The 144,179-nt window shown below is 38.2% G+C and overlaps 1 protein-coding gene and 1 long non-coding RNA gene across 3 annotated transcripts; one reads left to right on the top strand and one right to left on the bottom strand.

Annotated features, from left to right (window-relative positions):
* Positions 1 to 34,695: 34,695 nt before the first annotated feature.
* On the top strand, positions 34,696 to 119,424 carry SLCO2B1 (solute carrier organic anion transporter family member 2B1). 2 transcript variants are annotated; one of them, XM_051987105.1, is made up of 14 exons: positions 34,696 to 35,159; positions 55,223 to 55,347; positions 56,983 to 57,120; positions 59,760 to 59,922; positions 65,813 to 66,058; positions 67,480 to 67,578; positions 76,949 to 77,130; positions 89,740 to 89,845; positions 96,033 to 96,387; positions 104,096 to 104,270; positions 110,245 to 110,417; positions 112,392 to 112,456; positions 114,482 to 114,602; positions 115,892 to 119,424. In XM_051987105.1, exons 2-14 carry the CDS (start codon positions 55,246 to 55,248, stop codon positions 116,064 to 116,066), a joined length of 2,100 nt encoding a protein of 699 aa, XP_051843065.1. In that variant the 5' UTR covers positions 34,696 to 35,159; positions 55,223 to 55,245; the 3' UTR covers positions 116,067 to 119,424. The 2 variants fall into 2 exon arrangements, with proteins under 2 accessions (XP_051843065.1, XP_051843064.1); XM_051987104.1 differs by lacking the exon at positions 34,696 to 35,159 and adding an exon at positions 45,819 to 46,155.
* Positions 107,052 to 143,459, bottom strand: LOC127555076 (uncharacterized). Its single transcript, XR_007952151.1, has 3 exons — positions 143,313 to 143,459; positions 110,332 to 110,412; positions 107,052 to 109,233 (listed from the first exon to the last, which is right to left on the bottom strand). It is a non-coding gene; the product is annotated as an uncharacterized LOC127555076 (long non-coding RNA).
* Between the last annotated feature and the right edge of the window lie 720 nt (positions 143,460 to 144,179).

Genomic DNA, 144,179 nt, shown 5'->3' with positions numbered 1-144,179 from the left:
ATAAAAAGTTATTTTTAAAAAAAAAGGAAAAAAAAAGATGTTCCAAGTCATTATTAATCAGAGAAATGCAAATTAAGACAACTCTGAGATACCACTACACACCTGTCAGACTGACTAGAATGACAGGGAAAGATAATGCAGAATGTTGGAGGGGATGTGGGAAAACAGGGACACTAATACATTGTTGGTGGAATTGTGAATACATCCAGCCATACTGGAGAACAATTTGGAACTATGCTCAAACAGTTATCAAACTGTGCATACCCTTTAACCCAGCAGTGTTATTACTGGGTTTATATCCCAAAGAGATTTTAAAGAGGGGAATGTGCAAAAATGTTTGTGACAGCCTTTTTTGTAGTGGCAAGAAACTGGAAACTGAGTGAATGCTCATCAATTGGAGAATGGCTGAATAAGTTATGGTATATGAATGTTATGGAATATTATCATTTTATGAGAAAAAATCAGCAGGATGATTTCATTGAGACCTGGAGAGACTTACAGGAACTGATGCTAAGTGAAATGATCAGAACTAGGATGGCTCTCTTCAACAATGAGATGATTCAAACCAGTTCAAATGATCTTGTGATGAAGAGAGCAATCTACACCTAGAGAGAGGAGTGTGGGAACTATGTGGATCACAACATAGCATTTTCACTCTTTTTGTTGTTGTTTGCTTGTATTTTTTCTTTCTCATTTTTTCCTTTTTGGTTTGATTTTTCTTGTTCAACAAGAAAATTGCATAAATATGTATGCCAATATTGGATTTAATATATAGTTTTTACCATGTTTAACATATATTCAATTACTTGCTATCTAGGAGAGAGTGTAGGAGGAAGGAGGGGAAAATCGGAATGCAAGGTTTTACAAGGATTAATGCTGAAAATTTATCTATGCATATGTTTTGAAAATAAAAAGGTTTAATAAAAAATTATATTTACTTATTTGAAACTTAAGTACAAAATAAGGGGAAAAATAAAATAGAAAAAAAAAGAAAGAAAAAGAAAAGAAAAGAAAAACTTCAAGAAAACATTATTATGCACCCAGCAAAACATCAGTGAGGATTTAAAATATGTAAAAATAAATTTCCATTTTAAGAAAGTGTGTATAATAACAGAAGACGTATTGGTAACTGTCCATCTTTTCTTTGCTCCTGTGTAACTTTTATTTTGTTCTCTGTAGTATACATTTTACTTCATTATTTTTCCCCCTTTCTTCTTCCTAAGAAGGCTACAATTAAGCAGGGATATATTTACATATACATATACATACACACAATGCACATTCTTATATGTTAAACTTTCTATTGAGTTCGGATTTGTTTTAGACAAAACCCTAAAAATTTGATGTTCATTAAATGTCCATTTGTTTTCCTTCATTAAATTATGTTGAATTTTGCTTGGTAAAGTATTTTTGGTGGCACCCTAGTTTCTTTGATTGTTGATATACAATATTCTAGGACTTGTGATCTTTTATTGTAGCCAATACAAGTCTAATTGTAGTTCCAGCATATTTGAATTGTTTTTGTTTAGGGTTTTTGTTGTTGTTGTTGTTGATTATACAATTTTCTCTTTGATCTGGAAGTTTCAGAATTTAGCAATGATATTTCTATGTTTTCCTTGTAGGATTTCCTTGAAGTAGTGATTGGTGGATTTTTTTCTATTTCTATTTTTCCCTCTTGTACTATCATTTCAAGACAATTTTCCTTAATTATTTCTTGTAATATTGTGTGTCTTTTCGGTTGTAACTTTCAGGAAGTCCAACTATTCCTATGTTTTCTCCAGATCTGTTATTTTTCTTATGTGAAACATATATTTTTTAAATTCTTTCTGTTTGTTTTATTATTTCTTCACTGGCTTGGCTTTGCCCAATTCTAATTTCCAAAAAAATTATTTTCTTCTCTAAGGCTCTGGTTCCATAATTATATTTTTCTTTGATTGTCATTTTTCCTCAGTTTTTCCTTGAAACTTCTTACCTGATATTTAAAGTCTTTTTAAGTTCTTCTACAAATTCTTTTTGGTCAGGGATCCATTTAACATTACTCTTTTGGATAGAAAAGGCTTTTTAAAAATTTCAGTATCCTATGATGATGATGATTCTGGGTCTTCCCTATTCACATGATAAACTTTCTATGATTGAACTCTTTCTCCTTTGCTCACTTTTTAAAAAATAAGAACTTAATAATATTATCATTTCATATCCTGGGGTGACGCAGTGGTGCCTCTGGTTTCATTTTAGTTATTCCCTCTGTCCTGGAACCTCAAACTAAGAATTTGACTGTTCAGTAAGTGCCCACAGTCAGCAGTTTTCCTACCCCACTGCTTTCACACTTACTAGGTATGATGCTTCCTTCTTGTCCAGGACAGCTTCTCTGCAGCATAGTTATGGCTGGCATTCCTTATCAGCAGACATTCCCTCAATTTTCCTGAATTCCAACTCCAGATTCTTCAATTGTCTAGGAGGTAAAAGTTCCTGTAGTTTGGGCTAAGGGTACCTCCAAACCCAGGTAGCCCCAGGGCTCCTTCTTGCTAGTGTTGTGGAGCTAACCTGGAGGTGTTTACATTTCATACTGGTTAATCTTCTGCCTGGGATCTTTCTTCTGGATTTCTCCAATTGTCCTAGAAGATCTTATTTGTTTTTCAATAGTCTATGTTAGCCCTGAGACACAATTTTGTTTCATTTGTGGGAGAAGGAAAGCTTAAAATTTTCTGATTTGCTCAGCCATCTTCTCACAATACTCCCCCATCATAGAGTATAATAAAGGTTAAAAAAAAAGTTTGCTTAAAGATAGCATGAGTACCTGGCATTTTTACAATGACTATAGCAACAGTAGCTATTCACTTCTTCCACCTTTGTCTTTTTATACTTAGTAGCACAGTACCCAGCATACAACAGTTACTTAATAAATCTTTTGTTAGACTCATTTGTTAGTTCCATTCAGAATTTAAAAGCACATGTACAAAAAATGAAAACAAAAGCAAATGGCTAAGGCAAAAACATAAATATGGTCTGATTTCTTAAAAACAGGGCAAGGGAAACATAAAGTCCAGTATGAGCTTTGGTTTGATAAATACTAGAAATAGTTTCGGTTTGGTGTCATCAAAGTTTACACTAACATCTTAAAAAATAGATATGATTGCAATAGTAATAAGGCACTGGGTCTTTACAACAAAACAAATAGTAATTGCTCTTTGCCTTAAAACTCATTTCCTTGTGAAGAGTCGATCTTTCTGCTTTTAGCTACACTGGTCGTGGTTCAATAGACATGTATGACTTAATTGGAATTTGTCCCTGATTAGAATAAAATAAGAATACAGGCTCAATTCCCTTCCATGAAAATAGATCAGAAGAGCACCTCAAAATGAGTAAGAACATCAAAAAACAATTCTTAAACTATTTCAAAAATACTTCCCTCAAATTACATGTAAAAACAATTTTTAACATTTTTAAAAAAGTTTTGAGTTCCAAATTTTCTCTCCCTTCCTATATCCCTCCTGAAGATGGTAAGCAAATTCATATGGGTTATACATGTGCAATCATGTAAAACAAATTTCCAGATTAGTCTTTTTGTGTAAGAAGATGAACAGGAAAGAAAGAGAGAGACAGAGAGAGAGAGAGACAAAGAGAAAAAGAGAGAGAGAGAGACAGATACAGAGAGGAATTATATGCTTCAGTTGATATTCAAACAATTATCGGTTCTCTTTGTAAGTGGATTTCATTTTTCATCATGAATCCTTTGGGATTATTTTAGATCACTGTATTGTAGAGAATAGCTAAGGCATTCACAGGTATTCATCATACAATATGTACAATGATCTCCTGGTTCTGCTCACTTCACTCAGCTTCAGTTCATGTAAGTTTTTCCAGGCTTTTTTGAAATCATCCTACTTGTCATTTATTGTAGCACAATAATATTCAATTACAGTCATATACCACAACTTTTTCAGCCATTCCTCAGTTGATAGATTTCTCTTCAATTTCCCATTCTTAGTCACTATAAAAAGAACTCTTATAAATTTTTTATAAGTACATCCATTTCTGTTTTTTAATTCTTGAGCTATTTTCAAGGCAACACTGGGAAATGTGATATAAGACCCCAAGATGAGGATGATGATGAGTTCATCAATGCTGTCTTCAGTGAGTTCAAGTCATTAGGATTGGGTGAACTATATTCCAGAGTACCAAAATATCTTGTAGGAGTAATTATTGAAATCTACCTGTGATCTCTGAAGAATTATGGAGATTAGAATAGAGGATGAAAGATTCTTTATCATATTTGGAAGATCAGCAAATGTGCTCATTTATTTTTTTTAATGTGCTCGTTTTTAAAAAATAGACAGAAAGCACATTTATAAACTGTAGACCAATGAGCTTAGTGTGGATTCCTAGTAAAATTTTTAAATCCTCTGATACAACACATATCTTCAATATGGCAGTGAGGTGTTACAGTGGCTAGAGTGTTAGACTTGGAAACAGGAAGATCTGAGTTCAAATCCTTTCATAGGCACTAGCTATTTGATCTTTGGACAGCCTCAGTTCCTCCATCTGTAAAATGAAAATAATTAAAGCACATACCTCACATGCTTGTTATAAGAATTAAATTAATTAACAGATGTGAAGTGCTTTGCAAACCTTAAAACATCAAATAACTACTAACTGTTATTATGATTATCACTATTTAAAAGAATGATTTGTGGGCATTTAGAAAAAAAGAAGTAGTGATTACTAGACGGAAGCATGGGTTTATGAAGACTAGGTCATGTCAAATGTGTTCCTTTTTTTGATAAAGTAGGTTGGTAAGTCTGACAACTGTTAACACAGTACACCCTGATTTCAGTAAAACATTTGATGAAGATTCTCATGATACCATGGCATACAAAATCAAGAAATATAGACTGGATGATAGCAATTAAGTGGATGCATAACATATAATTCAGGGGATAAATAACAAGACTGGTGATTAATTGATGCCCATCTTGAGGAAAATCTCTAGGGGACCGTCCTGAGGTTTATTTTCAACCCTGTTTTGTTCAATTTTTTTTTCAATTACTTGTATAAAGGTATTGGATAAGTGCTTATCAAACTTGTTGATGACATATAACTGAATGGGAAAGTTAACATTGTGGTACAGAATTCAGATTCTGAAAGGTCTTGGCCAACTCTAATGAAATAAAATTAATAGAGATACATGCAAAGTCTTATATATGAGTTAAGAAAAAAATTATCTGTAAAAGTTCAGGTTTGAGGAAATGTGACCAAACAAATATTCACACACAAAGAGAGCTGGGGTGGGGGATAATGTGGTGACCTCAAAACCTTATGTGATGTTTAATCTATATTAGCTTGCTTGCTATCTTGGGAAGGGGAGGAAAGAGGGAGAAAAATGTGGGTCACAAAGTTTATAAGGGTGAATGTTAAAACTATCTTTACATGTTTTTTGAAAAATAAAATACTATTAAAAGAAAACAACAAACAAAAAACCTTATGTGATTTTAGTTGACAAAAAGAGTATGATGGACCTGCTGTCCTTTGTTTTCCAAACCCTATCTGAAATATTGTATCAGGTTCCAGGCCCACAATATGAGAGGGGCACTGTCCAGAGTGGGTCAAAAGGAATATGACCATGATGATGGAAGGACTGAAAACCAAACTACATGGGATGCTCTAAGCAGGAAAAACTAAGGATGTTGCCTTGAAAAAAAAGATGAGTTTCCCCAGCTGATCTTTCTCTTCTCACTTCTGTGCTCCCAAAGAGCTATCATTTGATACAAATGTATACTTCCTCCATAAATGAAGATTGCAGCCCCTGTATATTTTTCTATATAAGGCCTTACAGAGGTGCTTAAGCTAACCAATCCAGTGTTGAGTCTCTTGGTGTTTGTCTGGCCTGTTTCTCAGAGAAAAGAAGCTCAATCCATCACCTGGCTCTTTTTCTTGGTCAGGACTTCTAGGAGTCATCTTGCCCTGTAGTAGAGGTGACCCTAGACTCTCAAAGGCTACTTCTGACTTTGGGTTCCACAGAACTATGTTCTAATGAGGGGATGAAATTTCTTTTAATTATACTGGAAGACTTGACTTAGCACCACAGAAGATGGAAGGGATGGGGGAAGATGGGACTAGGGAATGGGTAAATATTCAATCGATCAACAAGCATTTATTAAACACCTGCTGGGTGTTAAGATACAAAGAGAAAAATGAAACCATCTATTCTCAAGGAATTTATATTTTAAGATAAACAACACAAATACAGTTAAGTAAATACAAATACAAAATAAATACAAGATTATTGTGATAAGAGAAGGAAATAACAGCTGGGGGATCAGGAAAGGTCTTACATAGAAAACAGCATTTGAGCTAACCTTTAAAGGAAGCTATGGACTCTAAAAGGCAGAGGTGCGAAGAGAGCACATTCCAGGCAAGGGGACAGCTTGAAAAAAGGCATAAATTAAATAAATTTTGGATGAGATTAGTTGGTGTCTAGATTCTAGATCCTTAAAATATCCACCAAAAAGCTGATGAGTTCTCCTTGCATCCTCCAGGAAAAGAATCTGCCAAACTGAAGGGAGTATTGAAGTGATGGAAAATGCCACAAGGAGAAGGGAGCTTAGACCATGGAATACCAGAGCCTGGAGGAAGCTTAGAACAGAGAATGTCAAAGCTGGGAGGAACTTTAGAACAGAGAATGTAAGAGCTGGGAAGGACCTTAGAACAGAGTATCAGAACTGGAAGGGACATAAGAACAGAGAATATCAGAACTAGGAGGGATTTTAAAACAGAGACTATCAGAACTGAGAAGGACTTTAAAACAGAGAATGTCAGAACTGGGAGGGATTTTTAGAACAGAGAATGCCAGAACTGAAAAGAACCTTAGAACGGAGACTATCAGAATAAGGAGGGCCCTTAGAGCAGAGAGTGTCAGAAGTGGGAGAGAACACAAAATGTCAAGAGTGGAAGGGATCTTAGAAAATTAGAATATCAGAACTGAGAATATAAAACATAAAATACAGATTTGCAGAGATGGAAAGGATCTTGGAAACCATCTATATCCAAATCCCTCATTTCATAGCAGAAGAAAAGGAGACCTAAAGAGGGAAGTGGTTTAGACACTATCAGTGGTAAATAGCAGCTGTGAAGAATCATTTAGCCATTTCTTCCCTTTTTCCTGTTTCAGAGAATTTGACCAGTTTTCAGATAATGTGATAAGCAGCAACAACAGTAATAATGACTATTGCAATTTTGAAGAGTACTTTAAACACTTTTCAAATTCATTTTCACATTTAGTTCTCCCAACAGCACTGAGAGGGAGGCAAGAAAAGAAAGGGTCATTAACCCCATTTCACAGATGAGGAAGCTGAGGTCCCTGGGGGTTTGGTGGCTTGCCAAAGGTCACACAATGGTACAGCAAGGATGGATGGGTATGCAGGGTTCTCTCTGGAGACTTCCCCAAGGATGGGCAAAATTCCAGCCCCCGGCTCAGTGGATCTCCCTAAGGACAATTTGCACAGTCCTTGACAATTTCACTCTTGAGTTCCTTCAAACTCTCAAATCGACATCTTGGCAATTTATGCCTATTCGGTGTTTCTAGAACAGCCTGTACATTTGGTCTGATTCTTTTGAGTTCCCTGTTTCAAAAGATGATAGAGGAGTACAGATTTTTTTTTTTTTCAAGAAAGACAGTATGAAACTTGGAATCAAGAGGATCTGGGTTCAGGTCTCTGACATGTGCTAATTGTATAACTATGGTAAACTACTGAAATTTTTGGATTAAAGGCTACTCTCTAAAACCACTGGTTAGGATGAGTTGCCTAGCTGCATTGATAGAGGGACTTTCCACATTGGGAGTTCCATACAATGAAGAAGTCACAAGGTGAGACCCCATGTCATCCCTCTACCAACAGCCCAATGAGGTCACAAAATCATGGAATAATAGAATTTCAAACAGAGAATGTTAGAGTTAGAGCTCAAAATAGAAAATAGAATGCCAGGATTAGAAAGTAATGTTAATTAAAATAAATAAAAGAGTGGCTCACACCTAGAAAGGCCCCTTAGCCCAACCTCTTAGTTTTATGGAGAAAAAAAAAACTGATCCTCCAGAGAGAGAAGAAACAATTTGGTTTTGGTTACAGCAATATCATTGTCTACTGATTCCCAGTCTTTCTCCCATATCACACTTCTGCTTTTTTGTTCCTACTTTCTGATTTTCAAATATTTTCCCAGTTAATTCAATAGATTTTTGTTGAGTACTTATTTGGACAGAACCTGTAATTGGGAGTTGAGGGAGAGAGAGAGATGAACAAGGTGAGAGCCTTAACCTTGAAGAATTCCCAGTTTGTTAGGGAATGGGAAAGAGGAGATCCTTGATAAGATACAGACAGATAATCCTGATAACAATTCACAAGTGTGATAGGAACGATAAAAAGAGAGCTTAGACAGAGGGCTGTGGAATGTCAAAGAAGAGAGAGAGAACTTCTTATGGAAAGGGTATTAAGGAATAATTTGGGGGGAGGAGAAGGTGTTTGGGCCCCATCCTTTATCTTATTTTATATGAATAACAGCCTTGTCCAATGATCCTTCTCATCCAAATTATCATCATTTGTGTTGGAAAAAGCAGTACAGTTAAAAAAAAAGATTACTTAACTGAGAATCAGGAGATCTAGATTTTAGTTCTTTTCTTGCTCTTGATTCAATAAATCAACAAGTATTTGTTCCTTCTATGACCTTAAATAAATCAAATCATGTTCTCTAAAATAAAGGAGTTAAAGTAATGATCTTTAGGAATTTTTCCTGGTGTTTAAGGTTTTTTTATATGCTAAATCTTAAGGTCCCTTTAATCTCTGATATTCTATATTCTAAGGTACACTCTAAGGTACAGACATTTTCTGGTTTAAGTTCCCTGAATTTCAGCTCTGACATTTTCCATTCTAAACTTCCCTCCAGTCCTCATGTTCTCTGTTCCAAGATCTCTTCCATCTCTACATTTCCATAAATATTTATTAACTATCCATTTTCATAATTGTATTTAATTTATTTAAATTTAATAATTTAATAATAAATAAAAATATTTATTAACTAAGAAATTATCCTTAATCAATGATTCTCTTTTGTTAAGTGGCAACATTACAAAGAGGCAAATTTAAGCAGGAGGCCATAAATAACTTCATTATTAGATATGCCTGAAAGTGTCTTCAAAATTTATCCTTCCAATCAACTTCCTAATTCCTTTTACTGGCTTACCATCCTCCCAATAACCCAGATTTAACACATCAGAGTGATATTGGATAGTTCCCTCTCCTCTAAAGCCCAGCAATTACCAAATCCTATCAATTCTTCCTCCCTATTCTCTTGTAGCCATCCATCCCCTTCCCTTCCTAATATAATCACTTAGCTAGATCAAGACCTGATTACTTCTTGTCTGAATTATTTTAAGTAGCCTCAAGAACAAGTCTCTCTGTGTTATTTTTTCTTTGTTAGCTGGGAGGGTCCTCCATGGAGTTGGGAAGCTTTAGATTTTTTTCCCTTGTTGTATTATGTTTTTATTTATTTTTGTTAAACAACTCCCAATTATATTTTAATCTGGGTCTGGCTGCACTCCATAATTTTGCAGGCCTCTTGTATGAATCTGACTGCCCTGCTCCCTTTAATTCAAAGCCTTCACCTAGAAGGCAAAATCCATTTCCCTCTCCCCCACTACTTAGCCATATACTCTCATCTCTGTCATATTCAGCCTTTCCCTCAATGCACTCTCTCCTTTCCTACTAGATTCTCTGAAACTACTGCTCTGCTGTTAATAAGTTCCACCATTAGCTGAAAACTGGTTTTATCCTGAAGATAAACATAGTCCTCGTTCCCCTCTCCAAAATTAAGCCTCTTTCTTTTATTCCCTGATACTCTGGACCAGGTAGAGTCATTGAAGTAGTTAGCACTTCTCACTCATTCTTCTAGATTCTTTTTGCCTTGACCCAGCATTATTTAGAAAGTCTCCTTTGGAATTTATTCCATTCATCTAGATCAGCCAAAAAATCTTTTTCCTTTTCTTTTTTTTCTTAATAGTATTTTATTTTCCCAAATACATATAAAGTTAGTTTTCCACATTCATTTTTATAAGAGTTTGTGTTCCAAATTTTTCTTCCTTCTTCCCTTACTTTCCCCCTCCTAAGACAGCAAGCAATCTGATGCAGGATAAACATGGAAAGCATTAGATTATTATAGCTCAGTCCTGACCTTGTCTTTTTTTAAAATCACATTTTATTTCTCTCCCCTCATAATTACATGTAAAAACAGTTTTTAACACTTTTTTTTTTAAGTTTTGAGTTCTAAATTCTATCTCTCTATCCCTTACCTCCCTGCTCACTGAGATAATAAGTATTCTCATATATGTGCAATCTTGTAAAACATTTTCATATTAATCATTTTGTAGAAGGAAAGAAGGAAGGAAGAAGGAAGGAAGAAGGAAGGAAGGAAGGAAGGAAGGAAGGAAGGAAGGAAGGAAGGAAGGAAGGAAGGAAGAAGGAAGGAAGGAAGGAAGGAAAGAAGGAAGGAAAGAAGGAAGGAAAGAAGGAAGGAAAGGAGGGAGGGAAGGAGGGAGAAAGGCAGGGAAGAAGGAAGGAAGGAAAGAGGAAGGAAGGAAGGAAAGAGGAAGAGGGAGAGGGACTGAGGGAGAGAGAAAGGGAAGGAAGAAGGGAGAGAAGGAAGAAAGGATGGAGAGAAACATGCTTCAGTTTGTATTCAGATGCCATCAGTTCTTTCTTTGGAGATAGCATTTTTCTTTTTTTTCTTTTTTTAATTAAGGCTTTTTATTTTCAAAACATATACATAGACAATTTTCAACATTCACTCTTGTAAAAACCTTGTGTTCCAAATTTTTTTCTCCTTCCTTCCTTCCTACCCCCTTCCTTAAATGGCAAATAATCCAATATATGTTAAACATGTGTAATTCTTTTATACATATTTCCACAATCATCATGCTGCACAAGAAAATAGCATTTTTCATCACAAGTATTTTGGAATTGTCTTGGATCATTGTATTGCTGAGAATAGCTAAATGATTCATAGTTATTCATTATACAATATTGCTGTTACTGTGTATAAGGTTCTCCCAAATATATTCACGTTACTATGCATCAGTTCAGGTAAGTCTTTCCAGGTTTTTCTAAAATCATCTTGCTTGCCATTGTTTATAGCACAATAATATTTCACTACATTAATATACCACAGTTTATTTACCCATGGGTATCCCTTTGATTTCCAATTCTTAGCTACCATAAAAAAGAGCTGTTATAAATATTTTTGTAGAAATAGATCCTTTTACCTTAAAAAAAAATCTCTTCAGGATACAGATCTATTAGTGGTATTGATGGGGTGAGTTTTAGGAGAGGAATTATTTGCAAAAAAAAAGGTGCAAAGATTGTGACAAATTATAGTGAGGCATTCTCTCTGTCAAAGGGTGCCTTTAATGATAAGTAAAGATGATGGACAAAATCCAAATATGATTTTGTGCCATATATTGGGAAGGGGTGATTTTATAGACAGAAGGAAGAGGGGAGAACCCAGATAGAGAGTTGGAGAGAAAAGAGATAAATCCAGAAGATATTGGGGGATGCTTAAAGAATAAAACTGGGGAGATGCTTGAAGGATAAAATCAGGGAGAAGTTGGAGAAAATGCTTGAAGAATAAGGGCAGTCAGGGAGAATAAGAGAATAATTGAAGGACAAAGTCAGGGGAGAGTTGGAGAGATGATCTCAGAGTGAATTAAGGAATTTTGGTCTTGGGGGAAGACAAGCTGGTGAGGTCCCATTAATATTGCTGGATCAAACAGTATATATTGTTTGACTGCCCTTTGGGCATAGTTCCAAATTGCTCTCCAGAATGGTTGGATAACCATTCCACTTACAATTAGTGGAATTACAATTCCACTAACAATGCATTAGTGTACCAGTTTACCCACATTCCCTCCAACATTATCATTTTATTTGTCATATTAGCCAGTCTGAAGGATATGAATGACATGCTACCCCAGAGTTATTTTAATTTGCTTTTCTCCAATCAATAGTGATTTAGGGAATTTTTTCACATGTAGATAGTTTTGATTTCTTTGAAAACTATTTGTTCATATCCTTTGGCTAAATAGCCAATAGTCAATTGGGGAATGACTCGTACTCTTATAAAATTGACTCAATCCTGTCACTCTCTTGCTAAACAAAACAAAACAAAAACAAAAACTACAATCCTTCAGTGATTCCTATTATCTTCAATTTCGTGTCCTGCAATTCAAAGTCATGTATAATATGACACTCCCACATCCCAACTATTTTTTTGATTTTATTTCACATTACATTCCTCATACCCAAATCCTGTGAATCTATTATATTGGATTCATTTCTAAATTCATTCTTCTCTTTCTCTCCTCTCCAGAGAGTGTTCCTTCTTTCTGATCCCTCTCTTTCTCTTGAAGTTCCACCCACTCTTCAAGACATTTAGATGGTGCAGAGGAATAGAGGACTGGGTCTAAGTGTTGTGCCACAGTTCTCTTTTATTGTCCTGCCTCAGTTTCCCTAATGGTCCTGCCTCAGTTTCCTTAAATTGCCTTGCCTCAGTTTCCCTGAATTGTCCTGCCTCAGTTTTCCTGAATTATTTTGCCTCAGTTTCCCTGGTTGCAACCCCTCTTTTCTGCTCATTAGAACTGAGATAATTAGGGCTGTGGAGATCTGAATTCCAGAAGATAAGACTCCAGATGTTCTATCTCAGATACCTAATTGGCATTGTTTATAACTTTAAGTTTCAGACTTCCTGGTTCTAGTTGGACATCTTAACCCCCAATTTGTTAGAATTTATGGCCCTACCCCCAACTCATCAGAATCGGATTGATAGTCCCTGCCTAGAGATTCCTGCTCTCCAGTTTGGACTCCTTCTCTCCTCCCCCACTCCCCCCCACTTTTGTGTACCTGAGCTTGGAGCTTGTATATATTTCATGGAGAACTCACATTCGCTGCTGGATACTTTGAGACTAGAGTCTGATCTTGTCAGTCAATTAAGCTCTCCAGTAAATAAAATGTTAAAAACTCTCTAATTTCCATCTTGCCTCACTTTCTCCAGCATTACATAAGTCAGAAAAACTTGAGCTCAAATATAGCCATAGGCACTTTCTACCTAAGTGGCACCCTGTATCTTTTAACCTCTGTCTGCATCAGTTTTCTTGACTATATAATGGGGATTATAACATTTAGCTCTCAAGATTGTTGTAAGGATCAAATGAGATAATATTTATCAATTCAATTCAATAAGTATTAATTAAGAGCCTAAAAAGTGTAAATGCCAATGGGTTTTGAGCTATGGGTTATATTAGAAAGAGCATAGGACATGAAGATGGAAGAGATGAGTTTAAATTTCAGTTTTAAACCTGTTTAGCCTTTGTGAAAGTGGGCAAGTCACTTAACTCCCAAGATTCTTTCTTTCATCATCTGTAAAATGAACTAGGTATTACAGTGGATAAGCACTGGCCTGCACTCAGGAAGACATAAATGCAATCTCAGATACTTACTGGTTGTGTGACCCTGGGCAATTCACTTAACCCTGTTTGCTTCAGTTTCCTTTTCTGCAAAATGAGATGAAGAAGCAAATAGCAAACCATGCCATATCTTTACCAAGAAAACACTTAAAAGGGTCACAATGAATGAGATATAAATTAAACAATTAAACAACAACAAAAAATGAAAATAAATAACTTCCTATGCTCCCTATATACATTTCATTGATTTTATGAGATATCAATTTTATAATTGAATTGGCTTTTCTTCTGAGTTAAAGTTGTAAGTTAACTTATTATCATCTCCCAAAGCAATATTGTCCATCCTTACCTGTCCTTGGGGGTTTAATCTCCCTAAGAAACCCTCCTAGGCTCTAGGGAGTCTGATAACTCAACTTTACAAGTAAGATTTGCCAGATGCTAGTGAGTTTTATAAAATTACATTCTTTAGTTGTCAGTGAGAAGTGATTACTAGCCCATGTGGATGTGCTAGTCTATTTTCTTTAGAATAATCAACCATGTTGTCCCCATCCCCACAATGCTAACTAACTTATAACCAACTGTATTGTCTTCCCCACCTACTCGACTCTATATTCCCCAAAACTGTATTAAGGCTTGATCACTGAGAGAGGTCATTGATAGAGTTTGTTGGTTACTAGTAGTCTGACTAATAAATTGTTCTTGCTCAGATGATTATCTCTCAGTTATCCTTAAATTACAAATGTAACAAGATTATTCTCATGGTCTAGAGTTGTGGTCAAAAAAATCAACTTCTCAAGTGCAAAATAAAAGAGGTATTTTTGAACACAGTTTCTATGGGAAAAGGCTGGTGATCTTTGTGGATTACAAGCTCAATATGCAACAATAGTATGATGTGACAACCCCAAAATATTGGGTTACCTTAAGTTGTATAGAGAAGAATGATGTACAGGACCAGGAAGTAACAGTTATGTTATATTCTCTTTCTCTCAGACTTAATCTGGAATTTTGAGTTAAATTCCGGGAAACATGTTTAAGGAAAGAAATTGACAACTAGAACATGTTCAAGAGAATATAATTAGGAGCAGGAGATGGCTGGACAGTTCAATATACATATATCAGTATTTTTGAAAAGACTGAGAATGCTCACCCTGAAGAGAAAACTTAAGGAAGATGTGATAGCTGTCTTGAAATCATTGGTAGATTTTTCACAAAGAAGTTAGATAAAATGTGTTGAATTGAATCGATTTGTTCTTTTTGGTCTCAGAAGGCAAACAACTAGGAAAACAGTTGGACATTTAAATAATGGTTTCAGCTTTATGTGAGAGAAAATCCTTCTATACTTAGCATTGGCCTGAAGTAAAATGAAATTAAGAGTATGGTGTTAAAGTTATAAAACTAACAACTTGCTTAACATTTGTCCTAAAGAAATTTGTCTTTAGGACAAAGAAATACTGTAGAGGAAACCACTAGTTAGGAATGAACTATAGTTCACAGCAGGAGTGTGCACACTCTGGTAAATGTTTAACAAATGTTTTTCCAAAAACATGCTCTTTTAATTTACCTTGACATACTTTTCAGTTTAATCTGTATTTTCAACATTTTCTCCATCATTATCTTAAATCTAAACATTCAATAAACCAAGCTTATACTTGATGATCTTGTCAACTTCCATGGTTTTAAATTCTTTGAAAGATTAATAATTTTAAGAGTATAAAGGGATTTTGAGACCAAAAAGGTTAAGAACTACTGCTCTATTGTTTTCTTTTTCCAAAACAAATTTATATTCACTTATCAAATTCTATTCTACACTCTGTTCCCCAGCAAAATATCAGTTCCTTGAAAGAAGCTGTTTTTTTTTTTTGTTTGTTTGTTTGTTTGTTTCTGTTACCTAGGATAGTGCCTTGTCCATAGTAGGTGCTTAATAAATGGTTGTTGAATGGAAAAATACAGGCCTAGTGACTTAAAAATCACAAAGGACAATTAATTGGTTGGTTCCCATTTGCTCACTGTTCTTATAAATCAAATGTCTCATTTTAGTCCATTTTTACTGGTCTGAAAATCATTTACCTTGGAAGAGAAACTAGTGGCTAAAAAGAGCATTAGATAACTTGAAACTCAAAATTATTTAAATGAATGCAAAATTTAATGAAATAAATAAAAATATATTTTTGAAAGAATTGGATTTTTACTACCTGATATTATCATCTTATCTGCTCCAAGCAAGACTCTTATTCCTTCTTTCATTTTCCCCTTCTTGTCAATATAATTTGACTTTAATACACTATTTACAAAAATTAGTTTCCATTATACATGCTGTGACCCCGTTCTTTTTAAGAAAAAGATTAAATTCCTTATCAACTTGAAAAAAAAAATTAGAAGGGAATATGCAATACAATTGAGACAATTCCAATATGTTTTATGTTGTTGATGTTGAAAAATGAAAAAATCAACTTGCTAAATATCTACTTTGTGCTAAGCCCTGTGAATGCAAAAATAGTCCCTTCCCTTAAAGAACTTATATTAGAATAGGACAAATAAGAATATATAAAAATTGAATATAAAATACTAAAAGGATCAGAAAAGACAATATAGATGGTCTTTAGCTGAATCTTGAAAGAATGATTATGAGAAGTGGAGGTGGCATTCTAAGCATAGAAGCCAACTAATGCAAAGGAATGGTGATGGGAAAGTCATGTGACTAACACCATGCAAATCAATTCGACTGCACTGGATTGCATGTAGAAGGGTGTCACACATAAGAATTATGGAAAAGAAGAGGTCTGTTAATGTCAAACATTGGTATTTATTTTTGAACCTGGAAGTAATAGGGAGTCACTTTGGTTCATTGGGATAAGAGAAGTGATATGTGATATGGTCTAATCCATACTTTAGGAAAATTACTCTGGTAGCTATATGGAGGATGGATTGGAGTGGGAAAAGACTTGCAGCAAGAAAACAAAAAGAAGCCCATTACAATAATCTAGATGAGAAGTGATGGGGGGAACCTGCACTAAGGTTGTGGTGGTAATAATGTGAATAGGGAAAAGAGGATATATATGAGAGATGTTGTAGAGCTACAAATAACTAAATTTGGGAATTAATTGGATACATAAGATGGGTGAAAGAAAGTAAGTTATCCAGGATAAAAAAGAGGTTGGGAAACTGGAAAACTAAAAGAATGATGGTAACTTTTTTTATTATAACTTTTTATTGACAGAACCCATGCCAGGGTAATTTTTTACATTATCCCTTGTATTCACTTCTGTTCCGACTTTTCCCTTCCCTCCCTCCACCCCCTCCCCTAGATAGCAGACAGTTTCATACATGTTAAACATGTTAAAGTATATCCTAGATACAATATATGTGTGCAGATCTGTACAGTTCTCTTGTTGCACAAGAAGAATTGGATTCAGAAGGTAAAAATAACCAGGGAAGAAAAACAAAAATGCAAGTAGTCCACATTCATTTCCCAGTGTTCCTTCTCTGGGTGTAGCTGATTTTGTCCATCATTGATCAATTGGAACTAAATTAGAGCTTCTCTTTGTAGAAGAAATTCACTTCCATCAAAATACATCCTCATATAATATTGTTGTTGAAGTGTATAATGATATCCTGGTTCTACTCATTTCACTTAGCATCAGTTCATGTGAGTCACTCCAAGCCTCTCTGTATTCATCCTGCTGGTCATTCCTTACAGAACAATAATATTCCATAACATTCATATACCACAATTTACCCAACCATTCTCCAACTGATGAGCATCCACTCATTTTCCACTACAAAAAGGGCTGTCACAAACATTCTTGTACACACAGGTCCCTTTCCCTTCTTTAAGATCTCTTTGGGATATAAACCCAGTAATAATACTGCTGGATCAAAGGGTATGCACAGTTTGATAACTTTTGGGGCATAATTCCAGATTGCTCTCCAGAATGGCTGGATTTGTTCACAACTCCACCAATAATGCCTCAGTGTCCCAATTTTCCCAGATCCCCTCCAACATTTATCATTATTTTTTCCTGTCAAGAATGATGGTAACTTTAACAATCATAGGGTCCTGAAAAAAGTTTATGATGTCTATGGGACATTAAGGTTGAAATATCAAATGAGCAGTTAGTAATATGAACAAAAAGCTCAGGAGAAAGACAGGGTCTAGATAGATACAGATATTTCCAAACATATACACATTTCTGGGAATCATTTGCATAAAGATGACATTTAAATTCATGAGTACTGATGAGGTCACAAAATGAGAATATAGAAAGAAAGAACCTAGACTTCTAAGGAGTGGTCAGTCAAGTAGGAGAAGAAGCAGGAGAAAGCAATGTCCTGAATATTCAGAGAAGAGTGTATCAGAGAGGAAAAGCTGATCATCTATGTCCAGTACTTCAGAGAGGTCAAGAAGAATGAAGTGTGAGAAGAGGCTTTTAGATCTGGCAACTTAGGTCATTGTTAAACTTTGTACAGAGCAGCTGCAATTGTGTGATAAGGATGGAAACCAGATTACAGAAGGTCTAGCAATGAATGAGAGGAGCACAAATGGAATTTTGAGTATAGACAGAATTTTCCACAAGATTGACTCAGAAGGGGAAAGCTATATATAAAACAACAACTAGTGAGGATGGTTGTATATACTGAGGGCTTTTTTAAAAAATGTTGGGTGGACTTATATTACCAACAAAGTTCAGAAACAAGAGATAGGGAAATTCCATTAAAATAATGAAAATGTGAAATTTTGAAAATGAAATATTGAAAAATGAAATATTTGGGAGCTTACCTGTAAAAATAAGCTCAGGAACTATATGACCCCAACTATAAAACACTTTTCACACAAATAAAGTCTCATCTAAACAATTGGAAAAATATTAATTGCTCATGAGTAGGTCGTCAATATAATTAAAATGATAATTGTACTTAAATTTATGCTATATCAATCAAACTATCAAAAATATCTTCTAAAGCTAGAAAAAAATAATAAAATTCATCTGGAAAAATAAAAGGTTAAGGACATCAAGAGCATCAATAAAAAAATGTGAAGGAAGATGATCTAGCCATAACAGATTTCAAATTGTATTATAAAGTGATAATTATCAAAAACAATAAGATACTAAGAAATAGAGTGCTGGATCAGTGGAATTAGATTATAATAAATGGCCATAATAATCTGGCATATGATAAACCCAAAGATCCAAACTTTAAGAACAAAAATTCATTGTTTCATAAAAATTGGTGGAAAAACTGGAAAACAGTATGACAGAAACTTGGTATAGATCAATATGTCATACCATATGCCAAGATAAGATCAAAATTGGTGCATATTTTATACATAAAGGGTCATAATTAGGAAAGCATCGAATAGTTTGTCAGATCTCTGGATAAGGGAAAATTGTATAACCAAATAAGAGATAGAGGGCAAAATATAAAATTTTGATTACATAAAATTAAAAAGGCTTTGCACAAACAAAACCAATGCAAAATTATAAGAAAAAGCAGAAAACTAGAGGGAAATTTTGCAGCAAGTATCCCTGATAAAAGCCTTATTTCTTAGTTATATAGAATCAAATTAATAAAAATACAAGTCATTCTCTAATTGACAAATGATCAAAGGATATGAACTGGCAATTTTCAGACAAAGAAATCAAAGCTATCTATAGTAACATTAAAAAATTTTCTGAAGCATTATTGCTTAGAGAAATGCAAATTAAAACAGCTGTGAGGTACCATCTCAAACTTATCAAATTGTCTAATACAACAAAAATAGAAATTGATGGCTGTTGGAAGACTTGTGGGAAAATGAGGATACTACTGCTCTGTTGGTGGAGTTGTAAATTGATTCAACCATTCTGGAGAGCAATTTGAACTATGTCCAAAGAGCAATCAAACTGTGCACACTCTTTGATCCAGTAATACCTCTAATAGATTTGTATTCCAAAGAGATTTTTTTTAAGTGAAAAGGTTCTATTTGTACAAAAATATTTGTTAGGATTCTTACAAAGTGCTAAGTAGAGTTGATGAGATAATGATTCTCTAATTTACGTGTACTTAGAACTTAATATAATTTCACAAGATTCACACTTTTAAGAGAGCATATATAAGGAGGAGTTCCCAGGGCCAGAGGACACAAGCCCACTAGAAGGTCTCTGAGGAGGAGACAGATTCATTCCATCTTCCACTTTTGTGCTGGCTGGAGGCTGAAGCACAAACCTTTGGATTCTGAGGGAGCTAGAGACAGAAGCCCAGTAGAAGCTCTGAGCCTCAAGCAGGATTCAATCGAGGAGATTCACAAGCCAGAGAAAGCAGCATAAGCTCTTGGAACCAAAACTACAGAAGCCCTCTCAGAACCAAGGAGAGAGATAGGCCTCCAGAAAGCTCACCGGGCTGTAGAAAAGGAGACTACAAAGGATTTGGACTTTATCTACTAGCTGCATTTGAGGTGATTATTGAATCTGAACTGAATTATTGAACTGAAACTAAGGCTGCCTCCAGAAGCCCCCCAAGAAACCTACTCCCAGAGAACATTATATTTTAGAGAAGAATATTACAAATATTTATAACAATTCTTTGTGTGGTAGCTAAGAATTAGAAATTGAAGAGATACCCCTCAATTGGGAAATGGTTAAATAAGTTGTGGTATATTGTTGTACTGGAATATTATTATAAGAAATGACAAACAAGCTGATTTCCGAAAACTTGGAAATACATGAATTGATGCAAAGAGAAGTGAACATAACAATGTTATGTCATACACAATAGTAATATTGTTTGATAAAGAACTATGAATGACTTAGCTATTTTCAACAATACAATGATCTAAGAAAATTCCAAAGGACTAATGATGAAGAATAGGACCCACCTCCAGAGAAATAACTGATAGTGTTTGAATATAGATTGAAGCAAGCTATTTTTCACTTTTTTCATTTGTTCATTTTCTTTTATTTGAGTCTTGTACAAAATGACTTATATGTAAATGTTTTACATGATAAACTATATTTCATATTATACATATAGTAAAAATCCCAAATGTTAAAAAATTAGTTTAAATATAATGGGAGGATGAATAAAATTTATTTTTTTAAAGGATGAGAGAGACTAGGGCTTATTTATAGGCAGTTGTGAGGATATATGGAGTGTTCAGGGAGGATTAGTACCTCTGGTATGAGGCTTGCTGAATTCTTTTCAAGGCTATTCTTCCAAATTCAAACTATCTGTTTCAATGAACATGAAGGCAGCTGAAATAGGCATTGTAAAGTACATTGAATTTGTCAGATATCGAAAATGCCAAATTCACCCAATGCATCCCAGACTATCTAGTAGTCCTGACTTTCTTCTTGCCACTGGACTTTGATGACCCTGGAAAAAAGGATGCAGCTGATGACTTTATGCAACTCTACCTCACTTAAATAATTTATGTGGGAATTAAGACATCACCCAATGATGTCATTAGTCTTCAAAATGAAAGACAAACAACATTCTGTAGAGAAAGAACCAATTAATTGAAAGAAGAGGAGAGGAGAAGGAAGGGAGAGAGAAACAGAGAGACAGGCAAAGAATGAAGGAAAATGGGGGCAATCTGCTGGAAAAGACAGAAGGAGGTGTTTCTATGGTACAAATATATATAGAAATTATTTTGAGTGAGGAGAAGGGGGCTACATTTTCATCAGAGACTGTAATAAAGGAGGAAATATTTGAGAATTTTATAGAGGAATTGTGGAATGAATAGAAGGTCAGAAAAGAGTTAGCTTTTGTTGAATTACTTATATTTTCTTCATAAAATGGAAGGCAAGAACCTTAGTTGAGAAGATGTTAGGAGGGGGTTGTTATGGAAGACTTGAGAAAGGATTTTGTAATAGCTATTGTAGAGAATGAAATAGAAAATTAATTATGGAAGAGTGAAAAGATTACTTTAGCCACACATAGGGGAATATATCTTAAGACTCTGTTACTAGGGAGGCTGATTTGAGTAGATATTGAAGCTAATTGGTTCTCAGAATATATGAAATAAAAGAGGACACCAAATGCTGGGGGTGGGACAGAACTCAGTCTTTATTGTTACCCCCCAAAAATAACTCAGAGCTAAGCATATTTGACTGTCCACAAAATTTTTATGAATACTCTACAAATGCATGAAGCACATTCTTGATGAAGACTTGAGAAAGGAATGATAAGTTTGTATAAATGACATTTTACAACAGATCACATCTTTACAATCAATTATTTAATCAATCAATAAACATTTATTAAGCACTTAATATTTGCAAGGCACCAGGCTAGTTGGCTCAAGACAAAGGTCAAATAGTCTCACCCCTTTGAGGAACTTACATTGTAATGAGGAGTGAGAACATACAAATATATGGATATATGCAAATAAAATGCAAAATAATCTTAGAAGGAAGGCAGGTAGATACATAGAATCACACCCACAGATTGTTGTTTATAAAAAAGCATCCTCAACAGCAAATTGCAGATTCAATGGCTCTCCTCCAACAAACTCTCTTGTCTATGTCAAAATTATATAAAATTCTTTGAAAAACTACAAATACAACTTTATTGCTCTGATCATGAATATCAAGTGAGACATATCTAAAGAATGAATAAATTCAGGGGCAGCTAGGTAGCCCAGTGGATAGAGCACCAGCCTTCAAGTCAGAAGCACCTGAGTTCATATCTGTAACCTTAGGAAACTTAACCCCAATTGCCTCAACAACAATAACAAAAAAAAAAGAAGAAGAAGAAGAAAAAGAAGAATGAATGAATGAATCTATAAACACTAAAACTACAGAAACTAAAGGCAAAGACAATATTTGTCCTTGAGAAGTTCACATTCTTCATAATAATTTTGGTTCAGAAAATGAGGGACTATGAATGGAACCAGAGTGAAAATAGATTGATACATCCTTTTCCATAGCAGTGGCAAGGTGGCTTTGATAATGATTTCAGAGCTATAGAAGGCTTGGTGAGAAAAGGGGAAGGGAGTAAAATGAGATGTGAATGGAGCAGCTGAGGAAGTATAGTAGATTTCATTTAGGGAAAGGAATTGGCAAAGCAAGAAGTTATGGAGCTAAAATTTCCAGCCATCTCCACACCATGTTGCCTGAATTCCAGTCATCATTCTTATCCCCTTCCTACCAGAACTTTGGACCTTTGGTGTGAGAAAAGCTTCCACTTTATCTTGCCTGGAATAAGATTTCCAAAACTCCTTTGATTTCCCTTTATTTGTTGTCTTCTCTCATTAAGTTGTAAATTCCTGGGAGCAAAGATTGTTTGATTTACTTGCAAGCTCAGCATAGTGATTGACACTTCTTAAAAACTAGGGCTGTCCTAAAATGGAATGGATTGTTTTAGGAAATGGTAGATTTCTCTGTCCCTAGAGCAAAGAATGGATTTGCTGAGTATGTGGTAGAGAAAATTTCTGTTCACATAAGGGATAGGACTATAATAGTAACTGAGATACCTTTCAATTCTGAGGTTCCATGATTCTGTGAAAACATTCATTCCACTGTCTTTGATTCCATGTTTATTCTTCTTTTGACAACTAAAAACATTTGTTCATTTAAACTGAAGTACCCCAAATTTTATGATAATGGTTACTATTTTTCAGGAAGAGATGGAGTTTAAAATTTTACAAGTACATGAGAATGGCTAACACAAAGCATTTAATTAACACTCCTATCTATTTATCTGAAAGGCTTAAGTCCCTCAGAATTATCATCTTTGGTCCAAGCTGTCCAGTAACAGATGAGAAGATAGGATGGGTGGAATGGGAGGATAGTCAACACAGAGTTAAGAAAAGTCTTTCACATGCTAACACTTACAAGACGGCATCATTGTGATTTCATCAAGCCTTGAGACATTTTTAAAATTCTTGAATGAAATCCATTATTGCTCATAAGAGGTCAGGAAAAACTTAATGGATGAAGAAAACTTATTGTCTTAATTACAGTATGAAACTAAATGGACACTCTCTAAATCTGACAGACATTACATATATATTACAGCTAGATGGTACAGTGGATAGAATCCCAGGTCTGGAGTCAGAAAGACTTGTCTTCCTTAGTTCAAATCTGACCTTGGATATTTACAAGTCTGATCCTGGGTAAATCACTTAATCTTGTTTGCTTGGTTTCCTTATCCATAAAATGAGTTGGAAAAGGAAATGGCAATTACACCAGTATCCTTACCTCAAATGGAGTCACAAAAAGTCTGAACAACATGGTAAATGAGCTGAGACCAGAATTGAAAAGGAGGAAAGCAAGTTGGCTTGCCTTTGAGAAATTATTTAGTGCTTTTATGAACCCAAACTTCTCCCTAAAACCAAGGAACAATTGTAATGCTGGAGAAACTGAGTCAAGATAGAAATTAGAAAGTATTTAATATGTTATTTGAAAGGGAGAGATTTACTGGGACCAAATGGATCCATGGTTTGGTCCCAGGACTGAATGAGACTATCATCTCCAAGAATCCAGCAAATAATGTGAGTTCTCTATGTACATGTTCCTCTGCTACAGGGGATAGACAGAAGCAGGGTGGAATCAGGATACTGAGATCAGGAACATGGAAGGGGAGGCAGCGTTATATCTGATAATTGGGATTATAGAATGGGGAGAGGCACCCATCATTCTGATGATGCCTAAGATAGAAGGTCTTTCTCCTTATCTGGATCATCATGTTTAGGAGGGAGGGATGGTTGAGCAGAACAATTATAAACTGAGGCAGAACAATTTAGGGTAACCAAAGCAGGACAATTTAGGGAAACTGAATCAGGACACTAAAAGAGAACTGTGGCACAACACAATCCAATTCATTAGAATCAGATCCAGAATGCTTATTCTTCTTTTTACTTCCCTTACTTTTTGAAGAATGGTATTATAAGTAACGTAAGTTAAAAGCTTACTTCAGTTACTCTATTTTTGTTAAAATAAATAAATAAATAAAGATGTGAGAGAGACAGAGAGAGAGAGTGTGTACTCCAGTAGATGGTTGACCAACACATCATGTCTTTGGATTTATGGTCTGTTTCACAAACTCCTTATCTATTTAGTATATTACTCTCATCAGAAATGAATTAAAGAGAGAACAACATATATATATATATATATATATATATATATATATATATATATATATATATACTTTTATTCCTTTCAGATATATATATATATATATATCTGAAAGGAATAAAAGTCTTTTAAATTCAGAAAGAATAAGAGAACAGGTGTAGCTAGATGGTGCAATGGTTCGAGCACCAGCCTTGAAGTCAAGAGGACCTGAGTTCAAATATAGCCTCAGACATTTATCACTTCCTAGCAACAACTCACTTAACCCCAATTGCCTCAGCAAAAAAATAAAAAGAAAACAAATAAGGGGACAAGGGGATAGTGCTAGAAGAGGAATTCTTAAGAAGGATGGATAGATTAAAGAAAAGGAGGTAGGTGGAGATAAAGCAATATGTCACTTTCAGGAAACATTATAAAAATGAGAGATACACACAGACAAAAATAAAAGACAGGGATAGAATGTAATATGTCAAAATAAGCAGAAATAGTAAACATGGATCTCAGACTATATTAAAGTTAAAATAGATTTAATTAAAAGTGAAAAATAGAAACTATATTATATTAGTAATATTATTCAACATTGTTTTAGACCACATAAATAGATAGTTCAAAATACCTGAGTGTATAACTGCCAAAACAGATACAGAAAACAATGCATAGTATATAATATGTATAGCCAAAACAGAAACAGAAACAGAGACATAAAATACTTTGTATACAAGTAAACTCAAATTTAAATAATATTTATTGTTAATGGGTAGGTAAAGCCAATGTAATTCTAAAAATGACAATTTTAACTAATCTATTCATTCAATGTCAACTCAATTAAATTACTAAAAATGATTTTATTGAGTTAGAAAAAAATAACACAGTTCAGGAGAACAAAAGGTCAGCATTTCAAAATAATGGGGGTGGGGGGGCGGAAGATGTAAAGAAAGTAGATTCAATCATGTCAGATCAGAAAATGTGGGAAAAAACACTCATAGACAATCTCTCATTATGTGGTTGGATTGAATATTGCTGTGGTGTAGGAAATGATGAGGTGGTTTATTTAGAAAAACATGGAAAGACTTAGACTTATGAAGAAAGAAGCTATCCACCTTCAGAGAAACAGATGATAGGAGGAAATAAACATAGTGTATATGTATGAATGTTTATAAATATATATATATATGTATATGTTCGTGCCTAATTGTACCCTTCTTTAGAGTGGGAGGGAGAGGGAGAAAGAAAAATAAAGTTAAAAATACACAGAAGAGAACCAAAAAAAACCAATAAGGAAGCAAAGAAAATCTGGGCAGCTTTATAAACAAAGTATAGTATTTATAATATAGGTTTTCTTGAAATGGAAATTTATCATTTTCTATTGAATCCTCTCGTATTCTGCTATGTACATGGCAAAGTTTTTGTCTTTTCTCATTTTATATTCAAGTTTAAAATAAAAAAATAACAAAAAATTAGGAAAGAAATCCAAGTTAGTGGAGGAGTTCTCCCTGCATCCACATAGATCTCTTTACACAATATTATAGTGCCTTTTCTTTATAGGAATCATATTTTCTTGGTTGGGATTTAGAGGGGATGTTGTTCTTGTATGTAATTTCTTAAGAACCTTCCAGTTCTCTTGAGACCACTTCCACTACAGTATCTTAAATCTTTCTCTGAATTCTTTGAAATCTCCTTTTCCTTAATATAAGTAGCCTGCTAGATTATATTCTACTTTCCTTTCTTTGTCTATTGTGAATTCTAAGGCAGAGGTCACTTCCTTCAAAGATCCCCCTCACTTATACTTTAACAAGTTTCCTCTCATTCATCAGAATCAGATCCAAAATGCTTATTCTCCTGTTCACTTCCCTTACTTTTGAAGAATGATATTATAAGTAAAATAAGTTAAAAGCTTACTTCAGTCACTCAGCTTTTGTAAAGAGAGAAAAAGAGAGAGAGAGAGAGAGAGAGAGAGAGAGCGCGCTCCAGTATATATGGTTGACCAACATATCATGTCTCTGCGTTTATGATCTGTTTCACAGACTCCTTATCTATTTAGTATACTATCCCTACATTATAGTTTCTGTTTCTCTCTCCATTGACTTTCAACCAAAACATCCATCACTATGCGTCTACCATTTGAGTTTTTAATTTTTTTACATGACCATACAATTTTAATGTATGATGCTATACTACACTACACTATTCTGGACCTTCTGAAAACAGATCCATAGTCCAATCATAGTCATGTCCCATCCAATGAGTTCTTGAATGTTAAGATCTTCAGTTTATTGTTTTTATTTCTTGTTTGTATTTGTGTATAGATATTGAAGATCATAGGTATTTTTTTCAGTTCTCTTTTAAATTACCAGTCATCACTACTGTTACTCTCTTTACAAATGCTAAGTGCCACAATAGAACATGGCTTGACAAGTATGTGGGAGGTTCTCTCCCTGTCCTCCCCTTCTTTTAATTAAATGAATCTTAATACAATTTACAAAATCCCAAGAAAATAGATTTTTTTCCCCTTGTCTTCTATAAGTACACACTATTCCTGGCTAAGAGTCCATCATTCATATACATATAAGTCATGGTCCTGAAGTCCAAATACCATCTCTAGATACCATATTTTTTAACTGGCTGTTCATTTCCCAAAGCTTCCTTTTCTTCAGATGTTCCTATTTTCTGTTAGCAGTAGGGTTTTAAACATCATGTGCAACTTTAAGTCTTCAGTTTCTTGTCCTGGACTTTATCATCTCTAACAATGATTTCTGATGATATCCTTTTTCTCTCTTCAAGAATAGGCAGTGGTCATCAGTCTCTCACTTCCTAGATTTGTATGTTGAGGGGATTAGGAGGTAAGAGCTATCTATTGTTCATGTCACATAAACATGGCTACCCCAGAACTTCTTAGAAAATTCTCAATTTTAAGTACTTCTCTCTTTTCCCTTTGAACATTAATAAATGATGTCTCCTGATATTACCTATAGGTCCTCATCATCATCCCTGGGAATAAAACAATTTGCTTCCTAGATTGTCAGGTGATGCAATAGTTAGATCACTGAACCTATAGCTGGGAAGACCTGTGTTCAAATCCTCTCTTAGATGCTTACTAGTTTTATGACACTGAGAAGCTTTTTCAATCTTAATTTTCTTATTTATAAAATGAAGATAATACTAGCATCTCCCTTCTCAGTTGTTATGAAGATCAAAATGAGAAAATATATGTAATGGATTTTTGAAGATCTTAAAGCCTTACTCCATGCTGGCTATTGCTACTGCTACAATAACAACAACAAGAACAACAACTACTACTACTCCTACTCCTATTCCTACTCCTAATACTACTATTACTACTATTTTTTTCTCCTCCTCCTGCTTCTTCTTTTTTTTTTCTTCTTCTTCAAAGGTACATTGTGTCACATTCTTCTACTTCCCTGATAATAGGATCTTTGCCTCTTCAGATTCTTTTTCTTTCCTGTTTCTTTCCTTGACTTATTGCTTCCATTCTTTCTAGGAACATTCCAATCTCCCCAATAACTTGGAGTGGAGATTTATTCCTACAGACCTTTCACCTCCTCTTGCATGGAAACAGAGCAACTTCCAGTGTGGCCATTTCCAGGAATGGGAGGAAATGCTTTCTTCACATTAACCAGCTGGCAGCAACATCCTGGAGGTGGGGGTGGAGACAGTGGGAAGCACATTGGAGAAAAGTGAAAAGAGCACAAGATAAGGGCCCCAGAGGAGAAAGTCCTGAGCACAGGAATGTCATTGGCAGAAAGTTTTATTAGCAGTCAAACCCTTGCTCTTTGGGAGTGACCTGGACTGAAATAAAGAAAGGAAGAGAAGGAATAAGGCAGATAATATTATCTCCATTTTACAGATGAGGAGCCTGAAGCTCAGAGAAAGTGACTTGCAAAAACCTACATAGCTAGAAAATGAAGAAATCCCTTCCCATCTCTTTGCTTCCTTTTTTTTTTTTTTAAATGAGAAGAGAGGACTAGATGGTGTGGAAAGTCACTTTGAGAACAATGTTTTATGGGGGTGGAATACTCCAACAGAAAGAAATCTGAATTGGAGGAGTGGAAGACTTGGATTCAACTCTGCCACTGATATGTGTGACCTTGGATAAGTCCCATCTCCTCTGTGAACCTGTTTCCTCCTCTGTAAAATGATCAAATGATTCCCCCAAAGAGTGTCCCTCCACTGTTCTTTTTCCCTTCTCCTTCCAGTCAGCATGTTTCAGTGAAGGGAATACTCCTGGCTCAGAGTCAGAAGAGAATGAGTTCTAATCCTATCTCTGACATCTAATATCCATGTAACCATGGACAGCGACTTGGAAGAGGGCATAGTGTGCGGCAGGAAACTGTCTTGAAAATAAGAGGATCTGAGTTTGAATCTTGCTTCTATTAGGTTTTTTTTTTTTTTAACCATCTGTGTGACTTTGATCAAATCACAAACTCTGCAGAAAGAGGGGATCTTCATCTGCAAATTAGATGTCACCTTGTCACCTAAGGTTTTTTTCTAGCTAGCTCTGGGTTTCTATTCCTATGAACCTGAATATCAATATAAACATCTGTAAAGAACTGTCATGAGAATCCAGTGAGATAATGTATATAAAAGTGATTTGTAACCCTTAAAAGTGCTTAATTCATATCCGTTATTGATTCTTCAGTTTCCTGGGATCAGGAAATTTTAATCTCCCCTATGATATAAGGACCCCAAATCATAGTTTCCCTCTTCTGGCTTAAGGCTCTATTCAGAGTCACCAAGACTCTGGACAACATCTAGTCCAACTCCTTAATTTTACAGAGGAGGAAACTAAAGCATATAGAATAGAAATATTTTGTTGTCTCTCTACCACAAAGCAGTTCTGGTGTCTGGGCCTCAATCTTTTCCTCTGTAAAATGGAAATTATTCTAGGAAATTAGAATGAAGGTTCCTTTACCCTGAGTCAAGGACTATCTCCTGCATATCATATTGTCATAAACATTCATATTTACTTGCAAAGTGCTGGAATCAGAAAGACCCAAGTTCAAATCAGGCTTCAGATATTCATTAGTTGTGTGACCCTTCACAAATCACTTATGCTCAATTTGCCTCAGTTTTCTTATCTGCAAAATGGATATAATAACCTATCTCACTGTTGTGAGAATCAAATGACATAATATTTATAAAAACTCACTCTCCATAGTGCCTGGAACATAGTAGATACTATATAAATGCTTATTCACCCCTACTATGTGCCAGTCACTCTGCTAAGCCCTGGTGATACAAAAAAAGTAAAAGATAATCTCTGCTTTCAAGCAGATCATAATCTCATGGGAGAAACAACTATGCACCCACAAGCTATAGATAGGATCACTTGAAAATACTCCACAGAAGGAAAGCATTAGTATGAAAGGGAATCAGGGGTTTCTTGTAGAAGATAGCTTCTTAGGTGGGACTTGTAAGCCAGGGAAGCTAGCAGGTGGAGATGAGGAGGGAGAGCCTCCCTCATGCTATGTTCTAGATGGAATGGGTGAGGAGGACTGGAATGGGAGAACTGAAGAACTCATGAACTGAATGTGGGGGTGAGTCTTGAAGCCTCTGGTGTTAGTCATCACATGCTCCTCTGTCTTGGTTTTGAGCTGGGTTTATTTTGGGTTTCTCTTCCTCCTTGCCAGAAGCAGAAGGGAGAGTAAAGGTGCTGATGGTGCTGTTTAGAATTGTCAACAATCAAAGTCTCTAGACCGTCATCTCTTGTTCTTCCACTGCTCCCTGACTATATTTTCCCACCATTGTATACAAGTTGCTTTCAATGCCCTTAGAAAAGGGGGACTAGATCCCAGATAAGAAGGGTATGCCTTGTTGACTCCCAGTTCAGACTCATCAGCTATGTCACTGTGTGTAAGTCATCTTCTGGAGTGGAAAAAAAACCAGAATTTTCAGTCAATGGACCTGAGCTTGACTCCTGATTCTACCTTTTTCTACTTTGGTCATCTTGGGAGAGTCACTTATTCACAAACAAAAGCCTCAGTTGTTTTTTTGTTGCTGTTGTTTTATGAGGCAATTGGGATCTGACATCAGATTTGAACTTAGGCCCTCCTAATTCTGGGGCTGGTGTTCTTGCCACTGTACCTTTTAGCTGTCCCAAACCTCAGTTGTCGGTTTGTTTTTGTTTTTCTATTCCCATATGCAAAATGAAGGAATTGAATAAAATGATTTCTCAGGATCTTTTTGGTTGGGATTCTCAGTTGTCGATTCTCAGTTGTCTCCTCTGTAATATGATATAATAGAGAAATAAAATGGGACAGTTAGATAGTGCCGTAATGCACAGAGTACTGGGTCCGGAGCCCAAAAGACTCATCTTCCTGAGTTCAAATCTGGTCTTAGACATTTAATAGCTGTGTCACTTGACATGTCACTTAATCCAGTTTTCCTCAGTTTCCTCATCTATAAAATGAGCTGGAGAAGGAAATGGCAAACCATTCTAGTATCTTTGCCAAGAAAGCTCCAAAAGAAGTCTTGAAGAGTCATTCACAACTGCAATGACTGAACAACAACAATATGATAATATATAATAATACTTTCATGCTTTATCTTCTAGGATTGCATATTCACTGTTATAAATACTGACCAGGTGTTGTTCTTATCCTTACAGAAGATCTTTATAAAATGAAGAGGCTGTAGTCAATCTTCTTCCAGTTCTAAGATTCCCCAGATATATCATTAAATTCAACTATCTTGTTCTACAGGTGGTGAAAGTAAAGCCCAGAGAGAGAACTGACATACTCAAAGTCACACATGATAGAGACATATTTGAGGCTAAAAATTAGGACCTAGTCCAAGACCTTTGCCAATTCAGATTTGATTCTGGCTCCTAGTTGGCATATAATCTTGAGACAGTTATTCATCCAGTCAATACATATTTATTAAATGTCTACCATGTTCCAGGTACTGTGCTAAGTAAATCCTTTTTCCATTATCTACCAGTTCATTGATACATCAAATAAATGTAGGTTTAGGAAAGACTATGGTGACTCAATAAAAGGAATAGGTTTCAATAAGGGGAATGGTGACTCAGTGATGGAATATGGGATGAGTAAGGGATGAATAGAGCCTTGGTGAAAGAATGGGGGCTCGGTAAATGGAATTAATAAAGGATTCATTTATGGGGTGCGGACTTGGAAAGGGAGTAAGGGATAAGCAAGTGGGCTTTGTGAGATGATGGGAGTCCCATAAAAGTCTCAATAAAGGGAAGGAGGACTCAGGAAATGAGAATTCAGTAAAAAGGATTGGGACTCATCAAAGAAATCAGGGCTGAGTAAGAGAATGTAAACAGTGAAGGATTGAGATCTCTAAAAGAGGAATGGAGGCTTAGTAAAGGAATAAATGCTTCATGGAGTTGACTATGGCTTGGTGAAAGTTGTTGCTTGTCCTCCATTCTTGAAGAAGACTATGATATCAGGAAGTGATGCCATGCCATACAAATAAATATTGGATTTAAGTGAGAGGAAGCTGTGTAAAATCACCTGCCTCATTTCCCCCTGCAGAGCCACATGGATCTAGTGGCCAGATATAGATCAGGAAGACTGGAGATGGAACACCTTTCAGAAAGATAGGGACTCAGAGAGGGAACATGGAAGGATGGAAATTCAGTGAAGAGTTTCAATGAGCAGAGTTATGATTAAGACTAAGTAATGAGATGATCAAAGCTTCTTAAACTGTGGGTTGTGACCCCATACACAACTGAATGTGAGTTACTCCCCAAAAAAAATTTTTTTGGCAACACTAAAAGGTATCAAATATTCTGCCAAAATTTAATTATTATTATTTCTTTAATTTTAGGCTATACATGTACATTAATTTTTACATATTTTCATGTGAGTCGTGTTGGGAGAGAAAATCAGAATGAAAGAAGAAAACCACAAGAAAGAAAAAACAGAAGGAAAAAAAGGATGAAAACGGTATGTTTCAATTTGCAATTCATTCTCCATGATTCTCTCTTTGGATACAGGTGGCATTTTGCATTCAAAGTTTATTGGAATTACCTTGAATCACTGAGTTGCTGAGAAGAGCTAAATTTATCCTAGTTGATCATCACACAATCTTGCTGTTGCTGAGTACAATGTTTTCCTGGTTGTGCTCATTTCCCTCAGTATCAGTTCATGTAAGTCTTTCCAAGTTTTTCTGAAATCAGCCTATTCATAAAATGTAATTCTTTATGTAAAAATAAACAAGCATATCCATCTCATTAGTATGCAAATTTGCTTTCATTTTAAATAAATGGTAAAATTATATGTATATCAAAGAAGTATTTTAAAATAAATTTCTCTATCATTTATTATAATGTTTGATTTGTAGATCTATTTTATATATTTATATACCTAGGTGGTGTAAAAATTTCTTAGCCAAAAAGGGTCATGAGTGAAAAAACTTTAAGAAGTTGTGTTACAGATAACGGAGCAGAAGGGTGATTCAGTGATCAATGAGCCTATTCAAATGAATTTGTGAGGATTTGGGATTCACTGAGAGGAATGGAACTCAGAAAGAGGATAGCTAAGTGATACAACAGAAGATAAATGAAAAGAATATCAGCTCAATGATGAGATAGAAGTCCAGTAATATGGAAACTTAGTGAGGAGATAGAGACTCCCTGAGAGGAAGAGGTCGCAGAGGAATAAATTCACATTGAGTAGGCTGATGGTTTGATGGTAGGGATGAAGTTTCAGTGAGGAGATTAGGACTAAGTGAGAAATTAGGATCAGTAGATAAGAAGAGGTCCTAGTAAAGAGAATAAGGGGAATGAAGGGGAATGAAGGGATGGAAATTTATTAAGAAAACAAGAACTCAGAAAAAGGAGAGAATTTTAAGAAGAAGGGTGATATTTCCAATAAGAATAAAAGAACTCTTGGAGGGGATTAAGGATTGGTAAATTTTATGAGGTATCAGTGATGGGATGGGGATTCAATTTTAAAGATAAACATTGAATAAGAGAATTGAGATGCAGTGACTTACATGAGGTCTCCATGAAGAGATGAGAAGCAAGTGAGAGACATGAACTTTCCCACAGAAACTAAAGGCTCAATAAAGGGAATATTGGGATTCTGCAGAGGGATTGAGAATTCAATGTGGGAATGACGGTGGGCACTAAGTGATATCCATGAGACTTCATTATAGGGTTGGGGTTTCAATCAGTGATGGGGGCTCACTGAAAGTCATGGGATATCTGTGAGGGCAATGGTGGGGGGTCTTGGTAAGCAGGATGTTGGCCAAATAGCACAATGGGAGATCAATGAAAATAATGCCTCGACTATGGAAATGGAGTGTGTGTGTGTGGGGGGGGGGGGGTTTCAGTAATTTATTTATTTTTTATTATAGCTTTTTAATTACAAGTTACATGCATAGGTAATTTTACAACATTGACAATTGCCAAACCTTTTGTTCCAATTTTTCCCCTCCTTCCCTCCCATCCCCTCCCCCATGGCAGGTTGACCAATACGTGTTAAGTATGTTAAAGCATATATGTCCTAAGTTATTTTGCTGTACAAAAGGAATAGGACTTTGAAATAGTGTACTATTAGCTTATGATGGAAATCAAAAATGCAGGCGGACAAAAATAGAGGGATTGGGAATTCTATGTAATGGTTCATAGTTATCCCCCAGAGTTCTTTCGTTGGATGTAGCTGGTTCAGTTCATTACTACTGCTCTATTGGAACTGATTTGGTTCATCTCATTGCTGGAGATGGCCAGGAATGGATCATCATATTGTTGTAGAAGTATATAATAATCTTTTGGTCCTGCTCATTTCACTCAGCAGGGGTTCAGTAATTTAATGAGGATTCAAAGTGAAGATAAGAGCTTGGTGAGGTAGATATTGGCTTAGTGAATAGGACACGGAGGTACTTTCTCAGGATTAAAAAAGAACTTGATATCCAGACTTAATCTTGTTTAGCAGGAGTATCTCCATCTTCTAATCTCATCTGGCCTCCCACAGATGGACTATCACGCTCCCTCCAGAAGCGACTCCTGGGTCAGCCTCTCCATTGCCTAACTCAAGTAGAGGGGACAAAGAGCTGGAGAAGAAGCCTAAGGGAGCTGGAGTAGTGAGAGCCAGACCGAGGGGCGTGGCCGATGCTCAATGGGACCATCCCAACCACAAGCCCGCCTTCTCCAGTGCGCTGCTAGAGTGTCCCAGCAGAGACCATGAGAGGAGAAGCACAAATTTAAGGAGCAGAGGTAGACTCAGAAACAGAGCAGGAAAGGAGAGAGAGAAGGAAGGAGAGAGACACAGAAACTGGAAGTCACACAGGAAGATCCATAAGGAGAAGGAGATACAGTGAGAGACAGGCAACAGGGCAGGAAGAAACGGAGAGTAGTGGAAAAAAGTGAACAAGTAAGACTGAGCAAAGTGCTCCTACTAATGGGGAGGGAGCGCCCAAATGCCTGTCTACCTTTGGAAGATTCCACCGACATTTATCTCAGTGCCTGAAATCCCACCATTAGCATTTCACTTTACTTCACCCAAGTTTTGACTTTATAAAGGTGATAAGGTAAATGGGAAGCTTTTTCTTCTAGAAGTAGCCCCAGAGAGCCTAACAGGTTCAAATCAGCGCCAACAGCATAGGACGAAGCTCTGGTAAGTGTTGAAAGAGAGGGGAAGATGCAGGATCTGGGTGGCTGAAGGTGGGGTCTCCCGGGGGAACTCGGGAGAGTGAAGGCACTCGGATGGGAAGCCGATAACAAGTGTATGGAGGGAGGTGGGAAGGATCTTAGGCAGAGATCTCTGCTTCTCTGTTGAGCTATCCCTTTAACACAGAAAAGACAGAGAAAGAGATATAGAAGAGACACCGAGATAGAAACAGAAAGATTCAGAGGAATCTGATATTCAGAGGAAAATTCAGAGGAGAGACAGTTTAAAAAAGGAGAGAATTCCCTCTCTAGAATACTTTTGTCAAAATCTAGTGAAGCGGTCAGTGCATTTTAACAAAAGAGAGAAACTGAGGCTTAAAAAGGGGGAGTGATTTGCCAACCTCCTGATTTGCTAAATTTAGTGCTATTTCCCCTATAGCATAAAGAGAGATAGAAACGGGGAGGAAGAGAGATAGAGACAGAAGCAGAGAGCCAGAGATTAGGGTAGGGAACAGAATGAACCAGGAGGAGTAAAGAGAAAAATTGGTGGGATGCATGACTGAAAATTCAGAGGTCACTGCTTCTTACTTTCTTGGGAAAGGGAGGGGAAGAGAGAGCCTGGGTGGAGCCTCGTGGGGAGGGTGGATAACCCGGGAACAATAACTTCTCAGAAAGTGAAAATAATCTCTGGCCAAGGTAACCAAGCAGTCAACCTTGAGGTTATATCCCTGAATATATCCCTGGCTAGGCGCCATCCTCCACCACGCCGTTTAACAAGGGCAGGGCTCGACTTGCCTCTCAGAGTTACAGGGAAAGGGCTTTCTGTCCAGAATTTGTAGAGTCTTGCAGGGCCAGTAAAAAAAGAAAGTGAGAAAACCAGAGTTTGAAAATCCTGATTTTAAACTGCAGCAAGAGAAACTCAAGCGAGACCCAAGGAGAGACTTTGCAGGGATGGAGGGCAGGGGAAGTTGGGGGACAGAGACCCCTGCGGCTTTCCTCTCCAAAGATCTTTAGGTCTCTATTAATAATAGTGGCAGCCATAATAAGCTTGCACAAGCGTAGGGATTATTCTCATTTTAGGAAAGAACAAATTGAGTCTAAGAGAGCTAGAAAATGATTTCTCCAAAGACATACACTTAGTAACAGAACTACAATTTAAATTTCTCATTTGAACCACTGGTCAAAGGGCATAATATTCAAAGCCAGAAGGAACCTTAGAAATTATATTTTACAAATGAGGCCCAAATGGGACGAATGACATGTCCCAAATCACAAAGTAGAATCGAGATTGTCCCCTAATGATCTCAGGTAAGCAGAGGTTTATTTTCCTTCCTTGATCAGTTGACAGAAAAGGAGTCATTTGAACCCAGAGAATAAAAGGCATACAAAGGACATGCTAAGTCTTCAGCTGTATGAAGGTTGTGTCAGCCAGGGCAAGTCAAAGATCCCCTCAGAGACCTGCATTATCTGAATTTGTACAAGGAGTCTCATGATGCTCATATTATATACCTACCTCACAGATGTGCTGTGAGTAGCTAATGAGATAAGGAATGGAAATGTTGTAGTGATATCTACATGTCAGATGCCATCATTACTATCACACCTATTACTTCAGAGACAAAAGGAACAGGTTTGTCTGACCAGCCCCGGGAGACGATTTTCTCACGATGGGAGAAAAGTTGCAGGTACAAATTCCACACTATGTAAAGAAGCACTTTCTCATGATTGTTGTTGATTGTTCTGTAATAGTTCTTGGTGACTCCATTTGGAGTTTTCTTGGCAAAAACCCTGGAGTGTTTTGCCATTTTCTTCTTCAGCTCATTTTACAGATGAGGAAATTGAGACAAACAGAGTTAAATGACTTGCCCTAGTAAATGTTTAAGGTTAGATTTGAACTCTGACTCCAGGTCTAGGGCTTCACCATCAGAATGGAGATCTCTAAAACTGGAATTATCTGCCTAGGGAGGAGATGAAAGAGAAAGATAATTAGTCCCCCATGACTGCAGGTCTGCAGACAAGGCTGATTGACTAATTTGAAGGCACACTATACAGGGGATGCATGTTCAAGTACAGATGCAGTTAAGTGACACAATAATGAGAGTGCTGGACTAGAATTAGGAAGACCTGAATTCAGATACTAGCCATGGGACCCTATGAAAGTCACTTAACCTCTCTGCCCCAATTTCCTCATCTGTAAAATGGGGATAATAATTGGCAGGTATCAGTGACATATTTTTAAAATGTTTTGGAAACCATAAAGCTTTATACAAACCCTAATATTAGGTATCAATAAGATAATGTTATTAAAATGTTTTGTAGACATGTTTAACTTATATTAGATTATCTACTGTCTTCGGGGAGGTGGGGAAGGAGGGAAAAATTGGAGCATAAGGCTTTACAAGATGAATGTTTAAAACTATCTTTGAATGTATTTTGAAAATTAACAGCTATTATTAAAAAATTGTTTTGCAGATCATAAAGCTCTATTATAAGCCCTAATATTAGGTATTAATGCCTTCTAGTTCTGAGATCTCTCATTCCCATCCCTAAGTATATCCCTCTCTTATGATACACCTTCTGCCTGGTATTATGACTTTATGCTGTGTCTCATCTTCAGGTAAGCAGCTCTTGGGGTCAGTGTTTTGGTTCTTCTCCCCTTCTCCCCACCCCACCCCCAACATCCCAACTCCCAACCCTGGGAGCATACTGTTGAGCCTCAGGAAATGCTTGTTTAATGAGTTTTTTCCCATTCTCCTCTTCCTGGCAAAGGCCCCCTTTTCTTCAGTTCAGACACCTGGTGTTTCTCTCTTCCCAAGCCCGGGGCCGGGGTCAGACTCTCCTCTCATAGATAAAAAGAACCATTAGCCCAGCAGAAATGTCCCACATGGGAGAAGCACTTCCTCTCAGTCTTGGCCCTTTCTGATTCAGGCTCAGATGCTTCCCCGAAGTTATACACAGGGGAGCATATTATGAGTCTCCCACATTTACAGTCAATTTGCCATAAAGTCAAAAGATCTTTGGCCTCCTTAGGAGTTAGATGACCTAGGGTTCAAATCTCAGTTCTGTTACTAACCAGCTGGGTATCCTCAGACAGATTGCAAATCTCTGAGCCATAATTTTCTATAAAAATAAAAATGATAATAATAACACTTTGCTTCTCTCATAGAAGGATCAAATGAAAATTTAGATTACTTGGTAAACTCCCAGGACAGGCCTGGTCCCTTAATAGTATCTGTTGCTCTGTAGCTGTTCACAACTGTTGTTAGCATGGCTTCTAGTTACAGCTCTGTCACTGGCTCAATGTGAGACCTGAGGTGAGTGCCCCTCCAGGTTTTCTCCTCTGTAAACTGGGTAAAATAACTCCAACCCTGTATCTTTACCTGGGAGATTAATAATAATGATAGCTAGCATTGTAATGATTATAAAGCTTTTTATCTATATTCTGTGACTTTGAAAATCACAAATTAACATTTTCTATGTTGTATTGAGGGCAGCTAAGTGGTACAGTGGCTAGAGCACTGGATCAAGAATCAAAAGGACCCAAGTTTGAATCTATCCTCAGAAACTTACTAGCTGTGTGACTCAGGACAAGTCACTTCATCCTGTTTGCCTCAGTTTCCTCATCTGTAAAAGGAACTGGAAAAGGAAATGGCAAACCACTCCAGTATTTTTGCCAAGAAAATTCCAAAGAAGCCACAAAGAGCTGGATGTGACTGAATAATAACAACAAATGTATTACGTTTTTATTTGTTTTGTTAAACATTTCTCAATTATATTTTAATCTGGTTGGATGCATCCGGGAAGTATAAAAGGCCCTATGAAATGGATACCTCTAATCTTCCATCTCTGTCATTTGTGGTTCAGTGGATAGATTCAGGAGATCTGGGTTCAAATTCTGATTCTGCCCCATACTGCTTTGGACAAATCCATCAGTCAGTTAACATTTTTGTTAAGTATCTATTTTGTGCCAAGCCCTATGCCATACAAATCCAAGAAAGAAAAAGGTTTTTACTCTCAGAGAGTTTACAACTGAATAGAGGAATAGGACCTATAAAAAGGAAGCTAAAAGTGGTGGGGGGAAGGCAAAAGTGACTTTATCTCTCTTGGGTCTCAGTTTCCTCAGCTGGACTGAATGGATCCTAAGGCTCCTTCCCTGGTGACATCCCTGGGATCCTCTCATCTTTAGGGCCCTTCCAAATATGACATTCTGAAATTCCCTGGAAGGAGACTCATGGCTGGACTTTGGGGGAGGATGGGATTGGGAGGGCTCTGGCTGTAAAGACAGGGAGTGATTTAGGAGTTCAGAGATGGGAAGGGCCCCTGTGGGCTGGGGCAGTTAGATAAGTTTTCCTGCTAGAAAAAGTGTAGGAGGAGCATTGAGCCAGAGATGGTGTCTTGGTTCTGCTGTGGCTTTGTTGAGCAAATTGCTTCTTTCTGGGATTAACTTTCTTCCTCTGTAAATGTGCATATCACATTGGCCGGCACAGAATGTTTAATAAATATTGACTGACTGATAACAGGGTTGACCTGGACTATCTCTAAGTTCCCTCCTGGCACTTTCTTTTCATAACTCCACAGCTGGGTGGTTCAGTGGATAAAGCCCTATAGTAGATAGTGATTTCAAATAACAGTTATCTGACCATTAATTGTCTGCCTCAGTTTCCTCATCTGTAAAATGAAGATAATAATAGTACCTACCTCACCATTGTGGAAACCAACTGAGATCATACAAAGTGCTTATACAGTGTCTGGCACATAGTAGGTGCTAAATAAACATTTATCTCCTTCCTTTCTGACTTCTTAGACTTGAGCTAAACTGTCCTTAAAGAAAGAGTTGGATTCAGAGATGAGGGTCTATGGGAAAGCCTCAATATCAAGTCTCAATCTGTGCAGAGGCATGAATGTAGACAAGGGGTAAAGAGACCAATTTGATCGGATTGGAGAGTAAAAGAAAAGCAAGAGTGTATAACAAGCCTAGGAAGGAAGACAGGACCCAAATGGTGAAAGATTTTCAATGCTGAACAGAAGAGTTTGTAGGGTGGGGAGAAGGAATTGTGGAAGAGAGATTCTGTAGAGGTAGGAGTGGCAATACTTGGCAAATGTTGGATGTGTGTTCTGATAGAGGCTAAACTGTCCATTCTCAGCAATACCACCCCAGGACATATACCACAAAAAGGTCAAAAGCAGAGGGAAAGGTCCCAGATGCACAGAATTGTTTTTAGTGGTGTTTTAAAAAAAACTACCTGGAAACAAAGTGGGTGCCCATTAATTGGGGAGTGGCTGTTCAAATTGTGGTATTTTAACGTAATGGGATATTAATTCTTGAACTAGAGCAGGGGTTGTGTGAGTAGAGAGAAGAAAGATGGTAGGAGAAGAGGTAGGAGCCACTGAAAATTTTTGATCAGGAGAATGACATGGTCAGATTTGTGTTTTAGAAATTTCAATTTGCTGGTTTGTCACAGAATGGATTTAAGATGGGAAAGGTTTAAAGCAGAGAGACCAATTAGGATACATTTCTATAGTACAGATGAGAAGCGGTGGGGGCCTTAACCAAGAGGGTGGCTGTATGAGAGAGAAGGCAACAGATTCAAGAGATATTATAGAGGCTCAATAAGGCCTATAAAAGGAAGACTATTCCTTAACCTGTTAACAAATGAAATGACAAACTCAATAAACAGATGGAATTCTCCCCAAAGGAGAAAAACATTCAGTGTTTTCATTTATCAGGGCCCTAAGAAGATGCATCTTGTGAGTTTGGGTTTAAATCTAATAAGGATTGAGCATGGATTGAGTCTAATGTGTGAAGTTCTGAGCTTCACACATCAGTTCCCTAGAGTAAGCCCCAAATGAATCCTTAAAAACAAGTAGGTAATCTAGAAGACAAAATAATGTAAAATTCCCCAAAGTTAGAAGGCAGAATTCTTCTCTCTACTCTTCCCTCATTTCTCGTCGGTTGTGTTTTATGGATGGAAAGTGTTAGCATGGGTCAGTCGGGGGTGGCTGAGCCTGGAATGGGGTTCAGAGGAGTAAAAATTCCCTCCTTCCCCAGGGACCTTCCCTGGAAACTACCAAAAATGCGTGATTTCTCTGCAGAGCTCCCCCTCCCAATCTGCCAAGGCCACTTCAGGCCAAGTAGCAACAGCTGGGAACAGCAGGACAGCAGGAAAGCAGGACTTCAATGAGGTCATTGCTCTTCCTGTGAGACCACCCAGTGGGTCCACTAAAAAGAAACTTCCCTGAAGTCCCCAGCCCTGTTTCCTTTTTCCTAACAACTGGTGTAAAAGGGACAGAGTTTCCAGTTCCTCCTCCCCACCGCCCCTGCAGAGACCTTTTGTGTAAGGGAGGGAGTAGATGAGCTTTGGGCTTGTTCCAAACTTTGAGGTTCCTCTTAGTGGAAAGGGATGGGCTTGCATTCAGGAGAATTTTAGCCCTTTCACAGACCTGCTATGTGACTTCATGCAGGTCACTTTCTCTGTCGGGGCAGTTTCCACTTTTGTAAATAATAATAAAGCTATGTTCATGGAACAATAATAAATCTGTAAATAATTTGTAAAAAGGGAAAAAACTTGCCCTATCTGTCACATAAAATTAATATTCAGGAAATGCTTTCTACATTGTAAAACATAGAAATATGAAATGTTAAGCAAAAAAGCAATCCATAAGCATTTAAGCATCTGCTATGTTATAGCTTTATGCTGGGGATATAAAAGCAAAAGTGAAATTCCCTGCTCTCAAAGAACTTGTAATAATGAAAGAAAGAAAGGAAGGAAGGAAAAAAGGAAAGAAAAGAAAGGAAGAGGAAAAAGGAGGAAGGAAAAAAGCATTTAAGCATTTATGAAATGCCTACTGTGTGCCAGGAACTGCGCAAAGCACTTTACAATTTTTATCTCACTTCATCACCACAACTCAGTGAAGTAGGTGCTATTATGGTCTCCATTTTACAATTGAGGAACCTGTTGAGGTTGGAGTCCCCAAAAGTTTGGGGTCACAAACTGGTGTTGTGAGCGGTCTCAAAAGAATCTGCAGACTTGAACCCATCCCAAGTTAAGGGTCAACATTTTATTGTAATTATAACACCAACTGGAGTGGGCTAAATTCCAGAAGAGAATAGCAAGGAATCTAGAGAAAAGAGATAGAGTTGGATTAGAACTTCATGTTACTTATTTGCTAATTTTGTGGCTTACAGGTAGGTTTGAAGCATGGTTTATTTATTATTTTCTCAGGAACTTGGTTATCACTGACTAACAGATTATCTATCTGACAGTCAACAATGTTTGTAGGACTATTCTAAGGCCAAAAGGCTTTGAGATCACTGACAGATTATTAGAACAAGAGCACTCTCCAGTCAGAGAGTGTCAGGATCACTAATCCTAGGCCAAAAGACATTGACAGAATCATTAATATTAGATCTTTTCTAAAATCTAAGGGAAAAAAAATATTACTATAACTGGGCCAGAGGGCTTCTACAATTATTGACAGATTGTTAGAATAAGAGCATTCTTAGGTCAAAGAGCTTCAGGATCACTAATATTGCTTCCCTAAAATCTCGGATAAGAAATAGCATATTTCTCTATAATTATTGATAGACAGGATTGTTAGAACAAGAGCACTCTTAGATTAGAGGGCTTCAAAATCATTGCTGTCTCCCCTAGAAGTTATATTACATCAAAACTAAGATAACTAAAATTAAGTAACTTGCTCAGAATCACGCAACAAAAAGTATCTGAGATAAAATTTAAATTCAGATCTTCCAGACTTTGAGCCCAGGGCTTTGTAGTGCTCTATGGTACGAGCTAGCTGTCCCTGAGTGTGTATAGATACAAATAAAATTAATAATAAAGTAATGGGAAGAAAGCTGAGCATTAGCAAATCAGGACAGCAGGAAAGGGTACCTATAGAAGTTGGTCTAGAGTAAGTCCCAAATGAATCCTTAAAAACAAGTAGGTAATCTAGAAGATAAAATATAGTTGAGTTTTGGAGGAAACAAGCTTTTAAAAGGTGGAGATGAGGTAAAGCAATTCAGACAAAGGGAACAAATAATGCAAAGGCTAGGAGATGGAAGGGTTGTATAGGAGGACTAAATGGCTGGACCAGAGAGCATATGAATAAAGCTTAAAAAGTTGGTGGAGCCAGAGCCTGAAGTGCTTTAAATGCACAACAGAGAAGTTTCTATTTGATTCTATGAGTTATCAGAGAGCCACTGGAATTTAAAGAGTTGAGTGGGTGACAAAGTCAGTTCTTTGATTGAAGAAAATCACTTTGTGTGTGCAAGATGGGTTGGAATGAGCAGAGCCTTGAGGCAGAAAGTCCAACCAGAAAATTTTGGAATAGTACAGGTGAGCAGTGATGAAAGATTTACTCAGATGCCTGGGGGTGAAGAGAAGGAATTGTGGAAGAGAGCTTCTCTGGAGGTATAAATGGCAATACTTGGCAAATGATTGGATGTGTGGTCTGACAGAGGCTAAACTGTCCACTCTCAGCAATACCACCACAGGACATATACCACAAATAGGTCAAAGACAGAGGGAAATGTCCCATATGCACAAAAATATTTTTAGCAGTGTTTTTGTGGTAGTTGGAAAAATAAAACCTACCTGGAAACAAAGTGGGTGCTCATCAATTGGGGAGTGGCTAGACAAATTGTGGTATTTTAATGTAATGAAACATTAATTCTTGAACTAGGGCAGTAGTTGTGTGAGTAGAGAGAAGAAGCTATGAGAGAGATGTGCAAATACAAATGACTAGATGGGCAACTAAATGATTAGATAGAAGAAGAGTGAGTTGTAAAGTTGGGGTGATGAAACTAGATGACTGGGATGATCCTGTTTTGGACTGGTAACGTTTGAGACTTATATTAGAACTATTTCTTTGTCCATTTATCTATCATCTGCAATCTACTTCTCCATTTATCTATCCATCTATTTGATTGGCCAAAAGATGGTCCTAGACCAAACCCACAGAAATCCCAGGATCTATCTTCCCTTTCCATTTTGATTCCATTTTATTTATTTTTGGACTAGGTAAAAAAGGCTATTCTTTGCATTATTTCTTTTCTTTCCTTTTTTTTTGAATGGGTGGTTAAGTAGTCTCAAAGTGATACCTATTAAAGATCCTGATTTTAAAAAGTCCAAGCTCTCCCACTATATCTAGAGCCATCTCAAATCATCATGATCTATATCTGGACACTGGACCCAGATGGTCCCAGAGGAGAGAGTGAGAATGAAGCCCTTCTTCACTTAAATCCAATTCACTGGCATGTCATGTTATCACTTCCATGATGTCATGGTTCTCTTTGAGAACAAAGGACAAACAACATTTATCCATTTGTCATCTATTCTTTTATCTGTCTTTCTATCTATCTATCTATCTAATTTTGAGACAAATTCTCTTGGATATGGGGTTATGGGAATCTGAAATGTCAAAGCTGGAAATTAAAAAATTAAGTAAAACCACAACTGGATAAGATGTTTGTTTAATTCATAAAGTTCTTAATCCATGGTTTGTGGTCAAGTATACTTGAACTGGAACTGGATAAATATCACATTGTTGGTTGCAGGGTGAGATTCCAAAAGTCTATTGGGGTTTCCAGTATATTGGAAGTCATCCCAAAAGAATTTGTAAGGCATCAACCTCCAAATCAAGGAACAAAGATTTTATGGGACTAAATCCTTGAAGAAGTTAATAGAGGTCTACTGAACAAGCAGATCTTTTATAAGGAAAATATAATCTTAGATGTTTGGCATGGTAACTTGGCTTTCTAATTGCATAAGTAAAGATGATGTTTCTAGAGACCACCACCTGGCATGGGACTGTAATCAAAAGTCCACTTGAACTAGAGAACTACTTAAGAAAGAAAGGCTCACTTAAGACTGAGATGATCCCATCTATGCTTTTCCCTGTTTGCCTCAGAGAGTATTATAATCCTATCAGTGCTTCAGGCTTTCTCTGGTAAAACCTGCATTGATGCCCAAAATATCATCAACATCTTTATTTTCAAGAACCTCTGGCTGAAATTTTACATTTCCTTCATTTACAAATTTTTAAGAGAACACAGTCTGAGGTATTCATAGGCTTCTTTAGATTTCCAAAGGTCTCCATGACAAAAAAAAAAGAATAAGATAGAAGGGCAAGCAGGTGGCACAGTGCCAGGCTTGGAGACAGGAGGATTCCTCTTTGTGAGTTCAAGTGTGGCTTCAAACTAGCTCTGTGAAGCTAGGCAAGTCATTTAACCTTGTTTGCCTTAGTTTTCTTATAAAATTGAGCTAAAGAAGGAAATGGCAAATTCCTCCAGTATCCTTGCCAAGATATCCCTAAATGATGTCATGAAGAGCTGGCCGTGATGGAAAACCACTGATCAACAGCCATGAAGTCTAGATTGAAGATTCCTTATAATATTCCTTTCAACTCTGACATTCTCTATTCAAATGTCTTTTCTAGCTCTAACCCTTCTAGGTGTCTATAAAAGAGTTAAGCAGAGGCAGAGCCTGACTTTTGAATATATGCAGGAGGAGTTTAAACTGGTTCTTAGATTTAGCCAATTTAGGTAGCTAATTTAGCATTTAAATTAACTTCTCCCCAAAGTATGAGTTATGAAAGGGGAAATTTCTGACTTAATGACTTAAGTGAGAAGAAGAATTTAATAAAATGAAACATTAGAAATTAATGTTAAGTCACATTTTGGTTCAAAAAATCATCTTCACAGTACAAGACTGGGGAAGTTTCACTAGACAACTGTTCATCTTTATAAAGATTTGGGAATGATTATAAGTGCAGTATAAGTCAGAGGTCTGATGTGACAGCCAAGAAATTTAAATCAATGTTATGTTGGATTACTGTTAGACTTTTAGAATGTCTAGGACTTGATGGGTAATAACTGTCTTCTGCCCTGATCAGATCACACATGAAGTATTATGTTTGGTTCTTGGTGCCACGGTTTAGGAAGCTAGAGAATATCCAAAGAAGGACAACCAGGATTGTAAAGAAACCAGAGACCATACCTTATGGTGAGCTACTGGTGAAAGAAACTTAAAAGTGAAGAAAAAACTTCAGGGGACTCAAAACACCGATCATATGCTTCATAGAATTGATGCATTTGAGGTTCAGCTTCAAATGATGAAATTTAATGTAGGCTCATCAAATGTTAAGATCCAGCACCAAATGTTAGGGTCATTCTCTTTGCCAAAATGGATGTTTATTTAGAAGAGGCTACAGACAAAAAGAAGAGATACAATAGACATTAAGAATAGTAAACATGAAATAGAGTTGGGAGAGCATATAGACACCATGAGGCATGAGAGGTGAGAAGGATGGGGTAAGGAAAAACGGATGAGGGAGGGATGAGGAGAAAGATATGATGCAGAAAGTTTTGGGGCTAATCCAAAAAAGGTTCAGCAAAGATGGTGCGAGCCATGAATAGAGAAAAATTGGAGAAAAAATTTAACCTTGGGGGTTTGATAAATAAGATGGGATTACCCAAGACATTCACTGGGGATGGGACTATAAGGTTGGGTTGATCTCCATCAGTGCCCTTCCCTGCTTATCTCAGGAGTAATCTAATCAGTACTTCAGGTTTTCTCTGCCACCCCCACCTAGTGACCAAGGATCTCATTAGAATGAAACAAAAATGACAAGATTATTTTCATGGAAGAACAGATTTTGGTTAAGAAGTTTACTGGAAAAACAAACAAGAAAAAGGATTTGCTCACACAGGTTCCACTCTTCTTTTTGAAGTTGAAATAATGCTTGCCCCTTTTCAGTTTTGCAAGGCCCTGTTCTTCATTATTTGATGGGGAGCTATTTTCAGTGGTTCAGCAAGCAGACTCATTAATTTTTCCAGGATTGTAATTTGTCAAGGTCCAATGACTTTACTTTATCAATGACAGCTTCTTTTTTATTACCTCCTTGGATTTTAACTCAACGTTTTTTGTCTTCTTTGCAGTCCAAAGAATACTTTTTTTAAAACCATGCAGAAGAATGCTAGATTTGGATTCATGGTGCCTGAGTTCAAATGCTGGTTTTGCCAGTTATTCCCTGTATGACTTTGTTAAATTTTTTTGAACCTCTCTGGCTTTTAGAATGAGGTGGTTGGATTACATGACTTTGAAAGAGCTTTAAATCTATTATGCTGAGCCTTGGAAGTGATGGCAATCTTCATCTATTTGAAGGGTTGTCCCACAGAAGAGAAATTAGGCTTCTTCAGCCTAGTTCTATAGGGCAAAATAAGGAGCCAATAGTAGAAACTGCAAATAGGCCAGCTTTAGTTTGACATGAGAGGAAAATGCCCAGTCATTGGAGCTGTACAAAAGTGTAATGAGCAACCTCAGGAGGTAGTGAGCTCTTCTCACCTGAGGTCTTCAAAGTAGAGCCTAAATGACCATATGTCATTTGTATGTTCGTGGACATCCCTTTTGCGTATGGATTGGACTATATGGCCACTGCAGTCCCTTAAGCTCAGAGATTTTGTGGTCCCAAGCTGTCCTAGAATGGTCTGAAACATTTGGGAAGGTAGGTATTCCTTCTAACTGGGAAGATCAGAAATTCTATAGTATAGGGGGTTTTAAGTTGAGGCTTAGAGAAAAAAGATTAAAATGAGAGGATTAGGATTGAAATTAGAGTAAACTCTAAACTTTTTTTGCAAAAATATGGAAATAGGAGAAGGCAGGAAGATGAATAGTTTCCTTCAGGGAGATGTTTTCATCCATTTAAAATATTGTATAATTTCTCAAAGACAGTCTTACAGTCATGGGTATTGAGTTGGAAGGGACTTTACAGGCCATTTAATCTAACCCCTTTATTTTACGAATGAAGGAACTGAGACCCAGGGAAGTTAGGTAGCTAGCATCTATGGAAGATAGCTTGAAAAGAAGAGATTGGAGGTAAGGAAAAGAGTTGAAGCAAGTAATCTGGGTAAGAGGTGATGAGTCTATATATTAAAGTAATATTAATGGGAATGGTAGGGGAAAGGCTGGATATAAATGGTATTGTGGATTTTGCAACTGATTAGATGTTGCCTGTGAAAGAGGGAAGAGTAAAAGATGACTCTGAAATTTCTAGTCTATGGTACTTAGAAAATAATAGCCATTAACAGAAATAGGGAAGTTGGGAGGAGGGGAAGATTTAGTGAGAAGATGATGAATTTGTTTTTGAACATGTGGAGTTTGAGGTGGTTTTGGGACATCCAGATGTCTGGCAGGCAAATTGGAGATGGGGAACTAGAACTCAGGGGAAGGAGAGGGACTGGAAAAGGATTTTGGAGTCATTAGTAGAGAGGAGATAATTAAATCCATGGGAGTGAATGAGATCTTTCTCAAAAGTATTCAATCAGCCTTTGTCAACTCCTCTGAAAAGAGACTAGAGCCTGACCTATAAGGAAAGATGAGATATGTACATTTCTACCCAAAATGCTAGGGGCTTTCCTCTAGTTCTCTTCATATTGCATAGAGAATAATGGCACATGCAGACTGGCTATGAGTTATCTTTTAATCTTGACATCTTACCACTTCTACCCCCCTTTCCTTTCTGGTCATCAGCCATCCCTTACATCCCTTCTCTTATGCAATTCTTAGCTGTTAATGGGCTTAGGCATTTAGGCCCACCATATGGCTACACACACATACACACACAATTGCCTTTTGGTTGACCCTCAATTTCAATTCTTGGGAGGCCTATCTCAGTATTCCATAAATTGAAGTCCTATATTTCATCATAAGATTATTATTTTTTTAAATAACTTTTTATTGATAAAACCCATGCCAGGGTAAGATTATTGTTGTTAAAGAAATATACTTTTGATTCAGGAAGAAGCTTATTAGAAGAGTTATTAGAATTACAGTGTAATTTTCTAACAATAATCATAAAATTCATAGATCAAGAGCTAGAAGAGACTTCAGAGGTGATCTAGTCCAATCCTTTGATTTGATAGTCAAGGAGACCTTTGGAGATTCCATGATTTGCTCAAAGTCATACAGACTGTTAGCATCAGATGTGGGATTTGTACTCAAGTTCTTTGGCTCCAAACCAGTCCTCTTTTCATCGTAATCCAGTGCCTTTAATCTATCTTCTTTTCTTCTTCTTGTCCAATTCTAGGTCCATTTTATTGGTCAAGTTCAGGGTCCAATTTCAAGATATGTTTTGATGGACCAATTTTTGGATTGTCTGAACATTTGTGTATAATAGTTTGACAATAGATAAGTACTATTCTCATTTTATAGATGAGGAAACTAAAGCTTCAGGAGGTTAATTGGATTGCACAAAGTGACAATTTCATAGACAAAACTCCAGATCCAGTATGCTGGCTTATGTGTGTGCATGTGCCATTTCCCCCACTCAAATGTGAGGTGCCTGAATGGCAGAGATTGATCTATCTTTTTCTGTCTTTTTATTAGCTTGACCCAACACAGCCATTGCATAGAGTAGGTACTCGATAAATATTTATAGATAAAAATTAACCCACGCTGAGATTAGTGGTTCGTGGAAACTGGCTATCATGTTGGCCAGCCTGAGAGGAAGACTTGAGGATAGTCAAAAGCAGAAACTAAAGGTCCTGGATACAAAGGAGGTCAGTCCCTTGAGTACTCAAGGATGGCAAAGATACGGAATTTAGATGACAGAGTATCCAGGACCTCAGGGAACTTACAATTGGGCAGAGGAGGAGGCATAAACACAGATGACTAATATTATATATCACAGGATGAGTACATTAAAGAGATGTGAATAAAGTGTTTCTGAGGGCGGAGGGGGAAAGTTGTTGCTGACTAGGGGGATATAATGGAAGGCTTCTCAAAATTTTCTCAAGTGGATCTTCAGCAAAGAAGGGGAATTGAAATGATGAAGAAAAAGAGGGAGGATCTTAATGGCACAAGGAACTGAATAAGCAAATGCAGGGTGACAGTGCAGAGATTAGAGCATTGTCCAGTTCAGTCACAGAGTAAAGTATGTGGAGGGTCTCATATCAGATGGGATTGAAAAGATAAAATGGTACCAACTGTGGAGGGACTTCATTGTCAGACAAAAGAGTCTGAACTTTATTTAATGACCTCAATTGCTTTGCAAGGAAAAAAAATGACCAAAAGTCTAGGAGGTGATAATAAAAACTTGTATGATGAAGGAGAGAAAGGAGGAAGCTGATGCAAGGGATGTTGCTCAGTTGGAATGAATGGATAGTCCTAATGTGAAGAGACCAGTGTCTGGTTTTACAGATGAGGAAACCAGGGCTCAGTAGGGAAGGAAAGGGAAGTGCCTTGTCCCAGATCACATTGGCTTTTAGGTTCATGAGCTTTATTTAGACCTAGAAAGGATCTGAAAGGCCATCTAGTCTAATATTTGTTGTAATTCAATCATTCAATTCTGCCTGACTCTTTGTGACTTTCTGAACCATAGCACCCCAATACTATTTGTCCATTTTTTGGGGGGAAGGGGCAAAAATACTGAAGTAGCTTGATCACCTTCTCCAACTCATTTTATAGATAAGGAAATTGAGACAAACAAAGTTAAAGTGATTTGTCCAGGGTCACACAGCCAGTGCCTTGAGGCCAGATTTCAGGTCCTCCTGACTCTAGGCCCAGTACTTTAACCACTGAACCACCTAACTGCCTTGTAAGCATTCTGTCCATGGTGCTAGAATTTAAACACAGATCTCGCTTTTCTTCCCATCTCCATTAGAGCACATCCTTTCCTTAGTTCCTGATGATTGGCTTATGGTCTAGGTCCAGGAACCCCAAGCTCTGAGTCCTATGAATTTCATGGATTTGCCTCCTACTTCTGCCCTCATATCCTGTGTCAGACTGATCTAAGACAATGGGTGGGCATGTACTGCCAGCTCAAAACCAGTTTGATTGTGTTTTAAGGATTATAATAATGAGAACTGTCATGACATAATAGGTAGAGCACCAGCTTTAAAGTCAGGAAGCCCTGTGTCCAAATGCTGCCTCCCATTCACTGGTTGAGTGGTCATGAGAAAATCATATAACCTCAGATAACCCTCTGAGGATTGAAAGTGGGAGATAAGTTGATCTGCATTGGTGGAAGGCACTTTCACACTCAAAGTTTCCAACATGGATACAATCACCTGTCTTGATAATAATAATAAATAGAAAGATCTTGTTTTGAGTGTGCTTTCAGGGAAAGAAAAGAAGGGAAAAAAGAAAGGAAGGGAGGAAGGAAGAAAAGAGGGGAAGGAGAAAAAGAAAAGAAATAAAAAAGAAAGGAAGGGAGAGAGGGAAAGAAAGAAAGGAAAGGAACAGAGGGAGGGAAAGAAAAAGAAAAGAAAGGAGGGAAAAAGAAGGAAAGAATAAAAATGAAAAAAAGAAAAAAGGAGAAAAAAAGAAAAAGAAAGAAGAAAGGAAGGAAGGAAGAAAAGAGAGAAGAAATAAATATAAATTAAGAGCCTATTATGTGCCAGTCACTGTGTTAAGTACTTTACAAATATCTCTTTTGATCTTTACTCTCCTCTGTGAGGTAGGTATTATTATTATATCTCTATTTACTATTGAGGAAACAGAGGCAGAGAAATGTTACACAGCTAATAAGTGGCAAATGCAGGATCCAGATGAGAGAGGCCCAAGAACAACAGAGATTCAGCTATTTCCCCATGATCATTCAGCTGCAGTAGCAAAATCAGGATTCTGAGCCAGGTCCTCTGATTCTAAAATCAATACTTTACATATGCAGCACTTTGTGTCTCTGGGGCCCTGTACATGACAGATACTTAATAAATGTGCAGAATTGAATTGGGGGTGGGCAGAAGTGCTCCAGGAGCCTGAACTCCCAATTCAAGTTTGCCCAAGTGTCAAAGCAGAAAACCAAACATTATGGAGGATTCAGGACCCAAACTTCTGATGTATCTTTCATTTTAAAAAATTATATACTTAACCTTCCACAAATGTAAAAAATCCAGTATATAAAGGACAAAAGAAAGAGGCTTGCTTATGAAATGGCCAATCTGTCTCATTTACTATTTCTAGCTGATCTTTCAAATAAGATTTTCTAAAACTCCCTCTTTTGCCGGCCGTATTCCACTCAAGCCAGCTTCCAGCCTTTCTAAAATGGACATTCCATCTCCCTGTTGTTCTTGGGCCTCTCTCATCTGTAAAATGGTGGGGGGGAGGTTAGGGCTAAACAGCCTCTAAAAGCCCTTCTGAATCAATCTGTGATGAAAAACACAAGGAGCGAAGAAGAAGAAAAGAGAGAAAGAGAGAGAGAGAGAGAGAGAGAGAGAGAAAGAAGCATGAATGGATGAATGAATAAATAATAGAAATATGGATACATGGATGGATAGATAGATGGAAAAATATATGGATGTATAGATGAATAGAAAGATAGATAAATGGATGGATGATGGATGATAGACGGATGAAAAGATAGGCAGATAAAGAAATAGATGAATAGATGCATGGAGAAATAGATGATAGATGGATGGCTGGATAGATGAATGGAAAGATAGATGGGTAGTTAGATGGATAGATAGATAAGTGAATGGATAGATGGATGGATGGATGATAGATGGAGAGAAGGACAGATAAATGGATAGAAAAGTGGGCAAGTAAAAGTAGAAAGAGAAAGCTAGACAGATGAATTGAGAGATAGGCAAATAGATAAATAGATGGGGTGATGTATAGATGGATACATAGATGGGTGGATGGATAGACAGATGATAAAGGGGAGATAGGCAGATAGATAGAAAGATATATGGAGAAATGGAGAAATAGGTATATAGTTGATAGATAAATAGATGAAGAGCTATATAGAGAAATGGAGATTATAGATAGATGGAGAAATAAAAAGTTAAAGATATATGCATATGAATATTTACATGCCTATATATACACAATAACTATATGTGTTACGTACGTACACATCTATATGAGTGTATATACATATATGTCTATATGTGTGTGTGTGTATGTACCAGTACATTTCCTTGGTGCTGGTCTCATTATGCTTGCCAAAAAAATTTTTTATGGAAAACTCACACAGGGAAAGGCCCTCACAAGATGGTCAGAAAAAGAGATACAAGAACACTCTCAAAGTCTCTCAAGAACTTTAGAATCGATTGTATGACATGGGAGACTGGCACAAAATTGCCCAGCATGGCATGCCCTCATCAGAGAAGGAGCACAGCACCATGGGCAAAGCAGAACTGAATTAACCCAAAAAATTGTGAGCTGCACAAAATTAGAGAAGCTACCTCAAGTGTTCATAGGGTCTGTTTGTGTCTGACCTGGGCAGGGCATTCTGAGTTCATATATGACTCCTGAGCTAGGACTTTAAAGGATAGTAGTGGACAGAAAGATGAACCTGTGAGTCAGTAGACCTGAGTGCAAATTCCAGCTATGCTGCTAGTTAGCTGTGTGATCTTAGGAAGTTAACTGTTCTTCTCTGGGCCTTAAATTCTTCCCCTCTCCCATAAAATGGTAGTAATAATATTTGACCTTATTTGAAGGATTGATAAAGTGCTCCTGATCAGTGGATATAAGCATTCAAAAGGAGAACCTAATCATTTTATCATCAAATTGCGAGATGGGGGAAATAAAGAATTGAATCAGAGTTAATAATTTATTAAGCACCTATTGTGTGTCAGGTACTGTGGATGCAAAAAAAAGTTATAAGATAATTCTTGCTCGTAAGGAGCTCACAATCTAATGGATGAAACTACATGGCAAAGAAAGTGAAAGCAGAGGATGGAGAGAGGGACTCTCCAGGTTCAGGTGCATGCCATCCTGCTGCTGGGGTGGGAGATGATATGAGGAGGTGGGGGCTTCTGAATTGATTTCATCTTGCAGAAGGATGATTTTCTGGAGATGATGAAGTCTAGGAAAGTAGCCAGGTGGGAAATGATGAGAATTCCCTGGGTACCAACTGGAAAAAGAGGAGGAAGGAGCTCCCAGGGAACCACCTGCCATGCTCTCCAACCAGATGGAGGGAGGGACACATCGAAGGGCAGGGGGTGATGAGGAAAGGAGGGTTTCCCAGTTGATTTCATTTTGCAAAAAGGGATGCTTCAATAGAAAGCTACAAGATTTAAAATAGAGCTGGAAAGAACTTAAAAGCTGATCAAACACAGTCTCTTCATTTTACAAAGAATGAAGTAAGATTCTTTGGACTACTATGGGTACAGTGCACAGAGTGTCAGTTCTGGAATCAGGAAGATTCATCTTCCTGAGTTCAAATCCAGCTTTAGACACTTATTAACTGTGGGACCCTGGCAAGTCCTTTTTGCCTCACTTTCCTCATCTGTAAAATGAACTGGAAAAGGAAATGGCAACTCTCTCCAATATTTCTGCCAAGAAAACCCCAATTGGAGTCATAAAGAATCAGACAGGACTGAATAACAAAGCAATTAGGCCCAGAGAAGTTAAATAATTGTCCCAATCACACAATGATTTAGCCAAAAATAAGAAATCAGACCAAAGGCTTATGGCTTTAAGTCCCAGTATCTCCGTCTTTGGATTCTTGGAAGTCAGATATTCAGCAGTTTCTTGGTTTAGTCTTAAGGCTCATAGTTTTAGTCTTAAGCTGCCATAGAATTTCCAATGAAGAGACCAAACCCCAAACAATTTTTGTTGGAGCTATTGAGAGGGTCAGATAAGGTGATTTGTGCCCTCTCACTAGCCCTCTTCCTGTTATACTACATGCCTCTATCACAGGGGTCCTCAAATTTTTAACTAGGGGGCCAGTTCACTGTCCCTCAGACTGTTGGAGGCCGGACTATAATAAAAACAAAAACTTTGTTTTGTGGACCTTTAAATAAAGAAACTTCATAGTCCTGGGTGAGGGGGATAAACGTCCTCAGCTGCCACATCTGGCCCGTGGGCCATAGTTTGAGGACCCCTGCTCTATGAGATGCTTATTGAGTGATTGAAGAGAAGAAAAGGCAGAAAATACTAAGAGTGCCTTAGTGGTCAACTAAAAGTGGCCAGTTCTGGGGAAGGAAGAAATGATAGAAGAGAGAAGAGTGGCCAGATCTCACTTGTATGCTAATTAACTGGGAGGTTTCCAGGAGAGGAACCTGACCTCCTGAAGACTCCATTGACTGATCTCTTTCTACTCATGATGAGACATGTCTTTTTACAGGACCAGCCTGGCAGAGGACTGAAATGTCAGATTCAGAGACTGAGGTCGAGATGAGCACTAAGCCTACATCTAAAAACCAAGATGAGCCATTTCAGAAGAATTCCAATCTATTTCACAACATCAAGGTACTAAATCTGTCACTGGGGACCTTGGGAGAAGGACTGATAGTGTTGGAGAGAGGCTGCTCCTGGAGAAGAAAGATTTAGAGAAATCCTCTCCCTCAATTCAACAAATGTTTATAAGGAGAAATAAGATCTAGGTGTATAATCCTGGGGACAGAGAAATTTAGAGAAAGGTCTGACTTGTGACTTAGCTAACAGGACCCTCAGAGGAAGAACTTAAGGAGTCCCCAGTCACAGAGGGGAAGAGAGATCATATACAAATGGGAACAATAAAAATCTATAAATACAAAGGAATCAACTGTTGATTCTCTATCCTAAAGAAGCAATTTGGGCCAATAACTGTTATCTCTAAAATTATTTTTATTTGACCATGAGTCAAATGAGAAATAATTTTGTTCTCGCTTTCTTTCTTAGTTCTCTATTTCTCTGCATGTCTCTATCTCTGTGTGTCTGTTTTATTGTTTCTCTGGTTTTCTCTATCAGTCTCTGTCTGTCTGTCTGTCTCTCTCTCTCTGTCTCTCTATCTCTGTCTCTGTCTCCTTCCCTGCCTCTGTATTTCTGTCTCTCTTTCTTTGTCTCTATTTGTCTGTCTCTGTCTCATAATCTCATAGCTCTGGTTGAAAAAGGGAAGGGTCCAACGAGGATGGGGCGGGAGTTGGGGTAGGGGTTAGGGTGATGGTAAAATGACTTGGAATTTGTCCTGAACTATGAATAAATTAGAATTTAACTCAAACCATTAAATAGAAGAGGCTCAGGATAGAAGGAACTCCCAGATGTCCAGCTCCCATGCTTTCCACCTAGAAGAAAGGAGAAGGCCATGCCTAGGGGTAAGGGGATAGGAGGAGGGAAAAGGGAGAAAAGGATAGGGATGGTTGTTCTGGGTCCATCCTGGAAGACTGCCTATAACTGAGACACAAGAGACAGAACATGGACAGTAGAACAAGGAAAGACATCCCCAATGCAGCTCTGGGGTAGAGGTTTGAAGGCCATAAAGGGCTCCCATAGCCCCATCCATCCAACCCCATTCCCTCTTTCGGGAGATCCTTTCCCTTTTCAACCACAGCAATGCACCAAGTTAGTTCAATTCTGACTTTGAGGTAGGCCTCAACTTCTGGCAAGGTGGAGGGTGAGGTACGTGGAATCTGGGAAGTAAAGGACAGTTCTCAAACCATAGACTTCAGTTGCCAGAAACAGATTTTTGGCTGCAGAAGTTATCCAAGGGACTCCCTTGGGAGCTTTGTCTCTTTCCTCTTCTCTCTCCATCTCTGGGGGTCCTGCTTCAGAAGCTTAAGATAATGACTTTTCTCTTCCCCCTCTCCCCACACCCTCTGTGTCTGATAAATCATTTCTCCTCTCCTTCTCTTTTCTCCCTCCCTTTTTTCTATCTTTTCCTCTCTCCTTTTTTTTTTTTTTTTTTTTTGGTTTTCTCCCTCTTCTGTCTAACCTCCCATTCTCCCTCTTTCTTGTCTATTCCATCTCCTCTGTTTTTCTCTCCTTCTCTTCCTCTCATTTGTCCTTCCCTCCCTCTGTTCCTCTTTTCTATATCTCCATCCCCTGCTCTGTCTCTCCCTTCTTCCTTCCCTTTTCTTTCCCCCCTCCATCATCTCTCTCCTCCCTTCCCCTTTTTTGTCTCTGCAGTTCTTTGTATTCTGCCAAAGCATGCTGCAGCTGACCCAACTCATGATCTCGGGCTCCCTGAAGAGCTCCATCTCCACCATAGAGAAACGCTTTGGCCTGACCAGTCAGACCTCAGGGCTCCTGGTGGCCTTCAATGAGGTATGTCCAACCCCTCAGCCATGCTGAGCTCCAGGCTGTCCCAGAATACTGGGGAAGCAAGGAAAGAGCTCTTCTTTCTCTCCTTACTTTTCTTATCCCAGCTTTTTATGCATGGGACTCCTCAACCTCAGTTATGGTTGGTCTCTTCAGTGATATTCCCATAGTTCCCTGTGTCCAGGCCTTCAGGGATTCACTCTATGTCTTCAAAAGTAACAGCTGACTTCAAGAGGCAACACCAGGTAATGCAGGGGTGGGGAACTTTTTTTCTGCCAAGGATCATTTGAATATTTATAACATCATTTGTGAACCGTAGAAAATTATCAACTTATAGAATTCAAGCAGTGAGAGATTGTTTACCTAGCTTTCAGCTCATCATCACCTGCAGTTGCCTTAGCAAACGATTTTATGAGCTTTACAGGGCCCACAGACTGGACATTCCCCATCCCTGATGTAGTGAGAAGATTACAACTGGACTTCAACTTTCACTAACACTCTTTGACCATCAACTTCCCTTCTAGAAATAAAGTTTTAGACCAAATCTCCATTCTATGTTCTAAATGTTCCTTTTAGTTCTAACATTCTGTATTCTAAGGTCTCTCCCAGTTCCAGTATTCTCTCTTAAAAGGTCAATTCAGGTATAACATTTTATTTTATTATTTTATTTTATATATCATTATTTTATGTTATATATATTTACTCCCTCATAGAGTTTGAGATCTATGTTCTAAAATGCCTTTCCTTCCCCCTCAAATATTCTATAATCTATCTGTTTTCATTCTATATTTTATGTGTCTTAAGGTCCTTTCCAGCTCTGAGATTCTGTTGGTATGTGAACAATTAGGAAACTCCTACTCTGGATTTGTTTTGTGAAGACTAAACTGTCTGGACAAACTCCTTCAGGGAGAATTGAGGTTGTCTTTCATCCTTACCACTCTCATCCCCTTGGTTCTGACTTCTGGATCTTGAATGGAAAGTGGAGATTATTCAGTTGCTGTGCAACTTTAGGCAAGAGACATCCTTTTTGAGCTTGTTTCCTCCTCTATAAAATGAAAGTGTTAGAACAGGGTAGCTGAAAGGGACTCCTAGTAAACTCACATAGGAGAAAATAGAAGCTTCTAAAGGAGAAATCAGTCACTGCAGCTCATGGAGTAAGTTGAAGCAGCCCTAGACTCATGAACATGCTAGGTTAAGAAAGGACTTCATTTAGTCCAATCTTTTCCTCCCATAAAGGAGATTAATAAAGCCATAGAAGTCTCACGATCATATAGCAAGGTGGTCAAAGATAAGTTATATCCAAGTTCTCATGACTCCTAGGCCAGGACTCTTACGTCCCTTCCAGCTTTTGAATTCTGTGATTCTACCCAGGATCCCCTTATATCTATAGCAATGGTAGATCCCCCTCCATGCCCTGGCTTGATGAGGGTCTGGAGTTTGGAGCTTGTGTTTTTATTCTTTTTTTGAGGACTGCTTGGTGGGCATGAGGACAGTTAGATAGCCCAGTGGATACAAAACCAGGCCTGGAATCAGGAAGATTCATCTCCCTGAGATCAAATGTAGCCTTGGGCACTTATAAGCTATGTGATGCTGGGACAAGTTCCTTAACTCTTTTTTGCCTCAGTTTCCTTATCTGTAAAAAATGAGCTAGAAAAGGAAATGGCAAACCATTCAGTGTCTTTGCTTTAAAAAAAAAAAACCAAACAACCCAAATCCAAATGGGGTTACAAAAAGTCAGATGCAACTTTGGTGGGCATGAATATGGGAGTGTGAGCTATAGGGAGTGGGGCAAAGTATGGCAAGGAGGCCTCTTGGAACAAGCCAGTCAGAGATAGGGGTATGACCTTAATCTGTAGAGATACGATCTAATGGATGATGTCTATTCTCAGCATCAAGTTAGTTTGTGGTCTAGGGGAAAGGGATGCAGAGGCTTTTGGGGCTAGAGCAGAAAAGAATTTTACGACCCTAGACAAGTCACTTCACCCCAATTGCCTCATCAAAAAAAAAAAGAATTTTAGATCTCCTCTAGCCTAGCCTCTGTATTTTACAGAGAAGTATCCTACAACCCAAAGAAGTTCAATCACTTTCCTGAAATCCCTTTTAAAGTTAGTGGTAGAGCAAGGAATTGAAGCAAGGTCTTCTGACTCCATGCTTAATGCACTTTCCTTCATACTTAGATTCTTAGGAATCAGATAGTAAACAAAAAGTGTCTCGGATTTGTCTTAAATCTTGTAAATTTTAATAATATCAGACCTTCACCACATCCCCATGTTACCAGCTAGGGACCAAAGGCAAGGGAGTATGGGGCTTGTCAGGGCTACAGCTCTCTCTGTGATAGCACAGATACTACATCAATCCATGCTCTTGCTCAAGAACTTTTTAATTCTCTGTCAACTGTTCCATGCCCCCTTCAAAGGCAGCTAGTACAAGGATCATTATCCCAGGTTTATAGAGGAGTAAACTAAGGTTCAGAGGAGTAAAGGGATTTATCCCTGGCCATGCACAGCAGGTAGGTATTGGAGCTAGGATTCAACCTCAGGCTTCTTTCTCCAAGTCCAGGGCTGTCACAGTCCACTATACAGGGGCTCATGGAGAGGAAGTCAACCTGACATCCTCTTACCCTTTCTGACTCTTCTCCCTTTCAGGTGGGGAACACGGCCCTCATAGTATTCGTGAGCTACTTTGGATGCCGGGTCCACCGGCCCCGACTGATCGGCTTGGGAGCTGTGGTTGTTGCGATGGCAGGACTCCTCATGAGCCTTCCCCACTTCATCTCGGATCCTTATTACTATGACCACGTTAGTCTTGGTGAGGGAGCCATACTGTTGGGACCCTGTGGGGAGATCTCACCTCAATTGAAGAATAAATTTCTTATGAGAAATAGTGAGAGAAAAGCCTGGGTAAAATGGAGAAATATTAAATTGTAGTGAGCCTTGAATGCCAAACTAATGAATTCTCAAGGTAATGGAAGGAGTATTAAATATTCTAGAGCAGGCCAGTAGCAAGGGCAGATTTATCCTTTTGGAAGATTATTTTGGCAAAAGTTTGAAGGATGAATTAGAGAGGGAAGTAAATTGGAGAAAGTACAAACACGTTAGGAGGCAGGTAAGAGGTTATGAGATCCTGAGTTAGAGTGAATTATTAATGTGAATGGAGTGGAAGGGACTGAGATGAGGGATATTTTAGAGGCAGAATCAACAGGATTCTGGGTGAGGAAAGGGAGAGGAAGGAAAAGAAAGAGCCAAAAACAATTTCTTTTATTATTATTATTATTATTAAAGCTTTTTATTGGCAAAGCTTATGCATGAGTAATTTTTCCAACATTGACCCTTGCATAATCTTTTGTTACAAATTTTCCCCTCCTTTCCCCCACCTCCTCCCCTAGCTGGCAGGTAGTCCAATACATGTTAAATATATTGAAATCCATGTTAGATCCAATATATGTATACATATTTATACAATTATCTTGTTGCACAAGAAAAGTCAGATCAAGAAGGAAGAAAAAAAACTGAGAAAGAAAACAAAATGCAAGCAAACAACAACAGAGAGAGTGAGAATGCTATGTTGTGAACCATGCTCAGTTCCCACAATCCTTTCTCTGGATGCAGATGGCTCTCTCCATCACAAATTTATTGGAATTGGCTCGAATCATCTCATGGTTGAAAAGAATCAAGTCCATTATAGTTGATTATCACATAATCTTGTCACTATGTATAATGTTCTCCTGGATATGCTCACTTCACTCAGCATCAGTTCATATAGGTCTTTCCAGGTTTTTCTGAAGTCAGCCTGCTCATCATTTCTTATAGAACAAACATCTTTCATTACATTCATATACCATAACCTATTCAGCCATTCCCCAGTTGAAGGGCATCCACTCAACTTCCAATTCCTTGCCACTACAAAAAGCTGCTACAAACATTTTTGCACATGTGGGTCCTTTTCCCACCTTTAGGATCTCTTTGGGACACAGATCCAGACACTGAAGGATCAAAGGGAATACACAGTTTTATAACCTTTTGGGCACAGTAAGAAGAAGGTTTAAAGGAAAAGAAGAGCAAGTTCCAGGAACTGGTTAAGAATGAGTGTTCATGGGATCATGTAGGTAAAGGGGTACAACAGGCAATTGGCATGTGGAACTGGAGCTATAGTTATTATAGTTATAACTGTAGTTATAGTTATTGTTGCCATTGCCAAACTAAGGATGATCTGTTTGTTCTTGAAGACGGTAAGATGCTACTGGAGTTTATTGAATAGGGGATGTGACAAGGTCAGACCTAGGCTTTAGTAGGATTAGTTTGATAGCTAAGTGGAGGTCCAAGGTTCCGGAAAAGTATAGAACAGTGTCAGTAGTATAACCACCATATTTATCCCTGCACCTTTAGGAAGGGGAAGGATGCAAATGGAAAGGACTTGAGCAAGAGAGATTAACCAAATGAAAGCACAAAATGCCTCAGGGACCTCACACAATGAAAGGACTACTCAAAGGCTATTGGATTTGCTAATTCGGAGCTCTTTGGTGATCTATGATCAGGCTGTTTTTATAGAGTGATGCAGTCCAACAGCAGAATACAGGGGACTGTGAGAAGGGCAGGAAGAAATGGAATCAGCAAATGTAGATGACACTTTCTACAACTTTGCTAGTGAAAGGCAGGAAAAGGAAGTGTTGGTATCTTGGTGGTAGTAGAAAGGGTATTTGAAGTATTGAATTGGTACTGAAATGTTGAAGAAGGATATTTTTAATGCAGTGAAAAATCTTATAGGCAAAGGGAAGGAGAAAGTACAAAGAGAGAGATCAATGATTCATGAGAAAAAGGGAATGATCACCAGGATGTGGTCTTAAAGGAGATAAGATCAAAAATTTAAAGAATTTTTAAAAATTCAAAGCTAGAAGGAACATCTAGTCCAATTTCTTCTGTTATTTTTTTTCCACATGAATAAATTGAGATCCAAAGACAAATGACTTATCCGAAGTCACACAGTAAGAGCTAAGAAATAGCATCTTCAGAACTAATGTTAGTACAGTGGAGGAATGGCACCTCATCCTTTGAGACTGCAGGATAGATACAGAAATGTGTGACGACACATAAAAGTTCTGAGGTATAGGAGAGAGGAGCTGAGGAAGTGTGAATGGTTTGAATCTTCTCAGTAAGGGTCCATTATGTAAATTCATGGATCTCAGCTTCAAATATTATCATTATAGAGAAAATCAAGTCAACAAGCATCTATCAAATGCCTAGTATGTGTTCAATGTCACACAAAGTGCCGGGGATACAAAGAACAGTAAGCACAGATAAATAGATGAGAAAGTGATAAAACGGTAAAAGAATGAATAGTATGAATAAGTAAATTAAATAAATAAATGACCCTTTTCAAGGAGGGATCAGTGATGGAAAAGATTAGTGGCAAACAATTATGTGTACTAAGACATATACAGGTAAAATGAGAGGTAATCTCAGAGGGAAGCTACTAAGATTAAAGAAGACTGAGAAAAACGTTTTGCAAAAAGATTTTAGCTGAGACTTGAAGGAAGCCAGGGAAGCCTAGAAGTAGAGCTGAGGAGGGAGAGTATTCTGGAAATGGGGAATAACCAATAAGAATACCCAGAATTGGGAGGTGGAGTGTCTAATTCAAGAAATAAGAAGGAGACCATTGATACTGGATTACCAAGAACAAGGGAGGAGGTATAAGGTGTTGGTTGGTTGGTTAGATGTTATCCTTCATTCTTGGAGAGGACCAAAATGATATTACTGTATTAGAATCAAGTTACAGTGTGTCCAACTGTGGCTAATCAGACCAGTAAGAGCTCAGAAAGCTCTGCCACAGGTTGGATTCAAATAGTCCATGTAAACACTTGGGATGGATTTTCTAAATTCATGTATCTTATGTTTCTTTTGAGCTATTTCAATTTTGTGTGGCTCATAGAGCACAGCACCTTCTTTCATGATGGCATACCATTCTGGGCAGTCCTTCCATGCAATCAATTTGTATTGCCTTTTCTGACCACCCTGTGAGCACTTTTTTCTGTATAAGTTCTCCATAAAATAGTCTTTTTGCAAGTATGTTTGCTATTTGAACAATGTGGCCAACCCATCAGAGATGTGAGTTTAGTTTAGGAAAGAACCTCAGTATCTAGTACCTTATCTTGTCAGGTGATCTTCAGAAGCCTTCCTATGACGATTCAAATGGAAGCAGTTCAGTTCCTTGGGATGGTGCTGGTATCTGCCCAGGTTTTACTGACGTTCAGCAATAAGGTCAGCACAACAACTCTGTAGAACTTTTGATAGCCAATCTTTCTCACGCTTTCTTTTGGAGCATCCCCAAAACTGAGTGTGTAAGGTATAAGAAGGTTGGAAAGGTAGGACAGGCCCAGGTTATCAAGGGCTTTAAAAGATTTTCTATTTGAAGATAATAAGGACCCACTGGAGTCTATTGAATAAGAGGTCAGCTGCATGTTGAATAATATGGTCAGCCTTGAGCTTCAGGAAGATCGATTTGAGAATTGATTGGAAGATGTTCTAGAGTTTATGAAGAAAAGTCAACTACAAAGTTATTGAACTAGTTCAGGTGTGGGATGATAAAGATCTGCATCAGGGACAGTGTCAGAGGAGAGAAGGAAGTATAGAAAAAAGATGTCTCCAAGATAGAATGGATAGAGCTTTGGCAGCTGATTTAACATAGAAAGGGGTGAGAGTGAAAAGTTAAGGATGACACCTAAGTTGTGAGGCTGGATGACTGGAAGGATTATTGTACTCTTAATAAAAATAATGAAGTTAGAAAGAGAGGCAGGTTTGGGTAAAAGAAAATAAGTTTAGTTTTGGATATACTGAGTTCTAAGTCTGAGAAATTCAAGCTGTCCTGTAGATACTGAAGATGCTAAGAAAGAGTTTGGGGCTGGATATATAGATTTGAGAATCATCTGCATAGAGATGAAATTGATTCCATGGAAGCTGATGAAATAGTCAAACAGCATACAAAAAGAAGAAAAGAGGGCCCAAGACAGAGCCTTGGTAGAGAGGTTATGATTCTACCTGGTAAATTAAAAAATACATAAATATAATTGTAGAGGAAAGACCCTAGAATATAGAAGGTCAGATTTTGGGAAGAACCTTAGAGATCATTTAGTTCAATACCCTCATCATACAGCCCAAAGAAATTTGGGCCCACCTTAACCTTAAGAGGCGCATCCAAAGTCACAGAGAAGTGAGTAGCAAGTTCAACATATCTAGTTTCAAATTCAGCTCCTTTTTTCACTATTTCACAGTGCAACCTGGCAAGGGGTTAGAACACAGAATATTACAGCTGAAAGACTATATGGTATATCAGAACTGGAAAGGATCTTGAAACAGAAGCCATAGAATTTCATAACTGGAAGGAGCCTTCAAAACCATTTAAACCGAAACTCATAATATTTTGGAGGAGGAAACTAAAGCCCCAGGAGATAAAGGAAGGTCATATAAAAGTCATAACAGAGCTGAGATTTGAACCCCAGTTCAATAATTGAAATCAATACTTCTATTATCAATAGTCTCCTTGAAATCAATGGTCTGCTTTTAAAGAAAAAGAGATAGCATTCACAAAAATACTCAAATATGCATAGTGTATGTGTGTTTGTGTATGTATTACCAGGAATCTTATAAAGTTAGTTTACCAAACATTTGCAGTTTGTATGAAGTGAGCAAATATTATTGACTGTCTTCGTTGAGAGTATGATTTTATTACACAAGAAAGATGTTTCCTGGAATAAACTCTAAATAAACCTCAAAATGAATGTAAAGGATATAAATTTGAACTCAAGGGGGAAAAGGCAAACTAATCCAATAGTTGAGGAATTATTAAAGTCTAGAAGGGACTTCAGACAGTGTCTAGTCAAGCTCTGTCTTTTTATAAAAGAAGAAACTTTTAAAACACAGGACTACATAGAAAGTTAGTGACTGACTTAGTAGAGCTGCAGGTACTTTAAAGACTATCTAATCCAGAAATTCTTATGGATCCCTTTTCCAGCAGTCTGGGAATGCCTCTGAATCCCATCTCCATAATAATGTTTTTAAATGCATAAAATAAAAATACATAGGATTTACAAAGTTTTAAAAAAAATAGCTTTTTATTTTCAAAATACATACAAAGATATTTTTCAACATTTATCCTTGCAAAACCTTGTTCCAAAATTGTCCTCCCTCCCCCAGACAGCAAATAATCCCAATATATGCTAAACATGTACAATTCTTCTAGACATATTTCCACATTTATCATGCTGCACAAGAAAAATCATCAAAAAGGAAAAAATAAGAAAAAAAGCAAAAAACAACTATGTTGTGAGAATTTACAAAATTTGCCAATTATATTAAAATGATTGTCAAAATAGTTTTTCAAAGCAAGTTCATGGCCTCCAGGTAAAGAATTCTTAATTCTAGTCTATCTCTCTCATTTTAAGGCCCAGGGAAGGCAGATAATTTGTCTAAAGTCATACCAGCAGCTAAATAGAGATCCTCCTATTGTTTAGTTAAGTGTTTTTTCTTCTCTGTGCCATAAAGGTGAGAAGGTGGGGAGATGGGCAGAGGCAAGAATACAGAAAAGCTTAAACGGAGAAGAGAAACTAACTCAGGGGTAGGTGGAAAAGATGGGTAATGACTGATCTGAGAGTGACTGATCCTTATGGAGATTTCCCTTACATCTCCTGCTCCACCTGTTTCCACAGGCTTGCATCAGGACTCTGCTTCTTCATTATGTTTGCGGTCCCAGGACCCAGAACAAGCCCGGGCCTCAGTCCCAACCCCAAGCAACAGCAGCTGTGCCTTCCACTCGGAGGCCCCACACACGGTGGTGGTGGGGCTCATGTTCCTGGCACAGACCCTGCTTGGAGTGGGTGCTGTGCCCATCCAACCCTTTGGAATCTCCTATATCGATGACTTTGCCCACCCAAGCAACTCTCCCCTCTATTTAGGTAAGAGTCAAACATGCTGCCAGGACCTTAGCCAGGACCTTGGGGAACTGGGAGAGGGAACTAAGGATTGGGGCTACTGGGAGGTTTACTGTGGATAAGGTTGATATTGAGTTAGCTTTGGTATTAAAGGGTGAGAATGGATTTTAAATTTCATTTGTTGGGACTGGATGAGGATTTGAATGAAATATTCAGATAGAATTTAGATTTGAAGATAAGAGTTTAGGATATTTTAGATTGAGAGGAAGTTAAGGTTTCAGTTCAATTTTGATTTAGGGTTGAGTTAGAGTTGAGTTAGAGTTAGTAAAAAACATTTGGGGTTAAGGATTAGATTTAGAGTTAAAGATTGATATTAATGTTAGGTTGGATTCACTTTTGGAATTCGAATAATGGTGGTTCTTAAGTATGGCTGGAGTAATATTGGAATTAGGGTTAGTGTTAAGACTGGATTTTCAGCTGGGGAGTCACAGTGGAAGGGTAACTATAAATATGGAATGGGAAAGAAACTGAGTAAAAATCCAGCCTGAGAAAATTATCAGCTGTGTGACCACAGTCAAGTCACTTAACTTCTGTCTTAATTTCCTTATCTATAAAATGGAGATAATTTTCCCAGAATTATTGTGAGGATAAAATGAAATAATATTTGAAGTGTTTTATAAACCTTGAAATATTACAGAAATGAAATTGCAGCTGTTGCTCTTTGCCACTGAGATGGAGGTGAGCAGGCATTGAGACTAAAACTAGAAATAAATTTTAGGATTTGGCTTTGGGTTGGAGATAGGATTGAAGTGAAGGTTGGAACAAGAGGAAGGGTTGTAGTTGTGTCTGGATTGAATTTAGGACTGGGCTCAAAACTGGGTCTTCAATTAGTCTTAGCACAAGTTAAAGCATAATCTTGAGTTTAGGAGTTTAGTTCAAAGGAGCTGAAATTTCAGCACCTTTCAAAGGAAGAACAGGATGCCTAGAGAGAGAGCATCTCATAGTTTTTCTTGTCCAGACAATGGGTATGGAGGGAGGCAACTGTTAGTTTTTCTTTGAGCAATACGAGAAGCTTTTCTGGAAAGGGTAAGAGCATGTTATGACAGTGAATCATTGTGGGAAAAAAATGACTTCATCCCATCTTCTGACAGTAGGTGATGGATTCAAGGTGTAGAGTGAAAAATATATAAATTTTTAGACATGGCTGATGTAGGAATTTCTTTTGCTCGACTCCACATATTTGTTATAAACATTTCATTTTTCTTGTTTTATTTTATTTCCCAATGAGGGGAGGGGGATTTATTCATTGAAAATAATGAAATTAGTTGTCTTTATAAAAATAAACTGACTTAGTAGAAAATGAGGCTTTGGGAAAATGGAAAGTGTGTGTCAGGACTTTGGATAATTGGACTATGCTTTGACCAAAGATTCTATACCATCATCAGGGATCCTTTTTGCTGTAACTCTCATTGGACCTGGGGTGGCTTTTGCACTTGGAAGTGTCATGCTGAGGTTTTATGTAGATTTTGATCGGATACCTGAAGGTGAGTTTCCTTTCCCTAATTTTCCCCTTCTATAATATCCTTGTACCACTGGAAATGGAGGGAGGAGGGAAGAGTAGGGAGGGCATGATAATCCCAGAGATCCAGAGATGACATGGAACAAGGTTAATGGGACATTACAGCTGACTTTATTGCAGCATCCAATTGATTTTACTTTTTCTGAAGGACCAGCCTTGTAGTAGGTATCGTGGGGGGAAACAAAAGGAAATGTAATTCTTATTCTGAAGTTTCATTTTTTTGTGCTATATTCCTAAAGCCTACCTCACTGCCTGGCACATTGTAGGTACTTAATAAATTCTTGTTGATTGATATAGGAAAATATGAGGAGAGAAAAATTGCCTCCAGCTGGGAAAGTGGAAGTGGGGAGGGAAGGGAAGGCACTCTTCCAGAGGCTTAGGCTTTCTGAAAGAATGGTTACATCTTAAAACAATGTAGAACAAAGGGCCCTGCTGTTATTATTCTTTTAGTTCAAAGGAGCTGAAATTTCAGGAAGATGACTGGACCTTTCAAAGGAAGAACAGGATGCCTAGATGCTCAATCCCTAGGCCTGGTCTCCTGGAATCAGGAAAGGGATTGGGGTGGAGCAGCAAAGACAGAGCAGTGCAACATAGAGAATCCTCACTCAGTTTTTGTCCAGACCTGTCTCTGGCCTATAATGGCAACTTCCTAAAACCAGGGTCTTAGCACATTAGTGAGTCTGCTTTTTGGAAGTCACTCTTCTGGCTTTTTTTTTTTTTTTTTTTAACTCTTATCTTCAATTGATAAGTTTTTATTTTCTCTTCTTCCTCTCCCTTTGCCCTTTCATTTTTGAAAAAAAAAATAGAAAAATAAAATCCTTATAACAAAAGCACATGGTCAAGTCAAACAAATTCCCAGATTGGTCAGGTCCAAAAACATATATCTCATTCTGCGTCGAGTCCATCTCTACCTCTCTGTCAGGAGATAGGAAATTCTCTCATCAGTTCTGTTAGGCCTTAGCCTGATTTCACATTATTCTCCTTCATGTATTTTGTTACAGGCAAATCATATTACTCTCTGTTCCTCAATCTAGTCCTGCCCTTCCTCACTCCCATTTATGCAGACAGTCCCTCAGACCTGGAGTAGTCTCTTCAATTCTACCTGTCACAAGTGCTGGGCTCCCTTCAAGGCCCAGCTCAGGTGCCCTGATTTCCAGGGAGTCTCCCAGAGTTTCCATCTCTCATTTTTCTCACATTTCCTTGGGTTCCTTTTCTGGATCTCTCCTTTCCCCTTTTCCCAGTCTATCTTGTATCTTAGTTGCTTGTAGAATGTAGCAGAATCAAGATTCAAAGCCACTTATTCTACCTCTAAATACAATATTTTTTCACTTAATACTGCACTGTCTCCCTTTAAGGCAAGAAAAGAAAGTTAGATGGCAAAGAATTAGGAAAGAATGAGAGTCAAATATGTATATTTGTGTATGTGCACAATGTATATGCATATTGTGTGTCTAGATGTGTGTGTATATACATATACACACTATATAATATACAATGCATTGATTGATACATATATCACATGATATATCACACACGTGTCTATATACATACCTGTGTGTTTATATAGTATTTATCTATGTATGTAGTTTTGCATCCCTCTCCAGACTCTCGCTCCCATCCAGTCCCAATGTACTCCCTATTAGATTGTGAATATTAGGTCAGGAACCACATGGTCTTCATCTTTGCATTGCCCTTTCCTCAATACCTCACCAAAACATTCCAGGGTTGTTCCCTGGGGTTCCAGGGCCAAATATCTCAGCCTTGCTTGATCTTTTTCAAGATCCTAATTTAAAACTCCTAGAGATGACTTTCCTGGTCTTTTAATTTGCCATGCTCCCGGGTTCAAAGACCTGCTATCTTCCTAATTACCATCCTACCCTTTCCTTCTGTTTCTATCATAAAAGGACCTGAATTGGAGCATCTGCTCCCTCTTCATTCACTTCAGAAAGTGCCATTATGTCAAAGGTACAATGCTAGTCTCTGAAATGGCAAAAGTATATTATTGAAACAGTGTCTGCCCTAAATTTCATTTTACTCTGGATTCACTCCCCATTTCTACTCTGGACCACATATATTTTCTAAGTGTATTGCATTTCCTTTTACAAAAATTTACAAAAAGGGGGAGGAAGAATATGCACATTTAGAGACAATGGCTCCTACTTCTTTGACAATGGCTCCTACTTCTTTATCACTTGAAATTTTCAAAGCACTTAATGTACAACAAACTTTTAAGAGAGGGAGGTGATCTTCTTGCCATTTTACAGATGAGAAAATTAAATCTCAGAGCAATTCTTTGATTGCATGGGATTTAGGCCTGGGAAAGCACTATGGCTTTCAATTAATTCAATCCCTTGATTTTTTTGGAGGCCAATTAGCTCTTTGGGAGGGAAAAGAAGTTGAACTAAGAACCTATAAGTAGAAATCAGTCCATCAACAAGGTTTTACTTGTGTTTAAAATGTGTCAGGAAATGGGGCAGGACAGAGAAAGTACAAAGTAAAATAAGGAAATGGTTCCTGCCCTTGAAAGCTTATAGTCTAAAAAATCTAATGAGCAGAAGTGGGATTTAAGGACAAGCCTATTTACTCTGACCCTAGTGCCTTCTCTAGTGCCATATACATATACATACATATAGATACATACACAATAAACATATATATGCGCACACACATGTAATATATGTATCAATAATATGTTATGGTGAATGTGCATATATACACATACGTGCCTGGTTCTGGCATATAAACTTCATCATTTATGCTTTAACTAAGATTTCTTATGCTTAGTTCAGTGCTCATGAAGTGTTCTAACCGAGAAGGCCCTCACTGTGAAGATCTGTTGGTTCCCCTTCCTGGCCCGGAAAAGTGTTTTTGCATCCTAGAACAATTAATTGTCATTGGGCCATTTTCTTAGCCTAAACTCATTGGGCCGTTTTATAAGACCAGGCTCACTCCCAGCCAATAAGCAAATGCCCTTGTCAGTGTCATTATTTGGCTGTTTTACTCTCATTCTTTCCTAATTCCTGGGTATATGACTTTCTTCCTTGCTTGTAAAAGACACAATGCAATAATAATTGAAAAAATACTGGATGTAGAGGTAGAGGAAGTGGCTTTGAATCTTGGCTGCTACTCTCCATCTATATAAGCTAAGGCTAGTCACTTCCCCTTCCCTAGGTCTCAATTTTCCCATTTGTGACATGTTGAGGTCAATGGCTTTTAAAGTCCCTTCCTGTTCTAAATCCTGCCTTACACCCTAAGACTCTGTGATCCAGGTAGAATAGAAAGAAGCTTTGCAGATCTGAGTCCAAAAGTCATGGACATAGGAGGAAAAGATTGGCTGGTCTGGCTAGGATAAGCCATTGGCTATGGAGGATGATTGCCTGTGGGGTGGGGATTATTCCCACCTTCCCCCTGAAATAACTTCCTGGTTTTCTGCCTAGTTTGAACTAATATGATTATCTCTTATGAAAAGACACCTCTCCCAGCTCCTCTGCAGATTTTGGGGAGGGGAGAAGGAATATTTTTGCATATAGAACATTGCATAGATTATCAGATTTTATCTTTTGTTACACTGATTGGTTTTGCTGATTTCTTTCTCATTTCTCTTTAAAATTTTTTTTGTTTTATGAGATAGTCCTCTGAGAGGAAGAAGGGGAAAAAAAAGAATGAATGAAATATTTATTAAGCCTTTACTACGTGCATAACATTGTGGGTGTATTTATGGAAAAATAGGACGATCCCTACTCTTAGGGAACTCATGTTCTAATTTAGGAGATAATACATACGGACAGCTTCAGCTGCAAGTGATCTGGGAAAATCTCATGGTCTTTAGAATAAGAGGCAAAACAGCTAGTAAGGTCTGCTTTAATATGAATTTCACTGATAAAATCACTTCCTTTTCTGATGTGGAACCATCTGACAGTGTCAAGGACTTTGGTGGCAAAAACTTTCCTTTATGGGTCTTCAGAAGCTGATATTATAGCCCCCTGTAGGAGGGTTGCTAGGCTGCATCTCCATAGAGGTTGCTTCCCAGAATGATGGCTGAGGGTGATGGGCTGGAAACATTGCTATTCCCAAGGTTCTTGGGATGCTAGTGGAAGTTTCAGTGATTTAAAAACAAAAAAAATCCATTATAATTTTTTAAGCCCTCTATCTCTCTGCATCATTTAGAACAGGGATAAAACTAGAAAGAGGATTCAGACTGAGTCTCAGAGCTGGGAGTTATAGGCCATTTAATCCAGCCTCTCCCTGAACACATGATGGAAGACTGACATTGATAAGGAAGCTTCTTTATTGGTCGATAGTGAGTTAGATCAGGAGTCAGCAAATGATACGGTCCTCTGCTTGTTTTTGTCTGCACCTCTATGAGTAAATTAAAAAACAACAACAACAACAATAGTCCTGAGAAATGATCATCCAGCTTTGCTGGAAGAATGGGGGTGAAGTGGGGTCCATTTTGCTTTTATAGATCTCAAATGATTAGGAATTTGCAGAGGAACTAGAAGGGAGGAGGATGTACACAGTATCCAGCCCCAGGCTTTAAGCTTTGGTGAACTATGTCAGCTTTCTGAGGATTCTAGCTTTCTCCACCTACTGGTCCAGGGGTCCTTAGGTACATTTAAGCCCAGAGCTTCCTCCCATATTAATTTCTGAAGCCCCAGCTGAATCTCACTATCTCACCTCTCTGGTCTCTGGATTCAGCCAGTTGCCTGGTTTCAGGGATGTTTAGCCCCTGTTCTGGCACCCAATGACTTCCCCCCTACTGTTCCTTTTGTCACTGTAACAGAACACCAATGCTTGGCACTTCCCCTACCCACACCCACCTTCCCTTACCACATCCTAGGGACTTTATTTACAAAGGAAAGGAGAATACATAAATTTAGAAATAATACACCACAGGAAGGGAAAAAACAATATAAAACCATAGGCTATTGGAACTGAAAAAAACTTCAGACAGTATCTAGTCCTATGCTCTCATTTATAGATCGGAAAACTGAGTCTCAGAGAAGCTGAGAGATCTGATACCTAAAATCACACAACTGGAACTGGTGGATTCAGGACTTGAATCCAGGCCTTCTGACGCTAAATTCAGATCTTTTTCTGCTATATTATGTGCATGAAAGATTTCTGCACTGTTGAGCTATGGTGGTCAACATATTAGTCTAGTCTAACATAAAAAGTATTCAGAATATAAAATTTTTAATCAGAAGACCTGAGCTCAAATAGTGGTTCTGTCTTGACTAGTTGTTTAATTTTTATCAAGTCCCTTTACAACTTTTTTCCTAATCTATAAAATGGAGTTAATAATACTTTTAGCTATTCCTTTAAGGTCCTTAAGAACCTCCCTAAGGCAAGGTAGTCCAATGGGTAGAGTGCTAGATCTAGTGTCAAGGATACCTAAATTCAAAACTGGCCTCAGATAATGACTGGCTGTATGACCCTGCACTAACCCCGTTTTCCTCAGTTTTCTTATTTGTAAAAATGTGCTGGAAAAGGAAATGGCAAACCACTCCAGTATCTTTGCCAAGAAAATATCAAATGAGGTCATGAAGAATCAGACAAGACTGAAAAACAAATTCCATACAAATTTATTAGTATAAAACTAGTTTTTCTGGATCCCATATTGAAAGGTCCAGAATAATGGCTTATAAAAAAAGGAATCAGGGGATAGCAGATAGAGCTCTGGATTTGGTGACTATTTTCTAGTTGTATGACTTTGGACAGACAATTCATTTTCTTTCTCTAGGCTTTAGTTTCCTCATCTCTGAAATAATATTGTAAAATCTTTTGCAAATTCTTTCTATATTAGTTATAGATTCCTGAAGCTTCCATGCAGTGTGCTATGAAGGCTATCTCAAAATTATCCTTTCTAAGTTGGAATCTATCAATGGGGATCCCCGTCTTCTGCCCAGGTCAGACCTCGCCAGGATTATTACATTCAGTTCTAATGCCACAGGAGAGGAAAGACAGGGACAAGCTGGCATGAGCCCAGAGAAGGGTGACTAGGCTAGGGAAGGAAATGGAAACTTTGCCATGTGAGCATCAGTTGAAGAAACTAGTGATATTTTATCCAGACAAGAGAAGACTTAAGAGGAAAATGATAGCTATCTTCAAGTATTTGAAAGATTGTCTTGGAAAAAGAGATTAGGATTGTTCTGTTTGGCCCAGAAAATAGCTTGGAATAATGAACTGACTTTTCAACATCCTTTTATGTGACATAATGAAAAGAGCTTTGGATCAAGTCAAAAGATGGTTTTAAGCTCCTGCTTGTAGGCTGCTAGACCTTAGACAAATCGATTGGTCTTTCTGAGCCTCAGTTTCCTCATCCGTAAAATGAGCTAGAGAAAGAAATGGGAAACAAATCCAGTATCTTTGCCAATAAAGTCCTAAATGGGGTCACAAAGTATTGAACATGACTAAAACAACCAAAAACCACACAAAACTTGGGGCAAAAAAAAAAAAGAGGTATTCAGTTACTTAAATTACTTAAAGGGTCATTACATGGAAGAAGGATGAGACTGAAAGCAGAATCAATGGATTAACAAATATTTATTAAGTACCTGCCATATTCCAAGCCTTGTGCTGGATGGTGGAAATACAAAAGTGAGATACTCTGCTCTGAAGAAGTTTACATTCTACCAGGACTAAGAAAATCTAAGAAACAAAATGTGAATGAAAGTAGCAGAGGAAAATTTTGAACTAATATAAGGGAGATCTTTCTGTGATTCTAAGATCCTTTCCAGCTCTGATGTTCATTCTTTGATAGCAAAGAGTCTCAGAATTGGAAGACTTCAGATGGTTTCCAGTTCTACCCAAATCCACACCAAGTACACTTGCAGATTCCCTAAGAAGTAAACATCCAGTTTTTGCTTTAAGACTTCCAGTGTCAAGGAGCCCATTGTACCTTGAGAGAGCCCTGTCTAGCATGGAATCATGGGGACAGCTCTTTTCATTTATGCCACATAAAAATATGTTGAAAAGTCAGATTATTATTCCAAGCTATTCAGAACTTCTGAGATCCTAATTCTGGCATCTACTATATCATTTGTCCATTCCAGCTTTGGGTTATCCCCAAGTTCCAATGTCATTTTTACATCCAAATAATTGATAAAAATGCTTAACAGAACAGGGTCAAGGACAGAATCTTGTAATGTTTCTTTAGAGGTTTATTGCCTGTAGAATAGTTTTAATAGGTCTTTTTGTTGTCATTGGCCCTTAACCCAAGCCTGGGATCCTTCTGGATGTTTACATTCCTAATTCAATTCTTTTAGAATTGTGCCCTTTTCTATTCCTCCTTGGGTTACTTACATCTTCCGAGAATGACTTTTAAAAATCTAAATGGGTCATGGGATTTGGAACTTGTAGGAACTTTAGTGATTATCAGTTCCAACCCTTCATCTTTTATAAATGAGGAGACGGCTGTACAGAGAGCTCAAATTACTTGCCCAAGGTCACACCACCAGTAAGGAGCAGAGTGAGGATTCCCATCCGGGTCCTCTGATTCCATAGCCAAAATACTACATCTTCATCAGTTTTTGATGTATTGACATCCCCCCACCATTTCTTCATTAAGGTAATTTATGCTTACACCTTTAAAATTTTACCTTTGAGAAGTTCCCATCTTTCAGAGACCAGCTTCCTCCTACAAGCTACAAGCTAAAAATTAAAAAAAATTAAATTAAATTAATATCTAAGAATACCTGTCTTTTCTCTGAACACTAAAATATGCTCTCAAAAACTTTACTCTTGGTCTGGGTATGACGCACTTCCCCCTTTTTATCTGTCTCCAGGACAGATGGTCACTGTCTCTCAGGGTTCCCCCTAATTTCTACCTCAGCAACCACTTCCTCCTTGTTGGTCAGGCTCAGGTTAAGAATAGCACTTCCTTTATTGTTCCATCTTCCTTCTGAAGGAAGAAATTATAATTGAGGCAAATCAAGAATTTATCAGTTGGTCTGCTTTTAGCACAGACCTCTAGTGGAGAGTGCCTGGGTAATTGGAGGCTCCTCTGACGAATATGTACTACCTCCAAGATGAGTGCTAGGGGGCTTCTGGAAATCATCAAACAAGACCCCTTCCTTCCCCCCATCAGGTCTTCTGTGGTACACAGTGACATAATGATTTTCTTTTGCCAGTCTCTTCATTTTTATTTTTTCCTTCCATAATAGAACATATTCTTCCAATATTCTTTTGGGGCAGCTAGTTATAACAGTAGATAGAACACAGGGCCTGTGCTCTGAGTTGAAATCTGGCTTCAGACATTTACTAGATGTCATCTTGGACAAGTTAATTAACCCTATCTGCCTTAGTTTCCAGAGTAAAATGAACTGGAAAAAGAAATGGCAGATCATTCTGGTATCTCTGTGGTATACCACAAATGGAGTCATAAATATCAACAATAATAGATTTTTGACTACAGAAGTTCTGAGTAATAGAGACCATTAGAAATAATAATAATAAATAGCAGTAGCATTTATATAATGCTTTAAGTTTTTCAGTGCTGAAAGGGACTTTAGAACAGAGAATATCAGAGGTGGCATCACAGAATGCCAGAGTTGACAGAAAGCATAGAACACAGAACATCATACACACTATCATAGATTTAAAGCTAGAAGAGACAGCAAGGGACATGTAGGCCCAAACCCTTTAGGATATAGATGAGGAATAGAGAGTTTAATTGATTTGCCCGAGGTCAAAGAGGTCAGTTGGTGGCAGAGCCAAGATGGCAGCTCCAGAGGTCTCAGTGCACAGAAAGTGAGAATTGGAAATGACCTGAAAGCTCCTAATCCATCATTGTCATTTAAAGATGAAGTAACACAGACCTGGGGGGGGATGGGAGAAGTGATTTGTCCAAGGCTTTAAAGGTAGTAAGACTGAAGTTAGCCCTTTTTGTCGCCTATTTGTTGGTCTAGGGCTCTTTCCATGTAGATTTGCCAGACATACTCTCATTAGTCACCTTACTCCTCACCTCCCAACACGAGGAACTGGGGAGGTGATTATCCCTATTTTAAAGAAAAGGAAACTGAGCCCTAATATGAGAGGATTTGCCCAAAGGTGACACCGTCAGCTCCAAGGTCTCTAATGGGAAAAGGGAGATTAAAAGCAGGGAGGTATTCAAGGGATTAGAGGATTGATGAGGAAGGGGCTAAATTTGATTAGTCCAATCTCATTATTTGTAGAGGAGAAAATTTAGGACCAGGGAAAGACACATCCCAAATCACAGGATTTATGAAAACAGGAATAAGGTTTCAAATCCAGGGCCTCTGACTCCAAACGAATTCCCTATTCCTCCACCACTGTGTTCTCAAGCACTCAACTGACTCTGTTTTCCTTTTCAGGAGATATCTCTTTGAATCCCAAGGACCCACGCTGGGTGGGTGCCTGGTGGCTGGGATTCTTGATCACTGCTGGTGCTGTGATCTTGACAGCTCTCCCTTATTTCTTCTTTCCCCGGGATATGCCAAAGGAGCAACAGGAGCTTGGTTTGAGGAAACGGATCTTACCTGCATTGGATGATAAAGTAAGGAGCTTGGTGCTAAGGATACTAACCCCATGCATCTCTTATTTTCCTAAGTGTAAGGTCCTCTTTTATTTTTTTAAATTTACAGAATTTTATTTTCCAAATACATGTACAGATAATTTTTAACATTCTTTTTTTTCAACATTCATTTTTGTAAGATTTTTGTGTTTCAGGTTTTTCTCTCTCCTTCCCTTAACTATCCCCTCCCACCAAGCAATATGATCGAGGTTAAATATATTTCCTTTAAATGTGTTTTCTTATTTGTCCTGTTGTACAAGAAAAACCAGACCCAAAGGGAAAAAACAAACAAACAAACAAACAAAAAGTGAAAATATCTAAGCTTCAATCTGTATTTAGTCTCCACAGTTCTCTCTCTGGATGCAGATGACATTTCCCATCCCTAGTCTATTGGAATTGCATTGAATCAATGCGTTATTGAGAAGAGTCAAGTTCATCACAGTTGATCATCATAATTTTGTTGTTGCTGTGTATGGTGTTCTCTCAGTTCTGCTCACTTCATCAATTCAGCAAAAAGTCTTTCCAGGCTTTTCTGAAATCAACATGCTAATCATTTTTTATAGAACAATAATATTCTGTCATATACATATGCCACAACTTATTCAGCCATTTCACAATTGATAGACATCTACTCAATTTCCAGTTCCTTATCAGCAAGGTCTTCTTTCAAATTCAGAGTTCTGTGTCACTTCACTCGAGACATCTTGCCCTCAAACAAAGTTAGAAAAAGAGAGAGAAAGAGAGAGAGAGAGAGATCATTTTTGTTATTCATGAAATTCTATAAAGGAAAACAGAGGGCTATTAGAGACAAAGCTCAGTGCTTGCTCCTCACCAACTCCCACTTCCAATTAATTATATTTCTCTGGGTTCCAACAGTGCTTGAGAACTTACTTCCATTGGGCTTTTGGTATATGTGACATAATGGTCTTTGGAAATGGGGGCAGGGTTATGTTTAATGAAGATTCAATTCCAACATTCAGAGGGCTATCTTATTAGATCTATGTCACGTCATAGCCCCCTGATAAATTGCAGAGGGGATCATAGGGTCATAGGATTAGAATTTATGGGATTCTTTGAAATCATCTAGACCAGAGATGTCCAACTTATGGTCCATACTTCAGGACTCTGGAATGAGCCTGAACCAGATTAAAACAAAATTTAAAAATATTTAACAAAATAAGTATAAATACAATGAACACAGAAAACATTAGTTTGTGATTTTCTAAGTCAATATTCAAGATCTATTTCTGTTTCAGCTTGATGCCACTGAAAATCCCTTCCCCTTATTGTGTGTGGGGTTGGAGTGGGATTGAAAATTAGAAAGGATGCGTGTCACACAAGGAAAAACCTGGAGGAAGGGACACCAGGAATTGCAGACACCAGAGAATTGCAGTGATCTGCACAAGAAAGCTCTATCTAGGGTGAATGAAGAGGGAACAGATAGATCCAAGACATCTATATAGAGACAGAATCAGTGGGTGCTGACAAATAATTAAATCTGGGAAAAGGAACAGAGTTGCAGAAGTCTTAATAATAATTCCAAAGTTCAGAGCTTGGGCAACTGGTACTGAGATTAGGAATGGAAGTTTTTCAGAGGTAGCAGAATCAGAGTTAATTTCTGAAATGCAAGAGGTAATGAGAAAGAGGAAGAAGGGAAAGGAGCTAATTTTTATGGGGGAAGAACTTAATTTGAGGGGTGAGAGGCAATTCAGATATAATATATTCTTTTTCTATGTGTCTCTATTGTTAAATAGTGGGGAGAGGGTGCCTAGGGTGGGACACACTTGGGGGAGGGCATTGGTTTTGGGATAATTCCTTAAATCCTAATTTAGATTGCCCTCCTTTTGGCCAACCCACAAGACACTGATGGGGAAAAATAAAAAAAGAAGAGCACTCAACTCCCATTTGTTTAGTTCTTTGATGTGTTGGCTCAGCCCTGAACTCAGCAATTGAATGATTAGTATGTTCCTTTGAGACAAGTCCAGCCTTGGACCTATTATACTTCAGTGGCAGAGCTAACCCTTGGTAAAGCATGTCAAATTCCTGGGGCTCCAGCTCCTTCTTGGAACTGGTCATGAGGCTCTTACCCTTCTCTACTTTATATACTACATTTCCAATTGGATCTCCAAATTACCACTGGAAGGCCCTAAGCTTGCTTTTCTTCCTGGGTTCAGAGACCTACCAGATTCATTTGTGCATCCCAGGCTCATTGTTAGCCAACTGAGCGGACTGAGGGAGACAAGGAGTCTACATTCTAATGTAATCAATGGCAAGCAGTCTTCTCCATCACACCCTAGCTATGCTCCTTGTTCATTGCTTCTCAGTGAAAAATCAGGTTATAGCTGGAAGAGATTGTAAAGACCATTGAGTTCAACCACCCTCTCCCCATTTAACAGATGAAAAAACTGAAGCAAAGAAAAGTAACGTGATATACAGGGTAATACACAATTTAAGTATCAAAAGAGACAAAATCTGGACCAAAGACACCATTTCCAATGCTCAAATACGCTATGGAGCCGAAGAACACCAGAAAGCTCACTGGCCTGGATGTTCAAAGATCTGGGGTTAAGTCCTAGCTCTCTCATAGACATGCGACCATAGGCATGGCTTAGCCCATTCTGGGCTTCTGTTTCCTCATCTACAAAATATGGAGATTGAAGCAGATGATCTCTAATGGCTCTTCCAGTTTGGATCTTTTAATACCGATCTTTTGTTGTTGTTGCTGCTCAGTCATTATCAGTTATGTCTGACTCTTTGTAACCCCATTTGGGATTTTCTTGGTGAAGACACTGGAGTAGTCCAGCTCATTTTATAGATGAGGAACTGAGGCAAGAAGGGGTTAAGTGACTTGCCCAGAGTCACCCAGATAGGAAGTATCTAAGGCTAGATTTGAACTCAGAAAGATGAGTCTTTCTGATTTAGGTATCCCCCAAACCAGGTTCCAATCCTTTCTTGAGCAACACTTGCTGGCTGTGCGACTTCAGACAAATAACTTACTCTCTCTGGGTTTCTGTAAAATGGGAGTACTAGTAATACTAGTACTCCCTACCATACCAGCTCAGTAAACTTGAAAACATCACTATTAACTGCACCTCCAGCCAGAATGCTAAGCATTGCGTTGTTTATGTTGCTACTCTGTCTTATATGATTTAAAGTTTCTGTGTCAATGTTTCTCAAATGCTGTGACTCGGTGTATCTAAAACTCTGAGTCAAAGATTCTTTGAATGATACTGTTTCTTTGCTGCCAACCCTTCCCAGCTCCTGGCTTCATCTTGTTAAGTTTGAAACCCCAGAATGTCCGCAGAGAACATGAAGCTCTGCTCCCATCTCTCTCCTGCAATAAATATTGATGTGGGTGGAATTGTTCCTCTGCTTCGCCTGAGTGCTGACTTGGCTGGCTATGTTTTCATTATCTCCTGCCTGCCCTGGCCTTTCTCCCCTCCCTTCTCCAGCTGCTGATCATGAATCAGATGGATGGCCCCGAGCAGAGTGAGAGAAGGGGATCTGATGGAATCGGGTGCTGGAAATCAGAGAGGTCCCCAGGAGTGAAGCTTTCACCTTGGGGGAGCAAAGAGAGGAAGCACAACCCAGAGGAAGATTAGGCTAGGACTATTTTAGAACACAGAGTTTTCAGACTTTAGATTCATAAAAAATAGAACCCAAGACAGGGAAAGCTATGTGATGTAGGGGATAAAGCTTCAGGTCTGGAGTTAGGAAGACTCATCTTCCTGAGTTCAAATCCAGCCTCAGATACTTACTAGCTATGTGATCCTGGGCAAGTCATTTAATCCCAATTGCCTCAGTTTCTTCCACCTATAAAATTATCTAGACAAGGAAGTGCAAACCACTGCAAATCACTTTCTTTGCCAAGAAAACCCCAAATGGCGTTCCGAAGGGTCAGACATAACTGAAATGACTCAGTGATAGAAACTATATGCCAGATGCTGTATAGGTCAGTGGGGATGCTATGATGAAAATTACCTCTGCCCTCAAGAGTTTCTATTTTGCTTGGAGAGGAAAGAACTTGAACAAAGAAAATAAATACAAAATCTGTCTAGGAAGAATGCACAAATAAATGAGGAGAGAGAGGTGAGAACTAGGAGGCAACAACAGCTGGGACATAGGTGAGAAGGGAGTATGTTCCAAACCAGGAGGGTGGTCTATGCAAAGACCAGTGCGTGGAAAAATGGGAATATCACGTGTGGGGAAGAACATATAATACATTTTGATTGGAATGCAGGGAGTTGTATGCACTCAGTCTAGAAGGAGGTTGGAGCCAGATCGTGAAAGGTTTTAAATAACAGACAGTGAATAATTTATCCTAGAAGCAATAGGGTGCCCCTGAAAATTTTTAAGCAGGGAAGTAGCATAATCAGTCCTGTGCCTTAGAAATATCAATTTTGCATCTGTGTGTAGGATGGTCCTAGGCCTGCTTCTCTCAAAATACTGCTCTCATGGTACTTGGCCCTTGTTTCTACAGGGTTTATCGCTATGTTTTTGTGCCTATCTTCAGCCTTTCTCTAACGTCCTCTAAGAACTCAAAATCTCAAAACTAGAAAAATCAGTATTTCATAGAAATGAGAAGTAAAGTTCAAAGCAAGGAAATTACTCACTCAAGATTTTTGCAGTGCCTCTGTTTTCTGTAAAAGGAACACATTAGACTAGAAGATCTCTAAGGGACCATTAAGGTTTGATCTTGTCTGTTGATTTAAGCCAGCTTTAAGTCCTAGGGTCTCCTGAGCTACTTCTCTTTCTTGTCCTTAGTTATTCTATATTGCTGGATGTGACCCAACCTCCAAAATGGAGGAATTTTAGATTTAGTGTGAAAAGGAAAAAGATATTTAGTCTATCTTCTTGTCCATTCAGGAATTGACTTTCCAACCTCCCTGAGAGTTCATCCAGCCACTACATAGATTTTTTTAGTCATTTCAATCATGTCTGATTCTTTGTGACCTCATTTGGCATTTTCTTGACTGAGATACTGGAATAGTTTAACATTTCTTTCTCCAGCTCATTTTACAGATTAGGAAACTGAGGAAAATAGGTTTAAATGACTTGCTCAGGCTCACTCAACTAATAAGTGTGTGAGGTTGGATTCAGACTCAGGAAGATTCATCTTCCTGACTTCAGACCCTGTACTCTATCCACTGCACTACCTAGCTGACCACTACTTTGCTATTTCCATTGAAAAACAATTCACTACTTCCCAAAGCAGCAGATTCCATTGGGGGACACCTCTGATTATCAGGATGTTTTTTCTTATGCTATATTTTCCTGAAATTTTACAACACATTAGTCTGAGTTCTGCTGCATGGAGTTACAAAAAGAACAAATTTATCTCCTCCTTACTAGTAACAACTCTTCAGATACAGAAAGACAATGGTCACCTATTCCCTAAACCAAAGAATCATAGAACCTCTGACCTGAAAGAAAATTGAGTGACCATTTAACTCAGCTTGTTCCTGAATAGGGATTCCTTCCACATTATCCTTAGAAACTGTTCATCCAGCCTCTGCTTGAAGACCATCAAAACTTTAAAATGTGTGTGTGTGTGTGTGTGTGTATGAAAAATATATATATACACATATATAATAGACACATGCATGCATTGTATGCACACTACATACCTCTACATATACATACCTACATACATACATATGCACATGCACATGCACATGTACATACACTCACACACACTAGAATGTGGCCAGGGACAGATCACTGAGATATTTCATTAGAGGCAAACCTTTTCCAGTAACAATGATTTCATCAATGGCTATTACTTAGGTATTGTCACTTAACTAATTCTGTGTCCTCCTCGCTGCGTGGTTGATTAATAGATAAAGGAATAGATAGATAGACAGACAAACAGATACATGGATGAATGGATGGATGGATGGATGGAAGGATGGATAGGTAGATGATAAAGCATTTATTAAATACTTGCTATGTATCTAGTACTATGACATAATGCTTATCACCAAATGTGCAAAAATAACTGAGACAGACCCAACCCCTCAAAGATCTTATATTCTATTGGGGGAAGACAATACATACAGGGGAATCTGGAAATGGGGGAGAGATGGAAAAAGAGAAGGAAGATGATATCTCCTTGGGTGCAGGGGTGAAGAAATGGGCCAGAAAATGTCACAGAGGCTTAGGCCAGGTGAGATAAGGGGAAAAACTGTCACCTGTCTAAGTGAGGGAATGAAGAATCCAAGTTTCTAATGAGATAGAAATAGTTGGAAAGTAAATAGTAAGGAAACGACCAGAAAGCAACATGGAAATCTGGGTTTTAGCAACTATAAAGCTAGTATGTGAAACTTTGCTCAATGCTTTGCTGAAACATCCAGTTCTCTTTTCCCAGTTGAACATCAACTAAACTTCATATGAATGAACGAATGAATAAAGCATTTATTAAATGCTTACTATGTACAAACCCTTATACTAAGTATTGGGAATGCAAACAGAAATCCTGTTTTCTAGGAGCTCACTTTCTAATGGGAAAGACAATGTATATGGAAGGTTTCAGCTACAAGTCAGATAGAGACTGTCTATCTAGAGTCAGTCGTTAGGGTGAGACATTTCTATGGATAGAATCCTCTGCTTCAGATGTTGAACCATCTGACAGTGCTTAGGATGTTAATGACACGAGCTTTTTTGGGGGGGACGTCAGTGGATGTGACCAGACCTGCCACAGGAGAAGTTGCCAGGCTGCATCTCCATAGGGGTCAGTGTCCAATGCTATCTCTCCAAGTTTGTGGGGAGATGATGGCTATGGTGGTAGTGGTTATTTGACCTGCCTGGCACATGCTGCTTCCTGCATTTCCTCGGGGTACTCCTGTAGCATAGGATCTTAATCTTAGAAGTGGTTGGGACCTTAGGGGTCATACAATGAAGCCATCTCATTTTACAGAGGAAGAACTGAGACCTAGAGAGGTCACGTAGCCTCTGGATAAACTCCAGCTTTTTATTATTCTTCCTAAAATGTGGTTCCCAAGGCTAAACACAGCATTCCAGATGGGGTCAAATTAGAGCAGAGGACAGTGAGAAGGTCATCTTCCCTGTGCTCTCTAGACTTCTGAAATTACACACAGCTTAGGATTACACTGGGGGTTTGGCTTCAGTATCAAATAGTTAACTACTCAGGATCCCAAAAGGGTAGGAGCCTGAAAAGGGAGACCTGGAGTATCATAGACAGATGTTGCACTAATTTACCAAGTCACCTTGAGCATGACACCTTCCCTTTCTGGGCCTTACTTTTCTCATCTGTAACAAAAGATCTCTAAAAAAAACTCTGATGCTCTATATTTTGTGGTCCCACTCAGCTCTATGTTCTTTATTCTACCCTGTCCTTCCCAAGTCCAACAGTGTATGCTCTTAAGTGCTTCTCAGGTCTGACGCTGTGTGTTTTACATTCCATGGCCTTTTGGGTCTTAATATTCAGTGTTCTAGGGGTCTGTTAATCTTGGGCAATCTATGTTCTAGGATTTTTTACTTTACTTCTCCTTATGTCTCGTCTTTGAAATGAGGAAGTGTATAAGAAAACATGGTTTTACTCACTCCTGGCCCAGTCCTGCAACTGTCAGCATCATGTCTCTGGAAAGGAAGCACTAACTAACTTCCCTAGCCCTGCTGACTTAGGTAAACTGGGTCCAGATGGGGATCCTGGAAGGCTGGTTGGAGCAGTGAGGCAATCTTTCCTGTTTCGAGTTCTATTACCAGAATGGATCATTGCACATTAGAAAATTTTTTTTTAAAGTGACAAAAGTAGAAGTGACAGCCTCAAAGTTGAATCCAATCCAGTGCAACAAGCAGTTGTTTCATGATTTCTAGATATAAGACATTAGGGACACAAAGATTAAAAAATAATAATAATATAGTTCCTGATGTCAAGGAGTTTTTAGTCTGCTGAGAGTATGAGATAAAAGACATTTACAAAGATAAATGTGATACAAAGGAGAGAGAGTCAAGCAAAGTGAGGTGCAAAGGAGACTGCTGAGAAATGGGTGGGGGTATGTGAAGGTGGGAATTTGGGGTTGAGATTTGCAATAGAAACTGTGGGAAGTGTGACATAGAATCAATCAGGAATAAATAAAAGGATTACCGAGGACTGCTGATGTGCCAATTAAAATTAGATGATTTGAATTTGTAGTGGTTACAAGCCTAAAAGATTTCATGACTTCCTCTGGCAGAGTTTGTGTCTCAGGGAATAGTAGCAGAGAAAGCAAAGGGTGCCAGTGATCCAAAACTGAGGGTGTGAACATCTGGAGAAAAGGAGATGAGAGACAAGAATGTCAGAGTTGAGTTGGGAGCAGCCTCGGAGGCAGTCCAACTGATACCTGAATAAGAATCCTTTCTGCAGCACACCTGGTTCTGTGCTGCTGTGATCTGTTCATCCAGATGTGCATCCAGATGCACACTTTTTTCTCTGTCCCCACTCCCAGCTTTGTTCCTGCAATTCCTCATCACTCCCCACCATTTTAGTATATAAGGTTACTTTACCCTCTTTACCTTCTCCCCAGATTTTTACTTATCTTATACCTTTTGAATAAGATTGGTCATCCAATATCATATTCCTGTCATAGGTTTCAACCTACAATAAGTAGGCATTTTGACCTCTGAAGTCATGTTTTCTCCTTGAAATATTTTCTCCTTTTCCATGCTTTGTGCATTTTTATATAGCCATCTAAAGTCATATGTTTTTATTATCGACTCATTTTTAAAATTTTGCCTTGTTGAATTTATGGGTATCCCTAATGCTATTCTCCCCCCCCCCCAACTGCAGCTTCTTTTGTAATGTTACCTAACTTGATGGTACTACATAGCTTGTCTTCTCCCTCTGCCAAATTACCTTATCTGTACTTCTTTTCCTCCTCACCAATCATTCTGGAGAAACACATTAGAATGAACCCTTCTTGAAGGCAGAAATTTGCTTGTTTGTTACTCTCATTTGTAACCCTGGCATTCAGCACAGTGCCTAGCACATGGTAAAGGCTTAACAATTGTTCTACTTCTCTCCTCCCCCTTCCATTCTCTCTCTTCCCGTCTCTGCTTCTTCCCCTTTTTCACTCCCTCCTTCCATCTTCATTGTAATGACCCATTTATTAGCCAGCTAATTTTTGCCAACTCTTATTAGGTGCACTCAACCCCTGGCTAACAGCCTGTCATGCCCATATTTTAGGCTATTGTCCAGAAATACAAATCTCATTTTTAGACTCCATTTTCTTAACTAATTGTTTGTCTTTTAAGTTTTTTTCTTCTCTTCTGAAGCCTTTGCCTTTTATCTCGAGCAGGGATGAAAATGCCATTTTTGTCCTTGAGATTTTGAGTTGCTTACCTGAGACTTGATTATCTGTAGCAATAGTTAATAGTTTCAAAGGATCAAAGAGTTAGAGTTAGAGTTAGAATTAGAGAAGAACTTAAAAATCACCTAATTCAATTCCTTCATTTTTCAAATGAGGATGTTGAGACTCAGAGAGGTTAAGCTGCCCATGGTCACACATTATAAATAACAGAACTAAGATTCAAATTTAGATTCTCTTATTCCAAATTTAGCCCCCTTCCTATTGCACAGTAATCATCCAGTTTGTCAAATCTTTTGTGTTTTTGTCATACCCAAGATATGTGCCATGGAGGGTAACGTGAGATCCAGCACCTTAAAAAAATAAAATAATTCAGCATGGAATAGGCTACTTGGCAGCTATTGCTGCTGTTTGTCCTTTATTCTTGATAAATAACCAAGGGAAGGTACTGGAATTAAGAGGAGTTGGTGGAAGTTTCATGTAAAAGGTGAGATTTTACTTGGGATTTAAAGAAAACCAGGAAGGTCAGTATTCAAAGGTTGTTGTTTGTTCTTCATTTTTGAAGAGGACCCTCTACAGAAGATCCTCAGGGTTTCCAGCCAAAGCAGAAATGACTGCCATTTACATTCAACCTGACTTAATTAGGACTCAAACAATGACCAAATGGGGCTTGGCCTGGAACCTATTAATGACTAATCAATAGCATGCAAGGCCTGAAGTTAGGAAGACTCATCTTCTCTCTCTCTCTCTTTTTTTTTTTTTGAAAGCTTTTTATTTTCAAAACAAATGCATGAATAATTTTTCAACATTGACCCTTGCATTGCCTTGTGTTTCAAATTTTCCCCTCCTTTTCCTTCCCTCTTCCCCAGATGGCAAGCAAAACAATATATGTTATACATGTTAAAATATATATTAAATCCAATATATGTAAGTATATTTATACAGTTCTCTTGCTGCATTAGAAAAATCAGATCCAAAAGGTAAGAAAATGAGTAAGAAAACAAAATGCAAACAAATAACAAAAAAAAAAAAGAGTAAGAATGTTATGTTATGAAGAAGACTCATTTTCTCAAGTTCAAATCTGACCTCAGATATTTAATAACTTTGTGACCTTGGGCAAGTCACTTAACCTCATTTGCCTCAGTTTCCTCATCTATAAAATGAGCTGGAGAAGGAAATGGCAAACTATTCCAGAATCTTTATCAGGAAAACCCCAAGTAGGGGTCATAAGCAGCCAGACATGATTGAAAAACAACTGAAGAACAAAAACTGATGAGACATAATGAATAAAGTGCTTCAGGGCTCAGTTTTCTTTCTTCTTTTACCTTCAATAGATCCTTGGGAGCATCACATTTTCCCTTTTCTCTTTTGTTAATGATAAGGTGTGAGAATTGAGGTTAAGAGATCTCCTCTGGTTGAATTCACAAACCTGAAGTCTGTGGCAAAAGGGTATTTATTTACACTAAGAAGACAGCTTTCTTAGTGGGCAAAATCCTGTTAGAACTTCTGCAAATATAGGTTGACAAACCCTTGGTCATATAGGGCCATTGTTGGCCTGGAAGTGGGGAGCAGTTTGAGCCACTCAATAGATTTCCAATTGAATGAAATTACTTATCCAGGTGTTGCCCTTATGGACAGAAAGGTGGGCCCCTCCTAGAGTAAGGAAGGGTTTGAGACCCCGAATCACCCTTCCCCCACAGATTCTTTTCCAATTCTTCTCCCCCAAATAAAGGGACACAGTTCACATCATTACTAACCTTATCTTAATAGTTTACCTTAAAACCTACTTTTTCCTCCTCTTTCAGTTTGTCTTTCTCCTTGTCCTCCAGCTTCTCAGTCCTTCCAAATTTCCCCTTCTCAAATGGGATCCTTTGCAGCAACCAGGTCCTCTGGTATATATTCACAATACTTTCTTCTTCTTCACTCATAGCCTTCTCCTACCCTGTCTTACATGCAATCTTTTCATTTGGGAACCAGAAGCAGAAGGACAAAGCAAGATCAAAAGAATTGCAGTTGGACCATGGTTTAATCTTTAAAAAGTTCCTTTATTCTGCCAATCTTTTGTGAAATTGAGATAGCAATCCTTGAAACTCCTAATATAAGGAAAGGGGTTGTCTTTTACAAATTTGGCAATTTGTTGTTTAATTATTTCAGTCATGTTGGACTTTTCATGACACTGTTTGGAGTTTTTTTTTGGCAAAGATGCTTGAGCAATTGGCCATTTCCTTCTCTAGTTCATTTGACATAAGGAAACTGAGGCAAGCAGGATTAAATGACTTGCTTAGGGTCACACAACTAGGAAGTGTCTGAGACTGGATTTGAAATCAGGAAAGTGAATCTTCCTAATTCCAGGCCCAATAATCTATCCATTGTACCCCCTAGCAGCCCCACCTAGCTGTCCCAAGTAGCCTATTCCAGGTTGAATTATTTTGTTTTTTCAGGTGCTGGATATTAATTTGAATTATCCCATCTTTGTCCTTGTTTGGGTCCAAGGACAGTTGAAAATTTGCCCTGCTATCAGAAGGCTTTCTGATAGGCTGAGGATAGGTCTGAATCATAGACTGAACAAATGAGCCTTTTCCAGTATACTCGGTGATGAAATTCCAAATAAAGAGGCTAGTGTTCTGGAACAGATCTAAAGATATGCTGGAACCAGCTCTAACTAGCTTGGGAGAGCTCATTGTTAAATTTTCAGTTATGATTTCATTTATTATTTTGCTGACTGCTTAAACTTAAGAAAGTAATAATGAAGATTAAATTTAAAACTAAAATCCCCATCACCCCAGCCTCAGTTGTAAAACATTTGCCAACACACCCCTGTATTTCTCTTTAGATATTGCTTGAGCTTAGTAGGAGTGCAGTAAAAGACTCGGGGATTGAAGTCATCACCATACTTGAAGCCTGATAACTAATAATAATAATTACTGGCATTTATATAGCACTTTATAACTTCAAAGTGCTTCCAACATTTTCTCATTTGAACCTCACAACATCTCTGAATAGGGCCATTCTCTGATGAGAGCTATACAGTCCTGGCTTATTGAGAACAGTGATGTAACCATTGGGGTCTTAATAATGGCAATGGGTAGTGAATTACTCTATCTTAGAATGAAAATGTGCAGATAATGACAAGTTTGCTGCGTTGTTTTTACCTTCCCATTTGCACCATCACCTTCATTCCCTCATGTTCCATTCCCTTTCGACACATAGCCAGCCCCTAGGTGGAGAAGGCTAAAGGAAAAGTACCCAGCACTCCCACTGACCATCGCTTTGTACCTCTTTATAGGGAGAAAACTCTGTCATTAAGCAGAGAACAGATAACTTCCCAGACAAAAAGAAGGATGAAGCAGCCCAGATTGCTCCAGACCTGACTGTGATACAGTTCATCAAAAGTAAGTGTCCCTTTTGCCTAGCAGGGATCAGTCAGATGTAGGTATGAGTTCTGGAAAAGGGAAAGGGAGATAATTGGACAACACAGAAAGGCAGGATGGCGAGAGATGGGGAACACAGTCACAAAAACAGAGAACAAATGGACAATTACCAGTCAAACCATTGATCTTAAAATCTTTTTCGGAGTAGTGGCTCCCAAAGATTTCTGATATGAGACTCCATTTAGAAAGCCAAATATTCGGCAGAGCTCCAAATGGTAAGAGTGGTTCTCCTGGAACATCCAGTGATCACAATCATGATGATATAAAGCCATCCTTTGGAAAGAACTGTGCTTTTATCTTCCTCACAAGAACATCAAGATATCTTTTTAAAAGAATAATACACAAAAGTAACATGTTGAATTTATTGCATACTTCTTTTGTAAAGAAACATATATAAAGGAGATTTATGATTTCACATATAACCCTCTTTTTCTATTCTATTTTGCAAATGGAAATGTTTCTTTCTCTCCTTCTTTCTGTCTCTTGTCTTTTTCTCTCTGTCTCTTTCTCTTGAAATTCATCATTTTGTCCACTGTACATTGCTGCCTCCAAACTGGAAGAATCATTTGAATCACCAGAAGTGAGTAGTAATAATTCAATTGAACAAGACTTTTGTGGTCCAGTAATAATAATAATAATTAACTTTTATGTAGTGTCTAATATGTACCAGGCACTGTACTGAGTTCATTTAATAATTATTTTTTCATTAGATCCTCACAACAATCCTGGGAGATAGATGCTCTTATTACTTCCACTTTACAGATAAAGAAACTGAATCAAGCAGAGGTTGGCTTGCCCAGGGTCACCTACTAGAAAGTGTCTGAGGCTGGATTTGGACTCAGAATTTCCTAACTCCAGGCCCAGAGCTCTATATACTATATCCTGGGAAATAAGAAATAAAACTTTTAAAAGGTGATAAACATATGTGTAAGACACAATGATGTTTGCTTATTTGTTTTTTTGTGGACCCTTTGTAATAACTCCCTGATCCTCAGGGGTCCATATCCTATATCTTTGCCTCTTCCCTCTTTCTGATCCTCCATATCCTGTACATTGCAAAGTCCTATCTGTTTGACTTCCACAATACCTCTCAATACCTCTTCTCATTTGCACTGCTACTGTTGCATCTGAACTACTGTTATAAGCCTCCCACTAGTCTCTCTGTCTCCAAGGTCTCCATTTTTCAAAACATTTTTTAGACTGCTGCCAAAATAATCTTTCTGTGACACAGATCTAAATATTTACATTCTCCCACTCATAAACATTCACTGGCTCCTTACTGCTCCAATGATAAGATACAGATTGTTGATAACCTGTTGCTTCATTGAATGGAGAGTTAGCTACTCACAGCACAGCCTTGTGCTAGGCTCTGTGAAGAATGTAAAGGAAAATAGTAAGGCAAGGTGGTATAATGAAAAGAGATAGCAGACTGAGGTTCTAGTTCTTCCTTAGCCAATAACTTGCCCTAAGAATTTGGATAAATCATTTTTCTTTTATTGGCCATCAGTTTCTTCCTCTGTAAGTGAAAAAGCTGGGTTAGAGACTATTAGGGCCCTGCCAGCTCTCTGATATTCTTTATTCTAGGGTTTAACTAGATACCAAGAAGATCCTTTTAGCTTTGACATTTTATGGTTTGTATCGGTTTTAAGGCTTTCCCAAGTACTGACATTCTGTGTTCTAAGGCCATATACTCAGTTCAGGCATCATGTTATTTAGTCTGTTTCCTCCCAACTCTTATATCATATGTGTTCTATTCTTAGTCCCCTCCTGCTCTGAGATTCTCTCTCTCTCTCTCTCTCTGTCTGTGTATGTGTGTGTGTGTGTGTGTGTATATAATGTGTGTATGTATATATGTATATATTTTCTCAGGAAGACTTCAGATACTTCCTACTTGGCTTATTCATCTAGAAAATAGGAATAAGAATTGCATCTACCTTATAGGATCATTGTGAGGGTCATATGAAATAACTCTCTCTATGAACCCTAAAGTGCTGTGTAAATACCATCAGATGGATGACTCTGAGGTTACATGTGGGATTGTGCCTGGAAACAAGAGGATGTATTACTTGACCTTGGAGACCTAGGAATCTTGATGACCAGAAGGAATGATTACTTTGAAACATTCACACGCCTATTAATCACAACAGAGGCAAAAAGCCAGAGTGAACTTAGCTAGGATCAGTGGCTGAAAATGGCTCTTTGAGCCATTGCCTTCACCCACATTGTGTTTTGTGGTTTCTCTGCAAGTCATGGAGGCCAAAGTATCCCTGACCACACGGTCTTTTGACCAGTGGACCAATCTTAGTCCTGACTCCAGGCTTCAGCCGAGTTTCAGGAGCCTTGGGTGCTCCATCCTATGAAGAGGGAGATAGATGGAAGAAGACTGGATCCTTGCCATCAGGCAGCCCCTAGTCTGAAGAAAGCATATAACTGCTCCATTAAGGACCACTGGTGTGAGGATGAAGCTCCTGACTTCAGTGAGCCCTCAGTCTAGGATGGGGGAACATATAGTCCCTGACCAAGGAAATATAGATCTTGAAGCCAGATAATCTGCAGTCTACTTGGGATCTACCGTGCAATACATTTTGTAAGACTGTTTAACTGCAATTACAGATTCAAATCTTGTAGGGAAAGCTGAATGTACAATGAAAATAGGGGATCTGAATAAGAAAAGGTTAATCTAAAGACTTCTTGGAGAAGATGACTTTGGAAGACTAAGCCAGTTGCTTTGTATCAATGGGAAAGACTCAGTTCTGGGTTTTGGGAGATGTGGTTCTGGGCTCAGGTCTGTCACAAGGTCTCTGTGCTACTTGGAGCATTTTTAGGCAGCTTGCCTCGTGAACTTGGTTAGGTCATTTTCCTGCTCTGCCTTTTAGGCTCCTGGAAATGAAGGAGTCAGAGTGAATGACACTGGGTCGAAGGTCCCTTCCAGCTTATGTTTTATATTCTATGTGCTAACATTTTACGTGCTAGGGTTTCTTCCTACTCTGACATTGTGTGACACTCTTCCCATGTTTCAGTTACTACATTTGTGAAACAAGAATATTACAGATGATCAGTAAGCTCCCTCCCTGTTCTAATGATTTATGTTTGTATAGCTAAGGGTATAGTCCAGGAAGGAACAGAGGATCAGGGATGAGGAACAATGAAGGGGAATTCCATACTTATCCATCTACTCCATAATAAGAGACTGTTTTTATTTTCTTGGCTTCATGGGAGACGGCTCCCTGGCCTGACTTCCTGGCTGGTCACCTAGTGTCAGGCCATATGGTCTTCCATTTGGAGTGATATTCTCTTCTGATGATGGTAATTCATGGTGGAGGCAGTGGGAAACTAGGTTAGGCTCACTTAGAGTCCTTGGCTATGGGGAAAAGGTAACTCTCTCACTCTACCAGCATCCTGTCAATGGTCACAGTCCATATTCCTGCCTTCCCTTGACATAGCCTCAAACCATCACAGATGCTTCAGCCTTACAGAGTTTCTCTAGAAAACACATTTCAGCATAACTCAGTCATTCTCTTCAAAGCTGAACAACCAAGGAATTTTCTAACATAAAGTAAATCTTGTTGCAAACAGAGGCAAGTGCTTCATGCTCTGTCATCTTGGAGTCATGTAATGGCAGAGCTGGAAGGGACTTCAGATCATAGAGTAAAGGATATCAAGACTAGGGGGACTCTTAGAAAATAGGACATAGAATTTTAGCATTGGGTGAGAGAAATCAGTGATTTAGAACAGATTCACCAAATATGGGAAATAGCGTGTTCAACAATAGTATTGGAAATAGTAGACAACAAAGCAGTTGACAAAGGTTCTCATACTTTTAGTCAAAATAACATGGGCTACACAGTAGTAGAGTTAGATGTATTCATAACTGACTGAATTACAAGACCCCAGAAGAACCAGACAGTATTTGGAATTCATTTCATCCATTCTTCTCCTCATTTTACAGATGAGGTTCCTAAGGTCAGGAGAGGCTAAAGAATATACTTATGATCATATAGGTAGGAAGTGCCTGGTTGTCCTGACTCTTAACTATTGTGTTCTTTCTAGCCTCTAATGAGTAGGAAGTAAAGAGAGGAAGACAGAGCAACAGAGATAAGAGAATGAGAGAAAGAGAAAGAAATAGAGTGAGGGAAACAGAGAGGAGAGGAGGGAAGGTGAGAAGAGAAAGAGATAGAGTCATAGAAAAAGGGAGGGAGTAAAAAGGGAAGGGGAGAGAGAGAGAAGAAAGAGAGAGAGACAGAGAGAAAAAGAGAGAGAGAGAAAGGAGGAAGGGGAGAAGGAGGGAGAGAGACAGACAGAAGAAGAGGGAGAAAGAGAGAAACATAGAAAAGAGAGGGGGGAGGAAGAAAGAGAGAGAAAGAGAGAAGAAGAAAAAGGGAGGGACAGTGCGACACAAAGAGATTTTCTCTGATCCATCTCAAAGCCTCAGCCATGGATGTTCAACATTTTGACCAAAGGGAGGGTCTATATACAGGTACAAGTTGTATTAAATTACCTCTGAAGTCCCATGCTGCTCTGAGAGTCTAATAATCTGAACCATAAAATGTAAAATATCGGATCTCAAAGGCACAATGGAACAAAAAAATATCAGTATGGTGTCTCCTCCATTAGGCTGTGAACTTCTTGAGAACAGAGACTGCTTTTTGCTTTTCTTTGTATCTTTAGCACTTAGCACTCAGTAGGTGCTCAACAAATGCTTATTGCTTGACTGAGAGTTGGAAGGGACCTTAGGATACAGAATTCTATCTAGACTGTGTATCTTTGGTGTCTGTTATAATAGGTATTTAACACACATTTGCTTAGTGGATGAATGTGTGTTTTACCATTTTGCTGCATTTTCCAAGATCCCTCCAGTTTTGACATCTTTCTTTTTTCTTTCTTATTTTCCTACTAGATTATAAGGACCATGTCTGATCTAAACGTATCTCTTTGAATGTTCAATGTGGTACTGGGTGGGGGAAGACAAGTTGGGAAATAGTAATGGATCAATCAAGCTGGAGAAAAAGGCAAATGCTGAGATAAAGAAATAGAACAGGATAGAGCAAAGTGGAATAGAACAATGATGAGATGGAATGGGATGGGATAGGATGGGAGGAAAGGAAAGAGGATGGAATGGGAGGAGAGGGGAGAGTATGGGAGGGAATAGGGAGAGCAAAGGGAAGGAAAAAGAAGGAAGGAAATGGGAGGGGAGAAGAAGAGAGAGAAGAAAATAGGAGGAAAAGGAAGGAAAGAGAAATAAGGGGAGGAAATGGGAAGAGATGGGAAGCAGCATGGTCAAGTAGGAAAATAATTGTCTTTGACAGAAGATGAGTTCAAATTTCATCCTAAGGGCTTACTACTTGTATGACCTAAACAAGTCACTTAGCCTCCCTTGGCATGAGATTCCCCATCTATAAAATAAGAATTTGGGACTAGAAAGATCCCGAAGTCTCTGCCAGCTCTATATCTATGACCCTATGTAAAGAAAAAGGGGAAAAGACATCTTAAGACTTGGTCGTATTGATTGATATTTGTCATATTTAATGTACACATATATTGTATTTAAGATATACTTTAACATGTTTAACATGTATGAGACTGCCTGTCATCTAGGGGAGGGGGTGGAAGGAAGTAAGGGAAAAGATGGAACAGAAGTGATTGCAAGGGACAATATTGAAAAACTACCCATGCTTATGTTCTGTCAATAAAAAACTATAATAAAAAAAAAGATATTTATCATATTTACCTCAAAGAATAGATAAATGGAATTCCTGAAATGGAAAAGAATTAAAACTATGCATCTTCTAAGACTGGTTCCATCTCTAGAATCTAGGATTCTGTGAGCAACTGGGTTTATGATAAGGAAGAACGTAAGGTCCTTGAGAACTTAAATAAAAGAAGAAATTCAGTTCTGCCTAATGATTAAGCCAATAAGAAATGGGCTACCCCAAGACTCAGAGTATTCTCTTTATTGTGGGTCTAATTGGAAATAACTCGCGAAGCTGCCCCATTCACCTACTTCAACAGTGAGATCCCATCACCACTGGAGAGACTATAGAAGAGTGTTGCAACAGTTAGAAGGTAGACATAGGTGCTTGTTAAGCACTTCTCAGCCCTGAGCATCATGTAGGAATGGCTCTGACCTGACCCTTTCTTTCTCTGACAGTCTTCCCCAAAGTTCTGCTACGGAATCTGCGCCACCCTATCTTCCTCCTGGTGATCCTGGCCCAGGTCAGCATGACCTCCATGGTGGCTGGGATGGCCACCTTCCTGCCCAAATTCCTGGAGCGCCAGTTCTCTATCACCGCTTCCTATGCCAACCTGCTCGTTGGCAGTATCAGTGTCCCTGGAGCCATCTTAGGCATCATAACTGGAAGTGTGGTGGTTCATCGCTTCCATCTGAATTCCAAATACTGTGCAGCTGTTGGGATAGGAGCAGGCTTTGGCTGCCTGACAGTTGGTCTGCCACTCTTCATCACTGGCTGCCCTACCCATCATATCGCCAACATCTTTGGCCCCAGGTAAGTAAGGGAGCCATCCTTGGCAGAAGCCAGAGTGGTAGTTATTCCTGAAGTAGGAAGTGAGTAGCTCCACAAGATGCTACCTGTCCCCCAAATCTCTCCACTAGTCCTAGCCTTCTATTAGATCCAAAATTTCTCCAATTAGAGAATACCTTTTTTTTATTCAGTCATTTCATTCATGTCTGGCTCTTTGTGACTCCATTTTGGGATTTTCTTGGCAAAGATAGACTGGAATATTTTGCCATTTCCTTTTCCAAGATAATCTCTAGTTTAAGACACAAAAGAAGGGATGTTGCCTCCAGAAGACACTTGAAAAGGTACACCAAGAGACAGTAAATGTTTGTTGATACCTCTATAACTTTACAGCAGGGACAAATTAAAGTAAGCTATAACCAGATGCTATTCCCCTAATGTCAGACTCTTGCTAGATTGGGAGCTTTGAGGAAGTGTGGGGGGAGGTCCTTATCTGAGAAAGAAAAGAGAGCTTTAGTGATGATGGTGATGGTATTTCCCCTATCCCTATCTTATCCAATGCCATCATTGCCATCATTCATATCACAAGGGGAGGATTGAAATTCAAACCCATTCTACTGGTGAAATTTAGTATTCATTCAAATCACTTACAAATTGAGACCTGGGATTCAAGGTCTCCACACTTTAACCCACCCTCCAGCCTTGTTTCTGTATCTCTGTGCCCCAGTCAGGAAGAATGACTTTTTTGGTCTCCTGTCTTTCCCTCTGCTCCCTATCCATCCCCCTCGCCTTCTGGAGGTTCTGACCTAATTGCCTTCACTTCTACTGTTTTGGGACACTCTCTCACTATGTACCATCTACCTCTTAAAAATGTAGCTCATATGTTACTTCCTGATCACTTGGTCAGTATTGTACTAAACTTTGTATCCCTCTAAAATCCAACACAGGGCTCCCACATGGAAGGCACTTAATAAATATTAGTTGAATATTATGATTTCTTATATCCCAAATAGTACTGTTTCTTGTCTTTGAAGGGCAGGCTCTTTGGGTTTTACAAAGTGATTGTTCAATGATATGAATGATAACAATGAGAATAAAGAGAAGGTGATATATGCAAAAGTAATTGTTAGCTTAGAATTAATGGGACTTGATAACTGAGAGAGAGGTGGGAAAGGGAGGAAAAACCCAACCCCAAGATTTCATATATGGGTCATCTGTGAATGACATAGGCAGAAATGAGAGAAAGAAGATGAACTATTAGAACATAAAACATATCACAAGTAGAAAGGGTATTAGATAGCTCTGCCTTCTGGCTACGTCAAATCTCAGCTAAAATCCCACTTTCTACAAGAAGCCTGTTCTGATCCTCCTTAATTCTAGCATCTTCCCCCTGAGATTATTTCCAATTTATCCTGAATCTATCTTGTTTGTACACAACTGTTTGCATGTTGGTATCCTTTTCCCTTTAGACTGAGCCATCTTGAGATCTTGAGAGCAGGAACTATTTGAGGCATTTTTTTTTTATCCTCAGCACTTGGCACAAAGCCTTGAACATAGTAGGTTCTTAAATGCTTGTTGATTGACTATCAATGAGTAAACCATAGGTTAATGGGAGTTTGGAGGCCTTCCTAGCTTCAGCTGCACTTTGAGCTTCGAGATTTCCACAGAAGCTCCCCACTTAGGGAAGGAACAAAGCTTTTGTATAGCAGCCTAGTGTTCTATATTTGAGGATCACATCAGAATACTAATTCAATCCTCTCTCATCATATCAGTGAGAAGTAGGATTGTAAAGATCTTGGACCTGAATATGCTAAGAAGCTCTTGCTCCTGGGAGAATAGCCAGAGATTAGTCCCCTCCCTGTCTTCTGTTTAACCATAGAGGAACAAGTTGTCCCTTTACTTTCACCATTTCCAGTCAATTTAATTCTCAGTAACCTCCCCTCCAGTCAGCCTCCCCTCCTGCACACCCTTCCCCCTACTACTTTGTCTCCAGTCTGTCCTCTTAGGCCCTTGAAAATTGTTAAGTCAGCTGGTAAAGTTAACATTTCTATCTTCTCCAGAAAGATTACATTTCTCTTAGAGGCCCCTCTTTTTGTCTCAGATTTGGCTCTGATATCAGAACAGAATTTCCCAAACATCCCTGACCTTGGTCATAGAATTAAGGAATGCCAAAACTTAAAACAAAAACCTTGGAACACAGAACATAAGAGCAGCAAGAAGCCTTAGCTCATAGAATATAAGAGCTAAGAGAGACCTTAGAATAGAGAATATAAAATCTCAGAGTTGAAAGAACTCCTAGAACATAGAATTTTAATGCTACAAGTTTCAGAAGAGCAAGAAATGTTAGAACATATAAAGTAAGCTGTTAGAATTAGTTATGATCTTAAGCACCATCTCATCTAGTTGTCTCATTTTGCAGAAAGGAAGGTAAGGGGCTAACCCAAGGTCATACTTGATGATTCCCATTTGGTTTTTACTAAGTCTTTGCTTCAGGCCTTCAATGCTTTTCAGGCTCTGTCCCATCCATCCCCATCTTTCTTCCTTGAGTGTGCCCCTAACCAAGAATTTGGAACTCTTATAAAAATAGAAATACTGTTATTCAGTTTAAATTGTATCTAGCTTGTTGTGACCCCATTTGGGGTTTTCTTGGAAAAAATACTGGAGTGTTTTGCCATTTCCTTCTCCAGCTTATTTTACAGATGAGGAAACTGAGGCAAACAAGGTTAAGTGGCTTGCGAAGGGTCACATAGCTAGTTAAGTGTCTGAGACCAAATTAAACTCGGGTCTTCTTGACTTCAGGTCCAGCATTCCATCCACTGTGCCATTGAGCTTCCCAAAATGTTGTTGTTGTTTATCTTTGTTCTTGAAGAGGGCTATGACATGAGGGAGGTGGTGCCATGATTTGCAAATGAATTGCATCTAAGTAAGGGAGGACTGTGCAAGGTCATCAGCCTCAGTTTCTCAAAATCTGTGTTTAGTGATTGGATATAGATCAGGACGACTAGAGATGCAGTAGGAGAGCTTGGCTTTTTAAAATTAAGGGCTTTTTCTGGTCTCAGTGTGATTGAAGCAACACCCAACAGTAATTAAGGCTAGGTAAGAAATTAGGAAAAGAATGGCCTCTTTTACCTACTCAAAAAAAAAAAAAAATCAGTCTGGGAGGGGAAGACCCTCAGCATTTCTGGCCAATATAGAAACAATTGATATGTACACTCACTCTGAGCTGTGACTTTGCATAGCTGATCCTCATTTGTTCAATTTATCCCCTTTCTGCAACCCTCCAAGAAAATCTTCCCTCTCTATTGGCCCCGATGGGGTTGTCCCTTCCCTATCTTTCACAGAAAATGTCCCTCCTGCAAATAAAGATATTGTTAGACTTCCTCTCTGAATCCATTGGTGCAAAAGCTGGAAATACCAATTTATCCAAATGTGTTGATGGATTGACTGTGATACCTATTCTCCATCACTTTCTGGGATATGTTAGATTGCTCCCACACCTTGGGGATATCCTGGAGTCTACATATCACTAGGAACCACCACAATCCCTTAGGATGATGTATATGATCATAGATCAGAGAATTTAATATTTTAAAAACACTTCAGAGATCATGTAGTCTAAGTCTCTCCTTTTTTCAGAGGAGGAAACTGAGGCACAAATAAGGGATGCAATTTAATTACCTAGATTCATAGGGAGCATTGCCAAGATAAAACCCTTATTCCTCCAGCCCCAAAGCCAGTTTCCCCCATTTAGTTCTCTGCCTCTCTCATTGGAAGACCTGAGCATTGGCCCTGCTTTTGAAAACCTTGGCAAAGATTGCTCTGGAAAACTCTCCTTCCCTAGGCAGCATCCCCTTGTCCAATGCCACCTGGCTCTGGTCCCACCCACATAGAAAGTGGCAGCCAAGTTTTTCCAGCTTCTGCCCCCCATCTCATGTGTCAGACACGCCAAGACAGTTTAAGGCACACCAACAGTTTTTTTTTTTTCTTTTAAATAAGAAAAAGAAGGCTTCGTGCCAGGATTTCTGTTCTCTACCTTCCCCATTCCCTCTCCTGTAGGAATGTCATAACAACAGGGTGGCAGCAGCTCACCTCCCTTTGGACCCAACCTGGTTTGCTCCCATCTGCCCTCCGAGGACAACAGTCACCTGGAAAGACAAAAGACACTGAATCTGGAGACCAGGATCAGGGTTTAACATTCAGATGTCTGCTTCTTCTCTGTGTGACTTTGGACAAACCGTTCTGAACCTCCATTTTCTTGTCTGGAAAAAGGGGCATACTGAAATCTTCCTGATGCTCTTCAAAGAATCACTGTATTTTGTGAACTTTGAGGTTCTATAGCAATCAGAAGCTCAGAACTGGGAGTAAAAGAGGGTTGCTGCAGTTGTTAGACATCTGGTCAGATCCACTGCCCACTCAACTGGCTTGCTTCCTCAACCAGCCCCTGGGATACCCTCACCCAAAGGTCCTGTGCTCCTCCCCTTCCCTGCCTGGCCTGGGAACCTATCATTTCCATCAGCATGGAGATGGAGCAGGTGAGAAGAGGACAGCATCAAAGACAGCCCTTCTCAGCTGCTCTCTTTGGTCTCTCCCTTCCTCTTCTCTCCCTTTCCACTGTTCCTTCTAGCACTCTCATCTATTGTTAACCAATTCCTCTTTCGTCTCACACCCTTCCATCTTTTTGTGCTCACTGAAGCCCCCACACTCTTGGCTCCCTCTCCAAAGGTAGCTGCTCTTTCATTTTCAAACCCCTGACATGAGGCCAGTTGGAGGAGCCGGCATAAGCCTTGCTTGCCATTTCAGTTTTTCCCACTGCCATCAACAGTCAACAATCCCTTTAAATCTCTCCTCTAAAGCTGTCTCTGTCATGTCTGGGATCTTGTGGCCATTGCCTTGAACCCTCAGATCACCCCTTCTCTTCCTCAACAAGCTTAGCAGCCGGCTCATGGGTTTCTCCAGTCCAGCCTCTACCTTCTTTGGATGTCCTGGTCTCCTAGTTCCTCAACATTCTTAAGTCCTATGCCCCCTGTCAGTATTCTACCCCCACCTAGGAATGGGATCTTTAGCCCTAACCTCCCAATTTGGCTTAACTGCCAGAATTTTGCCAGAATTCCAAGTTATAGTGATCATTATCATCAATCATTGTTGATCATTCATTGTCACCCTCATCATCATCATCTCAGCTTCCTGTATTGGATACTTGCCCCCCTCCCTTTATTATCTCACAGAGCACTAGCTATTTTGGCGAGTCTAGCTTTCCCAACCTGGCTTCCACCTAACCCTCATCCCAAACTCTTCAAGTTCCTCAGAATTTCTGAGAGTCTTAGAGTCGGAAGGCATCATGGGAACCCAACTAACCCCCACCTTTACAATACCTCCAGCGGCAGTCACTCATCTGGCCAGTGCTTGAATACTTTTAGTGATGGGGAACTCGATAATTAGTGAGGTAGCCCATTGTAGTTTTGGACTGTTCTGATTGTTAGGAAAATGTTTCTCTTGAGGCAGAATCTGTTTCTCTGTAACTTCTATTCACAATTCCACAGTTCTGTTTGTGGGTCCAAAAAGAACAAGTATAATCACTCTTCAAAGACAGCTTTTTAGGTATATGAATACCAGATCTTGAGCCCCTTTGAGACAAAAATTATCTGCCCCTTTTACCTCCTCCTCTGCTTCCTCTTTCTTGTCCTTCTTTGTCTCTTCCTCTCCCTCATCCTTCTCCTCCCTTCCCTACATTCAGGAGCATAAGGACCAGCCTTCAACAGGCTCCTATGACAGGAAGTTCAAAACTTTAAGAAGGTGCTTAGTCTGTTGTGAGACAGCTCTAAATATTCCTTAAATGGAATAGAAATCTGCTACCTTACACTTCTGTCCCTTTGATACGTGTATTCCTTTTTTTCCCCCCTGAGGCAATTGCAGTTAAGTGACTTGCCCAGAGTGCCACAGCCAGAAAGTATTTTAAGTGTCTGAGGTCAAATTTGAACTCAGGTCCTCCTGACTTTGGGGCTGATACTCCAGCCTCTACATCAGATAGCTGTATTCCTTAGTTATCTTCTCGCCATCCCCACAGCTTCCTCTCACTCTCATTACTCTACAGATTCCCCAATGTCCTACATACTTCTCCTTTCTCTTCTGCCCCTTTACATATTTTCTTCTAAACCACCTCCTCCAAGAAGCTTTCTCTGATTAACTTCACTAGTTTTACTTATTCCTTCATTGGATATTCTTTCAGAGCTTACAGGTTATTTATGTTGTATTCCTTAATTTTTTTCTGTTTTATGGCCATGTCCCGAGTGCAATTCTTATTTCTCTTTCAGAGTGTGGACTCAAACCAGGAATTCCGTAATGGGCTGTTTTTTTACCTATTCTTAAAGTCAGAGCTTCTTTTGGGCAGAATCTTATCATTTCTGATTAGGGATCTTCTGAGAACAGAGATGATGTCTGTCTTTCGGACCAGGGGCTCTCTGAGGGAAGGGGCTATGCCTTTCACCTCAATCCAGAGATTCTTTAAAGACTTTTACCTTCTTCTTCCATTGCTCCTTTTAGTACCCATTTTAGAACTTTGCTGCAAAGGGCTCACCAGGCCCTCCAGTATACACTCTCATCATGCTTCATGATGGATCCCTCAAGGAGTCAGGAAATCTGAGTGTTAGCCAAACCTCAGTTCAATTCAACAAGTATTAAGCATCTCTTCTATGTCTTCTATGTCTGTCTCTTCTATTACTCTAGCCACATACAAAGAACCACCCCCAAGATTCCCTAAATCAGTCATTTATTTCAAATAATTCAAAAGACTTAAATTCTACTGTATCGTTGGCATTGTCTCTCACTCATTAACTAGCTATGAAATGAGGGATTTGTATTAGATCACCTCTAAGAGACAGGGGGTTTTAGATATAGTGGAAGGAATGCTTGGCTTAAAGTTAGGAGAGATTGGTGTTCAGTTCCTATATTTGACATTAATAAGGCTGTGTGACCTTGGGCTAGTCAAATAAGCTCTTCAAGCCTCAGTTTCCTTACCTGTAAAACAGAGAGAATATATGAAGTACTTATCTCACCCAAATATTAGGATTATCCAGTGAGATCATGTATGCAAATTACTTTGCAAATCTTAAAGCCCCTTATAACTATTACTTGTTTAATTATTATTATCTAAGGTTCCTTCTAGCTCTGATCAAGGGCGAAGGGTCTCAGGGCTTCATTGCTTCATCTGTGAAAGTCCTAGAGAAATCTGTATCTGAGAAAGTTCCTGCAGCTATGCTGGCTTGAGTTGCAGATAAACTGACCCCAGGTCAATATATCTAGTATATACCATCTAAGTAAGGAGTAATTTTCAATTACAGAACTTAGCAAAGACTTATTTTGATGGTGGACATGCAAAAAGATTCAATAGCACATCAAGGATTTAAAATTATTTATAAAATGATTATACCTTCCCCAAATACAAAGCTACTCTGAATGATTCCTGAAGGTTATCATTAGCTAAATGTTGCATATATCTCAGCTCCAAACTAGGGGACTCTATAGGACTCTTTACTAAGAATTTGACAGAATGCAATGCCAGTATCAATAATATTATTCTCACTCTCTCCATTTTTATAGTTGAGGTTAGGAAAAATATCTGAATTTCTGAGGTTATTGCTCTTTGAGAAACATTATTGGTGTGGAAAAGATAGAAGAGTTTGAGGGGAGCACTTATCATGGGGGAAGAGCTGATTGTGTGACATTGCTTTCTTTCCAGTACTTTTCCTGAAAATGAGGAATTCCTAAACTGTACCCGGCTGTGTTCCTGCTCCAAGAATGACTTCAACCCTGTGTGTGACATCATTACCAACATTGAGTATATTACTCCCTGTCAGGCTGGCTGCACAGGGTTTCAATATGATGCAGATTTACTTGAAGAATTTCCAAACTTAGTGAGTTTCCTTTAAAGATCTCCTCTTCTCCCTCTCTCTTCTAATAGCTGGGGGGCAAGGGAGGGAGAGAGAAAATATTGTTCCTTCACAGACTCTAGAGTTGGGAAAGACCCCAGAGTTCACTTAGTCTACCACGTAGCTGAACAAGATTCCTTCTTACAGAAAAACAAGTGCTCAGCCAACATTTTCTTGAAGGCTTCCAGTCCTGGGGGCCTCACTAACACCTGAGGTGGCCTGCTTCACCAGCTCTCATTTTTCATACTATTCCTAACATTAAGGTTGATCCTATTTCCTGCAGTTTTACATCAGGATCTGCCTTCTAGAACAAGATTGAAGAAATCTAATTTCGCTTCCATATTTGAGATCTTCAAATACCTGCCAACAGCTATCATGTTCCTATAAGTCGTCTCTTCTTCAGGTTAATTATCCTAACTTCTTTTAGCTAAGTTATGTAAGATGATCAGAGCTGAGGTAAGAAGAGGGTAACCAGGGCTTGCTGACATCTACTCTGAAGGTCCTTTGCCATCTCTTTCAAAATGTTTATCTCTAGTTTACTGGCATCCTTCTTGGCCTCCAGAGCTGAACATTGCATTCAGATCTGGCCAGCCACAGAAGAAGACATCCTTTACTTAGCACAGGCCACTGTGGCATGTAAGACAATCTGAGACCTCCTCAACTTTTGTAGCTTCCATTTAACTACAGACTCTCCATCAAATTGCCATCCATTAAAACTCTCAGCTGTCTTTTAGACTAATGCTAGCTAGCCAGGTCTCCCCCATATTGTATATATCAAGTTAGTTTCCCAAACATAAGTATATGATTTTACAGGTAACTATTGCATTTTATCTCATTATTTCTTCTTTGTTTTTAATTTGGTGAAGCAATTGCAGTTAAGTGACTTGCCTAGGATCACACAGCTAGTAAGTGAGGCTAAATTTGAACTCAGCTTTTCCTGAGTTCAGGGATGCACTGAACCATCTAGCTACCCCATTGTATTACTTCTAACCCAACTTTCTGACTCTTTGAGAGATGTTTGGATCTTTATTCTGCCACTTTGTGTTAGATATCCCTCTCCCAGCAGTGACTGTGTCATCTGAAAATTGAATAAGTATGCCTTCTATGCCTATATCCAAGTCATTGATAAAAATGTTAAACAGCACAGGAGCAATTAATGATCCCTGAGGAACTCCACTAGAGACCTCCTAAGCCAACCGTACATGGAACTATCAGTGACTACTCTTTGAAAAGCAGTCATTGAAGCCATTCTAATTCCTCCTAATTGTGTAATCCTCTAGCCAAAGTCTCCCCATTTTCTCCACAAGGATAACTTAAGACACTTTGCACAACATCATACTAAAATTTATGTAAATTATATCTATGGCATTCCCCTGAGAACTCAAAGACAGAAAAAAAAATAGGAAATGGGGTTAGTCTGGCATGATCCATTATAATAAAATTCTTTGTGATCTAGAGAATTGGTAGACATCCTTTTCATATAAATACATTCTAGAATTTTTCCATGAATTAAAGTCAATCTGATTGGTCTAGGGGCAGCTAAGTGGCATAGTAGATAAAACACCAGCCCTGAAGTCAGGAGGTCCTGAATTCAAATCTGGCTTCAGACATTCAACATTTCCTAGCTGTGTGACCTTGAGCAAGTCACTTAATCCCAATTCCCTCAGCAAAAAATAAAATATAAATTAAAAATAAATTTTAAAAACTGATTGGACTTAGTTTATAGACTCTGTTCATTTCCTTTTTTTTTTTTTTTAATTGGCAGTATTTTTTTTTCTTTTTTGGTCTTAGAATTTGGCCTTCTTCAGTTTTGCCACTTGTGAAAAACAAGTCCAACTTGACTCCACAGTGTGCCATAGCTAATGCAGTTAAGATGTTAAATAAAGTCAATAATTGTTTATTAATTCCTACTATGCTAGGCACTGTGCTAAGTCCTGGGGATACAAAGAATGGAAAAGACAGCTCTGTCCTCAAGGAGCTCATGATTTAATATTTAAGTGACTTGTCCAGAATTACACAGCAATTAAATCTGGGAACAGATCCAGGGCAAAGAATCTTTGCATTCTTCCATAATTATTTTTAAAATATTCAAATAGTATAAGCCTAACTTCCAAGATACCTCTAGGAGGCACTGTGATTAACCAGGGCAGCCTCAGTGGGTTTTAGCTACATAATATCTGAATCTTGAGGCAACATGTTACAATATAAAAATTATTGACTTGTGTCAGAAGACTGGTCCAAATTCAGCCTCTGACGCTTATATGGGCAAGTCATGTGAATTCTTTGACTTCAACTTCCTCAACTGTAACTAACATAAGAGAGGCTGGACCAGATATGCTCAAAAATGATTGAACTAGATTGAACTAGATGGGGCCCCCCTAGCTTTAGCCTCTAGGATATCTTCCTGTTGTGGCGACTGAAACAGTGTAAGATTAAATTATACTGTTGCAGTATTCTGACCAATAATAATAGAATATTTCTGTGTTTATAGAGAGTTAAGAGTTTGCTGAGGATGTTTCAGAATAGTCAGAAATTGCCTTTAACTAGTTCCCATACTGTCCAGCCCAGGAGGGGTCACTCCAGATTTATCTTCAAGAGAATATCCAAGAATAGGGAGAGCCTGGAGACATCATCTAGTTTAGAGATTATTCATCAGTGTGTGTGTGTGTGTGTGTGTGTGTGTGTGTGTGTGTGTGTGAGAGTGTGTGTACCTCTTCAGCAGTCTGATAGGGAAGAAAGAAGGGGGAAAAGAGAAGGAAGGAGGGAGAGGAAAAGGAGGGGAGAAGGGAGGGAGGGAGAGAATGGAGTGAGGAAGGAAGGGAGAGATGGGAGAAGATGGGAGAGAGGGAGAGAAAGGGAGTAAGGAAGAAAGAGATAGAGAGAAGGAGGGAGGGAGAAAGAGAAAGAGAGGAAGGGAGGAGTGCATGGGGGAAAGAGAAGTAGAGAGAGGGAATAAAGAGAGAGACAAAGAGAGACGCGGAGAGAGAGTTCTGATAATTCTTTAGCAACTCTTGTTTCTCCCTTTATTGGAATAATGTTTTTCAACATGTTCTGCTTTTCTTCCCTATGCCTGCCCTCCCACTGAAGTCTCTAAGCATATTAAAATAGAAATTGATTTAATTGGAAGAGTCTTATTGAATTCTTCTTAGAACTTCTCTACATCAAAGCATCATCCTTTGCAATAAATGCTGGCACAGAAACTACCATTATCTCTATAGTGGCATTTTTACAAACATTTCACAAGGCCACTGCAATATAAGATGGCATGTTCTTGGAAACAATTTTTTTCTTGCCTTTGATGAACCATAAAACTAGCTCCACCAATTCCTTTATTTGTGTCTCTAAGAAGACCCAGTAAGCTGTCTCTCTTTGTAGCTGTGACTTCCTGTCTTCTGGTTTAATCATACTGAAGATGGCAAATTGATATGCTTCGGTTCTTCTATTAGTTCATTTGTTCTTTAGTCAATGGACAAGAATCTCACTTGTAGAACATCAATAGATAAGCTAATATTTAGAGATGATAAAACAATTGTATGATTCTCAGCACTCTAAACCACCCCACCCCTTCACCCCCCAATGATAGTGATGATGATAGCTTGAATGTGTATAGTACTTTATAGTTTATAGAGTGTTTTACTTATATTAACAAAGATTGTGCCACTGGAGTAAGCAAGTTCTATCATTCCCATTTTACAGATGTGGAAACTGAGACTGAAAGCAATTGAATAACTTGATGAGGGTCACACTAGTAGCCATCTTCCTGATTTCAAGCCCAGCCTTCTATCTTCTGTGCCATGTAATAACCCTTTTCTGTTCTGCCACTGCCACCATTCACAAATTTTCATGGACACAGAATTCACAGCCAAATGGGCCAAGTTTCTTGTGGAGAACCTCTCTGTACATGCTAAACAGAGAGCTAGACTTTTTAGGGAGCCCTGGGTTCAAATCCCATACTTCCTAGTTATATGAACTTACTTAATCTCTATGCCTCAGTTTCCTCATCTGTAAAAGGAGGTTGAAATTCAGAATCCCTAAGGTTTCTTCCAACTCCAAATCTATACTCTGATCACACTAAGATAATCTGACCATCTATTGATAAGATACTTCTTAAAATATTTCTAACACAGCAGAACCTGTCTGGGCTCATATTTCAATGGCCTATTCTTTATTAACCTAGGGAGACTTAAAGTGTGAGTACAGACTTTAGAGGAAGAAGAAATCACGATGGGTAAGAGTGGTCAGTAAAGGCTTCCATGAGAAGCTGAAGCTTAAGCTAGGTCTTGAAGAATAGAAAAGAAGAAAAGATGGTAAGAAAGGAAACTGACCTAGACAATGCAAAAGATTTATATTAAGTAGTTAAAAGGGAGGAACCATTATAGGATAAGTCTCTTCAACTTGAATTTGAGGATAAGGAAGGGTTATCATATAGAAAAGTTATTAGTTTTGTTCTGCCTGACCCCAAAGGGACTGGAAATATTAGAGAGGCAGATTTGGGGTCATTGGGAAAAAAAATATTTGCTCTACCAATCAGAACTATTCAAAAGAATGAGCTACCTTGGAAGGTAATAAGGTAACTCTCCCTGGAAGCATTCAAGAAGAGGCTGGGTGAATATGTGACATTTTAATGAGATTATTGCTTGGGTACAGCTTTGACAGTCAAAGTGAGAGAAAGAGAGAGAGAGAGAAAGAGGGAGAAGAAGCCTTTGGATTATGTGATGAGCAATGAAATATATGTTTTGAGCCTTTGTGGGGAAGGGTAGTATCAAATTAATATGAATTTTGGGAAATAGGAAAATATAAAATGATTCTTTTCATCTCTCCCCCACTTTGATTGGAAGAGGAAATAGTTTATTAGTTAAGTGCTTGTGTAACAATATGAGTGGAGTATCACAAACCTGCTTTGCAATCAGGTGGGCTTCCAATTGTCTTAATGTAGAGAAGATATAACCTGGGAGAGTAGAAGAGATGACTGAGTTTATTGTTGAACTAGAACTTTAGATTAGACCAATGAGTTAAATCTACAGAATCCAAGTTGGTAAAGGCAACTTGCATGTGGGCATATCTAGGAAGAAAAATATATTCTTGTCTTGAATCATGGAGAGGGAGCTGGACATTGAACTTCAAGTACCACACAAAAAAAGGATTTGGATCTGATGTAAGGAGAAACTTTGTCACATTTAATGCCATGCAAAAATGCAATAAGCTGCTTCAGAGGTAGGATCCCCATCATTGGAAGTCTCTAAGTCGAGATTAGATTACAATTTATCAAGGATATTGTAGAGGATACTTGTTCAGGTTGCAATGGATTTCCTCTGAGGTTCTATGGATAGTTTATGATTTTAGGACCACTTAGCCAGAAAGGAACATGGACCAGGCTATTCCATGGGAACAAATTAAGGATTAAGTTAGAAAAATATAAGGAACATTTGTTCTGAAAGTTGATAGTTAATTTTTGTCCACATCCATTTCCTGCCCTCCCCTTGGTGTGTTATTTCTGAATTGAACATTCTTTTGTCCCTTGTGAATGAATCCTAAAAAAATCCACTCTTGAGACTTAGCAGATACAGATAACAAAGAGAGAGGAAAGAAAGAAATGAGGCCTGAATCAATAGTCCAGTTATGATTGTAGTGACAAAGAAAGGTAATGGGAGTGAGAATGGAAGAGGGATGGGATAGAAAAAAGCAAATCCAGAAGAATCAGGGACAAAAAAAAAATTGACCATGGGATTCTGGGAGTCATGATTGGGTGGGATTCATAGACTGGAGATGTTTAGTAAGAAAGTACAAGAAAGTAAGGAAAAAATCCAGTGGATCAGCTCCAAGAAAGAATTGGCACCCTAGGAAGATGATATAGTACAGGAAAGTGCAAGGGCCAATGCAGAATCCCTCATCCAGGTGCACTAGGGTTCCCCAATACCTTTCTCTCTCTTACCCTCAGAACTCTCCTTTTCTTCTCTAGATTATTTATACCAATTGCACCTGCCTCCTTTCAAGAGGTGAGGGGAATAAGGTTGTCTCTGGTTCCTGTGAGTCATCCTGTACTTACCTGGTGATTCCCTTCATGCTCCTCGTCTGTGTTGGAACTGCTGTGGCAACTCTTGCTCACATACCTTCCTTCATGCTCATCCTAAGGTAATGAAACACATACCTGGTTAGATTGTGCATCCCTTAGGTTGGGGATATGTATCACTGTATGATTGGGACAGTTACACATATTACGATAAAGGCAACATTGAATGCAGGGGATAATACATAGTTTATTGAGTGAAAACAATTCTACAAGTTGAGATCATAAGCTAACATAAATGTCTATTGGAAGAAAATATGATAGACCACATAGTAATAGCAGAATAGGTATTAATCTGGAGGTAAAAGATTTGACATTCCTGACCATTAAGCTTGGATAAGTTGCAATTTCTTAAAGTCTCTAGTTTCCTTATCTATAATGGGAGGATAATGATCCTTGCATTTACTACCTGCTTTGAGGAAAATACTTAATAAACCCTATAAATAAACTTTATAGAAATGGAAATTATTGTTGTTATATTAGATAAGGAATTGGACTATCAATTAATAGGCACATGATTTCTTTTTATTTTAATAATATTTTAATTTTCTAATTACATGCAAATATAGTTTTTAACATAAACTTTTGCAAATCTTTATGTTCCAATTTTCTCCATCTCCTCCCCACTTCCCAAAATAGTAAGCAATCTGAGATAGGTTAAACATGTGCAATTCTTCTGAACATATTTCCATATTCATCAAGCTGAGCAAAAAAGAGAGAGAGAGAGAGAAATCAAAAGGGGGGAAACATGAGAAAGGAAAAAAAATGAAGCAAACAAACAACAACAACAAAAAGGTGAAAATACTGTTCACCTTCAGTCTCCATAGTTCTTTCACTGGATATGGATGCCATTCTCCACCACAAATTCATTAGAATTGCCTTGAATCACCTCATTGTTGAAAAGAGCCCAAAACATCATAGTTGATCATCACATAATTTTATTGTTACTGTGTACAATATTCTCTTGGTTCTGTTCACTTCACTTAGCATCAGTTCATATAAATCCAGATTTTTCTGAAATCAGCTTGCTTATCATTTCTTAGAGAGCAATAATATTCCATTACATCCACAAACCATAATTTATTTAGCAATTTCCCAATTGATGGGTATCCACTCAGTTTCCACTTTCTTGCCACTACAAAAAGGGCTGCTACAAACATTTTTGTACATGTGGGTCCTTTTCCCTCTTTTATGATCTCTTTAGAATACAGACCCAATCTGCTGAATCAAAGGTTATGCAGTTATCGCTCTTTGGGCATAGCTCCAAATGGGTAAATCATTTCTTTTCTAATTACCACCCAGCAATTAGGAAACCCACATTTAGTCCTCACTAAACAAATCATATGAATTCACTGTGAAGTCATTGATAAACAAATAAATGATACAGTCAAATGGATGAATTGAAAAATCAATGAATAAGTCTTTAAATGAACAAATTAATAAAATGAGTTAATGAATAAACTGATGAACAAATTAATTCCTATATAACATTGGCCAAGTCATTCAACTTGCATGGGAAAATTTTGTTTTCTTTATTTATAAAATGAGGGGGTTGATCTAGATGTTATCTGAGCTTCTTTCCAGCTCTAGATCTATGATCTGAGTTTCTTTTCATCTGCAGGTTCTAGTTGTCAGCAAGGAAAGGGTAACCCAATGGTCAAAATTGAACAGGAGGATCAGACTCTTTCATAGAATCTCAGAATTAAGGAGCATCTAGTCCAAACCCATCCTGAAATAAATGCCTGCTTTAAACTTTCCCATGATAGCAATCATCCAACTTTTGTTCTGGAGGCTTGGAGAGGGCAAACTCACTATCTCCCACTTATAGATGGTTGTAATTGTAAGGAAGTTTTTTTTTTTTTCATACATGAAACTAAAAATTGCCTCCCTAGAGCTTCCACCAATCTTTCATATTCTTTCTCCTCTAAGATCAAGCAGAATGTTTCATCTATTTTCTTTGTGACAACTTTTCAAAAACCTAAAAGTACTTATTCTGCTCCCCTAAGTTTTCTTATTCCTTTTGTGCCTTTGGTTTGCAGGGGGGTGAAGAATGAAGATAAGTCATTGGCTCTTGGAATCCAGTTTATGTTGCTGAGAATTTTAGGTAAAAATAAAAACTAGGTGGGTTTTGGAATTGGAGGGAAGGGAAAAAGAAGTGGGAAGAGAAAGAGGAGGGAATAATGTTGAGAGAAATATATACATAGTGTTCTAATCAGTATTTGGGAGACCAAACGTGTCATGAATTCCTAGACTTCTCAGTATCTAAAGAGCCCATCTGATTGAGAAAGGTAGCAATATGTAATAGTAGCCAGGAAGACAGGAGGCCCATATCCTTGTTCTGGTCCTACCATTCACTCATTATGAGACCCTTAATATCTTCTCTCCTCTGGGCCTCAGTTTTCCCATCTATAAAATAAGTTTAGTTATTAACATGGTACCTCACAGTGAGAGAGATATCTTAGAAATAAGAGCAAATCCAGTTCAATAAATCTTTATTAAACACCTGTTTTTGACAATGAGACTGCAAACCAGAAAACAATACAAACTCTTTCCCCCAACGAGCTTATATTTTATTCAGGGAATAATATATCACTATGTATGATATACATGGCAATGTGATGAGAGGACAGAAATGGTCACTTCCTACAATGGTGAAGCTGAGTGAGGAGAGATCATGGAAGCTTCCATGGAGGGAATGACTGAGACTTGAAGGAAAAGAAGGTAGAGATTTTGATATGGAAAGAATCCTGGATTTGGAATCAAGACAGTTTGGATTCACTGGATTCAGACAGGCTGGATTCTGCTACTTGCTTGCTGTATGAACCAAGCAGAAGCAATCCAAGGATCCTGGATTTAGTCAAAAGACTTAGTTCAAATTCCAACTCTGCCATTTACTCCCTGGGTGACCTTGAAGAAATCACTTCACTTCTCAGGGACTCAGATTTCTCATCTGTAATATGAGGAAATTGGACTCTGTGACCTCAGAGATTCCAACACTGAATCCATGATGCATCTCTGACACTTTCATCATCTATACACGAAGCAGTTAGACTCTAAAATCCCTTCTACCCTTAAGCTTTTATAAATATAAAGGTAAAAAAATATATATATTAAGTACTTCCCGTGTGTCAGGCTGTGTGCTAAATGCTGGGGTTACAAAAAGAAGAATGAGGCAGTCCTTGATGTCAGTGAGTTCTAAGTGAGGAAAACATAACACACAGGAGGGTCCAGTTGCAAGGCAGATGGAAGGGCTCAGGGGTTCTTAGTTGATAGGTAGGTTATATGGAAATGGCTGAGGGTTTGGAGAGCACAGTGGCCAGATTTTTGCCTTCTTAGCTAGATGTTGCTGTATCTTCCCATATTCTTTTCTATAAAAGATAACCCAAAGTCCCTATATTGATAGCAAGTCAATGGTAGAACAGCCCCAATGCCCATTTGACTCTGAGCTTACCTGATGGAGATCAGCAGAGACAGACGAAGAGCAGCATTCAGAGCCTGCTTCTTGCTAGGCCGAATGCATAAAGAACTAGGCAGGATAGGTCCTTGGTATGTACTTTGTATATCTGTGATTATAAGTAGAAATGGGTAGCTAGGATTATTAAATGCCCTTTACCTCTGACAGCATAGCCTTTGTTTCACAATGATGCTTTTCTTTATATATCTCAGGGAAGGTGTCTATACTATGTCTCTTGGTAAAATATCCAGTGTCTCCCAACACTTACTGAATTAATACCTAATTTAAATTCTCCTCACTGTCTTCCATTTACTGAAAGAAATTACCATCACTTGAAGGAATAGAAGGAAGCCCAGCCTTCAGAGAGCCTTCTATCTTAGAGGAAAACATAGTGCCTGCCCTCTCAAAGCCTCTGGTCTGAGAGGGAGAAAAAGTCCCTATATTCAAGGATCCCTGAGCTCCAAGAAGAGCAAAGCCCTTGCCTTCCAAAAGCTCCCTGAATCTGAGAAAGCCTTCCCTCAGGGTAATCATCCCCTCGATATCTTATCCCTGGCCTCTGATCAGTGGCTTGGAATGGGTGCACCTATGGTCCCTATCAACCCTCAGGAAGGGACAGCAGATCCCCATGGGCCTGAATTGGACAGCACTGCTTATACGACCCACATTTCCCTACAGCCTGGATGCCCAGTCCTGTGCTCCATGGCAGTGCCATTGACTCTACCTGTGTTTTCTGGGCCGATATCTGTGGGATGCAGTCCCTCTGTCGATACTATAACCATGACCTCCTCAGGCATCGGTGAGTCCTACAGTCTATGTGTGATGAGAAAGAGGGGGAGGGAGAGAGGGAGGAGGCAGAAGGGAGGGAGGAAGGGGGAAGAGAAAAAGAGAATGAAAGACTCCATGGAATAAGTCCTACTCAGCTTGTCCAGAAACAGGGATTTTAATCCCAAATTCTGACCCAGGTTGGATTTTATAGATAAATGATGGGTTTTGAGAAGAGGAGGAATAACGGATTGAGCTATTCAAAAAGATAGTTCTTGTTATCATGTACAGGATAAATTGGAGTGAAACCATCAAAGAGCATGGCATCAAAGGAACTCTAAAGAGAAGAATTGTCTGGGAGTTGTACAAGGCAGGGAGCTCAATTTGGGAAGCTAGGATATTTCCTGAAGGAGTCAGTTACTCAGAACATGACTCTAATATTCTATATTCCAAGGCCCCTGATAGCTCTCAAATTCTATCTAAGACCTTTAAATCTTGCATGCTCTGTGTTCTAAGGCCCTTTCCAGCTCTACAATTTTATGTTCTATATTCTAAAGTCTCTCTGCTCTAACATCATGGTATTAGACTGTCTCTGAAACCAAAAAGAGACTCAAATGAATTTTAATCCCATCAAGATCAAACTGATTGATTGCAGTCTACTGAATCTCAACCCTTGCCTTGGAATTCCAGTTCTAGACCTGGATGACTTTTAATTGGGAATTAAAAATCATAACATGTGATCCCACAAAGGATCGTTTTCTGAATTTGTGAATGGGAAAGAATATTTGAATAATAGTTTAGTGGAAAGAGCACTGACCAAAGATTAAGAAGACCTGGATTTCATTCTAAAACTTGTCCACTTATAACTATATAATCTTATACAAGTTACTTCCACTTTCTAAACCTGTTTCCTCCTCCATAAAATGATTGGTTTGAAATTGTCTAATACCCCTTCAGTTTAGTAATGCTAACTTCAAGTTCAATAGTTTTGGATCAAAAAAAGATTAATGTGAACTGGAGTAGTCAAAAAACTTCATAGAAGAAATGAGAATGGAGATATAATTTTGAAATGTGGCTAAAATTTGGAGAGATGATGCTGAGGGTGATGGGGTTCATGAGAACTTAGGGATATAAGAATGATTGTGAAGAACATAGTCCTTTCCTCCAGAGATAGGGTCACTGAACTTGATGAAGAGTAGCTTTCTCATACTCTTTCCTCATTAGGGTGCACCCTTTCCTTCAAATTGGATTATATTTAGGAAGATGACCCCAGTGGAGTTCATGACCACAACCTAATGGCCTTTCCCATTCCTTCTTCTCCAGGTTCATCGGGCTTCAAATGTTCTTCAAGCTGAGCGCACTGTTCTGCTTCATCTTAGTGTTCACCATCCTTCAACAACAGGAGAAGGAGGCTGCTCGCTCTGGTTCCCAGCATGAGCTCCAGGAGGGGAAACTGGTCCTTAACTCAGATAACCAATCTGGGGAATCCACAGTGTGACCCAGCTGCCCGAAGCTGGTCTGCATCCCTCCTCCATTGTGCAGTGGGCAAAGGATCCTACCAATGAGGAAAAAGAGTAGCATTCGCAACAAATATAAGCCTTCATTGGAATTCTCTCCCTGGTGATAGTGTGAGAGCTATGCCTGAATAAAAGAGGCAAATGAGACTGATTACCTGGGATCCTGTCCCCAAAGAACCATTTGGGGAAGACACTGTCAGATGCTCTCTCAGTATTCTTGTTTTCTTGTAGTGAGAAAGCCTCAGATAAACAGTCTTAGTCAGCACAGGGTCAGAGATCCTCAAAGGCCAGTCCCCATTATGATCCAACCACCCTGCTCTCAATATTGGTGCATCTCTGCTACCCACTGACAAATTCCAAAGGATTCCTTCTCCAGTGATCTCAGCTCTCTTAGAAACAGAGACAAGACCAACTGCTAGGATCAATACACAAATTCACACTTGGGGAAATGGAAGGATGGGATTCCAAGCTCACCATGAATGTGAGAGCTTCCCTGATCCTGGAGCTCATCCTGCCCTGTCACCCAAGAAATACACATGAAAGATGCTGTGCAATCATCTCCAGGAATGAATTGATTGGTCTTTGACAATGACCAGTATCAGGGATTGACTGTCTTTTGTATACTCTGATTTTATTTTTTTATACCCTTCTTTTGATCATTCTTAGAGCAGAAACTGAGAACCACTAGACCTAGATTCTTTTGCCTAAGCTCCTGGCAGGTTTGAATATTTGTCTGAGAAAAGTGATATTTCATTATACTGTTGCATTTATCCAGAGGTAAGGTTCCCCCTGCTTTCACATACCTTGGCTTACCCAAATTATATATAGTCACCTCCCTGTCCTTAGCTGGACATTCATCCAGGGGAATCCTCCAACAACAAAAAAAAAGCTTCTTTTTGCCAAATTCCTGCCCAAGCCCACATCCCTCATTCAGAATTGACATTCTGGAACAGAGAATTCCCTTGATCTTTGAATTTTAAAAGGTTGCCTTTTGTCTCTATGATATTTTTATAGAGTCCCTTTGGATAAGTAATTTTCTTATCCTAAACTTTAGTGTGTAGGGATTTGTAAAATAATAGGAATTATTGGTACATTGCATAGGTAGAATGTGTTATGTAGAAAAACTTTGGCATCAGAGGATCTGGGCTCAAATTTCACTGCTGATGCTTTCAGTCTTTGTGATGGTAGGCAAGTTATTTAACCTCCCTAAGCCTCAGTTTCCTCATTTATAAAAGGAAGAGGTTATATTCAGTGGCCTCTGGGTCCCTTCTATGAACCTATCATGGTCTTTCAGGTACCCTTTAGCTCTGATTCACTACCTCTTGAGAATATTTCAAGAATGACCATGGACTAAATGTCTTCAAGGATCCCTAAATCCCTGACAGCTTAATTTGGTTTCCTGACCTCACATATCTGTTACTCCCCCAATTTCTGGTCACCTCCTTTCTCCTACCACTGTTGTCTCATTTACTTGTTCTTATAACAGAGCCATTACTGAGCTAGGAGCCCCTGGCATTTGCCCACAGGCTGCTGTTATCCATAAGGTTTTACCTCCTCCCCAAGGGCTGAACTTCCCATCTATAGCAAGCTTTGCTTCTGTGCTTCATCTTCCACTAGCTATCTCCTTGCTGCCCTGTCCTCGTCCAAAAGTTCATCCCTTTGTCTCTCCTTCTCCAATGTCCAGTCTCCTTCCCAACCCCCATAAGAACCAGGGCTAGGCACTCTGGGAGACTGGCTACCCAATATTATGTTGCAGTTTTAGGTATGCTCAAACTGTCTCTTGGACTGCTGCCCCCTAGTCAGATGAATTTCCCTTTAGCATAAGAATTACCAATTATTGCTATATCTTCACCCATTTCTATCGAATCCATCTTCTCACACTTTAGCTCCCATGAGTATATTTGATAGCATTTGTTCACAGGGAAAAAGAGAATACCTCCATATCATAAGTAACAACCCATAGAAAGACTGTTAGATATGCATATGTCTAGAGATGCAGAGGTAGTCCCAAACTAAATGTTACCCTAACTGTCTAATCTATCTAAAGTAACTAAAGAATTTAATTCTTAATTCTCTCTGGGCTACGTATCCCATAACACCAACTCATCAATGGTCCTTGAGAATAGTATTATCTGGAACATTTGTCCTTTTTTTTTTCTTAATTTGTCCACTTAGCTCATTCAATCAATCTCTAGCTCACTCTTAGCCAATCATAGAATCTCCTGTTTTCACAGAGATTTCATGGACACTAATGTTCCTCCTTAGGTATAAAATAATAATTTAGCTAATGAACTTCCCCTCCAAAATATGGGCTATTCCCCTTCCAGAGTTCACAAGAGACACTATTTGCTTATAAGAGGTTGGACTATATTCAGTTTGATTTAATTCAGCAAATGTGTTAAGCACATGCCTGATACAATCAAACATTGAATTCTAAGCATTGGAATAATGGGTTGTAAGTTCCATTTTGGATATTTACCAATCTGTGTGAACTTGGGTAAATTCCAATACTTTACTGAGTCTCACTTACCTCATCTGTAAAATGGGGAAGTAATCTTTGTATAATCCTACCTCTTATCACCATAGGGGTGGGGGAAAGTTACCTGCTATAGGAAGTGAAGCTATGATGATCATATTCAGGGACCTATGCTTAATGTTATGAGGTTGAGCTGTCACAGGGAAACACAAAGATAAATCTGACATAGTTCTCAGGGAGCTTACAACTTAATAGGGGAAATTAGACAAATACAAAAATAGCCATGATGCAGACAGGATGTAATAATAGCAAAAGAGAAAGCCAAATAGAAATCTTATGAGGAAATATAGGGGGGAGGATAGGAGACTAGGTCTGCCCTGGATTCTCTGGTCAAAGTCTGAAAAATGGGATAGTCAATTAGTTATCATTGATCAGGTATAACTAGGGGACAGGCCCTTGTACTAAACTTTGAGGAGAGATGGCAAGAGAAGAAGGAGGATCATTCCTTTCTCTTAGAGTCCCCACACTCTGAGGGTCCAGACACATCCCCTCACCTAAGACGACATATCTTCATTTTTTTAGAGAGCCCCCATATGAAGGATAAAACAACAACCCTGCCCCTAGTGAGTCCTCATTCTTGGAAAACCCATGGCCTTTGTCTTCAGGATCTTTGCCCTGTCTGTAGGGTCAAGAAATGGCTCTTCTCAATGGGAACGGAACAGATAGATTTTTCTGACAACTTTTGGAAACAATTAAGCAACATAAAAAAATGTAGAGCTGGGGTAGAAAGGGAGTGGGAGCTACACCAAGGATTTGATTCTGCTGTGTACAAATGTATGATAATATAAAACCCCTCACCAGTTTCTACGTCTGTTTCATTTCCTCCTCAGCAAATGTTTATCTAGGTTCCCAAGTAGTCTGGGATTTGGATATCCCAGGTTACTAATACTGAGGAAAGTTTCTTTAATCATCACCTCTTACTTCAGCATAGACTGAGGGAAATCTCCATTCTCTTTTGGATTACTTTGCTCCCCTCATTTTAGACTGTGGACTTATAGGTTTGGACAGAAATCACTTTAAATAACTATTACATTAATAGCAATTTCAAATATCAGTGAAAAAGTTTCTAAGGAAATGTGCTTCCTCTTGCAGGTCTTAATGACTATAGCCAAGGGAGTTGTATATCTTTCATCCTATGAAGGGAAATAGGAAGTAAATAGATAGGATGGAGAAAAGAGCTAGAGTTTTCTTTGCATGGTGCTTCAGAGGCAATGGGGAGGACTGATGTTCTGTGTAGCAGGTTCTGATAGCCACATCAGTTCTGGTATGCTGTCCCATAACGTCTCTTCCTTACCTTCCTGTATGATTCGTAGGGCTGTGGAGTAGCCCCCATGCTCTGCTAACACACCTGGAAAAACATAGGGACTGGAATACCTGAAAGTCTACCCTCTCATGTCAACAACGTGGTTTTTCTGTATCTTGGTGCATGAGTCCTCAGCAAAAGGAAATCCCTTCCAAGTCAAAAATTCCTGTCAACTTGGAGAACTCGACTGTGCATAGGAACAGACTCTGCTTCTTGTCCCTTATTTTTTTCTGTCCTTCATTGTCACTTGTTCCTATCTCCTACCCTTTTCTATGAAATGCTTGGTTTATAACATTATCAGTTCTGTCTCATACCAAGTCCTGTGTAGTACTTGGTATTTGTTGGTCTTATCATACTAGGTCCCTGAAAGAGCAGATGGAGAACTTTTCTACCATCTGATGAGAAACTGAACAGATTATTAAGCCAAAGATTGCCTTTGAAATATCAGCCATTTGACTGATTCATCAGCTTAGTGTGATTTCAGAGGTATATATGGGAGAAAGAGGGTGCAAATGGTGATTTAGGAGACCATTAGGTCAGAGACACTGTGTTATGGGTAGAGAAGATTGGGGGAAAATTAAAAAAAAATAGAATAGAGCTGAATCTGGGTTCCCTGTCCAGCATTCAATCCTGACCCTGAGCTTCTTTCCATTCAATGATGAGGAGTAACCAGTTTCTTTAAGGGGATAAAACTTGAGAAAACAAAGAAACAACACAGGACAGGCCTCATGTGATGGGAAGTGTCTTGCTCTGGGATTCAGACCTGTGTCCTTAGCAACTAGGTCTCACCATTGGCTGGTGTAACTATAAAGTCATTTCCCCCTTCTGGGTGTTCCCTCTGTAAAATGTTGGGGTTGGAGTATATGATCTCTAAGGACTTTGTCAGTTCTAACATTCTTGGATTTTGAGTTGGTGACTTTTCTTGGCTCACCGCCTGATTTCTGTTCAGCCACCTGATTTCCTTGAGGACTTGAGGGCAAGGCTTCTTTCCTGGCTGACTGACCCCATCTGTCTGTGTAAACAAACCTAGGGCTGAGCCCACAAGAGAGAAAATTCTTTCCTTCCTTCCTTCCTCTGAAGCTTGTACATTCCTGTCATTCCCTTGGGGACAAAACTTGGCAGACTAGAAGGATGATTGAGGAAAAAAAGGGAGAGAAAAGTGGGGGTACAAAGAGAAGGGAGGAAGAACAGTAGTTACAAGAAATTAGTTGGAGCTCCTAGAGACAGGGAGAGAGAGAGAGAGAGTATAGGAAGTTAAAGAGACAGAGGTAGTGAAGAACATAATGAATGAAACAGAGAATGATGACAGACCAAAAAATCAATTTAACAAACTTTTAAGTTCCCACTACATTCAAAGAAGCATTTATTTGTGGATATAATTGCCCAATCTGCAAGAAAAACCATTGAGCTTTTAGTCAATGGCACTTCATTAAAGAGTCCATTGTCCCCTCTAATGCTTTGGACCTCAGACCTTCCTCATGGCCTGAGATACTCCTGATCTCCAGGACCTTGTTTTTATAGGGTTTGATATCAAATACTAAAATGAAGTATAGTTAAATACAGCATCTCATAATAGATTATGATAGATAGAAATGATAGAATTTGCTTTTGAAGGCCAAAAATGACATATGACAGAGAAGTTCTAGGTTGGACAAAGCATGTGACATCTCTTCTGAGTCAGTAATCATCTGATGGTCCTATGATGGTCATCTGCTCATGTTGGGCACAAGAGAGTGGTCTGAAGATGCAAAAATAAGTTGGCCGACTTTCCAAAGAATCAAGGTATTATGAATCAACCCATATTATGGGGTTTGAACACAGAATGTTAGGAAAACAGGATAGAGATACCTTTGTCAGCATTCTTGTGTTGCATAAATGAGCTTTATAACTTGGTAAACAATTAGTGTATATTAAATTTTGAGGTCTATTATAAAGGCCTATAAGAATCTATCTTATCTAATTATCTCTGTGATTTATATAAAATATCAAATTGATTAATACTAATTGGAATAGAACAGAGGTCCAAATGAGTTTTTTCTCACATACTAAGTATCTACTATATTGTAGACTCTTGTGCTACTTTCATATTGCAAGGGATGAGGGTCTGGAAAACCCATACACAACATGGGTATCAAATAATCAGTCTAATTCAAGGCACCTTTATCCACTGAAAGATGAAGCTTACAAATGTACTTTTAGCAGAGAGCAAAGTTAATTTAAAGCAGTGAAGCGATGTAATTAAAGATAGGGAAATAATTTTAAAACACCAAAAAATATTTCTCCCATTAATCTGAATCACACTGTGCCACAAATAAACAAACAACCAAGAGGGAGATGTATGCACATGTATAAGGCACACATATGGCTAGGGGGACACATGCAGAGAACTTGTAGCCTAAGGAAAAGTGGAAGACAAGGTAAAATGCAGCATCTCATAGGTTGATAGACTTTGCTTTTGAGGGCCAAAAATGACCTATCACAATAGAGTCCCAGGTTGACAAAGCATGGGACAGCCTTACTGATTTCATTGATCATAAGATGCTCATATGATAGTTGTCTGCTCATGTTGGACACCAAAAGGTTAGTCTTGTAATCATATCATCACACACTTCCACTTTGACAGTCCCAGATTGTCTCTGGGGATATTGCTTTTTGCTGACCTTTCTTTCAGAGATAATGATAGAGTATGCACTAGATATCATTTCTGGTCCTTTTCCCATATAACTACATTAGGTTTGAGCTAGTGTTGCTTCTATCTGCTTCCAGCTTCTGGCTTCAGAGTCGTGGACTGAAGTGTTGCATCTTCTGCATTAGCAGCACACTGGACTTTGTCGTCTCTCTCTTAGCTTAAATCAAAGGCTTAAGAAATAGCTTTTAGCAAGATGGGACCCTCACTCAACCAGCCATCAGACTAGGAGGAGCAAATCCTAAACTTTTTCTCTCTCGTAAAGGGAGATTATCAGATGGTAGGAAAAGCTGTGGTAGTTTTTTCCCCTCTCCTTTCAATAAGAACTTAATAAGCACCAAGAAGCATTTGGAATACAAAGATAAAAGCAAAGAGTAATTGCTGAAAGTCTATAATTAATCCAGGGATGACAGCATCTATACAGGGAAGTACAAAAAATATAGATGTAAAAGATTTCTTTCCAGAAGCCAAGTTCTTTTGAACACAGAATCACAAAGTTGTCAGCTTTTAAAAACTCAGCTTTGAAGGTCATTGTCTCTGCCTGAAAGCTGTATCTGACATAGGGTTAGAAAGTTCTTATTGCTCTCCAGCTGGACAGTTAGGTGGCACAGTGGGCAGAGTCCTGGGCTTGGAGTCAGGAAGACTCAGACATTTACTGTGTGACTCTGGGCAAATCATTTAACTTTGGTTTGCCTCCATTTCCTCACCTGTCAAATAAAAATGACAACAGCACCTACCTACTATTCAGGGTTATTGTGAGGATTAAATGAGATATTTGTAAAGTGCTCTGTAGGGTACCTGGCAAATAGTAAGCATTTAATAAATGCTTGTTTCCTTTCAACTTAATATCTAATTATCAAACTATTATTCAGTAGAATTTTAGAGGCTACTCTTTCCAATAAATTGTTAAGAGTCTCCAAATAGTTTCGAACCCACTCATCTTTTTGATGTTATTTTCAAATTAATGGGAGAATAAAAAGCAGAGGGATGAAAATGCCTAAATCAAATCACTTGCAAACATTTATCTTTCCTTCAATCCATATTTTCAAATTCCTGGTTTTATGATATGAAAATTGGCTATCCAAACCACAACACTGAGCTAGATCCTACAAACAATTCCATGGATCTGTGCTCTCTTCAATATAGATAGACCTTAGCCTTCCATCTCTTCCTCCTCTGTGAATAATCATCCCTCTTCCTCCATAGGTTCTCTACATGTGCTAGAGACCTTCTGTATCTTTTTTTATTTAAATTTTTTGAGATCATCAGGATTAAATGATTTGCCCAGCATCACACAGTGGTAAAATGACTGTGGTTGGATTTGAACTCAGGTTCTCATAATTCCAGAATCGATGCTCTATTCAGGATACCTCCTGGTTACTCCCTTTTATGTCTTTTTAAAAATAACATTTCAAGAGAATCAGTGAAGTTCTCAAACTGTCAATCTAATTCCTCACTCACGTTAACTACTCCCCCATTTTCTAATCATACATTTCCTCAGTAATTTTCTCATGCCATTTATTGCACATAGATAATTACTGGAGATATGCAACAACTACAACTTATTTGTAGACAACTTGAGTGTCCTTATTACACTTTGGGCCATCTATTACGGTGTCTCAAGATCTGCAAACATTCCTATTTCCCTGGGAAAACACTTGTGTTAAAATTAAAAAAAAAAAAAAAAAAAAGAAAGGAGGGGCAGTTAATCAGTGTTAGAAAGGAGGACCTGAGTTCAAATCGGCCTCAGACACTTAACACTTCCTGGCTATGGCCCTGGACATCCAATTGCCTCAGAGAAAAAAAAAAGGAGGCTTTGCACAAGAGAGAAATGTTGGGGAGGTTAAAACCACTCTACAATTCTGTTGAAATCCAACCTACTCTCTCCTTCTTGGATTTGAGGTCAACTCCTTATTTATCAGGAGTTTTTATCTAGGATATATACACTGATGACTAAGTCAATATCTTGGCTATCCAGCCTTATAGATATTATATAGGGTTTTTTTTATTAATTTCTTGGAACGATCTCTTTCTTATACTCATTTATCTCATTGAGGATCTCTTGTGATATCTGGAAGTTTGATTGAATCAACAAAATATTGTTCAGAAACTGCAGCATCTGGAGGACCTCAGTATTGATGAGAATCCCTCTCCTATTTGACTTTATACAAAATATCCTCCATGATAGTGACAAATGCCTTAAGTGAACTTATCTTTGTTTTATGCCTTGCTTGGTACATATAGTCATTAAAGAAAGTTTTCTCTGTAATTTTATTTTTGTTAATTTTTTTTATGTTTGTTTTTTTTGTTTATATTTGTTATTTTTGTTATGTTTGTTTTTAAACTATGTATGAGAATCAAATACCTTTTGTAATCCACAAACAATAAACATTAATAAGAAAATTTTTCTGCACTTTTTGGGAGTTGTGTGAATAAAATTATGTGATATGCTGGAGAGAATCATTTGTTTAAAACAGGTTTTTTTTTTTTACTTTTCCTAGAAGACTATCTCTATTTGTGTTATCATAAAGATGAGATGAGAAATGGGCATATGATATCATGCAAAGAGGATTCAGAAACAAAAATACATGACTCTCCATTTGAAAGCTTTCATTCTGCTTGGGAGAAATGGTAGATACAAGATATTCACAGATAAGTAAATTGAGAAGAGGGCACCAACAATAAAGGGGAATCCTGAATACATCAGATGGTCACTGAGCTGAATCTTAAAGGAAAATGAAAATTCTAAGAGACTGGAGTGGGAGAGCAGTACCTTCCAGACATAAAAGGTGGAATGTGTGAGTACAAGGAAAAATAAAAGAGAATGACAAATCCAATGTACTGATGGTAGTCCAATTTGGCTAGACTATAAAATGTGTGAAGAGGAATAATGTGAAAAAAGTTGGAAAGGTCATGTGAAGTCAGGCTATGGTGAGTTTGTATTTTGTCATATAGGCAATGAGGAGTCACTGGAGGTTCTAGAGTAGAGGAGGGTCACAACAAGATCATAATGTGCTTTAGAAAGAGTATTTTAGCAACTGCATGCAGGATGGTTCAGAGAAGTGAAAAACTGGAAGCTGGGAAAAAAAACTAGAAAACTGTTGCCACAGCCCAGGCACAAGAAACTCAATTTAGGATGATGGCGATGAGATAGAAAGTAGGGGCAAGTGTCATAGATGTATCCATAGATTTGATAAAACCTAGCAACTGATTTAGTGGCAAAGGAGGGAGCAGAGTACTACAGTAGGGAGAAGGAGAAGTGCAAGATTTCAAGTTTCCCAACCTGGATGAGTATAAAAATGGTGGTGCCCTCAAGTAAAACCAAAAAATTGGAGGTGGGGCAGCTAGTTGGCACAGTGGTTAGAGTACCAGCCCTGAAATCAGGAGGATCTGAGTTCAAATCTGTCCTCAGACACTTAACACTTCCTAGCTGTGTGATTCTGGGAAAGTCACTTAACCCCAATTGCCTCAGGAAAAAAAAGAAAGAAAAAGAAAAGAAATTGAGGAAATCCAAATTTCTTTGGAAATATGATCAGTGATGTTTTGGATGTGATAAGGGTGAGATATTGATGAGACAGTTAAGATATGTTCAGTACACAACAATGTAGATCTGAGGATAAGAAATGTTATTAGGACTCGAAATATAAATTAGAACAAAAGATTGAGATGGAGATAGTGAAAAAAGAGAGAGAAAGAATAATATAAAACAGGGAGAATCTTTGCTTTTCTTATATGAATCCCATCTTCCCAGTAAGATTAAGAGTTTGCTAAAGGAAACAATCCAAAATATGCTTCTTTTCTTGTACATTAACATGGCTGAACACACAGAGGAGGCACAGTAAGATTAGCTAATGGAATGGTTGCCCTAAGCTTTTCAGGACCCCTGCTCAATGCCCAATTATCACTTTTTTGACTTCCAGGGCCAAGCTCCCTTTTAGCCAATCAAGAACTTTCCTGGTTACTTGCCAGGTTCTGGTGCCCCACTTGCTTTATAACTTGAACCATTTAAGAGTGTGATTAATTGATTTACTCAACTGAATCACTTTACTCCCACTTAAAGTAAGAGACAGGATGTCCTGCTACTAAAGGAGGTGAGAATAAATTTCAAACAATCAATAGGCTTTAGACTAAGTGTGAAAAGTACATGGAACTGGGGTAAATTTACTCAGGAAGAATGTTCCCATAGGCTGATGAAATTTGTTCTAGAGGTCATATTCCAGAGGTTATCTATAAATACCAGGAAAGAGTTTCTTTACTCTTGTTCCCCACCAAATATATCATTTAGCTGGAATGGTACATTTGACCAACTTCTAGAATAACTTCAGTTTCCAAATGACTTGATATTTAGAGATTACTTTTAGGACCAACCAAGTTTCCTCAGGCTATGAGAATAATCTATTATATACTACTGAGGCAGCTATATAGTTCAGTGAATGAAGAGCTGGACTTGGAGTCAGGAAGAACTGTGTTCAAATCCAGCCAGAGAATCACTAACTGTGTGATCTTGAATAACTCACTCTCTATTTATCTAATCCACTGCAGAAGGAAATGGCAAACCACTTCAGTAACCTGACCAAGAAAACCCCATATTAGGTCATGAAAAGTTGCACATGACTGAGTAACAATCACATACTATTAAAGTGTTTCCCATTATGCAAAAAAGGATAATTCAGAAGAAGATGATGATGATGAAAAAGAACAATAGCAACAACAACAATTTTCACCTTGCTAAGCTTAATAACAGGATGTCATGATTATAAGTATTTACAAAGATTACCTGATCCAATCCCTACTTGAAATTTGAGTCACTTCTAAATAATCTATATTTCATACCTTTTTTTACACAAGACATTGGGGAAAACATTTTACATTTCTTCAGTTAGGCAGGAGAAAGACGATAACCTTGTCTCTTGGGCTTAATTTGTTGTGCCTTTTCCCCTTCTGCTCATTTTCATGGGAGAGGAAAAGAATTTGGAAGTTGAGAAACTGGAAACTTCAAATTTTAAAAGCCCTTGACAATTTTGGAGGAGAGGGTAGCATCTAATATGGATGCTAAATATAGTTTAGCCATCATAAATTAAACAGAGAATTACATGAACTTTGGGAGGCTGAATCAGAGAGAAAAACCTCAAACCCCCTTCCAATCCTTTCCCTCATTGGTAAGTTCTTCAAGAGCCCTTCATTTTGAAGGAATGGCTGAGGATTTATTCATTTTCTGATTGTGCTTTTGACTTCAAAACCATGGCTTTGCCCAGATACCTTCATTCTTCCTTCCTTGACCCTTTCTTGAGCTCCCCTTTGTGTGATGTCTTCCATTATTCCAATGTAAGCTCTTTGAGGGCAAGTACTGTCTTCCTTTTTTCTATCTACATTGTTTAGCACAGGGACTGGCATATAGTAAATGCTTTTAAAATACTTCTTTCTTTGTATTTCTTGCTTTTGGTGAATAGGAAATAGGTGATAAAATAAATTTAAGTCTGAAGACAGTGATTTGCAAAAGATAGTTCTGTTCTAGAGTCCAGTGAGTTTGCCATCTAGAGGAAGGACTCTTCTGGAAAAGAAGACCCAATCTAGTCAAGATTCTGAGACAGAAAGGTCCCTTCTTATGGGAAAAAAGCTAAGAAGGAACTCTTCTACACGATCTTAAGTGAATTATAAGGTCCTATTTTCAAAAACTGAAAACCCCAAATTCTTTATAAAGAAATCAATGGATTTTAATAAAAAGTGATGGCGGAGCCCACTCTGCCTTCTGAGAAAGAGATAATGCTCTTACCTAATCTATAAGTAAAGAGTAGCTCTCCAGTTTTGTGTTCATGTAATCATGCATAGCAATGGTCAGAATTAATAATGGGACTGTGAAAAAATGCTGAGTAGTAGCCAATGAAATCATTAATGAGCAATACCTTGCAGAGGTTGCATAACAGAGACACCAATTTACATAAGATCCACTTGGATGGGAGAAGTGCACTGATCTCACCAGAAGACATCATCAGTCCTGCAACATCAGAGGCTTCCCTTTCAAACATATTGGCCAACCATATGTTAACTACATGTGTGAACCCCTCCATGAAAATTTCTCAATTCCGTTCATTCTTCTCACTGATGGGATATGTATTTGTGAGAGTATGCATCAGGCTAATTGGAAAGATATTTGATTGTTATTTTTCTTCATTTTATTTATTTTTCCTTAAATATCTTTCATATGAATTTGTTGTGAAGGTTGACTGACTAATAAAAGTAAACACACTAATGGGGGCTCAAAATTTATGGTTTTAAGTAGATATAAACTCATAGAGTACCTTGAAGCTAGGATAGCTTTATCTAGGGGACTATATGCAAGTGCTGCATTATTCTTGTGGGCAAGATGGATAGATATAGTCTAGACATATCTTTTCATGATTGAATACAAAGAGTAATCATTAATAGATGCCATTATCAGGAAGTCAATTTAGAGAATAATCACTAATGAAGTACTCTAAGGATTTGACTTTGGCTCTGCACCATTCAATGTGTTTATTAGTAGTGTAGACAAGGACATAGATTCGTGTCTATTTAATTTGCAAATAAAGCAAAATTGAGTTGCATAGCTAACAAGATGTATAACAGAGTGAAGGTCTCAAAAACTCAACAGAACAATGGGCCAAATTTAGTAGGAAAAATTAAGTAAGGATAGATGTATATTTGAGTTTTAAAAGTTTACAAATATAAAATGAGGAAAACATAGTTTGTATCTTAAAAAATCTGGAAGATCTTAATGGACTACAAGCTCAACATGATTGAACAATGTTAAATGACAGATTAGATGTTTGGTATCCAGAGAAGAGAAATAATAATTCTTTCCCCTGATCAGACTACCCAGACACTCTTAACTTTTTGTGGCATAGAGATACCACTGGGTGGTACAGAAAATAGAATTGGATTCAGGAAGACTGGAGTTGAAATCTAACTTTGACATTGTTTAGCTGTATTTCCTTGGGTAAGTCACTTAATCTCTGTCTGTCTTAGTTTCCTCAACTGTAAAATAATAATAGACCCTAACATCCTAGGAGTGTTGTGAGGATCAAATGAGATAATATTTGTAAATCGCTTAGCACAGTGTCTGGCATATAATAGGTGCTTACTTCCTGCTTTCACAGACCCTTTTGGCAATTGGTTGAAACCCCTCAGAAAAAAAGTTTTTAACAAATAAGAATACATATAATTACAAAAAAAATTAATTATAATCAAAATATTTTTAAAAGAAGTTCACAAATCTTAAGAACCTATGAATAATCTTGTGTTCAGTTCTGGTGACATTTTAGAAAGGATATTGATAAACTGAAACATTTTCAGAAGAAGGATACCAAAAATGGGGGAAGTCCTGAAGATCATGCTACAAATGAGGGGACCACTCTAGGCTATAAAGGAGAAGACTAAAGGGATATGATAGCTGCCCTAGTATCTAAATAGTTAGCATAAAAAGAGAGAGCAAAATTGTATTTGACTCCAGAAGTCAGTAACAAAAGCAATGGGAAGCAGATTAAGCTCAATGGAAAGTATGAGCTTGAAAATATGAACTGCTAAGAATTAAAGGGGCTGCCTTGTACTCATTCCTGGAGATATTCAAGCAGAGAGATACTGCCACTTGTTGGAGATGTTGAAGATTAAGATTATATTAGATGTCTTTTAAAGTTCCTCCCAGTTCTAAGATTCTATAGTCCCCTGTCCTCAGGGAATCCTACACACACACACACACACACACACACACACACACACACTTGCATAATTGGGGAGAAATGGCCTCTTCCATTGAGAATTCCCATTCTAGGGGAGGACATTGCTTTCCCTTCAAGGAGTCCTTGATATGAGGGGGGAAAGACCCTGATCCTGAGAAACCTCCAGGGAACTCAAATCTTCTATCCATTTCTCCTCTCAACCTTTTCTCCATTGTTTTCCACTCCTTTCATATTTCCTTAGTTTCAAGAATGTTTTTTTTTCTCCCTCTCCCTCATCTTTACCAGTGCCAACTCTATTCCTTACTCTGTCTCAGATCAGGCTAATCCGAGCCTCTCCTGTCCAGTACTGTCTTATCTTTCTCCACAGCCAGAGCTCATGCCGGGGCAGGATTTAACTGATAAGATTTACATTTTTATTGATTTTCCCTCATTTCCCAGCCCCTCTGTCTGCCAGCAAGAAGACCCTGTTACTCTGAGACAGGCTCAGTCTGTGAAGTTATATCTGGATATGCTATATTTCAGGGTTCACAGTCAGTGACAACTCAAGGACAATCCTCTGGCTTAAAAGGCAAAATAAATTGAATAAGTTCTTCTGGTCTTTTGTGTCTGCATCTGTAAAATGGGGACAATAATTTCTGCCCTGTCAATTTCACTGGGATATTGGAAGGAGAAGGAAGAGAAGGAAGAGAAGAAAGAGAAAGCTTTTTATAAACTATAAAATCCTTCTGTAGATTAAAAAATCCACTTCCTGAAATCACAAAATGATAAATTAGAAAGAAATCTTAGAAATCATTTAGTAAAACTCCTCCATTTTCAGAAAGAAATAAAAACCTAAGAATCAGAGAAAAGAAGTAATTCACTTGCTCAAAATTATACAGCTAGTGTCTAATCCAGTGTCGGGAAGACACTGTCTTGTGTCAAATGCTAGAAATGTAGATACAAACAGAAAGGAAGACAGTGAGCTTGTGGTCAAGGTCATCCACTGTATCCTGGGCCACTGCCAATCATCTTGACTTTTGCCTTGCCACTTATCTTCAATTACTACTGGAAGAGATCGTGAGGTTGACAACTTGATGCAACTGTGTCTCACTTAAATCCAATTCATGAGTAAGTCAAGACATCATCTCATTATGTCATTGGTCCTCTTCAAAAATGAAGGACAAATAACAACATACAAAGAAGACAATACATACAAAAAGAGCTGAAAATGGGATGAGGCAAAGGAGGGAAGAATCAGAAAAGCCCAGATATGGGATTTAAATCTAGAAAGTCAGAACCAAAGACAAGAGGGAAATGAAGGCTGATCACTCTGTGCATCCCCCAAAATGGAGGTACCTTGAAGAACTCATAAATGAGAAAAGAGGGCTAACATCACAGAAAGAAATTCTGGGATGAGAAGGCCCCAGGGAAGGATGAATATTCTGGAATGAGAGGCCAGAAGTGCTAAGGAAAGTCCCAGGATAAGCCAGCAATTGAAGCTTGGTATTAAACAGTCAGAAGTGGAATGAAAACTAGTAATTCAGGCTCCTTCCCATCACTACAATTCTTTTTGTAAACTACAAAGTCCTTTAAAAACAATGAATACCTTTTTTTAAATGACAAAATTCTTTATAAACCTAAATAAAATAGTTTCATGTACTCTTGTCATAATGCTATCTGGAGATAGTCTGAGGTTAGGGGCTGATATGAGGTACATCTGGGGAATTCTCTATAGTACAGAAAGATATTTTGAGAGCCAGGAAGCAGAAGGACGTGGCAGAGAGGACTTTGCTTGAGGAGGGTCATGAAGTATCAGGTCAGTTGTACAGAATCACAGAACAATTACCAGAATTGTAGTGGAAGCACGGTTCAAGGCAGGAGTATGAGTGAGCAGCAAGATCACCAGCACTCAGATTCAAATACTAAACTATCTACTATAAATACACAAATTAAAAATAAAGTATATGTGATTAAAGATGTTATCTGCATCCAAAGAATAAACTGATGAAGAGATGTATAGAATAGTTTTACATATATATGTACATATGCCTATTTGTGTCTAATGACAGGCATTTCCAGGGTAAGACTAGGGTAGGAAAAAAGAATCAAAAAGAGAAAAAAAGAAAATTACATGATAATTTTATTATATATTAATTATATTGTATTAATTATAATAATGTATCACATATTAAATATATTATACCTAATATATAATATATACAATACTTACATATTTAAAAAGAAAAACAAGTTGTACACAATAGATTCACAATTTCATGTGCAATCATCTTTCTAATATGCATTATGGAAATGCTTGTTTTATTCCATAAATTACAAATAAATTTTAAAAATTACCTGTCAACTACACAATTTTTTTCATCTTGGACAACTGACTCATATATTCACGAGATCACCTTTGAATTGACAGGTAACAAAGTACTTAGTACCATGGTAAAAAATTATGAATCGGAAGGCAGAAAATCGGATCTGTTTTGACAAACCACTAGCACACTAAATGGCATTCAGTAAGTCTCTTTAGTCTTCTTTGTTCCTCAGATTCTTCCTCTGCAACTGATGTAATTGGATTAGGTAATATACCACCAAGCTCTCATATTCTTGATCCCATGTTTTCAAATTCCTTTCAGCTTTGGCCTACTCTTATTTATCGATGGATGTACCTACTTGCTTAGTGTGACTACGATAATTCTGATTATTATTGCTAGCATTTGTATAGTGCTTTTATGTTTGTGAAGCACTTATTATACTCTTTTATGCTCCAACTAATTCTGAAAATATTATTTTCCCAATCTTACAATTAAGCAAACTGAAGCAGAGAGAAGTTATATGACTTACCTGGAGTAACATAGCTAGCCAGCATGTGAGGCTGGATTTTCACTCAAGTCCTTTTGCCTTTGGGCCCAGAAATATATCCACATCTTACCACTATCTCCAAATAGCAAAAGCACTCTCATGGTATAGGAGAATTTATTCTGCTTGTTCTTGGAACACAAAACTAATAGCATGAGTAAAAGTCAAATGGAGGTCACTCTAAGTCAACAAAAGGAAGAAAATTTTTAACAATCGATGTGAATCATAAGACTAGATGCACCTCTGAGACCTCTTCCAGCTCAGATTCCAGCTGTGAATCTTTGATTCAAATGAAATCATTCTGTTCAGCTTCTCTCAGTACCTCCAGCAGAAAGGAAAGGGAATTGCCTCCAAACCATTAGATTCAATAGCTTCTGGATATGGCCCACCTTTTCTCCATCCCCTCTTTTCTCAATGTCTTTGTCCATCATTACAGGCCCAGTTCTCACCATGTTCCCATTTTCTTCTACTCCTAATTATCTTTCACATACACACGCATACACATGCCTTTGTTAATCTCATGTTTCTTACTAGGGAACCTCTCTACCAATTCATTAATTCAATTAGTCATATAAAACACAATTTCTGAGTGCCCACTATGTGTTTGGTGGCAGAATTGATGAAAGGGAGGGGAGTGCAGAAAGATAGCCAATTAGTGACAGAATAGGGACTCAAATAGCCAAGAATGTCAGGCATAAGACAGAGATAAATAGGGGATAATTTCTGCTCTTAAGAAGCTCATAGTCTTGCAACACAATCCTCCATTTTGTTCATACTACTGAATAAAAATCTCATTCTCTCAAATAAACCTTGCCTGAATAAACTGAATGGATGGAGGTGGGAGTGGGATATCATAGAATTTAGGGTCTGAACACCTGGCTTTAAACCTCAACATGTGATTATGGGAAAGTTATTCAGTCTTTCTAGTTATTCATTTCTTATTTTCTTCACCTTATTTTAAGTGTTGAGACCAGAAGACCTCTTCGATACTATTTGTTATTATATGTCAAGCATTGCGCTAAGCGTTGGAGACACAGATTCAAAAAGCAAAAAATTCTCTGCTCTCAAGGATTTTATATTTTACCAAGAGAACTTAGCACATATAGTAAAGTTGTTATCAAAGAGGAGCATCTTGATATAGAAAGTCATTATATGGTGAATGCAGTCCAGGAATGTATTGTTGATTCGATTATTATTCCTGGAATAAAGAGGCAGACGGGAGGAATGAGTGCATTCTCCAAAATAATAAGATAACCAGACTGCAGTGTGATGGATCTGGGTGCCACTAGATATGGCGAGCTTTCACTAATAGGAAATAAAAGTTTCCAGAGTGGGGGCTGGAGTGCCAGATCTGAAATCAAGGCTGGAGCACAGTAAGAAGATAACTTGAGTGTGATTTGGATTCATTTCTTAACTCTACCATGAATTACCTGTGTGACCCTTGCCAAGTCACCTCTCTTTTCCTGGCCTCCAGTTACCTCATCTGTAGAATAAAGGAGTCAGGAAGTCAGAGATTGAGTTAGATGATCACTACTAAGATCCCTTACAGCTCTAACAGATTATGACAAGAGCAGGCTGTCAAGATGTAGAGGCTATCCAAAAAATCAGGACCATGGAAAGCGACCAAATTATAATTCTGCTTTTATTCTAAAGGGAAGGATGAGAGTTGTTATTTTTTTTTTAAGACTCCTTTTACCTGTATAATTACTGCCTCCTTGTTTCCTTCTGATTAAAGCCCTAAACATAGGTTTTATCCTTATTCCTTTCTCCCCTCTTTGTTGATTAACTCAATTTATACATTTTGATCTGGGAATGCTCCAAAATCCTTCATTTTAGAAATCTCAGAAACAGAAGGGTAAGAAGAACAGGAGGCTTTCACTATCCTGACTGAAAGATAGAGGAAAAGTGGTATAACTAAGAAATATGGAAGAATCAAAAGGTCAGGGAGTTTGTGGGATATGTTGAAACAAGGGGAAGTAATCAGAATCACAGAGATAGAAACATTAGTTCACAAATATTCATATTATTAAAGTTTTGTCTTTCAAAAAACCCTGTGAAGCAAATTGTGAAACATGATTATCCTCATTTACCAGATGATGAAGATAAAGTTGAAAAAGTTTAAGTGATGTAACCATAGTCACCAGAAAGTATAAAAGCATGGCATGGAACTAGATCATTGGATTATATATACTAGGACAAGATTTAGGAAGTAATCTTAAATATCATCAAATCCAACCCTCTCATTTCAGATGAAAACTATGAGAGGTATAGGAATGCTAAATGACTTGGTCAGAGACATCCAGCTAATAAGTTCTCAAAGGTAGGATTTCAACCCACATCTGATTTCCTCTCCTGATTCTAAGTCTGAAACTCTTTTCTAGCATACTACAAAAAAAGGGATACATATCATAGATCATCTCATCCAAAATCTTGATCTGAAGCAAGAATGCTCAGTCATCCTCCAGATTCTGTTTAAATACCATTAGGGAATTCACTACTCCAATAATATAATGATAGAGTTGGAACTATTGGGCATCATATTTTAATAACAAGAGACCTTAAATAGCACTTAGGAGGCTTAGATTTTAGTCCTAGTTCTGTGTCTAACTCATCATGTGACCTTGGGTAAGTGACTTCCCTCTCTGAGCATAATGTTTGAAATTTGTAACTGACCTCTAAATCCCATCCAGTTACAATACCCTATGGCTCTAAAGCTAAATGGGGAATTGAGTGGTTTGAGTCCACTATGCAGGTGGATTAAAGGCCTAGGAATGCCCATGGGAATCATGAACAGAACAGACTTTTCAACTACATTTTAACAGAAACCTTAAGCCCCAGAGGCCATTAAAGAACTGACTCAGCATCCTACAGGTAAAGAAAAACAAAGTCATCACCAGACCATCCATCTGGCTTAATTTCAGATCCCTTTAGCTACAGAAGATTTAACCTTTTCATGCCTTAGCAGAGAATCTTCCCAGTTTTCTCTGACCAAACTTTCCTTTCCTTATGATCAACCTTCTGTGATAAAGTCTCTACATACTTGGAACAAAAATGGTCCTCAAAAACAGACATATAGTCTATTGTGGAACCCAAAGGCAACAATATTACAATTTCATAAGACCTTCCAGAGCCTGTGTCCCCTGGCACAACCTCTGAAAAACCAAGGTCCCCTTACAACCATGATGAATTATTGGTGGAGAATTTTGGGAGAAGAAAGATGGTCTAAACATAGCACAGCTATAGATGGGTTGAAGAAAAGAAAGAAATCATGGAACACATGAGAAAGAATCTTAGCACATAGAAAATGGATTGTTGGAGCAAAAAATAGTAAAGCTTGAGGGGTCCTTAGAATATCAGAACCTGAAGACAATTCATTGCAAACCCTTGGTTTTGCAAATAAATTAAAATTCAGAGGAAGAAAGAGACTTATACAGAGTAGAAGTCATGCTCCTGACTGTCAACCCACTTCCCCTTTACCCCTCACCACCTGCCTCTGTGGCTGGGAGAAACAAACAGATGTTGTTATAACAATTATCTTATTAATATCTTTTCAGGAAAAAAGTTCCCTTGGGCTGTAGTCATACAAATTGGTTCCTTGTTTCCCCTCCTCTTTTGTTGAGAAGTTTTAATTATTGGATTGACTCAGTGTGTGACCTTGGATGAGTGCCTTCTCTTTTATGGGCCTTGGTTACCTACACAATAAAAATAAAAGAATTAGAGGTTTTTGGAAGGGTAAATGTTGAAAACTATCTTAGCATGTATTTTGAAAAATAAAAAGCTATTATTTTAAAAAAGCAGTTATTCTTGTAATTTAGGTCTCTTCCAGCATAAATGTTAATGTTCTGTGCTCTAAAGCCTCCAACTCTAAATAGCTCCCTAGCTCTAATATTCTATATGCTAGACTCTATTCTTTTAGATCCTGAAATTCTATTCTATTTGGCCACACTCGAGATGGAGGAGATCAAAAGTCAAAATAGCTACATAGACTAAATATGATTAAGGCAGTAATGGGATTCCTACAGATCTCAGTCTTGATCTGAAATGTGGGAGACCTATTGGAGAAAAAGGAAACTGGCAGGAAGGAGGTTTTTGTAAGAAAATGGAACACCAAGCAGAAAAGTAGATTTAACTATTTCAAGAATAATGATAATTTTGTCTCAAATTTTTATAATTACCATAAGATTTGCAAAGTACTTTCTTTATCATTGCAAGAGGAACAGGACAAGGAGTAAACTCATTTTATAGATGAGAAGATTAAGGCTCTTGGAAGAGAAGCAATTTGCCTTAAGTCACATAACTAAGAAATGTCAAAATAAGGAACTAAACACAAGTCTTCTGAGTCCAAAAGCTAAGGCCTTTCTACTACACTGCATATACCTTTCAAATTTTATCTGAGGTTTTCTTCCTTTTCTTTGCCTTTCAGGACCTTAATGCTTGGTCACCCCAAAGCCACTAGGGGTGAACTGCATCTGTCTTGCACTCCTGATACCACTAGTCCATGTCTGGTCTCCAAGATTTTCCAGTCTCTAGATCTTCTGGCCTAAATGCAATGGACTTTTCTCAAGTTTCATTTTCCTTTGTAGCTTTTGACACATCAAAGTCTTTTCACTCTTGGCTTCATTAATATTTTTTTCCCTTATCACTCTTTCTTCCTGTAGAAGTGAATCTTTCCTTTGCCAGATTTTTCTCTGTCTTCTGTCACCTTAAACTGGACATTTTCCAAGACCTGTCCTAGACCTTTTTTTTAAACCTCACATTCTTTAGGTCCATAATATGATGTGTTTATCTTCCCTCAAACATTTCTTTGAATGTCTTGTTCTATTGAGGATGTTACCATCCTTCTAGTCACCCAAGTTCATAACCTCAGGGTCATATTTTACTCTTAATTATCCCTCCCCTTCCCACCCAATTCCATTCAATGGCCAAATTTTGTCAATTATATCTTTACAACATTTCTAGGATCTATTTTCTTCTTTTCATTGCCATGACCACTTCCCAAGTTCAGTTCTCTTTCCTGGACTATCACAATAGCCTTCTATATAATTGGTCTTCCTGCTTCTAGCCTCTTTCCTTTCATCCTTGTACAGTGGACAAATCAGTCTTTCTAAGATAATGATCTATCACATCCTTGCTCTGGTCTGATAGTACCAACAGCCTATTGAACATTTCCATTGGGATGTCCAGTCAACATCTCAAATTCAATACATCTAATGTCCAATCAAATGTAACCAATTCCTTTCTCTTAAACTAGGTGTGATTCTTAAATTTTTGTATGATGGACCATTTTGACAGTCTAGTCTATAGAACCTTTTTCAAAATAAGGCTTATTCTTATAATTAAAGCTTTTTATTTTCAAAACATATGCATAGATAATTTTCAACATTCACCTTTGCAAAACCTTATTCCAAAATTTTTTCTTTCTTCGCTCCACTCCCTCCCCTAGACAGCAAGTAATTCAATATATATTAAACATGTGCAATTCTATTCATATTTCCACAAGTATCATGCTGCACAAGAAAAATCAGATCAAAAAGGGAAAAATGAGAAAGAAAACAAAATGCAAGCAAATACCAACAAAAAGAGTGAAAATATTATGTTGTGATCCACACTCAGTCCCCACAGTCCTCTATCTGGGTGCAGATGGCTCTATTCATCATAAGACCATTGGAACTGGTTTAAATCACCTCGCTGTTGAAAAGAGTCAAACTATCAGAATTAATTATTGTGATAAGCTTGTTGTTGTCTTATACAATGATCTCCTGGTTCTACTCTTTTCACTTAGTATCACTTCATGTAAGTCTCTCTAGGTCTTCTGAAATCATCCTGCTGACTATTTCTTATAGAACAATAATATTCCATAACATTCATATACCATAACTTATTCAGCCATTCTCCAATTGATGGGTTTCCACTAAGTTTCCAGTTTCTTGCTACTACAAAAAGGGCTGCTGTAAACATTTTTGCTTAGGTGGATCCCTTTCCCTCCTTATCCCTTTGGGATACAGGCCAGTAGAGAAACGGCTGGATCAAAAGGTATGCACATTTTGATAGTCCTTTAGGCATAATCCAAATTACTCTCAAGAATGGTTGAATCAATTCCCAACTCTACCAACAATGTATTGGTGTCCCAGTTTTCCCACATCCTCTCCAATATTCATCATTATCTTTTCCTGTCATCTTAGCCAATCTGAGAAATGTGTTAGACAACCTCAGAGTTGTCTTAATTTGTATTTCTCTGATCAATAATGATTTAATACTTTTTCATATGACTGAAAATGGTTTCAATTTCTTCATCTGAAAATGGTCATATCCTTTGACCATTTATCAATTGGAGGATGGATTGAATTCTTATAAATTTCAGTCAATTCTCTATGTATTTTAGAAATGAGGCCTTTATCAAAATCCTTGAATGTAAACATTTTCCCTAGTTTATTGCTTTCTTTTTAATCTTGCCTACATTAAATATTATTTAATTATTATTAAATTTATTTTTTAATTAATTTATGCAAAAATGTTTTATTTAATATAATCAAAATTATCCATTTTGTATTCCATAATGTATACCATTCTTTGGCCACAAATTCCTTTCTTCTCCACAGATCTGAGAGGTATGCTATCCTTTGTTCTTCTAATTTGCTTATAATATCATTCTTTATGTCTAAATAATGAAATCATTTTGACCTTATCTTGGTATAGGGTATTAGGTATGGATCAATGCCTACTTTCTGCCATACTAATTACCAATTTTCACAGCAATTTTTGTTAAATAGTAAGTTCTTATCCCAGAAGCTGGGGTCTTTGGATTTATCAAACACTAGATTATTCTAATCATTGACTATTGTGTCTTATAAACCTAACACATTCTATTTCTTAGCTAGTACCAAATGGTTTTGATGACCACTGCTTTATAACATAGTTTTAGATCTGGCATAGCTAAACTACCTTCATTTGCATTTTTTTCATTAATTCCCTTGAAATTCTTGACCTTTTGTTCTTCCAGATGAACTTTGTTTTTATTTTTCCTAGCTCTGAAAAATAATTTCTTGGGAGTTTGATTACTATTACACTGAATAAGCAGATTAATTTAGGTGGTATTGACATTTTAATCATATTAACTTGGCCTACCCATGAGTCTTTTTTTATTTTTTCAATTGATTAGTTCTGACTTTATTTGTGTGGGAAGTGTTTTGTAACTGTGTTCATATAGTTCCTGACTTTGCCTTAGCAGCTAGACTCCCAAATATTTTATATTATCTACAGTTATTTTAAATAGAATTTCTTTTTATAGCTCTTGCTACTGTACTTTATTGGTAATATATAAAAATGCTGATGATTTTGTGGACTTACTTTGTGTCCTACAACTTTGCTAAAATTGTGAATTGTTTCTAGTAGTTTTCAGTTGATTCTCTAGGATTCTGTAAGTATATCATCATATCGTCTGCAAAGAATGATAATTCGGTTTCCTCATTATCTATTCTAATTCCTCTTCCTTCTCTTATTGCCAAAGCTAAAATTTCTAATACCATATTGAATAGTAATGGTGATAGTGGGCAATCTTGTTTCACCCCTGATCTTATTGGGAATGGTTCTAATTTATTCCCATCACATATGATGCTTGCTAATGGTTTTAAATAGATGCTGTTAATCATTTTAAGGAAAACTCCATTTATAAAATAAGGTTTTTAAGTACACAAAATAAAACATAGGATTATAAAGGAAACCAATTACACTGCCAAATCATTATCACATTTTTAAACTACACAATATTCATGGATCCAAGTTCAGAACCTTTCCCCCAAACCCACCTCTTCTCTAATCCCAACCTCTATTATACCTGTTGAGGGCACCATTATCCTCCTATCCCATCAGTGTCACAGTATAGGAGGTATTTTTTGATTCTTATATCTCATGCTGCCCCCATATGCAATTAGTTGTCACATCTTATTGATTCTATATCCATAATATCTCTTAAAGCGATACTTTTCTCTCTGTTCACATGGCCACTATCTTAAATCATGTTCTCATCACCTCTCATTGATACTACTGTAATCATTTTATAATTAGCCTTCCTTCTTCCAGTCTCTCCTCTCTCTATCACACGTTCCTATGGCATAGCTCAGTCTATGCACCTTCTCCGCTCTAAACTATCTACTACTGATGGCTCCCTATTGCCTCTAGAATAAAATGAAAATTCCTTCATCTGGTATGCATGAACCAAATAACAACATTGCATCTATATTACTTTAAGGCTTACCAAGTAAACTTCTCACAACAATCCTTCTCCTTTCATCACCTCTCATTGATATTACTATGTGATTTGGCAAATCACTTATCCTCTGCCTCAGTTTCCTCATCTGTAAAATGGGTATTATAACACTAGCACAGTTGTTGTGAGTCTCAAACGAGATATTTGTGAGGCACTTGGCATATGTTAGATGCTTAATAAATCCCTTTCTTTTCCCTATAATCAGGGAGATAATTAATAGAGTGCTCAACCTAGAATCAATCCTAAATTCAAAACTGAACTTACTAGCTATTTGAACTTGGTCAATATACTTAATGTGTGTTTGTTTCACTTTCTTCATAAGTAAAATGGAATTTAAAATAGTATTTACCTCTCAGGATTGTTATAAGGATCAAATTAAGATAATAATTATCAGAGTTCTTAGCACAGCACATAGTGCTATAGAAATGCTTATTCCTTTTCCTTTCCTTTCAGTAACCATACACATATTCAGTTCTGAGCTACAATCAGGAAAATCAGTTTTAACCAGGGTGATTTAGAGTTCAGTTGCAAATATGAAAGAGGGCAGCAGGGAAAAGATTTGGAACAGGGAAACAACCCATCATCCAAGAATGCAAATCTGCTTGTTGTAATGCTGCTATTTGTAAAATAAAAAGAGTATCTCTCAAAGCCCCCTTGTCATCAAGAGGCACAAGGAGGAATTTGAGAAGGAGTGGTGAGGAGGGGCCAGCCCCTGGGACTCAGAAGCACAAGCTGGATTTCTTGTAATGAATGAGGAACTCAAGTCACCAATGAGCTGGGGCCTGCTCAGCCCTGTCGCCACAGCTTGGACTTGACTCAGGAGGAGAAGATTAAATTAATTAAGTGGAGGAAAAGGAGGGGGCCTGTCTGACCAGAGCAAGGAGTTAGGGAATAATTCACTTATGTAACCAGGGATTGGGGTTTGTGCTTGGCAGACAGGGCCCTCTCAGGCAATGAAAACTCCTAGGGAGAGAAGGGAGAGGAGCTTGGCTTTGAGAGCCTGTGAGAAAGACTGGAGAGAGTGAAGGGGGAAATCAAATGGTCATTCAAAAACATCCCCAAGCAGGTTGTTACAAAATTCAGTTACACATTTATTAAGCCCCTGCTGAATGAAAGAAATTGTGCTTGGTGCTGGTGATACAATGACCCCCAAAGTATCTCTATCCTCAAGGTGCCATACTATAGTGAATGGGGCAATAAATAGTGTCTCCAGAACTTAGCATAGTGCCTAGAATATAGCTGGTGCTTAATAAATGTTGCTCAATTAGTCGAACATTGAGAAAGTGTGAACTGGGCCATGTTCTACTCTTAGTCATTCAAATGATTCTTTTATCATGTCATCTCCTTTGTCTCATCAGTACTTCTTAAAGTTTCTTAGAGTCTTCATTTCCAATCTCTGTATAGCCATTTCCATGTCTGAATATAATATAATAAAATGTAAGGTAATGTAATATACGTATAAGAATACCTTGGCTGAATCTTGGACCTACTTCCAGATCGAGCCGTAACCATGGTCTCAGTATGAATCATTACTTTTGTCCAAAATTGAGTGATGATTTTGCCTACACACTGAGACTAGTACCCAGCCTGAGTTCTGATATGGTCTCGGATGGAGCTATGCAATCCCTGACTGAACTCTACCTTCCCTGCAGACTGAGCCCTGATTCCAGTCCCAGGTTGAGCTTTGAATTCATCCTACACCAACCCCTGATCTTGGTTCCAGAATGGGCTGTGACCCTGGTCCTCTTTCTCCCTCGATTATATAAGTATGTCACTAGTTACAAAACTATAGCTCACAGCATCTGTCTAGTATTTAAGAAGGGAGCTGTGATGGGATGGGAGAAGAAGAGGAAAGAAGAACAGATCAGATTTACCTCCTGGTTCTCAGGATATGCAATTCTAATCATCCTTTCATCCAGATCAGCATCCAACTGAGGGCAAGAGACAAGCACAGAGCCATGTGCTCCCTGGCATACCAAGAGATAGCAGGAATCCTAAAGCTGCTTCCACCCAAAGTCAGAAGTGGCAAAACTCTTCCTGGGAGCCTTGGGACAGTATCATTCACTGCAAATCCTCTGCAGTCTGGGGAACTCACAAGGTGACATCATAATCAAAGCATGAGCCTGTTCTCTAGGGAAACCTGAGCTGGCCAAATTCATCCTCAGAAAGGTGGGCTAAGAGGGTTTGGGTCTGTTGGTCCATAACTTCACTCTAATTTCACAAAATGGTGAATGAGCCAAAGATCACTTAAGGGTATCTCTCATAAGTATCTAATTTTAAGGCTAGGATTTAGGTCACACTTGTTGTCCATGTTAGCCCAGGTAATAAAACTGGAAAAAAAAAGTACCTGAGTATCTTAGTAAATGTAAGCTGAAAAGCAATCAACAGTGGGATGTAGCAGTCAAAGTCTACTCTCTTAGCCCACATTAAGGAAATTATAGTGTCTACAGCATGAGATTTGACAGTCTCACTCTCCTCTGTCTGAATCTGACCCCATCTAGACTATGGGATTCTATTCTAGGACCATATTTTGGAAGGTACTTGGGACAAGAATAGTGCATTCAGAAGAGAGAAATTTTGGAGACTATGTCATTTGAGGATTAGGCAAAGGGATCAGGAATATGAGACTGGAGGAGAAAAGATTTAGAAAAATTAGGATTGGGGTGTGGGAAAGATGATTAAAATAGTTACTTATAAATATTTAAATGATTGTGATAAAGAATAATAATGAATTATGTTTA

The sequence above is a fragment of the Antechinus flavipes genome, chromosome 3, assembly GCF_016432865.1.
Source record: "Antechinus flavipes isolate AdamAnt ecotype Samford, QLD, Australia chromosome 3, AdamAnt_v2, whole genome shotgun sequence".
Lineage (NCBI taxonomy): Eukaryota > Metazoa > Chordata > Mammalia > Dasyuromorphia > Dasyuridae > Antechinus > Antechinus flavipes.
This window is presented reverse-complemented; position numbering and strand designations above follow the sequence as displayed.

Bases quoted from the DNA above. Each gene is read 5' to 3' on its own strand.
- SLCO2B1 (XM_051987104.1), top strand. From the start codon at position 46,053: ATGAAGTATTATGTTTGGTTCTTGGTGCCACGGTTTAGGAAGCTAGAG. The intron at 46,156-55,222 runs GTGAGCTACTGG...GTCTTTTTACAG, and splicing joins ACCAGAGACCATACCTTATG to GACCAGCCTGGCAGAGGACT. The intron at 110,418-112,391 runs GTAATGAAACAC...TTTGGTTTGCAG, and splicing joins TCCTTCATGCTCATCCTAAG to GGGGGTGAAGAATGAAGATA.